At 41.4% G+C, this 118,403-nt stretch overlaps 5 protein-coding genes across 19 annotated transcripts; 3 read left to right on the top strand and 2 right to left on the bottom strand.

Annotated features, from left to right (window-relative positions):
* Nucleotides 1–5,859: 5,859 nt before the first annotated feature.
* On the top strand, nucleotides 5,860–40,509 carry LOC117548452 (nuclear GTPase SLIP-GC-like). Of its 4 annotated transcripts, none has more exons than XM_034219757.1 (24): nucleotides 5,860–5,940; nucleotides 9,409–9,475; nucleotides 9,689–9,770; nucleotides 18,546–18,658; nucleotides 18,823–18,870; nucleotides 19,321–19,354; nucleotides 19,491–19,577; nucleotides 19,847–19,937; nucleotides 20,204–20,420; nucleotides 20,539–20,754; nucleotides 21,290–21,496; nucleotides 21,581–21,756; nucleotides 23,933–24,026; nucleotides 24,113–24,200; nucleotides 24,325–24,446; nucleotides 36,463–36,636; nucleotides 36,721–36,875; nucleotides 37,014–37,134; nucleotides 37,404–37,512; nucleotides 37,606–37,739; nucleotides 37,961–38,042; nucleotides 38,146–38,224; nucleotides 39,106–39,151; nucleotides 39,264–40,509. In XM_034219757.1, exons 3-23 carry the CDS (start codon nucleotides 9,704–9,706, stop codon nucleotides 39,140–39,142), a joined length of 2,451 nt encoding a protein of 816 aa, XP_034075648.1. In that variant the 5' UTR covers nucleotides 5,860–5,940; nucleotides 9,409–9,475; nucleotides 9,689–9,703; the 3' UTR covers nucleotides 39,143–39,151; nucleotides 39,264–40,509. The 4 variants fall into 4 exon arrangements, with proteins under 4 accessions (XP_034075648.1, XP_034075647.1, XP_034075649.1 ...); XM_034219756.1 differs by having other exon boundaries at nucleotides 39,103–39,151; XM_034219758.1 differs by lacking the exon at nucleotides 18,823–18,870 and having other exon boundaries at nucleotides 39,103–39,151.
* Nucleotides 40,510–41,685: 1,176 nt separating this feature from the next.
* On the bottom strand, nucleotides 41,686–49,352 carry LOC117548450 (centriolar coiled-coil protein of 110 kDa-like). Of its 4 annotated transcripts, none has more exons than XM_034219754.1 (14): nucleotides 49,144–49,352; nucleotides 48,294–48,504; nucleotides 47,506–47,634; nucleotides 45,573–46,764; nucleotides 45,324–45,445; nucleotides 44,952–45,129; nucleotides 44,564–44,673; nucleotides 44,345–44,461; nucleotides 43,922–44,023; nucleotides 43,725–43,841; nucleotides 43,201–43,274; nucleotides 43,044–43,109; nucleotides 42,883–42,942; nucleotides 41,686–42,754 (listed from the first exon to the last, which is right to left on the bottom strand). In XM_034219754.1, exons 2-14 carry the CDS (start codon nucleotides 48,438–48,440, stop codon nucleotides 42,724–42,726), a joined length of 2,445 nt encoding a protein of 814 aa, XP_034075645.1. In that variant the 5' UTR covers nucleotides 48,441–48,504; nucleotides 49,144–49,352; the 3' UTR covers nucleotides 41,686–42,723. The 4 variants fall into 4 exon arrangements, with proteins under 4 accessions (XP_034075645.1, XP_034075641.1, XP_034075644.1 ...); XM_034219750.1 differs by having other exon boundaries at nucleotides 41,686–42,698; XM_034219753.1 differs by having other exon boundaries at nucleotides 41,686–42,695.
* Nucleotides 49,353–52,029: 2,677 nt separating this feature from the next.
* sun1 (Sad1 and UNC84 domain containing 1) lies at nucleotides 52,030–81,563 on the top strand. Of its 8 annotated transcripts, XM_034219602.1 has the most exons (23): nucleotides 55,381–55,691; nucleotides 58,210–58,307; nucleotides 67,600–67,794; nucleotides 68,332–68,576; nucleotides 69,995–70,297; nucleotides 70,413–70,547; nucleotides 70,950–71,078; nucleotides 72,128–72,211; nucleotides 72,957–73,067; nucleotides 73,217–73,348; nucleotides 73,475–73,568; nucleotides 74,239–74,297; nucleotides 74,818–75,020; nucleotides 75,292–75,567; nucleotides 75,669–75,761; nucleotides 76,375–76,466; nucleotides 76,569–76,713; nucleotides 76,844–77,182; nucleotides 77,302–77,386; nucleotides 78,664–78,779; nucleotides 79,260–79,427; nucleotides 79,506–79,598; nucleotides 79,684–81,563. In XM_034219602.1, the coding sequence occupies exons 2-23, from the start codon at nucleotides 58,225–58,227 to the stop codon at nucleotides 79,798–79,800; spliced, it is 3,297 nt and encodes a 1,098-aa protein (XP_034075493.1). In that variant the 5' UTR covers nucleotides 55,381–55,691; nucleotides 58,210–58,224; the 3' UTR covers nucleotides 79,801–81,563. The 8 variants fall into 8 exon arrangements, with proteins under 8 accessions (XP_034075498.1, XP_034075493.1, XP_034075499.1 ...); XM_034219607.1 differs by lacking the exons at nucleotides 55,381–55,691; nucleotides 58,210–58,307 and adding an exon at nucleotides 52,030–52,167; XM_034219608.1 differs by lacking the exon at nucleotides 58,210–58,307.
* Nucleotides 81,564–82,629: 1,066 nt separating this feature from the next.
* Nucleotides 82,630–95,408, top strand: iqck (IQ motif containing K). The gene is made up of 9 exons (XM_034219792.1): nucleotides 82,630–82,744; nucleotides 83,279–83,403; nucleotides 83,495–83,645; nucleotides 84,240–84,337; nucleotides 84,689–84,741; nucleotides 84,861–84,938; nucleotides 85,269–85,353; nucleotides 91,107–91,218; nucleotides 94,845–95,408. Exons 1-9 carry the CDS (start codon nucleotides 82,693–82,695, stop codon nucleotides 95,093–95,095), a joined length of 1,005 nt encoding a protein of 334 aa, XP_034075683.1. The 5' UTR covers nucleotides 82,630–82,692; the 3' UTR covers nucleotides 95,096–95,408.
* Nucleotides 95,409–97,054: 1,646 nt separating this feature from the next.
* On the bottom strand, nucleotides 97,055–112,660 carry gprc5ba (G protein-coupled receptor, class C, group 5, member Ba). Of its 2 annotated transcripts, none has more exons than XM_034219790.1 (4): nucleotides 111,744–112,660; nucleotides 102,201–103,232; nucleotides 101,833–101,978; nucleotides 97,055–100,637 (listed from the first exon to the last, which is right to left on the bottom strand). In XM_034219790.1, exons 2-4 carry the CDS (start codon nucleotides 103,228–103,230, stop codon nucleotides 100,593–100,595), a joined length of 1,221 nt encoding a protein of 406 aa, XP_034075681.1. In that variant the 5' UTR covers nucleotides 103,231–103,232; nucleotides 111,744–112,660; the 3' UTR covers nucleotides 97,055–100,592. The 2 variants fall into 2 exon arrangements, with proteins under 2 accessions (XP_034075681.1, XP_034075682.1); XM_034219791.1 differs by having other exon boundaries at nucleotides 101,857–101,978.
* Nucleotides 112,661–118,403: the final 5,743 nt, after the last annotated feature.

The following is a 118,403-nucleotide window of genomic DNA, read 5'->3' as shown; positions in this document are numbered from 1 at the left end:
TAGGGCAGCTGAGGGTGAGAGGATCCAATCAGCCGTCAGATTCAGGTGCACAGGCAGGTACTGGAGATCAGCTGCTGATTAGCTGTAGAGAAGACAGGGGTTGCGTTCCGATAATCCAAAAATTAGCTCCTAAATTCTAACCCTATCTCCTATTCCTTGACCTCTGAGTGAAACGTCACGGGGTTAAGGGATAGTGGATAGGAGAATTCAAAAGACTTAGGAGAAGAGACTGCGGTACTTTAGAGCAGTGGTTCTCAAAGTGGGGTCCGCGACCCCCCGGGGGTCCGTGGCACTCTGCCAGGGGGTCCGTGAAAAGTTTTCAGATTCATTAATTTAAATTATCATGATATCATTTTTTTTTCATTTTTTTTTTTTTCAACAAATAATCTTTTTTTTTTTTAATCTAAAATATTTCATAGATTACGTTCAAATCTAACAAATAGATACATTTAAAAATCAAGTGCGTTACCGTGGAAACAACAATAACTGTTACGTCAGTCAAAGAGCGCCGCTGCAAGCATCATAGATATATAACACGGCTAGCATACTACGAAGATGGACAGATTTTTTAAATGACCGGTTACGGCTACAAATGAAGTAAATGAAAAACAGACAGGTCCACAGAAAACTACCGGTATGCTTAGTCCTAACTTACTTTAGTTACTGTACTACAAAAAGCAGACGGCGCTGCGCTCAACACACAGACAGACTCAAAACCATGGACACACTGGCACATAAATTACATAAACAATTTCTAGGCCTAAATTGCATAAGCTACAGTATTGCAACTAAGCAGATCTCTCTCTCTCTCTCTCTCTCTCTCTCTCTCTCTCTCTCTCTCTCTCTCTCTCTCTCTCTCTCTCCTCTCTCTCTCTCTCTCTCTCTCTCTCTCTCTCTCTCTCTCTCTCTCTCTCTCACCTCATTCACACCAACGGTGTTTCAGGGCCGGTTCGGAGCTGGAGCTTGAAAAGCACCGGGTTTTCCTGTTCACACCGCAGCGGAGCAGCCTCTTAGCTCCGGAATCCGGTTCGTTTCAAGCACCAAAAAATTGTCCGGCCAGAGCAAAAGCACCACATACGTCACGCTTACGTCGAGGCGGGGGCAGGGGCAGAGACAGATCAACTCCTGAACAACAACAAAAAGCCCGCGTTTTATCCAGTTTGAACAACGATGGAGAAACTTAACCAGAGTTTCAGAGTTTCAGTGTTTCTGCCATAGACTGTATATATAAAGGTTTCTGCTCATGGTGAAGCAACGTGTTTGCGTGTTAAGGTGGAACCTGAGCATTGATTGATTGATTGATTGACAAGTTTATTAACAGCTTGTATATTGGGTACAGTACAGTACAGCTCAAAACATGCAATTGTTAAGGGGATGCAGACCAGAGAAAGACTTTCGTCTTGTTTACATCAGGGTCCCCCATTTCCAATTCATCATATCATTTAAGACATATTTGACATACAGATGGCTTATTTACAATTTACATACAGGTGGTTTTTTACATACAGATTGCTTATTTACAATTTTCATTTTAGATTTCGTTCTTCTAATACATCCTAACCGGACATTTAAGACATACCAAGTCTACAGATATACAGTTAGTAACAGAGTCTAAAATGCGAGTATATACATAGATGGGGGGGGGGGGAAGCTGTCCATTGAACGACAGGTTGAGATTTGTACCATTACCGGGGCCAGTTTTGCAATGCTCTCCCCCGAAGGTGCTCTTTAAGAGAGGTTTTGAAGGTAAGTATAGTTTTACTTTCCTTTACAGTTGTGGGAAGAGCGTTCCACCTTGATGTGGCATAATTGCGAAACGTGTATTCCCCCTTTTTTGTGCCAAATCTGGGTTTCACATGATTTGTGGAGCTCCCTCTGGTGTTATGATCATGGTATTCCTTGACCTTTGGGAAGAATTTTGACATGTACATGGGTACCATAGAGGTGTAGTGGATCTTGTAGACCAGGCCCATTGCAAGTAGCTGTACTCTGTCATCTACTCTAAGCCATCCTAGGTTGTCAAAGTGGGCAGAGGTGAGGTGGGTTCTAGATGAAAGGTCAAGTTTGAAGTTTTATTTTTAGCGCCTTGGAGGTGCTATGGTACCATGACGTGCAAGGCAAGCATAGTCATAGTACCCTTGAATGAGTGCTCCTGCCAGAGTTTTCAGGGTTCATTCATTCACGTTGATCACCTCTCGTTATAACTCATTATAAATCTATAAAACTATAAATATTAAACTTTACTTCACGTGTTCATTTGAGAACAGCTGTTACATACCTGGGTGAAGGTTACAGTTCATTTAAATGAAAGATACAATGTTACTCCACACTCATGGTTCAGTACACCTTAAGAAATAAGACCGGCCTAGGAAGCAGTTGTGTTTTAAAAAAACCTTTATTGACACGAGTACACTTTTTTATAAGAATATAACTAAACCACAGAAATGACTCCGGAAAAGCTGCAGATAGAGCCATAAGAAATTAATGCAACTGATTTCATCCGCGCGGTTTGGCTTTATGAAGCAGGCACGCAAACGGTTACGTCATGACGCAAACGATGACGCAACGACGCATTACCAGTCGGACTCTGGGCGGTGTGAAAAGAAGCCAGAGCTAAACCGAAAAGAACTGGTTCTGAACCTGAAAAGCTCTAGCACGGAGCTTGACACTGGGGGGCTAGTGAGGTGGCGATGTAGTGAATGAGGTATCCTTACTCTCTCTATCTCTCTCTCTCTCTCTCTCTCTCTCTCTGGTCATCTCCTTCTTCTCTACTCTCCTCTCTCTCTCTCTCTCTCTCTCTCTCTCTCTCTCTCTCTCTCTCTCTCTCTCTCTCTGTGTGTGTGTGTGAACAAATTGTAATTTAAAACACATTTCCTACATGTCTACACCACCTTGCCCTCTTTGGATTTAATCAAGAAACATTAACCCTGTATAATGTTAACCAAAACTGTAAAATTATGTTATATTACTAAAAACGTATTATTGGGAATCGCGAGAAGTTTCAGAGCGACAGAGACACAGAGCGTCCCCGTAACCATGGTAACTCACTCTCACTCCTGCCTGGTGCGCATGGCGCGAGAGGAGAGGGAGAGACGCAGAAGTGAGACTGATTACTTTGAGCAACATGCATGGGAATAAGTTACAATATAATACATTTGTGTATATTTCTCGCTATTCAGATGGTCATGGTGCTGCTGTTGCGCAATGTGCAGAAGTGTCTTCTTTTCGCACCATGACATTATCAGTTATGAATTTGTTTTTCACTGCTTGAGAAAACGGACTTGTGGCTGAGAGCGTGTGAAAAATGTCAATTGTGTGAGAGTTGGCAGCCCTGTGAACTCGCTTGACATTATTATGTATGAAACTGCCAATCAGATTTATTTACTTATTAATCGAAGGTGCCGGAACGCTGTTCTGGATCGTTCCGGCCCACTTTAACCCCTGTGTGTGTGTGTGTGTGTGTGTGTGTGTGTGTGTGTGTGTGTGTGTGTGTGTGTGTGTGTGTGTGTGTGTGTGTGTGTGTGTGTTCTGAAATGCACTTCAAATGATCACTTTTCTCTTGATTTCCCTTTGATATTTTCTTTAGGTACAGCGTTACTTGCAGCTAATTGATTGATTGTTTTATGGGTATTCTGTGTTGAGATGGTGCAAATATTTTTAATACATATCCAATATCTTTCTAATACATTTCTCTTGTGTTGTTCTTTCACATAACTAAGACTATAGAAGTGTAAAAAATAGGCTACGTCAGATTATTCCAAGGGACATACAAGTCAAATCAAGTACATTTTTATTTATATAGCCCAAAATCACAAATCAGAATGAGGGGGTCCTTGGTGTATTCTCTATCTTGTAAGGGGTCCTTGGCTGAAAAACAATTGAGAACCTCTGCTTTAGAGAATCCGAATGCACTTTCACTATCCGACGTGTTTATGATGCGCCAGCGGACGTCATGAATGTGCGTCTGCTGCTGTGGTGAAACTATGGAAACTACAGTTTTCTATACAGCGGACTATAACATGGATGTATAATAAGAAGGAGGGACTACTGTAAACTCATCTAGAGACTCTGCACCGTGCTCTGATGCTGTTGCTTTATGCTTTATGAACGTGGACAACAGAGAAACATATTCTTCATGACCAAAGTTGGAATTTAAATAAAAAAGGAAAGTGAAACTTATGCTCGTGACCCTCTCCCTCCGTCCACATTTATACAACTGATCCCAATACGTATGATTGTATGAACTATGAAAATATCTTAAAGTCAATACAAATGTATTTATTATAAACGTTAGTCCTTAACATCTATCACTGTGTATATCACCATTCAAACATCTTTTAAAAGTTGAACAAACCCCACACAGCTCAGTAAACACTGTGAAATGTTGACTTTATTGGATAATTTCAGTATAAAACTAACGTTCATATTTCTCTTTTTGATTATAATACTGATGAACGTTCAACACAAAGCACTTTGGCAACTTACCACATACGTTTTAAAATGCTTAATAAGCACCGTAACTTTCATGATATAATTTCTCCGTCATAATCGGTTGTTTTCCTGAACGGCCGACTGTTGAGTGACGGCAAATGCTGCGGCTGCAATGCATTATGGGGCAGCATTAATGTTGGGTATTTCTATATTACTTTGTAAGAGTAAACCCCAGCTCGGTTCAAATATACCAAAACCCAGTGAACAAAGATAACAGTACTCGAGTTTCAAGTTTACTTGCTGCAAGGAGAATCAGCGAGTGACAGGTCATGTCAACTCCAAAACCAACTCTGCTCCTCTTCTCTCAGTGCAGTCTCTTTATTACAAAAATACAGTTACAAATCATGCATGAGGAAGTGTATGTAACCAACGGCTTTATTTGTCAATGGGAGTCTTGTGACTCGCAATCATGTGTGTGTGTGTGTGTATGGTCCACAGAAAAGGGGAACAGACTATTCTCTGTTCCTCTTTTCTGACTATGGTCTCTTTACAACATAAAATGACAACATATTATGAAAACACGTTTATCCTTCAATAAACTCTAACAATTTTCTCCTCTCATTTCGTCAAGGGAGGTCCAGTGGTTCCTAAGCTAAAGGAGGTTACAAAGGAAGTTTGAAACCTCCTTTCCTTTCATTTGGAGAATTGGAACGGCACTTAACATGGCTGCCACTGACGTACTTCCGGGTCATTTCACTTGGTTAGGAAGGTTCCTAAGTGGACTAAAGGAACGCAACCAGGGAGAAGAGAGAAAAACAGGAGGGAAGGAGAACCACACAAGTACGCCTGTAACAAGTAACAAGTGGTAATGCAATCATGCTTTTAAAGTCACCAACGTGCTACTTACTGATTGCTCCCAAAGTGTACCACCAGACCTCATGTAATGTTTCAGAATTCTGTGAGTTGTTTCATAATCTAAACTTCTTAAATCTACCCTAAGAGGTAGAATTATACAAACACTTGACATAAACACTGCGTCAGGCCGTTGTGTCCTTGGGCAAGACACTTCACCCGAATTTGCTCCTGTGGGTATTGTCCACAGTATATGACCATTACATGTATGATCTGTATGTGTAATGTGTATTTGTAAAGCGCTTTGAGAGTCTTTGATAAAGCGCTATAATAAATATAAGGATTATTATTATTATTATTATTATTATAAAAGTACCCACATGATTAGAGAAAAGGACAACTTTAACAGGGAATAGGATTATGCCAAGGGTTTATATTTCAGACACAAATACATTTCAAAGTGCATACAAAACAGAAGCATTACATGAATAAATAACACATGGTTAATTTAGTGTGGGAGGAGTAACATTCCACACCTCTCAGCGTAAACAAAAATACTTTAAGTTTCGTTTTCTAGGTTGGGCAGTTATTGGGATACTGAGCGAGAGACTCCTTTAACCTGCTTTTGGCTTCATATCAACAGGCTGTACGCTACGGGTAAGCTTTGGAACGATTCATATTATTTTGTTTCATTGTTAGTTTTGTAAGTCATGTTCTTATGAAATATATTGTAATATGTTGTATGTTAATGTGTTAGGGCTTCTTGTTTGGTTGCTACCTTTGTCCCATGGCTCTTGAAAAACACATTAACATTCAATTAGTTTCAAAACCAACGCACATGTTTTTGTGTGTCTGGTAAGGGAGCTGTATGTTCTTTTTACGTGGTATGTTTTTGTTTTTTGTGTAAGAAACAACATGCTCCTGTCGATTGCAAACGCTCCGGAGGGTCGTTTATTCACAAATAACCCTCTCTGGAAAATCCTAAATTGTGGAATAGTTTGGCCATTAACATGCTTTTTTATTAGATTTCTAGCGAGAAGTGTATATTGTACATTTATGATCTACGTCCAGTGGATGTGTAGGATCTACAGTTTGATAGATATACTAAGATGATTTGAGGTCTCGTCAGGAGAACGTGTACTGTACTGCAGCTTCCATGTCAAGTTAGCGTGGGGTGAAAACAGTATTTCCGGTCTAGAAGTTTTCATAATAAAACCGGAAGTATTCCCCACACTGTCAAATGATTACACAGTGATATCTCCATTACTCATCCACTAAAAAACATCAGTTTATCCTTGTTAATTACACAATATTGATTGGTTTAAATTGTGTACAATGCTTTTGTGTTTTTAACCTTCGATTCGGAGAAACAAATGGTTTTTTCGGAGTTTAGACACTACAGTTTCCGAAGACACTACACTACCCAGAATCCCCAGCTATCGTTTGGGACTACAACATCCGCCTTGCTTTACAAACCCCGTGATTAGCCCTCAAGCTCTGTGATTGGATGTTGGAGTGGCAGTGCGACAATGTTACGCCGAGTGTCAAACAGCTCTTTGAAATGGAATGGAACCACGCCAGACTATCCAAAACTGGACTTGAATGGGTCCACGGCAGATATGTAATATTTAATGCAGCCGAACCGTGTATTACAATGCCGTTATGTGATGACTTTCAAAAAGAAAAGCAAGAACACTCGGAATAAAGTATTATTTAAAAAAAAAAATGTTTTCCGATTTCATATCACATAAACCCCATATCCCGACGTGCATTGCGGCGTGATTTTAGCCTATCAAAACCTCTGAAAATAGAAATGTGTCTCTCAGAATCGAAAGAGAAAAACCTATGGGAAAAACATAAAGCATTGTACACAATTTAAACCAATTAATGTCGTATAATTAACTAGGATAAACTGATGGTTTTGAGTGGATGAGTTCTGCAGATATCACTGTTAAATCATTTAATCATTGTTTTTATTATGAAAACGTCGAGACCGGAAATACTGTTTTCAACCCGTAACTTTACATGGAAGCTTGCCGCATATACACGTTCTCCTGACGAAACCTCAAATCATCTTCGTAATGTATATCAAACTATAGATCCTACATATCGACTGGACGTGGATTCTAAAAGTACAGTATATACTTCTCGCTAGAAATCTAATCATAAAGCATTTGAATGGCCAAACTATCCTACAATTTAGGATTTTACAGAGAGGGTTATTTGTGAATAAACAAACCTCTGTAACGTTTGCATTCAACGGGAGCACTAGAGGCCGACAACTTTAAAACGTAATTATAGGTCGTATTAAGCGCTTGAACAATCGACCCATTTGGTCGTATGAGTTGGAGGACTTGTTGCCCAGAGTGAATTCTATGGAAAGCCAAGTGTGCCACAAAAACGTAACATATTTCTCGGGAAAAACACCTGCATGGAGCATTTCTGATGGCATTTGGCCCTGAACATCAATTTTAAGATAAGAATCAAGGAAACATTTATAATATTACAATCACTGGAGGCAGTATTTGAATATGTTATACCATTATATTATATCATCATTAGATTAGTATTATTAATGTTACTGTTTTATTTGGGTGGAATCAAGTTTGCTAGCCTTCAAGACGCTTATAATCACTTAATTCTTTTTGATAGAAAACACTCTGAAAAAAGTAAGAAAGCTAACATCTGAGAATCTGGAACCATGACTTGACATGATATGTGACCCGCTCTATCGAAATCAGTCGGAAGTCGCAACGGCTCATTTCAAAATAAACGTGGATTTGCGTAAAAAACTATTTGTTCGGGGTTTGGGTGTTTTGTTTGATTTTAAACAAAGTCTTGGCTTTCAGAATATGAAACTTTTATTTCCAAAATCACACGATAAATACATTTTTGAAGCTTGTAAAGGGAAGATGACAGGCACCTCTCACTCGCAATCTGCTCTTCCGCAGCGCCGCTCCTCCTCCCTCCGGCTGAAATTATTAATGTAAGCGTATAGTAATCATAGATAACATGGCAGGGTCCGTTACAGTTTGTTTTAATCTGATTTCAATTAAACAAAGTCTTGGCTTTCAGAATATTAAAAAAATGTCGGCAAATTCAGATGATAAATACAACTTTGAAGCTTGTAACGGCATAATTACAAGCGGAGAACGGAGTAACTTAACGTCACAGCAGGCATAACAACAGCTGGTGTTTCTCGTGAGTGTTTTCCCCGGGAAACAAACACAATACACACAAACGCAAAATTATACACACACACACTCGCGAGCTTCCCCCAGACCAGTAATCCAAACGAAAATATCTTCTCTCCGTAGTATTTTCAAATCAAATCAAGTTTTATTTATATAGCACATTTATATAGCACATTTATAAACGATTTTTGGTCGAGCCAAAGTGCTGTACATATAATAAAATGTGCCTACAGTAGAGACACTTTACAGCAAATACAACAGCACAGATTGTTCAGAATATCAGTATGAGAAAAACGACACCCTCTATCCTTAGACCCTCACATCGTACAAGGAAAATCTTCCAGAGAAAACCCACAGTTTAAGGGGAAAAAATGGGAGAAACCTCAGGGAGAGCAACAGAGGAGGGATCCCTCTCCCAGGACGGACAGACGTGCAATAGATGCCGTGTGTAAATCGAAGAGATAATACATTTTACAGCATATAGACCGAATGTTAGGAAATGCATGTGTCTGTAATAAGAAGATGAATCCACGAGGATGTCAGCTACAATCCTTTGATCATTTGCTCCGCTAATAATCAATCAGATCGATGGATTCCAGAGAAGAGGAAACTTTAAAGGCTTTTTTCTCAAAATGATGACTCGGTGACAGTCATTATATAATGTGACATATTTCGCTTAATATTTGGAGTACAAAAACAATCCTGATATCATTAGAAAGCTTGGAATATCCTCTTTCCAACAGTGTATACAACTCAAAATGTGTCTTCGGGTCAATGCGACTGATTTCGATAGAGCAGGTCACATTTTTAATGTTCTGGCATAGAGTATTTCAAGATTAAAATGTTCATTTAAGCTCTACTTGTGTAAACTAAAATAGTTTGACAATAATTGATCTTTGATTCAGAATACATTTATTTTAATGTTTCATAGATTCCATTCCACTGGAAACTTGAAAGTTCATGTTTCTGTAAACATCTACAAGAAATGCAAATAGCAGGTAAGTAAACAACCAAGCAGGCTCTCCTAATCATTTCTGAGATGTGTGCATGCTTATCTTGTGATCACACAAATATTTCCTATATGCTTCTTATAAACACTTTAATTAGGCTGCCATTATCACTTTAATAACCCTTTCTTTTTCCATTCAAATATCATAACTCTCACAAGTAGTTATTTTGTTGATTAAAACAATTATTTGTTTACTTTCCAGTTGCTATTCTTAATCATGGATGATTTTGTTTGCAACAAATTAACTGAATGGAATCTCAGCGAATGGATACAAACATTTAAAGGTAAAGTATTCTCTTGCTTTTTGTTGGGCAAAAATATTATACAAAGTCGATATGACCTTCCAATACTGAAATATCTAAGCATCTACTTGAAGACACATAATCTGCCTCAACATCGTTGTGCAGTAACTTTCTGACATATCCCTGACATACTTAACCTGTTCGACCCGCCCCCGGACGGAAAAACGCGTCATCTGCAGGAAACAGCATCTGAGGGCTTCTTAATATTTAATAAACTATGAATGTTTTATATCCATGTAACGGGAAGAAACTCAGCTAACTGATGTTATGAACCCTTTTTAGCAAAAAAAAACACAAGACTAATGCTGAGCCTCTGAATCTGCCCTGAGCGAAAAAATCGCAATGCCGTTATTACAGAACTCTAGCTATACCGATCGATATACTCATTGGATCTGCACAAACAAGCTTCGATAACATCCTGAGAGTCCACAGATTATAGAAATATAAGGATCATCACTGAGCGATCAGAACTTGTGACAGGGAAGAAAATACAGACAACACACGACGTAGCTTTAGGTAGCAAAACACGGAGATATGCACCATAGCTGTTATTCTGATCAAAAGTAATGTTCAATGGCATTAAAACGAGAAAAAAACGCGGCTGAAGGTTAATCCATAGGTTCATCCAATGTGTCTGTCACTTTGAAAAAATTATTAATAATCCATAATTCAATTTGTATGCAAAAATCGGAGAATACAAATTAGCTGCTAATGGTAGCCACCACAGCCCACCAGAGGTTAGTGCAGCTTCCGGTTTTCTACGTGTCACTCTCATTCCTTATTTGGTAACCTGTGTCTGTATGTGGAACTTTCCCTTGATTCCATTGGCTCTAGCGGTTAAAAAGAGATCAGCAACATACATTTGCTAAATCTCACTTGTTTTGCATCAATCTTGATACAGGGTACTTATTATATGTAGTACTTTGGATTCCTAAAGCTTTTAGTCTACCATCCCATCATTCAAGGGTGGTTTACATTATAAGTAAAAACATATTTTTGTACGGACACTATAATTTACTATGTGCAATCTGAATTATTCTTTAAAATAAAAAACATCTAAATTGATTCTGACTTTTTTACATCCAACTCAAAGGGTTATCATTACTTTGAGAAAAAAGATTATTAATTTAACCCTTTTAGAAGGGAAGATAATGGTCATTTGTTCTGGAAATATAATTTTTGAGCCTGAGACCTGGAAAACAGGCTTGGGGGTCAACAGGTTAAACAATCATAAAGACTTCATCTTCACACAGAGAAGAAACTATTATATATTAACTTCAGAGTAACTCATTTTCTGTAGTATCTTATCAGCAATATATTACCAATATGAATTCAGTTCAGACAACATTATTTCAATCAGGAGAGACGTGATGTATGGAATACATATTTATTATCGGTCACATTATATAAATGAAACATAATGACAGTTTATAACAAGTGAATTAAATGGTGTTTTGGCGATTAGGCCCAGGTTTTGTAGGATATCAATCGGGAAGGGAAGAACCATTTCTGATGAACCCCCCTGGGTCTAGACACTGGTGGTGATAAGTGGTTAGGTCCGGTTGGAAGGGAGAAGGTTAAGCTTGGCCCTGAGTTGAAAGCAGGAGGTGAAGGGGTGGAGGAGGGTTGCGCGTTGACACCAGGAAGACAGCTGATAGGAAAGGGGAGAGCATATATAGAGGGATTAACAGGTGCGATAATTAGGCTTGTAAATGGAGGGGAGTGGCGCTCCCTGTCATTTAGTGCAGGGAGTGAGTATTGCCATGACGTGCAATACGGAGTGATAGGTCTTCCTGTCTGAACTTCCGCTAAGCTTCATTTCAATCAGGAGAGACGTGATGTATGGAATACATATTTATTATCGGTCACATTATATAAATGAAACATAATGACAGTTTATAACAAGTGAATTAAATGGTATTTTGGCGATTAGGCCCAGGTTTTGTAGGATATCAATCGGGAAGGGAATAACCGTTTCCGATGAACCCCCAAAAGAATGAAGTATGAAGTACTGAACGTGAAGAATCTTACCTTGTGGGATGCAGTGGAAATCTATGGATAGAAATGAGGTTAATACATGTGAGAATTTAAACATCTGATGCCTCCCGGGCATCCTTCCTGGACATACAGGGCTTCCCGGACGTACGGGGCATCCCGGACGTACGGGGCATCCCGGACCATCCCGGACGTACGGGGCATCCTGGACGTACGGGGCATCCCGGACGTACGGGGCATCCCGGACGTACGGGGCATCCCGGACGTACAGGGCATCCTGGACGTACAGGGCATCCCAGTCGTACGGGGCATCCCGGACGCACCGAGCGACCCGACTTGCGGGGCGCCCGGAACGTGCAGGGCTTCCCGAACGTGCGGGGCAACCTGACTTTAGCAGGGACACATTATACGGACCGGAGGTTAACGACCCGGACATACGGGGCTTCCCGGACATACGGGGCTTCCCGGACATACGGGGCATCCCGGACGTACGGGGCGTCCCGGACGTACGGGGCATCCCTAACGTACAGGGCGTCCCGGACGTACAGGGCGTCCCGGGCGAACGGGGCATCCCGGACGCACCGGGCGACCCAACGTGCGGGGCGCCCGGAACGTGTAGGGCTTCCCGAACGTGCGGGGCAACCTGCCTTAGCAGGGACACATTTATACAGACCCGAAGGTTTTACAACCTGGACATACAGGGTTAGATATGCAGGAATAAACATGAGCCGCGGGGCGACATACGTGCTGACATACTAGGAACCACCACCAGTTATATGCATACGTACCAATTTTAAGGTCGGAGAGACCTTTGGATAGCCAGCATGGCATTGAGGTCAGGGCGAATGTAGGATGAGAAAGCGGAGGAGGACCACCGTCCGAGTTGTTGCAGGGATGAGGATGAGACACCTTGATTAGCAGCGGAAGTAGCTGCGCCTATTCTAAAGGAATGCCCCGTGTATAGAAGGGGTGATAACCCGGATTTAATGAGGACTTGTTTTAAATAGATATTGAACTGTCGTTGTGTTAAAGGAAAATTCCCTGAGATAAGGAATAATGGTGAGAGAGGATTAGAGGTAGGTCTAAGCTGTAGGAATTTGATCATGGATTTATAAGGGCAGAACTGGGAGTCGATGCGGGCGGCGATGACGGAGCAGGCGCCGCCGCATTTGGAGTGTTTAAGATATAAGCTAAAGTGGCTAGCGTGAAAGGATATGTCAGAAAAGCTGACGTCTCGATTGGAATTGAATGTAAGGAAAGCTGTGGTAAATTCACCTGGTCTGAGAAAGGCATAAAAAGCTAGGAGAAATAGAGCATCGAGTAGCGCATCGATATAAGGGGAGAATAACCCACTTCTAAGTTTGGAGAGCATGAGGCGTAAAGTGGAGAGTGTAATAGGGCGTCTCCGGTCTAAGACGGGGGGGAAAATTATAATGAGACCTTTGAGGATGAGTTTGACTGACTGGTTTGCGAACAGGCTGGGAAAGCCGGGATCGGAACAGCGAACGTTAAACTGCACTCCTGCTAAGAGGCCCCGGATGTATTGGGGTTTGAGGTGGCGATCAGTGGCGCAGTAGCACATGAAGGCACACACGTTGGAGATGAGAACAGGTTTAAGTGTGATGCCTACGGAAAAGCAAAACATCGCGAACGTTCTCCAAGCTAAATCATATGTTTTGAGGGTGGACGCGGCTAAGCCCTTCCTCATAAAAAAACTGGCTGATTCGAGGTGCCTTTTGGAGTGCTTAAGATATAAGCTAAAATGGCTGGCGTGAAAGGATATGTCAGAAAAGCTGACGTCTCGATTGACTTCTTTTCTGAGGGACGCTAGTGTTAGATCCAGCGAGTGTGATAATAAATGTGTAGCAATAGTGGAAATCTGAGTGTGCCGCTATGCGGATGATCTCATGCAGATCTTCCCCCCAAAACGGAGGATGTGCAGTGCACGTCCTTAAGTCGGGGAAAACGCGGTCGTCGTGAGGCCGGCGGATGCCACGTCCAGGAAACGGGAGATGATGGCGTGCCGAAGAATATCCGCATGCAAAGTACGGTTGCCCGATGAGGAAGAGCAACTGTCGTTGAAGACGTTTATGTGGATGCACGCAGTTTGGTTAGAGGAACGTTAATACCATGAGCTTGATGTGATGCCTAGGAACTCCAGGTGTGTGACTGGTCCTATAGTTCCTCATGATTAGGAACGCTGTGCTCCTGGAGGATTCTCTTCTACTTTCTTCTTCTCTTTTCCCAGTTGAGCGGAGTTATAGGTTAGTAATGTTGTATTTGAACACTAGATGCGTAAAGGCAACGCATGAGGAGATCTCCCTGAGCAGTGGGTGATTTGAACTGGGGAGAGACAGCTATTAATATTATTTACCCGAATAGCCGGTGCACACGTAGTTTCTCCTTACTTGAATGCCGCTTAAGGCTGAAAGAGTTCCGCTGAACGATGATGGGAACTTTAAAGCGCGTCGTTAATATCTGCTTTGAAGAGCCAGCCTTGGCCTGCACACTATTAAGATTACATTATCTCCGTGCGTAGAAAGGGGGGGAACATTGACCTTTGTCATCGAGATTGCCCTGGGCCTTTAACAAATCGTATTAAATAATCTGATGACAGACTGTAAACAGAATAGCTGAAATTTTAACAACTAAATAACTCATAACATCATTAACCCATGTTTGTATAATGTAGTTAACTCCGTGTGTTGCTGCTAGCATACATAACACCTGACGTGGAAACGTTACTCGTGGATGGGGCTACAGAGCTGCTAGAAAGACGGTCGAACCCGGTACATTCCTCCGTCTGGATGCGGTGCAATTTTGCTAAATGTTTAGACAAATTGCTCGTGCGCCCTTACATGCTAAACTCTTATTGCACTTTTGGTAACAAGTATTCTCCACATCGAGACGGGTAAAGTTTAACCACACCTCGGAGCGTGTTCTCTCCGCCATCTCCGCAGTTTGCTCCGCTGCATGTAGCAGCTGCGCGTGTGTAAACTGCCCCGCCCCCTCGCACACAGACGGGGGAGAGAGATCTCGTCTGATCGAAAATACATCATGGACGCATTTGTTGTCTTTTGCATATTAGAAACGAGTTGGCGACACTAAGACATATGCGATATAATGTTTTTTAGCAATAATACATGACATATATTTTATAAATGTCTCCGGTACCGATAAAAGACCAATACGTTGGAACTTAACGGCGCGTAAAACACACGTGATGACGTCACCAATGAATCGACGACTGAATTAGTTGGCAACTAATTTGGTAATCAATTAACTCGATTAGTTGTTGCACCCCTACTGCCGAGGAGATGTTGTTGTCGAGAAACGGAATATTTCTTAGTGGAGAAGAAAGAGAAAAATACGATCATTCAGTCAATAATCATTAAATTAATATTGGGAGTGAATTCCTAATTTATTTAGTATCTGGTCGTGTCATAAACAGGATAATGTGCAGCGACTTGGTCATTGAGGAAAATAAGCCCTACGAAACGCCATTTATTTCAGGTAACACTGTGTTGAAGCTTGAAACTGCGTTAGTTACTGAGCATTGTAATGGGTAGTAATTACCCGAACTGCATTAGTAATGCAAGTAATACGTTACTGAACTCCATACTGTAACACGTTACACCCAACACTGCCTGCTGGGACTCACCTTAACCCTGAACTAAAGGTAGCAATGCATAGTGTTGAACTTCCTGTCGGCTCCCAGACCGTAGTCGAGGAAACGGGGGGGGGATGACTCTGTCGTCTCCCAGGGCAGAAGCAACACGCTTCGGGTTCAATAACCCATTTTATCGGAAAAACTGGAGAGAGGCGAGCTCTTCTTGGGAGGTCGTTGCATTTATTTAGCTCTTCTGTTTCGCAAGATCACAGACCTTCCTTTTTCTGCTGCCTCGTTATTTCTAGAAAACATGTATCCCGCTCGGTCTACCATACCATGCCCGCGCACACATGAACGCGCCACACCCCTCTCTTAAAGGGGTAGCGATCTCACTCTGCATGACCCAAATGTCATAACCATAGACTGTATATATAAATGGACGTAGGGTCCGTGACGTCACCCATAGGATTCTGCAGAGTTGCCGTGAAGCCCTTAGTAGGCGGAGTCGGCCACTAACGGCTCGACGGTGTCGTCAGAGTCTAACTCCCGCCTTCTCCCGCCTTCTCCAAATAAGGGCAAAGAGGCGGAGCCGAGGCGGGACAGGGCGGGACCTGCTGCCAACGAGCGTGACGTTCGAGTCCTAGCTCAGGCTAAGAAGCTAAGCTAACATGCTCTCAGTATCAATCGAATGTAAAACATGATTGATGAAAGTAGTAAATCGGTCAGATTTGACCCGAAAGACAACAGGAGGGTTAATACCATATTCACTTAGTAACGCATGAACAACTTTTACAAATATTTCTATATAGTCTGTGTTGGTAAATGTCATCTAGGTTGCACATTTCCTGCTGAAATACATGCATACCAAGTCACTGCGTGGCACTTTGGTTTTGATAAAACAGTGTAGTTCCACTATATAAACGTTACATTCATAATCAAACGAGACAATCTGCAAGATAATTAGCTATTTGGTATTATTCTTAATGCTTGTCATTCACACGTTAATAAAATAAAATAAGTACCGATACATAGCAGAATAATTGTGGCGGTGTTCAGCTTAATAAGCCTTGCTCAACATCATTTATTTAACTAATATTACAGCGGGCTGCAGGCGAACCAAGTCCGCGTTACGATGCATTCCTTGATCTCCAGTTATAACACCGGACTCCGCCGCTGGCCGAAGCTAACGGAGCCCCAGGGTGCTAGCTACGGCCGCCGGGACGCGCTAGCGAGCTAGCACCCTGCAGCCCCGTTAGCTTCGACGGCGTGGACTCCGGCGGCCCACCCCTTTTAACATTTGCTCCCGTTTAGCATTATGGGCGTCATAGCCATATAGTATAAAAGTCTTACCCAAGGCTGAATCATAAACTAAACTGTATATATGTATAAAGGGTTACGTCCTTAGCTGGCTAATAAGCTACATAACAGGCTGTTGCGACCTGGCTCAAAAGGCCACAACAAAAAGGAGACACAACATGTCAACGGGTAGGTAAAGGTGTTTATTTGCACAACACTGGTCAATTCAACACATTTATACCCATCAGAGCCGGGTGCCTGCAGGAAAACAGAGCGAGAGAGCAGACAGGAGCAGAGAGGCTTTAAGATAGCTGCAGAGCACCAGACCCAGGTGCCCTGAGTTACTGCAATCGGTGCAATCACTGGAGCCAATGCAGCACAGACAGAACAGCCACACCCTATCTACTGATGCACCCGCAGGGGCATCACACAGGCTAAGCTAACAAGCACACAAACACCTGCTAACGGGGTTAACATGTATTATATTATCATTTTACTCACCGAAAAAAGCTGAAAGTAGACTTCTTGGAAGATCTGTTAGTACATTCAAGCGCACAGCACGACATTTTAATTATCTGGTATTTGTAACAATATTCCCTAACAGGCACGATCACCACGAACACAGCTAAAGGATCAAGTACAGTAACTACAACTAACTAACGTTGTAGCCTAATGGTTGTAGCCTAGCAGATTGGACAAGTTGCTGTTAGCTGACAGTGAGGCACGTATCTGTCAATCAAAGTGACCACGCCCTAATGTATGCACAAACTTTAAGACCTAATATAAATATAAAGGGTCGCGTTAGAAAACAATTCACTCACAGATCCATAATCATGAAGGTGGAATCTAACTATATCGATAATAAAATGTATGGAGCCAGGGGTAGAAACATGTTTTTTTCTGCTGTAAAATCGGGCATTTTAACATGGGGGTCTATGGAAATTGCTCCTTTCTGCAGCCATCGCCTATCGGCCAATATATGAACTGCAGTGTGTGGCACTTCCGTATTGGCTTTCCGGCTCTACCCCACAGTTTGCCGCTTGGTCATAACAATATACGAAACATATCGTGAATTTGTTGCAACTGCCTCTTGCCAGCGCTACCCTGACGCCTGTTTTAGATGTGAGGCGCAGGAGGAAGTAGCTTCAATGGGATGTAGCTTACGCCCTGCCTGCCTGCAGGAGGGGTTGTGGTTGAAGCCAGAATGGGTAAAGCTTCGCATGCGATGAGGACCCGTTCCGCGTGAAGCCGGAAGCGCCGCATTTGAGCGGCCCTGATGCCAGTGATGCCCTCTTGAGAGACTGAAGGCGTGCGTCAATTGTTTGCGTGAAGTAGCCCATTTCCATTAGCCGGAGGAACTTCCGTGGAGCCCGATTTCCTTGTCTTTTCCTCCCGCGTCCGGGTTTGCGGGGCGGCCGGCTGGAACCTCTAGCCGACTGGGGGACGCCGCCTGTAGCGTAATCCGCAAGACTGCGGAGCCGATGAATAATGCCTGGAGCTGGGACGAAGCCCTGCTGCTGCTTGCGCGTTGACACCTGGAAGACAGCTGATAGGAAAGGGGAGAGCATATATAGAGGGATTAACAGGTGCGATAATTAGGCTTGTAAATGGAGGGGAGTGATAGGTTAGCTGAGGAGTGGCGCTCCCTGTCATTTAGTGCAGGGAGCGAGTATTGCCATGACGTGCAATACGGAGTGATAGGTCTTCCTGTCTGAACTTGCGCTAAGCTTCATGATATAGTAATGCTCTTTAAAACACATTTTCAACAGCTGAACTCACATTTCACCCCATGCAAAATACACATCTACAGAAATGTGCAATTGGTTAACATTTCTTAATTTAAATTGTGTTTACAGATCACAAAGTTGACAAGGAAAGTCTTTACTGTCTGGAAGATCATCACATTGCTGCCTTGATCCCAATGGTGGGACCACAGTCAAAATTCAAAAAGAGACTCAAGTTGTTAAAGGTAATGTCTGCATTTTTACACAGATACTGTATTTGGTCTCATTTATCCCAATAAATGTACGACATCTACATACAAAGGAGTGTAATATATGTTATTGACTTTAATATCATTTTATAAAAGTTCTTTACTATTATGGATTTGAGACTATTTTCTTTTCTAACTAGGAGAAACAAAACACAACAGATCCGGAAACATCTGAATCTTCTGTTGAAGTTAGTTGAATGCAGTTTAATTCACTTTTGATATTGTCAATGTCTGTTCAACATTTTACATGGCCACCAAGAGTATTTATTTTAAATGCAATGTAAATGGGGAGGAAGCTGTTTCTGCTCAGTTAATGATAACTTTAAATTGACCATGCTTGTTATCATTGGACTTGACTCAATCCTTCATGCATTGATATTTGAAGCATCCTGAGACAAAGACACCTGTAACTGAAGAACTGTGAACTGTTTAATTTGTTCAAAGTGTTGTTCATTCGGTAAAAAGAATGCTGAATGTGATCACTTCATAGCCATGTTTCAAGTATATATTATTTTGCATAGAGTTTTGAATGGGAAATGAAATGCAAATGTAGGTGTGTGCGAATTGTAAATATGTGTGTTCAAGCCTGTAACACCCTGTGAGAGGACAAAGAGTCAAATGTTCATGTTCATCCTCAGGTTCGTCCGTCCACCAGCAAAACAAATGATAAAGGTGAGATACAAAGTGTCTTATGGATTATATGCAGTTTTATTGATATTTTATAAACAATAATAAACTTGTTTTATCCAAACAATGTTGAAAACATTTTTTAATCAAAGAAATATGTTATTTACAAAAAATAAACAAGGAAAGAGGAAGTTGGATCTCCAGGGTGAGTCCAGCCAATCACCAGCCAGAAAACGACCACGTGAGGATATACAAGGAACAAAAACAGGTATTTATATTACTTTCCAAAATATTAGAAACTAGGGTTGATAAGTATAATGTGTTTTAATGTTTTATTGTTCAGGAAATTAACTTACAAATATGTAGCAACACAGGTCATATTAAGTTATAATGGCCTTAAACTTGAAGATACTTGCCATATATACATGATGAAAAATATAGTCTCAGGTATTCTTGATTGCTTCATTGGGAATACATCTTAATGGATTTACTGGTTATTGGTTCCTGCTGAATAGTTATTTAATTTTACTCTTACAGAAGAAGAGATTCTGTCTGATGTGAAATATATCATGAGATATGTCCATCAGAAACTACCTCACCAAGACGACAAGCTCAACAAGTTCCTGAAGTAAGTATTGGTGTTGTCAAGCAAGGGGAAAGAGTTTAGAGAGACCATAGTAAACCTGTCGAAATTATACAGCACTGAGGACACTCTTGTGATTCGTAAAAGTCCACATTTTCTAAAGTCCAAAGATTAGTCTGACGATACTTTTATGTTTAAAAAGGATGTACGTACATGCAGATTGATTTCTTCTTGATTTTGACACAATCATTTAGTGTTTGTTAAATGTTTTAATTTGATCAATAACCCATATTCAAACTCTTGCACAACAGAAATAGCATCAAACATTTGGAGACAGACAAAAGGGAGGTGGTCGGCGTCTTTGGTAAAACGGGGGCTGGAAAGAGCTCTTTGATAAATGCCGTCATTGGAGAGCAGGATCTCTTGCCCTCTGGAAGCATCAGTGCATGTACCTCAGTGATGATTAAAGTGGAGGCTAACATGCGTAACCCAAAGTATGAGGCAGAAATCGAGTTCATTACAAAAGAGGTAAAATTAGATAAATATGTTTGTTATCTTAGAGCTATTTCAACTTTTATGATGAAGCTGGAAATAAATATATATGTTGACTACACAACATGCCATATAATAAAACATATTTGTTTAGGAGTGGAAAGAGGAGTTGTGGACCTTGTTTAATTTCCTTGGTGATAACGAAGATCAGGAAAAAGATGAAGATTATCAAGACAGTGTTGAAAAGCTGTCAGTGCTGTATGGAGAAGAATGGAGAAACAAATCTCCTGAAAACTTCATGGATAAAAAATACTTCAGAGAAATTCCTGAATTTCTCCTTTCCAAGAGTAAGATTTTGACAAGTGATACAGTAAGTAAGACTAATACTCAAACTTATCATTTCATAAAACACATTCTTTCCTGTCTGACAGAGCGAAATGGTTTGGAATATTGCACTATTGAGCTTTGCATTTACCACCTAGAGGTGGCGTAGTTTCATGATAGATCACCAAATGAGAGAGTCTATCTGTACTTGACCTATCTGGACTCTAATTACAATAACTACAAAACCATATCTACTTTATGCATCATAAGGAAAGAAAATGTCTAACAGTGTTTGCAAGAACCTCCAAGATAATTTAAGGCACTACCAGCTTTAAATTTAAATCATGTTAAAAACGTAAAACCTAATTGTTCCCCATTGCTAAAATATAAACGTAAGGTTTGGTACTTTTATATTTAATTCAGATTTAGTTGTTTCAGTGATAGGGTTTTAAATTGACTCTTTTTTTAAGGTTATGCTGTAATAATTCTATAACATCATTTTCTTAAGCAATTGAAAGTTAAAGTTTGTTTATGTAAAATAAATGGCCTTGCATTGCCTCTTGTTTTATGAATTATTTTAGGCTAAAGAATTATCTGCTAAATTTGTCAAATACACACGAAGTGAGTCAAAAGAGGAAGATGCTAAAGACGTGAAGAGGTTGTATTGGCCACTGGTGAAGTGTGTGACTGTCAGGGTGCCGAAGAATCGTCTTCTCCAGCACGTCACACTTGTGGATCTTCCTGGAAACGGGGACCGTAACAAGAGCAGAGACAGGATGTGGAAAAAGGTGATTAATCCACATGCAATGCTGATAATTGTGGAAGGTTACACTGACAATGTAACCATTATTATTTGCTGTGTTCCCCTCCAGGTTGTTGGAAGTTGTTCTACTGTGTGGATTGTGACTGAGATAAATCGAGCAGCTTCAGAAAAAGAATCCTGGGAGATCCTGGAAGAATCCTGCAGCCTCATGGGAAATGGTGGCGAGTGTCAGCAGATTCATTTTATCTGCACCAAGTCTGATAGTCTTGGACGTTCAGGCAATCAGTAAGTGGTTTAAGATGCCAAAAGTACACAGTTAAATGTACCATCCAATTTAGACGCTGACGCTTGAGACGGAGATGGCAAGAGGATAAACCATGGAAACATTGATTACGTTAACAGGCACATTACTATCCTGGTTTTGATCGTATTCAGGGATATAATGTTCACTTGAAACATGATAAACCAGGTTATTCATAACAGTATCCATGTTTCTCAATTGTCTACATGTGTGTCTTGATTCCTCAACATCTCAGCAATTTATTTCTGTCCTAATGTTGTTGCTTCACAAACACTTTGTGATGCTGGATTAAGCTCCTCCATGTGATCACTGGTAATTGAAAGCAAGAGCAAGATGCATAGTGTTATGATATCCTGGAATGTATATGCAGTTTATGTATTCATTTATGATGGATTAACCTCTTGAGCCCGATTGCCCCTGGTACTGGCATCTTGTAAGAAACACCATCCCTGAGCTTGTTAACATTTAACAACCTATTAATTTGGCATACCCACTTAACGGGAAGAAACTTGACTAACAGACGATAATAACAATTTTTACCAAAACGAAACACAATTCCAACACCAAGCGTCTAAATCAGCACTTAACGAAAACATGCTAACGCTACATTAGCACATAACTGGCGATAGCGATTATTCTACTTCATGCTATCTACACAATTGACATGTCATATGAAAGCTGAAATTCCACAGATTCCATTGAAATAAATCTCATCACTGAACTAGCAGCCAGGAAACAGCAACAAACAACTTCACTTTTACAGAGCCATAGCTATAAATATGTCTTACCTTTGCTGTTTTGCATAAAACGCTGTTGAAGGTTAATCCAATGTCTCTGTGTCAATTTGAAATGATTACTGATAATCCATCATTACATGTATTTGTAATAGACGGGGTATAATGTTTAGCCGTCCAGGGCATCTGCTTTAGGGCATGCTGTGTGTGCGTCATTCTGACTGACCAATGGTAATGTTTATATGGATGTATGAACTGCCCCTCGATTATATTGGCTCTAACGGTTGCAAAGAGGTGTCAATCACCCAATTTGACCAATGGGTTCCAGAGATACGGCCTCGCGTAATGCATAGGTCTGACTGGCAGCTCGTGCCCCATTACGCTTTGTGGCGAAAAAAGGTATAGAGGTCTGGGTGAATTTTCCAAAAAGATCAAAAACAGTTGTATTTGGATGGAATGAATACCTATAGTGATATTTCAATGAAAGCGTTTACAGTGTGGTACCTGAGAAAGGTCAAATGGCACTGATGGTAACCACATGTACCTAAATGTACCCAAAGGTGAGTCCGCCTGGACCTACCTGTGCTAAACCTCTCGAGTGGCCTGTGTTCGTCGTCCATTACATACGCCTGCCCATACCATAACCCCACCACCACCATGGGCCACTCGATTCACAACATTACCCTAACCCCTAACCCTACCCCTACCCCTCACACCAGATACTGCCTGGTTTTCGGACCCCCCCAGACCCCCCCAATAAAGCAAAAATGCACGTTTCAGAGTGGCCTTTTATTGTGGCCATTCTAAGGCACACCTGTGCAATATTCATGCTGTCTAATCAGCATCTTGATATGCCACACCTGTGAGGTGGGATGGATTATCTCGGCAAAGGAGAAGTGCTCACTATCACAGATTTTTTCAGATTTGTGAACAATATGTGAGAGAAATGGTTATTTTGTGTATATAAAAAATGTTTTAGATCTTTGAGTTCATCTCATGAAAAATGGGAGCAAAAACAAAAGTGTTGCGTTTATATTTTTGTTCAGTGTATGTTGTATTGACGTTTGGATCCCTAAAGGTTCTGGGCTACTATTCCATCATTCAAGGGTGGTTTTCACAATAGCTAATGTGTTTTTTTTAGTCGGAGATTAGAATTTAAATGTTCAATGTTCAATCTGAATTTACTCTGACACAGTAACATCTATATTGATTCTGACACTTCTACAGCCAACTCACAGGTGTATCATTGCTTTGATAAAAAACATTATTCATATACCTCTTTTAGTTGTGAAGATATACTCATTAATTCTGGGCATGTCATTTTCGAGCCTGAGGCATGTGATGTCAAGAGCAAGATGCAAAGTTATATGAGATGGGATGTATATGCAGTTTATGTAATTCTTCAAATACAAATCTTTTCATATAGGTCAGCAGCTGGTGTTCGTGCTCAAATACTAAAACAAAACGAGCAAGCCAAGAAAAAAGTGAGGGCAGAATTCAGCAAACTAAAAGATGTTAAGGTGAGTAATATTGAATTCAAATCAAACACAAATATTGTGCAAAATGGAAAATCTGCTTTTATATTAAAACTTGTTTGTTTTTTAAGAAACAATTCAGTGAGGAATGTTTCAAGGTTTTCACAGTGAGCTCCAAAGAGTTCATGAGAAAAAAACGTCTGGATCCAGATGACACAGGTGATTAAATTCTCCATAAGTGAGCCCCGATGACAAAATTGTTTTTATCTCCTCCAATAAATATGTAGAGATACTAATGAGTGTAACATGTACATTTAAGAATGTAATGTTACATTTTTTACAGAAATTCCCAGACTGCAGGAATTCCTGCAAGATCTCAATAACAGTCACTCTGAGACATTAAACTATGTGTCTGGAGCTCGCGGGATTCTCTCTCTGATTCAGGGAGCCAGCAGCAGAGGAGCGGTAAGATCAAGTAACAACATCTTTCATTGTCTTTAATATTGAAAGAAAATAATAAGATTCATAGAAAATAGTAAGCTGCATACACTAAAATGTTGTGTACAATTTTATAGATGACAAGGTATTGGATTAGCTGAGTTGTGTTGCTTCAGAGAGGATGCAATCCCATATTGAACTAGAGAATGCAATTCCTGAAGAAATTGCTAGTGGGAATGCTTTATGCTGAAAAGCTGATGCTAAACTGCTATGCTGAAATGTAATGTGTAAGAAGAAAGTGAAGAATTTAGATTGAATTGATACATGAACACTGGGGGCTTGAATGTGTGATGAGAGAAGAAAAGAAAGTAAAAAGGCTTGGAAAAGCAGCAAAATATTTGGACTGCAAACTTTTGAACTAACTTGATGGTGAATGATCTCTCGCCATGCCAACGGTATTTGATGACATCCCATAATACGCTTAGATGCGTTGATGGCTGCATTGTTACCAAACCTGTGAAGTTTTGGGCCATTTGGAGCATTTTCACTGAAGTTATGAGAAAACCGTGTTTCATGGCGAGCATTGTGTTGCCATGGCAACGGCATTTGAAGAAATCTCAAAACTGTCCCGTAGATGTCTTCACGGCTGGACTGTTAGCACACATGTGAAGTTTGAGCACTTTTTGAACATTTTCATAGGAGTTATAGCGACATCGTCTTTGATGGCGAGGGATGCGTTTCCATGGAAACGGCATATGATGAAACCCCATAATTGATGTAGAGCTGTTGAGGGCTGGACCATTAACCATTATCTGAAGTCTGCTGCTCTGAGCATGTCAGTTGGAGTTATGACATCATCGTGTTCCATGACACAGGTGTTTATATTTGAGCTAACGAGGTGTCCAGAGATCAAAGGCTTCCATGGTGATCAAATAAATGTGGCAAAGGCTCAAATTTGTTGAACAACACATTTGTAACAGGTTTGTTAATTGACCAACTAATATGAACAGATGGAAGATTGAAAATGGGATTATTATTAGGATTATTTGGAGGTCATTGAAAAGTAGAATCATTTAGAAAGATTTGAACATTGAAGTTTCTATTTTAGAAAAGCTGACACTGTAGTGCATCGCTGGTTTTAAAAGTGATTTATAAGAGTCATGTTTAAAGATGTGAAATACTTGTATAAAGATCCTCTGAGTGTGTGTCACTAGTTAGCTGATAAAATGTTAGGGATAAATACCTTGACATATTGACTACAAGAGCTTGAATCAAACAAGCAACCTTGTATTTGAAAGATTAACTGACATAGCAACAGTCACACGTGGTATATAAGTGGTGTGGCTGAGTACTTTAAAGGGTCATGAATAGAGGGGACTTGAATGTGAAATAAGAACAAGGAAATAAAAGTCTAAATGCATGAAAAAGCAGCTGAATATTTTAACTGAAAACTTTAGAACTAAAAGCATACGTCACCAGTAACGTCTAAAATATGTGGAACATGTTGAAGTCAGTATGAAGTCTCCATCAGATGGAAAATAATAGGCTGAGACAGTCTGTTAAATTCCAGTGACCACGTCATTAGCAGAGTTGGGTGTAACGCGTTACAAAATAACAATATAATAATATTACTTTTGTCGGTAATGGAGTAGTGTAACGCGCTACTTTTATAATTCAGTAATCACACTACAGTTACTAACATTGCCCCGACGCGCGTTACTTTGTTACTTACTAAAATCAGTCATAATCACACTGACAGACAAGAGGGGTTTCCGCCGCAGGTTTATATGTACGTAATCTGCGTGACTTGCGCGTCCACATCTCCACATGCAGTGCTGCATAAACATGGCTGAGTCAGCGATAACTTTCGAGGGGTGGAGGTATGCCCATTATTTTGAGTTCGTCCAAAGAATAGACAGGAATGTGATGGTGAGGTGCAAACTGTGTCCAGGCCAGAAGCTGCTGGTAAGGAGTTATTGCCACTCACGCATGCGCAGTTCATACGTGCTCGGCGAGTAAAGTAACAAGTTACTTTATGTAGATAGTAACGAAGTAGTGTAATATATTACTTTTTAAAAAAAAGTAATATGTAATATATTACATTTTTTTAGTAACGACCCCATCTCTGGTCATTAGTCTGCTGCTCTAATTATGTCAATTGGAGTTATGACATCATCGTGTGCCATGACACAGGTGTTTATATTTGAGCTAACGACGTGTCCAGAGATCAAAGGTCTCCATGGTGATTAGTGAGAGGACAGCATTTTCATTGTAATAAAAGATAAACCTGTTACATGTGAACGTTTTGTTGAAGAACCGTAACAGATATCGGTGAAATTTCAAAGCGTGAAGCATGTCAAGGAACTTGAGCATCTGAAGTGTACTTTGTGTGTACTTTCTGGTTAATAATGTGGCCTTTTTGGCAGATTAACTAAAGGTGTGCGGCTGCTGTGGTGGGGAAAGGTGAGGCTGAATTTACAATGGAGTTTAATGGGAACATGTTGAAAGTTTTTGTCACTTCATGCCCTCAAGAGCAGGGCCGGCCCGTAGCACTGGCGTTATAGACGTTCGCCTAGGGCGCCAGATCTGTGGAGGCGCTGCGCTGGTAGAAAAACATTTTTGACCGTTGGCGCTCATCCTAATTTTCGGCCTTGATGTAACAATATTCATAATTAACCTGTTTAGCCCGGCTGTTTTTCAGGTCTCAGGCTCAAAAATGACATTCCCGGAACAAATTACCATATCTTCCCTTCTAAAAGGGTTACATTAATAATCTTTGTTCTCAAAATAATGATAAACCTGTGAGTTGGATGTAGAAAAGTCAGAATCAATATAGATATTTTTTATTTTAAAGAAAATTCAGATTGAACATAGTAAAAAACTGTAAATTATAGTGTCCGTCCAAAATTATTTTTTACTTATAGTGAAAACTACCCTTGGATGATGGTAAGGTAGACTAAAAGCTTTAGGAATCCAAAGTACAACATATAATAAGTACCATCTGGCCCCCTGTAGTAACTCACAGGAGGCTTCTGGTGAGCATAGTGGAGTTTATTGGTTTCTGATAGCGCCGAACTGCGACTCCGGTTCATCACATACTTAGCATAACAACATAGCCCCCAGTTCCTCTTCTATGCTTATGGACGGCAACAACTTCAATGTCACAGTGCCACCTAGTGGACTGGTGAACTAACATGCAATGATATGACCTTACAACATCCACTTCCCCTCAAGCAGGTTAATACATCCAACAGGAACATTGTAACACTGTAACATTTTTTTATTTTTTTATTAAACCTAACAGGTGACTCACAACAGTATTATCTATTCCCTTCTTAGCTCAGCTGGAAGTATTTAAGGTAACTGGGTAACTTAGTCTCTCTTTTTGACTGTCTCTTCCCTGGACTTGTATTTTCCACAGTTCCATGGACCCTCTCTGCTGCTGCAGCTTCTGTAGCTGCTGGCTCTTCCAACTCGTCCCCACTGAGCACCACATTCTCAACGTCCTGCCATGTCTCTCCTGCCTGACTTAGCTGAGTCGAGTCAGTCTGTTGTCTTTCATGGTCTTTTTCTGGTCTTTGGTGGTGAGCATGTCCACATGTCTCCTGACTACGCTCCCATCACCCAGCATCACTTTATATGACACTGGCCCTGTCACTGACTCTATGATTCCTGGAATCCACTTGGGTCCAAGACTGAAGTTTCTCGTCAGCACTGAGTCTCCTGTTTTGAACCAGCGCCCCTTTGCCTTTTTGTCATGATCTCTTATTTGTCTTTCCTGTTTTTCTTTCACCTTCATGCACAGATCTGGATGAATTGAATCCAAACAGCAACGTAGCTTCCTCCCGAGAAGCAGCTCTGCTGGTGACAGACCTGTTGTAGTCTGAGGAGTCACACGATAACTAAATAACACTCTCGCTACCTTGGCTGTCAGTGTGCCTTCTGGACATTTTTTCATCATCCTTTTAAATGTCTGTACCCCTCTCTCTGCTAACCCGTTACTGGAGGTGTGATAGGGTGCCGAGGTCACATGACGGATACCATTTATTTTCAGAAAATCTTCGAACTCTGTGCTGATGAAACAGGTGCCATTATCAGACACCAACAATTCAGGCAGTCCATGGTTACTGAAACTGGTACGCAGGCACTCAATTGTAGTGGCTGAAGTGGCAGAATTGACTGGAACCACATCCATCCATTTTGAGTGTGCATCGATGAGCACACTGAATACGACTCCAGGGCTTATCAAGCCAATCCCAGGGGCGTAACAGAGCTGGTGCCGGAACATTTCGGTGCTCTTGACATGTTATACAGGACTTGACAGTATCCTCTACATCAGGGGTGCCCACACTTTTTTGGCTGGTGAGCTACTTTTGAAATGACCAGCTCACCGAGGTCTACCAACCAAAAATATAATCCCAAATTGCAAGGGTTGCTGAATAACACAATTGTATTTATACATGGGATAACTACAATAGGGCTGCAACAAACAACTAATTTGATAATCAATTAATCTATCGATTAATGAAACGATTAATCGACTATTCGGACTATTATGCCTTGCACAATTTCTCAAGCGCTCTTATTTAGCCATCAACTTTTAGATTTAGCTTGAGGTTGTTTTAGGCATGTGGAAACTAACAATGAAGACAATAAAGATGAATACTTGATTTAAAAATACATATATAATTAAATTAACTTAACAAATTGTGAACAAAATTAACATTGCTTTTTATTTAAATAAAATAAATAATATTTCACATCAAAAGAAACAACAATGTTTTAACAAATCGTATTAAATAATGTGATAACAGAATTATGAACAGAATAGCTGAAACTTTAACAAAATAAATGTAAGTTTCCTCTAATCATTAACCCATGTTTGCATAATTGAGTAAACTGCCCCGCCCCCCTCGCACACAGACGGGAGAGAGAGATCTCGTCTGGATTGGAAAGGTCGAAAATACACCGATCATAGACGCATTTTTTTGTCTTTTTGGAAACGTTAGAAACGAGTTGGCGACACTAAGACTGCAAGATAATGTTTTTGTAGCAATAATACATGACCTTTCTCTTTCTAAACTCGCTACTCGGAGGGAAGTCGCTGTCATATGCCTTGTGAACACTCCGATAATGCCTCTCCACGTTACCTTTCTTTGGCAGAGCGACGCTTGCTTTACAAATAAGGCAAATAACCTTTGAATGTGACATCACAACAAAATATTCTTCCTCCCATTCTGTGTGGAAGTGGTATGTCTTTAGCTTCTTGCTCGGTCCCGCACTCATTTTGTTGTTTGTCTCTTTAACTTAATTTGAGTGTTCCCGGCACTTGACTGATTTTGTATCGCTTTGCATTCTGGGTTAACAGACTGGAAAGCGATAGGTCGCTTTTTCTGTCAATCAAGTAAACTCCTGAATTAAGTGGCAGGGAGGCCAAGGGAGGAGGGATCAAAACCTGTTTTGTCTATTTTAACGGAGCTGGATTTTTTTTTTTATGAATGACTCGCGATCTACCAGCATTGCCCCCGGTCGACGTACTGGGCACCTCTGCTCTACATCCTTGTCGAGCTTTGGCCACCATACATAGCTCCTAGCCAGTGCTTTCATCCTGGACACTCCTGGATGGCATTTATGAAGCTGTCTCAAAACACTTTCTTGGCCTGGCTTTGGCACAATAACTCTTGCGCTCCACAACACACACCTATTTTGGATACTGAGTTCATGTTTCCTCACTGCATAAGGGCCAAACTCAATCTCTTTTAATTCTGATGACCAGCCTCTGTTTACCAATTCCCACACCCGTGAGAGTACTGGATCCTTGTCTGTCCATACTTTCACTTGGTCAGCAGTCACAAGTGTGATGTCAGAACTCTCCAGCATGAGAACCCTCTCTTCTGGCCTCCCCAGGTCAGGTTTCTCTGGGTGGGGCAGGCGGCTCAGTGCGTCTGCATTGTTGTGGTACTTCCCTTCTTTGTACACTATGGTGTATTCATAGGCTCTCAAGGTCACGGCCCAACGTTGGATCCTCTGTGATGCCATTTGGGGTACTGCTCGCATCTCACTGAAAAGTGACAACAGGGGCTTGTGATCCGTCACTATAGTAAACTTCCGTCCATAGATGTACTTGTGGAAGCGTTTTATTCTAAAAATCACTGCCAGTCCTTCCTTGTCAAGTTGTGAGTAGTTTTTCTCTGCAGCATTTAATGTCCGTGATGTAACTCCAATGGGTCTTTCAGTTCCATCTGGCATGCGATGTGAGAGCACAACACCTAATCCAAATGGTGTTGCGTCACATGATAGCACAATGTCCTTCTCTGGGTCATAATGCACCAACACTTCAGCTGACTGCATCATGTCTTTTGACTTTTCAAACGCTGTCTGTTGTGCATCTTCCCACTGCCACTTTGTGTCTTTTTTTTAGCAATTTGTGCACTGGAGCAAGGATGGTTGACAGACTGGGCAGGAACTTGTTATAATAGTTAAACAGTCCTAGATATGCTTTGAGCTCTGTCACATTTGAAGGTGTGGGTGCATCCTTGATTGCTTCCACCTTCTCATGCACAGGGTGCAGTCCTGTGGCATCCACCTTATGACCTAGAAACATCACTTGCTCACTCATGAACGAACACTTGGTTCTTTTGAGCCTGAGACCGGCCTCCTGTAGCCGTTTCAACACAAGGACAAGAGTCTGCAGATGCTCTTTGTTGTCTTTCCCTGTCAGCAGGATGTCATCCAAGAATATTGCCACTCTAGGGATGCCCTGTAGCAGTCCCTCCATGGTCCGTTGAAAAATAATTGTACGTGAACAAGCCCTTGTGTGTATTTATGGTCACATATGTTTTTGCTTCTTCATCCAAAGGGATTTGGTGATATGCCTGACTGAGATCTAGCTTTGTGAACTTCTGTCCACCTGACAGGTTGGCAAACAAATCCTCAATTCTGGGAATTGGATACTGCTCCAGTTTTGATACTCGATTTACAGTCAGTTTGTAATCACCGCACAACCTTACTGAGTCATCTGGTTTTAACACCGCAGGCGCTGCCCACTCTGCATATTTTACCGGTTCAATTATCTCCTGGACTAGGAGACGGTCCAGTTCGGCCTCAACCCTTCCTCTCATTGCATACGGGACCGGTCTAGCTTTAAAAAACCTGGGGGTTGCTTCCTTGTCCACATATAGTTTAGCTGGGAGCCCTTTACATTTCCCTAGTTCCTCTTTGAAAACCTCCTCATATTCCCCAAGTACCTCCTCCAATGTCTCTTCCCTGACATGGTGAATCTGGCTTTCCGGTCTCCACTGCAAACCTAGCTTCTTAATCCAGTTCCTGCCAACTAGACTAGGGCCCGTCCCTGGCACAACTACAACCGGTAGGTTTTTTACTGACTGTTTTTGCTGCACTTTTACCATAGCTGCTCCCAAAACATTTACCCTATGTCCTGTGTATGTTCTGAGTCTCACTCTGCAGGGTTGTAGGGCTGGTACCTCTCCCCTCCATAAGGTTTTGTACACTGAGTGGTTCACCACTGTTACCCCACATCCTGAGTCTACTTCAAACTGTGTTTCAGTTTCGTTAATAGTCAGTGTTTCTAGAAATGGCTCCTCTGCCGGTATGTCTATTTCCTCCACTTTGTACAAAGTGAACATGATCTCATCTGTGACTATGTCATCTTTTTCGCCTTCCCCCTGGCTGACATAGTTTGCTCCCTGAGTTTTCACATGCTTATATCTCTGATATACTCCACCCCCTTTTGCTTGTGAAGCACTAACTGAGCCTTTTGACCTACACACTTTCTGAATATGGCCTATCTTCCCACACTTGTGACAGGTTTCTTGAATAAACCTACAGTCCCCAGCTATGTGCTGCTCACTGCCACACCTGTAACAAGCCTTATGCTGGTGCTGCTGCTCACTGGGGCTCTGCCTTGCCGTCATCTTGTGCACTGCCTCAGGTGCTCTCATGTGCGAGGGTGCTGACTCCAATGACTGTAAGTCTCTCACATTCTTGCTGGCTGTCTCAATAGCCTGTGCCAGCTTCAGTGCCCTGTCGAAGATCAAATCCGGCTCTGACAACAATCGCCGTTGTATGCGATCCTCCCTAATCCCACAGACCAGCCTATCACGCAGCATTTCTGTTAACTTGTCTCCATAGTTACAATCTTGTGCTAATTTCCTTAGCACAGCAACGTACTCCATGACTGTTTCTCCCAGCTTCCTACTTCTTGAGTTCAATTTGTAGCGCTGTACAATTTCACTGGGTTTGGGGTTGAAATGGTCTTTCAGCAGCTGAACAAGCTCATCAAACGTCTTATCTCCTGGCCTCGCCGGGCTGATAAGGTTCCTCATAAGGCTGTAAGTCTGACTGCCAACTGAACTGAGCAAAATAGCTTTCTGCCGACCTGCATCTTCGATCTCATTAGCTTCAAAGAAATATTGGAGAACCTCACAATATTTCTCCCACGTCTGGGATTGACTATCAAAAGGAGCGGTGTTTCCTACCATTGCCGCCGCTATCTTCTAGCTCACACCACTGTCCGGTGTTTGGTGCCGTTAACGTAGCCACTCAACAGTCTCGCTCATTTGTGTGCATTTCCACCAGGCATCTGCTGTACTTTTATCCTCGTCGCCATGATGTAGTAACTCACAGGAGGCTTCTGGTGAGCATAGTGGAGTGTATTGGTTTCTGGTAGCGCCGAACTGCGTCTCCGGTTCATCACAGCTACTTGCAATGGGCCTACAAGATCCACTACACCTCTATGGTACCCATGTACATGTCAAAATGCTTCCCAAAGGTCAAGGAATACCATGATCATAACACCAGAGGGAGCTCCACAAATCATGTGAAACCCAGATTTGGCACAAAAAAGGGGGAATACACGTTTCGCAATTATGCCACATCAAGGTGGAACGCTCTTCCCACAACTGTAAAGGAAAGTAAAACTATACTTACCTTCAAAACCTCTCTTAAAGAGCACCTTCGGGGGAGAGCATTGCAAAACTGGCCCCGGTAATGGTACAAATCTCAACCTGTCGTTCAATGGACAGCTTCCCCCCCCCCCCCATCTATGTATATACTCACATTTTAGACTCTGTTACTAACTGTATATCTGTAGACTTGGTATGTCTTAAATGTCCGGTTAGGATGTATTAGAACGAAATCTAAAATGAAAATTGTAAACAAGCAATCTGTATGTAAAAAAACCACCTGTATGTAAATTGTAAATAAGCCATCTGTATGTCAAATATGTCTTAAATGACATGATGAATTGGAAATGGGGGACCCTGATGTAAACAAGACGAAAGTCTTTCTCTGGTCTGCATCCCCTTAACAATTGTATGTTTTGAGCTGTACTGTACTGTACCCAATATACAAGCTGTTAATAAACTTTTCAATCAATCAATCAATCACATATACTTAGCATAACAACATAGCCCCCAGTTCCTCTTCTATGCTTATGGAACGGCAACAACTTCAATGTCACAGTGCCACCTAGTGGACTGGTGAACTAACATGCAATGATATGACCTTACAACACCCCCTATGACATGTGACATCTCTTTCTAACCGTCAGAGCCAATGGAATCGAGGGGAACTCACACATAGTCCTTATTTGGTAATGTGTGTGTGTTAGACTGCCACATAGCAAAGACCGGAAGCAGCAGCCACTCTGGTGGCTACCATTAGCAGCTAACTTTTGCTCTGCGATTTTTTAGCAGGTTTAGCAAGAACAACTCCACCTCTGAGGGGATTTGGGTAGGAAATGGGGTTTTTTCTGGAACCCATTGGTCGATTTTGGTGATTGACATCTCTTTCTGACTGTTAGAGCCAATATAATCGAAGGGGTATCTCCCCACTCACACACAGTCTAAAACAAAAATGTGTGGGCTTCGTGTACGCAGTTTTGCACCAGAGTGAAGCTGTCTCTAGGTCTGACTTCTAGAAACGGAAACGCAGGTTTATTGCTTATGGATTATCAGAAATCATTTCAAAGGGACACAGACACATTGGATTAACCTATGTATTAACTTCAGCAACGTTTTTATTGTTTTAATGCCATTGAAGACCACTTTTGAGTTTTGACCAGACTATGACACAGGTGAGCCATGTTAGCGTTTTTGGCTACCTAGTGCCACATGTTTGATGTCTGTTCTTGTTATTATCTCCGCGAGTTCGTATAATTGAGTGATAATGAGGGTACCCTTCGATTCTGTGTCACCTCACGATGTGACACGATGGGTTGGATGTGCAGCAAAGATAAATAATAAGGTTTTGTGAGTGAATTTCAGTGCAGTCATCTGTTAGCATGTTTCGCTCGTTGCTAATTCAGAGGCTCAGCGTTAGCATTGTGGGGTTTTTAAAAAAATAAAAATGAGCAGTTAGATGAGTTTCTTCCCGTTACATGGATATAAAACATTCATAGTTTATTAAATGAACATGCCCTCAGACTTTGTTTCCTGCAAGATGTTGCGGCAGTGCCCCGGTAAGTAAATGTAACACCCTTTTCACCCCGGTACGCTTTTCATTTGCCCTATACGATGGGCGCTGTAAGTGATGAAAATGGGGGATGTTGGCTTATCAGCCACCCGCAGCTCACAGCCAAAGTGCGATTGAGCGTGGGAGCGAGCGAGGGAGAGAGAGAAGGGCGCACCGGTACCGGCGCTGTTGTTATTAGAATCTGGTGCTAGCTGCTCTAACGGATATATGAAGAAGATGTTTCTACAATAATGTGGAGGGAGAGTCCTCTCCAGTCAGACTGAGAGGCTCAGTGAGGTAAAGGACTCTCAGTGTTTTAGTCTAAGTTATCTCAGTGGGTCTCAAACGTTTTGATCACAATTTATGTAAACATATATTTCCAAGGCACTCCTTTATAATTATTGGGATAAACAGGTTTGAAATCATTTCAATGTATACTATAGGACAGTAAACCAAAAATATACACCAATAAATAAATAAATAAATGTTAATAGGTCAAATAAGATAACAACAAAAATAAAATATGTTACATGTATTTGTTATTGGCTATGGTAGGTTATTGGTTATGTTCACATACTTATTTGATTAATAAAATGTAAACCGATCTTTTTCATATGGGTGTTTAGAGTTGTACCCCCTAGATCTAGTAGTAATTCTGCTCCAAGTGCACCAGATTGAAGCATTTTACTTTAAAGTGTTCAACAAATTCTTCCCGGGGGGCATACCCCCGGACCCCCAGAGGATGTGACGTCCATCCCCCATTCCATTGTGTGTTCCTTGGATACTCTATTGATCTTTATATTTTCTATTGTACGATTCTCTGGCTGGGGTGCCAGCTCAAATCTCACCTAGGGCTGCAAATTGTCTAGAGCCGGCCCTGCTTAAGAGGCCTTTTTTTAAATTATTTTGCTTAATATTTTTTTATCTTTTAAGCTACGAGATGTTTTCCTACGTTTGTCATGAAAAATTATGTCTCAGGAATGTAGGGTTTGGGAATGATGGCAGGTTTAAAAGAAAATATGAAGGCAAAATTAAATCTGTCCTCCACTCTCGCTGTGACATCACGCACTCTAAAATCTGAAGAAGGCCTCTTTACCAAGGTCTGAACCATGTTTAATATCTGTAAAAGTAAGTATCAGATTTAAAAGTTGTGTTACATGAATAATGTCAGAAAGATGTGTGACATTTTAAAGTTGGAATGAGGTTTCTGAGTGAAAGTATGAAGGAGCAGTTAGCAGTTGAAGTTGCATGAAGATTGTTGAAGTCTGAAGAGTTCTCCATTGAATTCCATGTTAAAAATGGGATGTATTATGGGATGTATCTCTGGAATTATGAAAGTTATGAATGATAAAAGTAATAGCCATTGTTTCCCGACCGAGCTGAACGTTTTGATGTTTGAACAGAGTTTCTGCGATGTTCAATGTGGGAGAAGAAGCAGCGCAAAATAACCCGGCGGAATAATAAATAATTTTGTGCGTAGCATAACAGATAGTTGGAATGCTGTGTCAGCATTCCCACTAAATTATGGTTGTATTGCTTTAAATAATGAATGTGTTGTGTATGGTTTCAGGCTGACATAAAGATGGCTGTGTTCATAGAACTTGAAGAAAACCTGAGTCTTGAACTTGATAAAGTCAGGGAACCCATGAAAGAGACCGTTATGGCTTTTAAAAAATGCCTCAGTGGGGGGGTTGAAAAATCAAAAAGTTCATGTGAAAAAGTCTTAAAGTCGGTCCTTTATCCTGTAAGTATTTAAGTTATAATTAAATCAAAACAAATGTTTGCTCTTAATATGAATATGTCTCTTACAAAATGTGTTTTGTTTCAGACAAAGAAAGGTGGTGCATTTCACATGATATTGAAGTGTCTTGTTCAGAATGGTGGCATCCACAAAACAAAAAAAGGGAAATTAATAAACATCAATATGAAGTTAACTTCATGTTTGACCGACAGCATTGACGAGGAATTTAAGAAGACCTTCCCGTAAGAAATGACTTAATAAAGACATAAAACCCTGTGTTGGATATATTGTGTTGTACAATACATTAAAATACATTATTGAAATACAAACTTGTTAAGGCCTTATGAATGTAAGCATTTCCTCTTGTTAATATGTTTTAGAAATGAAGGAAACAGTGGACCATTCAACGGGGTCATCAATGCATTTTCACTTGGCACAGAGAAGCTGATGAAAAAGGAGTGCGAAAATGTCAAACTGCAGCTGACATTTCTCAAGACAGAGGTAAAGGATCCTATTCATTAGTCCATTATCAAATATGTTTGTAAAGCCAGGGAGACTGTAGTGGAAGGGTGAGCAATATTATTAAATATAATACATTTTGATCAGTCAACATATTCATATACATTGTACTGGAATAACTTATGAACTGGAGATGGCTTTGAAAACTTAACTGCAGCTGTACATCTGACCCTGCCCCAAAAGATTGGCCTTGTTTGTAACTTGTTCATTTTAAAAATATGTTAATATCTGCTTCACATTCTCTCTCTAAGGAAGAAAAAATGAAAACAAATCTCAACAAACTCATCCGTGAGCGTAAGAAAACGATCTACAGCAGCCTGACAACAACAATCGAGGAGAAAATGAAACCATGCTATGACAGTAAGTCAGAAGATCATTACAGACATAGAAATACACTTCTACACATTTTTATATTGTAATATTTTTATGTCAACATGTTTCTGTTTTATGTAGGAGCAAAAGAAATCAGAGGAGAAGGCACGCTGAAAAATATGAGGGAAACTATTGAAATGCACGTGCATGGTTCAAAGAACGACATGTTTGCTCAGGCTAAAGATGCCATGATGAAACAGCTGAGAGACTTGATGGTTTGTCACATTTTATATTTCGTCTAACAGAAATAATTCTTCACTGAAACATGTTGGTCTGCACATATCAATGTTTATCCATGATTTTTGGTCATCATTTACAAAAAGGACTTTTCTTAATTCAAAGGAAATTCAACTAGGAACACTGCAACACAAACATACATGTCCAAAATTGTTAACTTTCTTTTTAATAATTAATAAATATTTCAATGCTGATTTAGTTGGAGATCCTGGAGAAACAGTGTAACATGATGCAGAAATCAATCGAGCTGTCACTCAAGACAGATGGTGTCTCCATCCCAGGTAAAGGAAACAAAATCACCAAAAATACTGTACATTTGATTGGAATTAAGAAGTCAATACATTTCAATCAGTGTATTAAATGTATCCATTTTATTTTTTTTAGATGTAAGTGTGGAGCTTGAGATGGTAAAGAAATACTACAATGAACTGACCGGAAGCCCAGATGATGATGCAATTCTTTGGTAAAACTCCATTTAAACATTGTAGTGGCATTTTAAATGTTCCAGTGTCCTATATCCTTTTGCCATTACTTCACAGCAGGGTTTAGAGTGATCCTGACGCAGACACAAACAGATGAAGTTCCGGTCTTTTGCTGCAGTTTAGAATGATGTTTATTGCTTTACATACCAAGGTTTAAGTATACAATGTCACAGGGTTGTGGTATGAGCATCTGCCAGGGCTGACCGTCTGGGCTGGTAGAATCGGTATGCTCTTCCTCCTGTGTCCTCTTCCTCTCCTGTCACCTATGACCCCTTTTATACACCTGGTGCAGCTAAACCCCGCCACCAAGTGTTCAAAAATAATATTGCACTTTACATATCAATTAAAGTAAACTGAGACACCAACAACACCCATAAAATGGCTCCTACACACCGGCCCCTAATTGGCTTTAGTATGAAACAAAAAACGATTACCAATACATAATGAAGGAGCTATGTAAAATACAAATGGTGTGTTCTATGTCTTAGTATTTCATTCTCAATGATTATTCAGTTTATTTTCTTCTCCCTTATTTTAAGGTCATCAGTCTTTGCTGTACTTTATGTGTCAGCCTCTTGGAGTAGATATATCATGATTTGCAGTTCTTACAGTAGGTTGAGACAGCCGTGTTGCCATCCCGTCCAGCGCTGAGAACCTATGGGTTATATTTTCACCCAATTCCAAGCCTTTCCTTAGGGCTCCTGCATTGATGTGTCAGTCACTTCTCCTGGTCTGTCACTTGGATTCAGCCGGTGCCCTAGTACCATAACAGCAAAATCGCAGATGAGCTGCTTGGTAACGTGTTTGTTGTTGGGCAAGCTGGGGTTTTCTGAAAATACTAACAGTGCTTTTATTACAGTAGTGATTCACCCGGTCAAGCAGCTGCACTGCGTCCATGATGTGCAATGGTAGGTGTTAGTGAACCTGATGATCCAAACTGTTAATAAGATGTTAACAAGTGTTTGTTATTAATATTCAATTTCACAACATCGCTCTTTGTCTCTCTGGTGGATGTTTCAGGGTTGATCAGTGGAGAGTAACAGCAGACGCCTGTTAACCTACCGAGGATAAAAGACATGAGGCCTCTGGATTGGGTCTCAATCATTTTTTTAAAGTTCTTATCTCTGTTGACTTTGAGTGTTTTCTAGTGTTAGCATAATGTGCTGCCCTAATTCATGTCATTTAAAAATCCTATTTTAAAAAAGCAGTTTGACGATAATCTTATGTTGTTCAGTCTATTAAGATATATCTCCATGTCAATAGCGACCCCCACATCCACCCCACCCCTGCTTCCGTGTGCAACAGCATTTTAGTTGTCTGCCAGAAGCTTTCATAAATATGTACTTTTTAATCCAGTTTTCAGCACACTTTTACTAAACACTTTAAATCTTGGTCTTTTTTAACGAACAAGCTTTTACCCGAGATCAGGCAACAGGACTTCTTGGCAGATTTATGTCCGATTCTAGGACGACAATCAGAGGTTAACACCTTGGTTTGTACCAATGTTTGGCGATGTAAGAGGACTTACAGATAAACTATGACACTTTAAACTTCCAGAACTGTTTGCTTAGGAGCTAAGGTAACTTTGCATTAGCTTGTAGCCTCTCTGGCTTGTATCCATCAAGGAAACACTGACTTTAAAGTTAAACTGCTTTATTCAGTGCTGAACCAGCTTTACTCTCTGGGTCAGTTTGTTTTGGAGAGGAGGAGAGACCCCTGGGAACATGTTGACCATAATGACAAACTATGAGTTGCTATGCTGTCTTTGATTTCTTTTGAATGAGATCCCCCAGTGAAAAAGTCCTCACTATGCCCATGTATCGGAGAATAGATATTGGATCTCAGCCACTACTGTGATGTCACAGAGACGTTTTGCTTTTAATTATTTAACAGTTGTATTTTTAATATATGTATTTTCCGGTTTTGAATCTGTTTTTATTATGTTTAGAATTGTTTGATAAGTTTAGGCTGAAATTTCAATGAATTAATTAAATCCTCAACATTGATCACAGCACTACTGGAGGGTGATTTGGATGTAGACTAGGCTTCTCAAAGAATGATTTTGATCTGTTTTCTCTTATTTGAAAGCACAAAACTCACTGCAAATTAATGGTATTTGGTGTTTTTCATTCATATTAGGAGAAATAGAGAAATCTAGATGATGGCTTATCTGGTTCCTCGTTATTTACTCTTTTTTTCCACACAAACTTCTTATTGCATACATGTATTTGATGTCGTGTACACTCCAATAAACACATACATTTCACTTGTATTGTTCATGTTCTTGTTAAAGGATCTATCTGCTCTAGGTTTTTAATAACATACATTTCTATTGTCAGATAAACAAATAATTTTCCATCTGCTCTTCCTGCCAAACCGGTTCAGTATAGGGTGCAGCTTTTTAAATGTATAATGAGTAGTAATGTAATCATGCTTTTTAATGTCACCAACATGCTACTTACTTATTGGACCCAAAGTTTACCACTTTTAGTTATTTTTGTTTATTTCTGTTTTCTGAAGCAGCAAAGCCACTCTATACACATACTAATAATTATTTGAAGCATGAAATTTGACATCCTTACTCAACTTACTCGAGTATTGAATGTTCTTTACAATAACAACAGTAAACGTTAAATATAAAAGTTGAATTAGAGACAGAAAGAACAATACCAGGCATCACACACAAATAATGTTGCAGTGAAACACTGTTCACAAAGTGGCTGATCTGGCACGCCTTAATGTTAGTTTCTCAGTTTGCATGATTGTTTCAGAAGTTTGTCTGTTTCAGGTGTGTGCAATGGTGGTAGTTTTAAACAATTTGTCCACACTGAAATAACAATTTCGACACACAAATGGCTTTCAAAAACACAACAAAATGAAGGATTCCTCATATATTCCCTAACCCTGCTTTTGTATGGCGTAAGGAACTGATGAGGCCTTCTTCATATGATCTAAAGATGTGTGCCAGGATTTTTGAAAGATTTGTGTCAGCAAATGTCTTAAAGTCATACTGCTTGAGTTACATTGGAACAATTTTCAGGTTACCTCTTGACACTGGCACTAGGTGTAGTAAACCTTGGATTCAGTATGATTGCAATGGATTCAAATATGGTCTTCTGAGCAAAAAATAAATGGTATAAATCTCCCTCACCATGTGTTTTTTACCTTAAACGTAGGCCAGATTATAACAAAAAATGATCTTAAACAGAATCCTTTGAAACCACATGACCATGAATATTACTAAAATCATGGAACTAAGTATATTGATGTATATGTATGTGTTAAAGGACTTAAACAAAATTCCATTGTATCAAGAGCAGCAAAGCATCATGAGACCTTTATCTGCCATGTACTCCCCTGCTGCTTCAGTCAGTGTAAATATCTAGAGCCTAGAAGATTTCAATTCAGAATGTATTCTGGTAATCAAAAACACTATTTGGAATAAAATAACAAAAATAAATGTGTCTTTAAAAAAAAAAAGACAGAGTACAGCAATATCAGCAAACAACATCTACATACATAAGTCAATTTGGTATCTATAAGTAAACAAGTGGGTGTACTAATGCTTTTACATGAGGTTGAATTATTTGTGCACATAAATATTATTTTATAAATATGCTTAAGCAGTGGAGAATAATGGAGAACTTTACAGCATTTACTATACATTGGACAGGGGCATTCATTTTGTTTTACTCTGTGTCTGCTGTGCATTTCCTGTTGTGTGAAGCTACATTAGTGTAACAGAGTCAGTGTGTAAACAAATACATTTAGATTAAAATGTGGGTATTTGGCATTGATATCAGCCAAATGTTGAAACCCGCTGAAATGTCTCACAGTACTGTTAACTCAGCACCATTTAATAAAAGAGCTACAAGCCCTTGTAAAAAAAACGTTATTCTAACCTAAACACTTTTTCTTATGGCAACTACTTTCATTATGACACTGATAATCAACATTTCAGCTATAATCACTACATGTTTATGAACTAAACTTGTAAAAAAATATGCATGCTAAACGTCACAGATAGCAAAGGCATAGTTCTTAGGCACAGATAGAAATGTGGATCTCTGACCATCCTCTAGCTTGCATTAAAGTACAGATAGGTATTTACAATGGGCCCACCTTTTCAATAAATAATCCACACACAGTATCAAGCTACGTTTCAGTTTTGTGGATAACAATCAATTGTTGGCAAAGTATTTCAACAAGCTAAACAGTCAAAAACAAAGGCATCTAATGATGTATATCAGTGAGCTTAAGTATGGGAGTGAATACAATCTTTTGAATTTCAGAAGGTTTAGCAGCGCAACCAGTGGTTTAAGGTTTCTAGTTAAAGACTAACAATTCAAGCTCACAGTTCAGGGAAGTTGAGTGACCAGTTAACCCAGGGAGTGCTGCTTCTTCAGGCTGTCTGAGCGTCTCACTCTCTCTCCTGGGGTCTTTCTGTACCAGCTCCTGAGAGGAAACAGCCACCGTCATCTTATGCTGACTTCAAAGTCAGTAGGTCAATGCTGTAATCAACACATTTATGAACACTCTTTCCTTTAGCGAGAGGTGATTCAAATAATAATAGAACAAGTACAACAGTTAATAAAAATAAAGACACTTTGCAATTATGGCGAAATACGTTAAAACTCACCCCTGGCGATTCAGTTGGCCTGCAACAGGAGAATTCTGGCCTTGGCTTGGCTTCAGGACTCTGGCAGAAAATAATTTAATTAGAGTACTGTTTTTCTGGGGAAAGTAAACACAGAAAATAAAAGTAAAACACAGAACCAGAGAATATATACAACTAAGCACCTGTTAGTAGTGGGGCTCTTTGGCTTCTGCTGCATCTTCCTAGCCTGGGCTGGGGATTCACTAACCCTGCAGGAGTAGCACATACTTGCAATAGAAACACTGGATCTTATTATGGGATCACCGCAATGTAAGACTGTGTGCCTTGTTCCCATCTTACCTCTTTTTCCTGTCCAGAGACCTCTGTGTGGCAGCAGACAGAACCGCTCTATCCTTGGGACACTTGGCTTTCTCCTGCAGGTTGGACACAAACAGTAAAGAACAAAGTAAAAAACTGAAGTACTGACCATAGCATGTTATAAGGTAGCTACAAAATAATGTAACTTTGTTAATTTGGTAATCAATGGTACATAATCCTGTAAGGTGTTGCTTTGTAAATACTTAACATTATTATCTTAAAAGTACCAGCCGTTATCAGCAGATAGACCAATTATAATCAATAACTAATGAAACATTATGAACTATGTAATATGTATACAGGACAATAGAAGCCATGACTGATTTATACTTAAACATATGCAGACAAAATGCTTCAGAGTATTTCAAGTACAATACAAGCTCAAGCTGCAAGTTCCTTCTGAGAGTGGAAAGATGTCTGAACTTTACTTTTAGGTCAAATGTCACCTTTTTGATTACATAAGGCGATATAATGTGATTTATTACAGGACGATGTTTCCAGGTTACCATGTCTCGCAGCTTCCTCTCTGCTCGGAGCTCTCTGTCCTGCTGCAGCAACGCTAACCGATCTCCGAGAGGTATTTCGAAGAAGATGTCATGGATGTCATAAAGGGCTGCACGTAGCTGAAGGACAAAAGATGCATGAATAAACACAAAGAATGATCGCCATCTGCTGTTTATAGACTGTTAGTAGACCTTCATACCTGGGCTCTAACTCTCTCCTGCAGCGAGCGATCTTGTGCTGAGCAGGTGCCTTTCTTCTGATGAGCTTCAGTCTGGAATGAACGGATGAACTCTTGCGTATCCTAAGTAAACATATAAACAGGAAACATGTATAAACATACAGCTTTTCTACTAACATATGAGGATTCTTTTTTTTTTTTTACACATTCCTGCATAATATAACCATTTTTAATACTGTACAGCTCTTTGACTTTTCATTTGGATTTAATGTCATTTGTGATATTCTTATTGTTTTTCCTTTTTAACAGTTTTAGAATATTTCTAAATTCCCTGTATGTAAGAACCTACTTGGCATTAACCAAATTCGGAGTCTGATTATTTAATTGGTGTTTTAGATTGATTGTGCACATTTTTAGCTTGTGTTTTTGTGTGTGTATCATCACCATGATGGTCTGGCACAAGTGTTTGATCTTCTCAGTTTTGAGCAATCTGCGAGTCAGGAAGCCGCGAATGATTGCGCCAATTCGACAGAACACTCTCTGCTGCTCTGCTGAAAGAACCTGGAGAACAAGACAAGGAGGCAAGAAGATAGAAAAGTGAGGAAAGGGTAAAAATAACCAAGTGCAAGCCACACACCCTCTTATTTACTTGGGTTTACCCACCAGACTTAGCCTTGCTCGAGGTTTGCTACCTGCCCATGTAGACCCCCACAGATAGACAGGAGACTGGAGAGAGGGAGAGGATAAACTGGAACCTACGGGGCTGGAAAAACCTGATAAAGAAATATATTTATAGAAAGAAACATATACTTTACACACAATTTATCTTGTTTAAATGGGAAATTAAGAGTTGTCCTGTTCAGTAAAAAACTGTAATACTCAATTGAGCCTAAATTTAGCTCAAAAAGGGGGAAGATGAAAAAGAAAGAACATCAGGCACACTTTCTCCAAATGTAATGAACTACAAAAATCCTCCTCTCTAAGTATGCAATCTGTTGATCTCACTATTACAAACTCCAACACGGTATAAGTAAACAGTGGGGAGTGGTACCTATACTGTGTCCAGGTGATCGCTCAGATGGTGTGTGGGCAGGGCTTAGTCCAGGACAAGAGGAGCTCACAATAGGACGGCTGTCACTCACAGATCTACAGTTCCACCCACAAGCCTCCCCACTCAAAGGCCGCACACAGCCCTGCTCCATTAGTCTTTTCTCTGTCTCCTCAAGTTCCTAAACACATGTGGATAAAATACACAAACACACACACGCTTCAGTAATGTAAACAAATAAACTCACACCTTTGTATTGCAACTAAACAATATAACAATTCAAGCCCATAAGTTATCACTGATAAAATACTGCACATTTTGTGTACTGTATCTACTTCAGTTTAGACTTGATGTTGTGTGATTCCATGTGCTGACCAGACAGAGGCGCTGTTGCTCTTTCTCCTGCTCAGCCAGGAGGAGAGACATCTGCAAGGCATGCTCCTCCTCCAGACGCCTCTGCATGTCCTCCAGAGCCTGTGCTCGCCTCTGGGTCTCCTCTGTTGATGTGCACAAATAAATATACGTAAAAAATGTCATCTTTTACATTTCAAACCATTATCATTTACCTTTATTTGCACTGGTAAAAACAGTGTAAATATCTGGAACTGATCTAGGGAGACTCACCTGTCTTGCTGGTCTGTGCCTCTACTGCATTTCTGAGGACAGTTGGTGTGATTCTCCCATTGTTTGTGTCCTGAGGGTCAGCAGCCTCCATCCTGTGTGTGCCATGAGCCAAGTCAGAAGTGATGCAGGGCCTTGGCAAACACAGTGAGGGATTATCTACCTCAAACGACCGGTTTAAAGGGGCTGTAGGGGTGCGCCCACTCGCAGCCATCCATGTGACTCCAGCCATGAAGCGAGGAACCCTCTCCTGGCTGTGGCCTATGTGCTCCACAACAGAGTGTTTGCTATGCAGCTGGCTGTCAAAGGTGTGGCAGCGCCGGCGAAATCCTGCTGCAAGATGGTCACGGTGCCCATTCGGGCTTAACCCTAAGGCACTAACGGGACTACAGATATCTGGGCTGGTACCACAGTGGCTGGGTCGACTATTGCCACTGCTTACACCAGCACTGCTGTCACTCCCCACTGAGCCCCAGTGATCGGGGGACTTTATAGCCTCTGAGAGAGTTTCTCCCCAATCTGCCATGCCAGCACCTTCCCCTGACCTCCGTGAGCTGCAGGGGATAAGGTCTGCCGGGCTGATGGGAAACGAAATGTGTATGTTCCCTGTAGAAACTGGACGTGGCCGGCGTCTCTGTGCACGGGGACTAATGCTGGACTCTGGACTGGGGAGCCGAGCATACCGGTCATTTAGACAACCAGTCTGTTGGGGACTGGCGTCGTACAGATATTGATGCTGGATTTGGGTCCGAGGCGGGCCAGTAGGGCTGTGGTGCAGACTGAATCCAAACTCAACGCCTGTGTTCCCCATGGGACTGCGGCTCTTATTCTCCTTGTCAGAGACAGTCTCCAGCAGAGGGGTCCCAGTGACTGTGGCGACAACTTCTGAACCCTGCTGACACTGCTCTCTCTTCACATATTCTCTTGATCTCTTAAGAAGGCTGTCCAAACTAATGTCCTCCTCCTCTTCTTCATCTTCATCCTCACTGTTCTCTTCCCTCTCAACCATCACTTTCCCCACTGACTTGTAGCCATTGATGATGGGGGTCTCAGAGCTTGGTTGATCCCTTGTTTGAAGCCCAAACCCAGGGTCTCTGGGAAGTCCAGGAGAGTCAGTGATCAGGGTGTAGCCACTCTCCTTCACAGATTTAGAAACTGGCGGCTTTTCATCATCTATACTTGATTCTCCATGTGCCTGTGCAGAGATAAACATTAATGATGACAAATCATCAAATAGTTGCGGAAATTAAAAGCAACAAAAAATAATGACTAATGGAGTTATTTGCCCAAAACTACATTGTAATAAATTACATTGGTGTAAAGCAGTTGATTTATCAATACATATAAACAATTAAAAGTAAAACAAGATATCCGATCCAGTGTTGGTTTTACACTAAATGTCAGGTGGCTAAACTGAAATAGTCACTTGTCATGTATGTTAGCAAAATACAATTTAATTTACCTAATTACTAAACTAAGTTAATATTGGTTTCAAGTAGGAATGGCCCAACATTTCAAAACAGGAGCTGATAGAAACAGTAGAAAATATTGCTTTGGATGTTGAGTTCACAAAAACGGGCCATAATAATAAGGTAAAAATAGCATAGCCTACCAGAGACAGTGCTAAGTCAGACAACCTGTATTCAAGTCTGCCCATGTCACAAGAGATTCTGGGACAGACAGTAGTTAAACATTAATGCTAATTGAGGGATTGACACATACTGTAGACCTATTCCACACATACTTTAGATTTGTAGATATGAGTGTTTATAAATTAAACACAGTGCCAAAATCTATGTTATATGAGTTTTATAACAATTTGGATGTGTGCTAATGTGGTAGATATTTGGATTTTGCCATTTCATTTCACCTATCCAGTACACACTGAAAGTTTGTATTTATTTCACAAAACATGTGACCATTCCATGTTACTGACCCGAGGTTGTTCCAGTATGTCCTGAACTCGGGCCATGAGGTTCTTCCTCAGCTTGTTCTGCCTGTCAACCTCCAGCTGGACCGCTCTCTGTCTGTGGTCACACATCTCACTGCGCTGCTCTGCACTCAACTAGAAAAACAAAATACACACACAACAACATTTTAAGAAGCCCAAGCATTAACACAGTTTAGTAAGGAACTGATCATTAAAAAAGGCTCCCAGTACACAAAGAATTCCATTATGTTTATTTGTGACCTACTTTCTGTTATTCTTGATAACACAATCAATCCTCTTCTATAAATGTTTGTTTCTCCTTTGCTTTAGTGAAAGCAAAATCTTCAACAAAACATCCCTTAACTGGCCTCTCTATCAGGTGGCTATTCCTGACAAATAGTGTTGTCAGCAGTAACAAGCAGATGTATTCTCCTGACCAACATCAAACCGCCTTGGTGTTCCTCGTCATTCGCTATCTCCTCTCTTTTGCCCCTGCTAAGTGCTGATATAATCGGAACTAGTAAGCCCACATACTTCACATATACTGTACAATGTATCAGTAAATTCATGTGTTTGGACCTTAATCAGCTTTAATCTAATTTAAACCATGTGATTAAAGTTCTCTGGGCACATTTGTTTTTTTTATGCCAGAAATGTGCATTGCAAATGCACCAAAAACCTCAATTAGCTATGGTTTCTGTTAACTTTTCATACTGAAACTAAATAAACTGTGATTTAGCTACATCTTGTTTTGGCTCAGGATACATTCTCATGACTGTTCATCACTTCCCTACCGTAGGCGAAGGCACAGCTCTTCCATGGAAGCGGATGAGAGAGAAAGCCTTCGGGGACCATAGTGGCTCACATGTTGTCTTCTTGAATTTCCCCTCTTCCTGCAGTATGGCCAAACTCCGCAGACAGAATTCTTCATAGCTTTCCATCTCTGGACACCCACATATACACACTCTGAATGTGAAACACACACCATGTAGCCTCGTCACCCAGCTGTAAAATGAGATAGAGAGTGTGTTAGATGGACATCCACAACTCAGTGGACATGGGAGCCAAAGACTGCACTGGGTGTGGGTCACTAGATGAAATCATATGTGGAGAGCAGTACAAACAGGCTTAAACAAAAGAGGGTCTGTCTGCCCTCAATGGTTTTATCACACTCATCACATTCCTGCCATTCCTTTCTATCAGACCTTGCTGGTGAGTGACTTCCATTTCCGTGTCTCAGGCAAATGCATGTGGAATCGTGTCTAATCAATACAGCTTCTATTTCTGAAATGCCTGTCAGCAAAGGGATAGCGAGGACCATTTCACAGACAAATCACAGCTGTTGTATGGATGAAACTACATTTAAATGGAAACTGCTTTGCAATTAGTGTCGTTTACTCCAGATGTGTGTCTATCAAACTGACCATCCCTCCGTTAGACTTTCATCCAATCCTTACGATTCTGACAGTAACCTAGTGGTCTATATTGCGGTTAGTGATTTATTAACACATAGTGACAGCGCAGTAGAGATCGTGGGAATGGGTTTCTTTTTGTACCCAGCTCTTACAGAGGAAGCTTGATACCGGCAGTTTCGAAGGTTAAATCAATAAGATACTCGCTTAATCGGCACCTTGGATAGCCTACCTTGTAGTCCAGATGTGCCCTGATAGAATGACGTTAACGTTACACCCGTGCCTTTGCTCGTTACGGCTGTATTGCCTTCAAAATGGACAAACAGGGATATCTCCTCTCTTTGTTAGTAGTGGACACGCTCTTTTGTCGCAGGGGAATCAACAAAGAGTGGCTACATCATGAACATGTTTCTCCTTGAATCTCGGGTTGCCCATCATCATCATGTTCAACTCTTCCGGGCTCCAACAGCGCCTCCTAGCAACAGAGCGTCGGCCACGTTCCAATACTAAATGCTATTATTAACCATTTCATGGTAGAGGTGGAAGAATTACTCAGGTCTTGTTCTTGAGTAATAGTAGAAATATCACAGTCCAGGAATACTCTGGTACAAGTAAAAGTCCTGCATTCAAAATTGTACTCAAGTAAACGTAAACAAATATTAGCATCAACATATATTTAAAGTATCAAAAGTACTCATTATGCAGATTGGCCCATTTCATATGTTGTGACATCTCATTACGTTCGCTTGTTTAAAGTAACTGCAGGCTCTTTAATTTTTCATACCAGTATCTTCCATATATCACATATATATCACATGTTTTGATTACAATTATTGATTAATTAATGTGTTTATCAAAGCTGGTAAAGGTGCAGCTAGTTTTAGTTTGTGTACTGCAGGATAGCTTGTGGATTTACTCCAGGTGTAACTAAAGTCTTATTTAAGTGTTGATTATTTCACATCATTAATTCAAATCTGTAAAGTGTATTGAACAACATTAACACTTGGGATTCCAAATAGATTGCATATCTATCATCAATGAAGATTCTTAATTTACACTCAGTATCTGTGCCCTACTTAATAATTTTTTTTAAATGGTCATTCTGAAGCCATTTTTATTCTTTATCTTGCTGAAAGATCACGCAATGCCAGGTAAAAAATACAGCCCAGGACAATATTTTTAAATGATCTCTTTATTAAGCTGACACTGAAAAACAAGTACAATGGCAACAAGCCATCACACATTCAGAAGAAGCAAAAATGTCTTTGCTGTTTTCACAACTCATCGCTTGAGTGCATGGGTGAACCTGAATGTACAGGTTGAGCAATGCGCACAAGTTCCTTGTTGTCCAAGAGTAGAGCTTCGATGTCACTTTCGAAAGAGGTGGTTTTGGAACTCTGTCACAAAAGTTAAACAATGTTAGTTCTAATAAGAGCAATTCAGTCTAATTTAATGGGGATTATTGTTTCACAACCAAACCTACAGCCTACCTCAAAAGACTGCCGCTTTACCCCTATGCATGCCTTGGACTGCTCATAACACAGGACTATATCCAGACGTGCTGTTGGTTCTTTATTCATCAAAGCTACATGGAACTGGTCGTAATGAGATTCTGGAAAGAGATTAAAAAAAAAGATTAAGTACAGGGTAAAGAATATGCAAATACATTGTTTTCTTTCCTGGTCTTACCTAACAAGTGCTTGCAGGAGGAAATCATGTTTTCCTGAGAGACGAGGTCATGTTTCAAGATCTGTAGTTTCTCACATACACCTCCATTGAGGAGGTTCTCAACTACTGTCTGTCTGTTCTCAGCGGGGGCTCCTTTTATGGCATTATCAATCTCTGTAAGGCAATATGCATACGCTTTTATTATCTCTTAAAGACAGCAGTGAAAACATAGGTGACAATTCAGGGTTTCTCCATTTTAAACGACAATGTTTCTCTCCAAGGCAAACTGAATAGCTATCCGCTTACCTTGTGCTGTTGTGAGGCAACTCTCACAATAGGCGTCTGTTGGAAAGAAAACAGTCAACATAAGACTAGACTACACATATAATGACTGAGGAAAACAACAGATAAAGTGTGATGTACTCACAGCGGTCCAAGTCTTTAGGCTTCACAGGAAGAAGGTTGCAAATAAACATTAGCAAAATTAAGATCCTCATTGTTAGCCAGTGAACAAACACGCACAACAGCTCACACTAGGAAAGAAATGTCAACTGCATTGAGGCTAAATCATCTTTCCTTTCACATAATGGAGTCATGTGATCTCAAGGACAATAGGCTCACATCTCCTTCATTCCACAGATGACAGGTGTCCAGTTTTTCAGGTTTTCTGTAATTGCTAACAGATTGAGTTGTTCTACAGTCTTTGAACAGGGGGCTTTAAGTACTGTGAACTCATAATATACATTTGACTACTTTGGCCCACTTTATGATTCACATTACAAGAGCACTTAAAGTTACATTTTGTCTAGATTTGTAGAATGGGTGTAAAGAATGAGCATAAGGAACAAATATGTTTTTAATTAGCTGAAACAATAAAGAGATTAAAGTGCAAAATTTGAAAGTAGGGATTTAGTTGAGTAATTTACAAATAAAGTACATGATTGTAAATGTATTGCTAAGACTTTGTTTTTGCACCAAGATATTCTTCACTGCTATACAGAGATAAGAAACAACAGTGATTATATTGAGTTTTTACTTGGTTAATCATGCTCCTCTTTTTATTTTGTGTGACCATACACACCACATCTCTGAATCAATATTAGCCTATTTATATAGTAAATTCGTTTTTTGTTTCTTAAAAACAATTACTTTGCTTGGTTTCAGAGGAGAGATGTAAGGAAACCATTTTATATATTGTTTTCTTGTAATCATTTGTATTTCGTTTTTATTATGTATATTTGTATTGATATTGATAATGATATTTCGCCGTTCTAATAATGGTAGTAGCTTCAGTAGTAGTTGTTGTTTTGGTGAGTGGCCACTAGGTGATGCTGTTTTATAACGAACGTCAGTTTCAGTGCGTTTTAGTGGTTTTGACAGATCCCAAATATGGTCACGTTTACCATATAAGGAGTGACGCACGTGACGCTCGTGTGGTCTCAACGGAAAATATGACTGTGCGGGAAAGGCGAACGTTAGAATAATGACTTCTTTTCAGGGGAGTTCATTATAAACTTCTAGAGAAACTTCAACCTTAACTAACTTCAGGAATAATACATTCTACAGTCCGAAGCGTCAGCTTCAACCTGTGAGTAGACTAACTTCTGTATTGATAATAATTATGTAAATTCATTTCACATGTGCTGTCCTGAACTGTCAAGAGAGGCTAGCCACACATCCAATCTGAAATATCCTGATAGCATCCTACGTGTTGTCTCTGCAGCACTTTGGGGGACATGCTCTGTATTTTCGTGGAAAGTTTGAATGTGAATAGGTTTCACAGGAAGCCCACAAGGAAGCCAAGAGACTGACTCGCCTTTGCATGTTCCTGACCAGTGCAGGAGCAGGGAAGTGAGTTAGGCTAAAATAGTAACTGAACAGTTTCTTTGGACAAACCTTCAAACTAGAATTATGGTAAGGCGTATTCAATTGTCTGGCAACAAATCTCATTTTAACTTACATCTTACTTGCCTGGGGGTGGCTATTTATTCGAACTTGACATGAGCAAAGTAAGAACACCAATACGGAGCAAAGGGCTTCACTTATATACTTACCGCCATACTTTGCGGTTTGTTTAACAGCAACCTGGTCTTAAAATAAGTAGGTTTTGTTAGTCAGGGATAATCATTTGCAAGATGTTTTACCCTGGTCCGAGGCTGTTCCAGACAGAGAGACTTGAAAAAAAGAATACAACAAATACTGTGAGTTGTGGGAAGTGACTAACTACTCAAGTATTTTGAGGTAGTCTGCTTTGATTTGCATTTATTTTTGTATTTCATACTTTCATTGGAGTGCGTTGCATTCATACAGTTGTGGTTACTATTTAGATGCAAGTTATATAAAATACAGACAGCATTTTGTGGTTTAGGTTCCCAGTCTTTTTGTCTTTGCAACCCTTTCAAGAAAGCAGTGTCTCGTTGTGGCCTCTGTCATTTTTCAGATGACTTTGAATTGTGAGCAGTACAAACAAAGGGACACTTTCCTGCAAAACGTTCCCCATGGTTTCATGGTTAACTATTTCAGTATTTCACAGAGAAAAGTCAGAATAACTATAGGTTTTGGTATCAGGACCCTTTTATTGTTCTTTCCTCTCCCATTAATCATACAATACAACTTTATTTATAAAGCACTTTAAACCTCCAGACCAAAGTGCTGTACAGGCAAATAGATAAAACAAAGCATACCAAAAAGTAACACAGCTCAGCTCACACACCATAAAACAAGTACAAGTAAAAACAACAATTTAAATCATCTGACAAGAATGATCTTATGACCTCTGTCTTTTTCACAGAAGACATTTTGTTATGTCACACTAGGAAAAGCACATTTGTTAATAACATTAAGGAGGTTTCCGAGTCCTTGTGGTGTGCATGCTTGCTCAATATCATAGGACACATAACTTGTCGATGAATCCATATTAACAATGCTCTAATAATGATATGCAAGTCAAGGGCAGTTTGCTGTTATATTGTGTATTTGTAGTAGTAGGACTTAAATGCTGTGGTATTACTTAAAGTAAGAGTATTTGATTTCTTTGTTGTTGGATTGTTGGAGTTTATGATCTGAGTACTTTTTCCACCATGGCTGGTTGATCTGAAAAGCACTTGCACGAGGCATATTAAATGAGAAGGCTTTGATAGAGGTCTTATCTAAACTGAATGTGAACAATCCTGTTGTTTAATCTTTGGCAGAAGGATAGCCCGCCTTCTGCAAGGTCTCAGATTGCATCCAAAGTCCATCTAAAGGTGCTGTAGAAACTGCTGTCCAGCAGATGGCGCCATGTCCAACCTCCTCATCAGTTATTCTATTCAAATGTATCATTTGATTTGACTTCAAATTGTGTTATCAATTATTTCTGTATATATCTTTGTTGAAAATGTGCTGCTTCAACAGCAGAGAGGACAGTCAAAGTCCTGCATTTGAAAGCTGAAAACTTTAAAGTACACAACTATTTCAAGCTGAATTGCACTTTATCAAAAAGTAAGGGTTATGATTTATTTGTGTTACTTTACACATGATGTGATTATAGTTTTTACACATACGTTATTGTTGCATGCAGCAGGATAAAAGAATATGATGTCAGGAGCCTTGCTGTTAGTTTATTCTAGAACAGTTACAACTTTATCATTCTCTTTTAGAAAGAAGCATTTTCCCTTTTAGAAATATTAAAGTAACTTCTTCCTCTTCTACTTATTTGTCTTCTTCTTCTTCTTCTTCGTAGTAGTAGTAGTAGTAGTAGTAGTAGTAGTAGTAGTAGTAGTAGTAGTAGTAGTAGTAGTAGTAGAATACTAATAGTACTACACTCCTTGCAGAGAAGGTATAATCACATACAACTGAACACATGTGAGGTTATGTAGTTGTCTGTGTACGTTCACAATTAGTTGAAGCTTGTTTTTGGACTCAGTTTTCGCTCTCTTTTGATGGAAAATACATTTTCAGCATGGGGTGTGTTCTGCTTTATATCGGCAGTGTTTTCTTTTATTGAGATCATTTCATAATGACTTAACTTATAGAAGGAACATTGTCATTTCTTCTTTCTTTCAGATGGAATTCATTGGTCAAGTCAATATTGCAATAACATGAATGGCCACTTTTCCTCTTACTTCAGTCCAAGATGAGTTGTTGCCAGTGTGTTTCAGGGCTCATGAATACACCAGACACGGTCTTAGCTAATACTGAGGCTTTGCTCTCATTTTGTTCTGATCAGTTGTATTATTGTTTAGGGAAATAGGAGAACATTGAAACTTGTACATGGCCACATTGCATGACAGATTCAAACTCAAAGTGGGAATTGTTTATAGACTTTTCAGAGGGGTTTTTAGGGGTAGCGGATTTGACCTCAGGATTTAAAAATCGCAGACTCTTCTCCTGCAATTAAATGGGGCAGAAATTCGGCCACATTTAACCTATCACTTGTTTACATGATGATTGAGAGCAACATCCAACACTAGAATGGTATTAATAACAACAATAATTAAGGTATTATGAGCATTTAAAAACATTTTCAAATGTTGTGTCAACCAAGTATAGGCTACAGATAATAACTATGATAAAATAACTGGATACATTATTAGTAGTACGGTCATGATGTCAGAAATGAGTTAAAGGTTGTTTTGGTGGCAGTTGGAAAGAGGGGCTTTATGTATCAGTTGAAATGTCCTACAGGGACTCAATGTCAGAGACAATACAGTGCTATGGCTCTCAGTGCACCGAGCTCCAGCTGCTGTCCGGTGCATGCCGTTGAGCCAGGGCTGCTGTCCTCCAATAGATTTAAAGTGTGCGCCTGTCCGACAATAGAGGGCCGGGAGTGGGAGGATCAGCTCGGCAGCGATCCTTCTGGCTTTGTTACGCCAGGGAAGCCATTTTGGAAATCTGCTTGTTGTGCACTAGCATAACACTCAAGCTACGAGCAAACTTTTGCGTTTTTTTACCATAAAAACAAACCGTTAAGGATCTGTGAGCCGCAGTCATTTATAGCCTTAATCTTTGAGTGAGCGTGTCGGGATGCGGGCAGAAGTTTGCGCATCCTCCGCGATAGTAGCCTACTGCGTGGACCATTTCCCTTTGGATTACGCTTTTAAATAAAAAGATACATGGACTCTAACCAGGCGGGCAAGTTGACATCCTACTATAAAAACATCCTATAGGTTAACGTTTCAACTAGTGATGTTGTGAATGTGTCATTTCGTGTTATGCAGATTGATTCTGTTTTCGCTGAGCTCCTTTACCCAACTAACGCAATCTCAGGCCTTATTTTCATGGCTAATTTGATAAATCTGCGACATTACCTGACATTATATGTTTTATCCTTCATTAATAATGCGTGGTTTTACGGAGAAATGGTAGAATAACCTGTATGATAAGATATGAGTAACCCAGTGCTTTCGAGAGTGACGGTGTTGTCTAAATACACTGCTTCTAAATTTAGCACTGGGCAATGTAAGAATGTAACGGCTTATATGTCATTTTGCTGGACCCTATGTCCAGTTATTAATACACTGAATGTTTTTAAACGACCCCGGTCTGGAGCACTGTGTTGACAGAAGCTGCACTAGGCACAATACTGTATTTCGTCCTCTTTGTCGCATGTGTTTTGCGTAAAGGAGCCAGCAAAACAAACGTGTGATGATGCATTCAGTGTGTGGAAAAGTGTCGCATGTTTAGACTGGAGTGTGTTTGTGGGATAAACGCATGCTGCTTGTTGAACCGGTCTCCTGAATGATGAGCTCAAGGATTACATGATCTAATAGTTCGAAGAGGAATCAGTCATATGCTGAAAAACAAAACCCCCTCTTTATTAAGAACTCCAGCCTTACACCATACTCTCCTCTACTCTCAGGTCTGGAGATATAACACAGTTAGTACATGTATTATAAGACTGGTTTTCAGTTAGCCCACATGCAGTGCTGGCACCATGATTCATTCCCCCAGTGCAGTCACAAGAAACTAATCCTGGCTGAATTAAAGTGGCTTTTCGGATATTTCTGTTACCGTGTATCCTTCTTTTTGGCTTGGTGACTTGGAAGTGGATTTGACCCATGATTAAGATTATGTGTTGAGATTTTGGTTTCGGATTTTCTGATTATCTGTTTTATTTGCTTCTCCGTTTTTGCATTACCAGAAGAAGTAAGAGTTAAACTTGCACAGTTATTGTATTTATGTTATGTAATGTAGAGCAATATTAGGGTCAACTCGGCAAGTCTAAACAAAGTGTTCCCTTTCTGACAGCCTCAAGTGTGCTGCAATATTCTGACCAACTCTACCCCTAGTTACAAGTGTATTAGGTACACCAGTCAAAACTAATGAAGTCCAACACAAGAGTTCATCATGAGTAATATCGTATTCTGTTTTAGTTTAAATTATTTTAGAGAGCTGTTTATTAAACTCATAGGTTGTTTTTTTTATTGCATTAAACTGCTGCCAGGACTCTTTTGCAAAACAGATTTTTTTTATCTCATTGAGACTTTCCTAAATAAAGGTAAGGAAAATACAGAGAGGTGTTTCTCACATTTAGCCCAGTGTTCCCCAAACATTTTGGAATGAAACACGTTTATTTACGCATTAATTGAGGCCTATTTCTGTCTGAGATCAGTATCTGCATTTGCTCTCAAGATATCTTTCCACACTGAGCTTCTTCTCACTTGGGTTTAGTCTAAATAAGTTAACTCAAAGACACGTTGACCCACATTCGTGTATCAGAAGAACTTTGAAATGCCACAAATCAGCCCCTCATTATAACTGTAACAACAACATCTATTTAACTCATAATGTTAAGGAAAGTAGGATTAATCACAGGACTGGTTGTTTCAGACTCGATTAGTCTCTGCTAATGAACTAGCAGCTGAGTGTATTATAGTAACGGTATTTGCACAGCTTGTTCACATAATACAAGTTTCCCTATTGGAAGCTCAACCCTCAGAGCAGTCTTTCCCGCCCATTGCCTAAAACTGCCCCACCCCTTGCTGTTTCACTTGGTTTCATAATACTGCTCTCTCTGTGCGCGGAGCTTACAAGCAGTCACTAGGAGTAGCTGTCCTGGTGAGGAGCCTTTTGATTACAACAGGAGTGAGGATCGTCATTCTCTGTGTCCTGTCACCACCAGCCATTTCCGTCAGTTGCCGACCGGAGGAGAAGAGACAAGTCATTCATTCCAGCTCCGTCAGCAAGAAGCCACAGCCAACATGCAGGAAGAGGTCGGCCAACTCTACTCCACTTTCAATACCACAGTTGTGTTGTTGTGTTCCCGAGGAAGAGGAATGTCCAGCAGCTCTCATTAGGGCCGGCTGTGCTTTCGGACGGTTGTGGAGTGTAGCAGTAACCGCTTGTTGTCTTTTCTTTGAAGGCCGCCCAGTGAATAGCGCTAGAATAGATTTGGGAAGAGGTGGGGAATTGACCAGTGCTGTGTTGTTTTCAGCGTGAAGATGCAGTTCCTAATCTGTTTTCAAAAATACATTTACAGTGGGAGAACCTGAGCTCATTAGCACAACTAACTTTACAAGAGACGAGTTCAACAAGGCAATGCATGCGTTTCGTGAGTGTGTGTATGGTGGTTACTTTGGGCTTGTTATCCTCCTCCAACATGTCAGCTTTGGCTTAAAGAGTCCTATTCCTTGCATCCTGATTCTTGCAGTTTAAACAAAGAAGAATGAACATGGATTTTTCTCAACTGCACACATATACACCGCCACAGTGTGCTCCAGAGAACACCGGCTATACCTACTCTCTCAGGTGAGACCTCAGTGCTGTGCTGCAATACACAGTCAGCCCTTTGGTATTTCAGTTACACCCTGCCTGTCATTTGTCAATCTGTACAGAGAATAATGAATCTGAATTGTCCTTGAAACCCTACTGTTGCATTTTAAATCAAGGCTTTGAAAGTGGAGTGTGTACCATATACTCCATTATTCCATTTCCTCTGGTCTGGATGAAGCGCCGTCAGCCATGCTACTATAATTACAGTTGTCAGTGTACTCATGTCATATGTCAAACTAACACACTGAAAGCTCTATGCTGCCAACATATTCCAGAGGTGGTTTTACATTCACTGCTGGACTGGTGCTAGTTTTGTTTTCAGACGAAAAACCTGTTGTATATTAAATAGTTTTTTAGGATACATCCTATCAAGCCATGCTTTCCAGTTTGTCCAAAACAGGGTACAACCATGTCTTATTTCTTGATTACATTTGTTTTACTTTACTGAGCTTCAGTTTTTTCCTTTTTTTCTTCTTCTTAAAACTAAAGATTCCTCTGGTTTTGATGACTCAGCCCCATGATGCACTCTGTTTATGATGCTGCTAACACAGAGCATGCACCCTATTTACCTCAACAGACTTTTACTACACCTCTAACATTGTTCAGTTTTTGGGTCTCAACCAACTCTCGCCTCCAATGATGCTCCTCATCCGTGCGTTGTTTCTGGAGCTATTCATCACACCTCATAACGAAGGTGTAGTCGACACTCGACTAGAAAAGTCTGTGCATGTGGAGGAATGCTGATGTCTGTCACATGTTCTCTCAGAGCAGAGAGAGGGTGTGTAGGTCAGGAAATTAAATATCACCTTGCCTCATGCTTAACTCCCTTTCTGACTTTCAAAATGAGTTATTGGATGACTTTTAGGAATGGAGAACTCTCTTCTCCTTGAAGTTGTGTTTTGAAAAAAGACCCAGAGCAGTTCAGGTCGCTGTCTCTTTAAGCTGTAGTTATATTAATGATTGTATTAACTATATTCAAATTGTAAGCAGCTCTGGTATGTTTGAATAGGTTGATGCACACTGGCAATTTGCCTGTTGGGTGTTTTCATGTTGAAATGTGAAATGGCTTGTCTGCTGAGGCACAAGGGGGCAAAACAAATAACACCCAAAGCATTAACATCCTCAGAATGTCAGGACTTCTTCATGTACACACTGCATCGCAGCAATGTAATAAATAAACAAGCCTTTTGAGTGGACTGAGCCAAAGCAAGATGAATGTACAAAAGCTAGTTTGACAAACCCGCTGGAATCCACCAGGTAGACTAAAAGGCTGGAACAAGCTTACCGTGTTCCTTTGAATGCAGTCAGCTGAGAAGCTATTAATGAACCTCGACCACAGCCCGCGGCCTTGATCCCAGGATTACACTAATAGTTGATGTTTCTTGACTAGATGAGATCTGTGGATGTAATAAGCCTGTGTGTACTGCAGCTGAGCCGAATGATGGATTCTCTGCTGAGAAACGCACTTGATGAAAGTTAAATCGGCTAACTTAATATATGGTGATGTCTTTGTCTCAGTCTCGAAGTAAATAGCAGGATATCTTGACATTAAATGTTTTTGCTTGCTTGTTTAAATTTCAGAGATCCATCAGAGGGTCTGACAGCTGAGTGTGTTCAGAGAATAGAGCATGTCTGTATCTGCCAGTGGATACAAGAGAGCAGTGACGAGACGGACAGAGTCAGGTGACAGAAACCGTTGGCCCATCTGTTGTCAAAACTCAAAAGGGCTGCGACAAGTGTTGTCCCATTGAATTGTCCAGGAGGAAGAGTGAAAGGAGGCCGGGCCAAGGGGTTCCCTAAACACACCAGGGAGAGACCATTACAACTTGGACCAGCAACATGTTTGTGAATGAATAATATCATGCATGCAAGAAGGAAAACACTTTTAGGTTTATAATCCAACAGACATTTTATAAGTGAATTGGGATATTGGTGTGCTCGCTTAAATGACTTAAAGTTGTTCTCAGTATTCTGTTAACTGGACTAATTTAGTGATGTCAGCCGTAGAGACTACTGGTATGATGTTGTTTTCATATCTGAGTCATCTTGAAGTTCCATGTGCTGCATTAAGGGATTCAAAGGAAACGTGCAATGTCTTGAATCTTCAATTCCTGTCTTTTCAAATTGCAGATCAAATAAGCATGCCTTTAGTATTTTAAGCAAACTCAAAAATTGCACGTTTTAATAATTGTATTACAGGTAACTTGTCTGACGTAATCCATCCTATTTGCGTCCATTTTTTCGAAAAATAGTATTGTACAGCTTTTTGATTGGCAAATAAAATATGTAATATGTATAAAACAAAATAAATAATGAAAGAGGATGGAGAGATATGCTAGAATACACACTACACATTTTGTTTAGACTTTATTATTTCTGATGTGATACACCGTTGTTTGCCAAAGGTGGTCTACAAATTGGAGAAGCATGGCATCAATAAAGGGCCTTAATATTTAATAATGTTGAAAGTGGGTCAGTGGGGCTGGGGTCTCTGGCTGTAGTATTCCCCCCGACACACGATAGCTGAGCTGTGACAGTAGTACGCAGCACTGGTTATCTGATGCTATGAGTGGCTGTCTGGGAACAGCAGCAGATCCCAAATGTAACATATTTAAAAAATCTGACGAATGAGACGTAGGCTACGTACCAACTTCCAATTCTCTCAAAGATATGTTGAATGCAAACAGAAACGCTGCCTGAAAATGCAGATAGATTTTAGAGGAAGTATTTTTTAGGATAAATCTTAGCTGGCATGAGATGCAGTTGGTGCTTTAATGTTTATACGTGCATGTTGTCACACTCTGCAAGACAAGGTTCAGGGATGCCTGTAACAGGCGCTGTGCATGCTGCTGCTCACACAGTTGTTCTGACATCTGGTCTGAGTGTATATCAGTTCATGCACGACCAGGCAAGTGTCAAGCAAACGACAGCCACCTTTTGATGGCTCCAAGCCGGCTACAGTCGAGGTTGGAGGCATCATGTTTTAGTGTTGTCCTTCCATACGTGTCCGTCAGTCCTGTTCATGTAAATGCAACACCTGGAATGAACTGTCACTACTCTGATAAACAGATCCCTGGAAATACAAACATGTCTCCTTGCTTGCACGAAACACATGTGGAGGTATTTTCTGTTTCACAATCAACCAGGCCAAGAGATAACGTTGATGTTACATCGAGTAACTGTTGGAATCTCTTCATGTCCAGTCTCTGCTACGGATCGGTCTTTGATGAGCCAGGGAAATGTTTAAAGTGGTCTCCATCGCAACCACAGCAACATGAAACGCCACACTGTAGTGCAATGGAGGGGGAGAGAGAGGACACAAGTGAAGTGTTTTCCGTGGGAGGGAAAGTGAGGGTGGGCTGGAACGATCCTAATCACAGTGCTAAATCCTTCCCACCCAGAGATAGTTGGACAGACATTTGAAGGCGCTATGCTTGTTCCCGACTCCCAGTTCCCGGCCTCTGGTAAATATAGGCCTCAGCACCTCGGGGGGGAAAACCTTCTGTAACGGTTTGATGAAGCGGGAAGGCGAGAGTGTGCTACAGCTACAGTGCTCTGATTCGGTACTTTCCCCAGACTTCTCAGTGCAGTATAATGTCAGTAAACACGGCATGGCCCCACAGGGAATTATGGAGGAGATATACATAGATAGTTGGAAATAGTTGACAAAGTACTATACTTAAACCAAATTACAGCATTCAAAATGACATGATTTGATGAGAAGATCTGATGTTTGAACCAAGGCTGTTCACATTTGCAATAATACACATGTTGTTGCTTAAATATTGTAATCTGTTGCCAAGTAGGACAAGTATCTCTGAGTAGTCTCACCCAGTGCTCTCCACACTGTTTTATCCGTAGCTTTGAGTGGCAGTTTATCCGACTAAAGACTTTCATTGGCAACAACACACTTGTAAAAAATAATAGTTTTGCTGTGTTCTTTTGCACGAGGGTTCATGCTTTCCTTACCACACAGATGAACGACACATGGTTTCTATTTCTCGAAGTTATGCGTGTGCGGTGGCCAGTGTTTTTTTGTTCAGGGTTTATTTGTGCAAGTCTGTTTGAGCTCAAAACTAGACTTTCATCCAATTGCTGCAGATAATAAGATCTGTTTCTTTGCTGGTTGTTAGCATATTGGCAATATTATTTAGTTTTCATTTTGATGGTTCGTTGAGTCTTGGTTAGACAAAACATGACATCACATTGGATCTTAGGAAACTGTCTTCAGACATCTTACTATGTAACACAAAGGCCATCAATTAATGTACCTAATACCTAGAAAACAATTTGCATATTCAAAGTTATTTACAGCTCTAAAAAGATCCAAACAACTATCAGCTGGTGCTGCTCAAGAAAACCAAATAGAAATGTGTCAAAATGTCATTGATCTTTTCAAATGCAAAACCCAGCTGGTGTGTAGATTGTGAACTACCAGATACTTTCCCTTCCATGTGAACAACTTGGTGTCTCATTGTGTCCATGCTGTGTTCTCTGAACAGAGCACACTTTTTTGCATACACTATGCAAAGCAAGCAGGCAGGAGGTGGGTGGGTGGGTGGGTGGCAAGTCCCTTTTAGTGGCAGCAAAGCCAACATGGTACTGGAAGAGTAGACTCACCAGAAGGTATGTTCAAAAGTTACTTTCCTTTACCTTGTTGCTCTGCTTGGATCTGAAAGAACAGATGAAAAGCAGGCTTTAACATAATGGCTGCTGCTGCGAATCCCAACCTGCCATAGGAAGTCTGTTGTCTCCTGACGAGCCTGTAAAGGGCCGACGCCAAAGTAATGGAGCTTCCACCCCAAGGGCAGATACTTTCTCAATGATGCAAACACATTCACCATGTGGCAGTTACACCTGGATACATAGCTGAGATCCAGTTATCCCTTCCTGTGTATATGCACCCTGAAGTCTTTTTACATTTTTTAAAAGCAAGACATCATATTCTCTTACAAAAAATAAATGGGACTTGATAGCTTTTTGAGAAACAGTTTATTTTCATTATCAATCAGCCTTCCCGGTTTAATTGATTATTGGACGGTTTATAAATAAATGAAAAAAACTAAATCCCAATAGAATTTCATTCAAGACCAATTTGTCCGACCAACAGATCCAAACCTAAAGTTATTGACTGTTGTGGCCTGATCATTTTTTTAATATAAATGTAACTTTCTTTGACGCCTTTTCATGTCATCACATTTTTTTTTTTACACTACTGTTATCCATATATTGTCAAATATGATGATATTGTTGTTTCTTGCATTACCCTCTGATGTCCACCAACCTTCATCCCCATCCTGCATGTCCACGTGGCTGTGCATTATAACGTGCGGTTTTAAAATGTCGAATCCTTTCTGATCTAATGCTCTGTATAGTTGTGTTCTGTAAGAAAGCCAGCTGTGCCCACTGAGTGTGGGAAGAGAATCAAAGCTTCACTGTTATGTAAGGAGAGATTCCAGGAAGCTGAATGTCAGGATGGAAGTGTCTTCTTTCTCCATACTGTATGTCTGTCTCTTCATCTGTGTCTTTTTCACACAGTTCTGAAAGCACAATGTCTATTTGTATCACCCATGTGGGCCGTGGGTGCCGCCTGGGAGAGTGAACGGAACAGAGATCAATTTGGAAACCGATAACCACTGAAGAGTGTGCAAAACCATTTAACATTGTTTACATCTTCTGATGAGACGGACTGGGGTTTGAACGGGGTGTGATACATGAGGTAGATCTTTACTCTTGTGCAGTCCGGATTGGTTTATCATACAGAGTTTGTTGTTGTTAAAATGCAGATCTATGAGACTCTTTTTTAATGAATGGCCAGGTAGAGCAACATATTACTGTATTAATGATTGTGCCTAGCTGTAGGCCACACAGACACAAGTCTGTCTTCTTTCCCACACACGGCCTGCCGTGCGCAGCAGAGAGCTTCTGTGCCCCGGGCGCTCAGTCGGTAACACTACGAGAGATCCTTCTCCATTATGTTCTAGACTCGTTTGATAAACTGTGTTTCATGGGTTTGTTAGTAAAACACGGAGACATCGTAGTGAAGTTGTCTGTTGGCTCAGGATATAACCTGGTTCAGGATGTAACCTGGCTCAGGATATAACCTGGTTCAGGATGTAACCTGGTTCAGGATGTAACCTGGTTCAGGATATAACCTGGTTCAGGATGTAACCTGGTTCAGGATGTAACCTGGTTCAGGATATAACCTGGTTCAGGATGTAACCTGGCTCAGGATGTAACCTGGTTCAGGATGTAACCTGGTTCAGGATATAACCTGGTTCAGGATGTAACCTGGTTCAGGATATAACCTGGTTCAGGATGTAACCTGGCTCAGGATATAACCTGGTTCAGGATGTAACCTGGTTCAGGATATAACCTGGTTCAGGATGTAACCTGGTTCAGGATATAACCTGGTTCAGGATGTAACCTGGCTCAGGATATAACCTGGTTCAGGATGTAACCTGGTTCAGGATATAACCTGGTTCAGGATGTAACCTGGTTCAGGATATAACCTGGTTCAGGATGTAACCTGGCTCAGGATGTAACCTGGTTCAGGATGTAACCTGGTTCAGGATATAACCTGGTTCAGGATGTAACCTGGCTCAGGATATAACCTGGTTCAGGATGTAACCTGGTTCAGGATATAACCTGGTTCAGGATGTAACCTGGCTCAGGATATAACCTGGTTCAGGATGTAACCTGGTTCAGGATATAACCTGGTTCAGGATGTAACCTGGCTCAGGATATAACCTGGTTCAGGATGTAACCTGGTTCAGGATATAACCTGGTTCAGGATGTAACCTGGCTCAGGATATAACCTGGTTCAGGATGTAACCTGGTTCAGGATATAACCTGGTTCAGGATGTAACCTGGTTCAGGATATAACCTGGTTCAGGAATGTAACCTGGCTCAGGATATAACCTGGTTTCAGGATGTAACCTGGTTCAGGATATAACCTGGTTCAGGATGTAACCTGGTTCAGGATATAACCTGGTTCAGGATGTAACCTGGCTCAGGATATAACCTGGTTCAGGATGTAACCTGGTTCAGGATATAACCTGGTTCAGGATGTAACCTGGTTCAGGATATAACCTGGTTCAGGATGTAACCTGGCTCAGGATATAACCTGGTTCAGGATGTAACCTGGTTCAGGATGTAACCTGGTTCAGGATGTAACCTGGCTCAGGATGTAACCTGGTTCAGGATGTAACCTGGTTCAGGATGTAACCTGTTAACACACTAATATACTTCTTTATCAGACAAGCAGGGACAAAGATGGGATGGGAAATAGATTGTTCTGTGGTAATTGATTAACCTGGTCTGTGTTATAAATACCGTGTTAGGTCCATGCTCAGCTAGAGCTGCTCGATTATGGCAAAAATCATAATCTCGATTATTTGGGTAAATAATTGATATCACGATTATTAAAAACGATTATCCATTTACTTTGAAAACATCAATTTATTGGAGAAAACAAATTTGAACAGTATGTTTTTAACAGTTGATTACCCTGAACTTTAAGTGTAATTCAACTGAAAACCCCAAAAATAATAATAAAAAAAAAAGAAAGAAATGTAACAATAAAATAATAATCGTTTTATTTAGATTACGTTGTTTTCGTAATCGTTGCAAGCCATAATCGTAATTGCGATTTAAAATACGATTAATTGAGCAGCCCTATGCTCAGCTGTCCTTGCATGGCCTCACCTTCTTGTATTGAAGGCAGTGTGCAACTATCCCTCTCAGGCATCTTAGTAGTACAATAACACGGGCTCTACTGTGGGGTACAAATACATATGTAACAGTTGATATGAAGGTAAATTACCACTCACCGTTGCATTCCTTCTTGGAGAGATTTCATAGGTACGTGAGTGGGTAAGAGTTGCATTTGTTGCACATGTGGCATTAGATTTTCACGCACTTGAATGAATAAACTTCCCTCTCAAAGATGAATGGAAACGGAAGTGGTGTTGAGCCTTTTTAGTATTTCATAAACAAACAAACATGTGAACAAAGGCTTTGGTCCTAAACATGCGTCATTGTCCTTGGCATATGCTAAACAGTGGATTCTAGCTCTGGTGAGTTTCAGACCAACGGACCACGCGTGGGCATGTGTTCAGAGGTTGGAGGCAAAGCGAACACGAAAGCACATAATTGGCTCTCAGTTTGTAATCCTCAGCGTGTAAAGCCAGAGGGCGGGGCCAACGCTCAGGTTAGTTTGTTCTGTTAGTAGGACTTGGCCTTCATATACTCTCTGCTGTGCGAGGGCTCCTAGCAGGAAAGGTCCCTACTCAGCTCCAACAGGAAGTTTATTCTGTGTCCTCCAGTGACAGATAAAGGGCTTGGCTCCTCCTGTTCGTCCTCCCTCTGCTGCTGCCTGACCTAGTTGAGCCACATGCTAAGGGTTGAACACAGTCTGCAGTGTACAGCTTGGTCAGGTCATTTCAGTTTGTTATTAGAATCCCGCATTAAATACAAAAAAGGTCAACTTTAGTAAAAGCAAATCAATAAGAAAGATAGATGTTGTTTCTGTCTTATAAAATGTACCTTCTTTGCCACTGAAGAGGGAGTGTATAGTCATGCTATTCTTTTTTTTACATTACAATTGCTAAGAGGGATTAAACACATTTTAAAAACTTTTTGTTCCAGTGAATTTTGCAACTCTTCGCGTGTTGCCTGTTAGTCACGTCTGAATGTTGGCCTAGATTCTGCTTTCCTACTCTGCCAGGTGGGTGTGGCCCCGTGAGTCACAGCTGCACAAGGCATGGCAACGTTTACAACATTCATGGTGTGCTACCACTTACGGTTTGCTTTCGGTTGCAGTGAGTGGAGTAGATTTAGTTTTCTTCAGCCTACATGCATTCTTTGGGATGTTTATCTGATGTATTTTTCCTATTGGACTTCCAGAAGCCCACTGTGCCTATTCTGTTGTTGTTTTCTCTCTCCCTTGTGAGTGAGTCACTTCCTGTTAGGCCCACTGTCAGCTGCAGGGAACAACAATATTAAAGCTCTCTAAAAGGACTGTCTGTTCCTATCTTTTGTTTGGTTTTGTTAGAAAAGAAAGCTTCTCTGAAGATGGCACACACTAGTGTAGGAGATCCCTTATAAGTATTGATGAGGGTGAAGTCACTCGAGGCCTGTTAGTTGTTTGCAGATGAGTTACCGTGCAGAAGACTTCCCTCTCTGTGATTTAACTGTCATTTTCTTTGTTCTTTTCCCCTCACTTTCCCGCTCTTTCCGCTCCACTCTTTCCTCCTGTCTCTCTCAGCTCTAGCTACTCAACAGCAGCGTTAGATTTTGAGAAGGAGCATCAGATTGCCGCCGTATACGAGTCGCCCAGGATGTCACGGCGGAGCCTGCGTCTGCAGACTGGTGCCGGTCACTATGACAATGAAAGCCTGTCCGAATACTCCCATAACCACAGCGACAGCAACAGCTATGCCAGCACCAAGAAAGAGACACGGTAAGACTAGCAATAGATGCTGACACTCCCACTTAACTAATGCAGGGAATACATTAAAGGAAGCATTAGCTTGCATTTCAACTGTAACAAAGAGACATGTTTTTTATTTTTAAAGTTCTCTTTTTTCAATTTGTTTATTATATCAAGAGTATGTTTTAATATTTATGTTGGCTTGAAATTGAGTGATATAACCATTAAACTTCTTCATGGCTGATCATTATTGTCTATCCTAAAACAAAAGCTGTATTAACACCAACAGCTGGACTGAAGTTGTGCAGTAAAATGAGGAACACACTTAACTCTGCATACTGCCACTAAGCCGTGTTAAACGGTTGCATCTATAGGGTGTAGTGTATAAAAGCTGGCATTTTGACCAACGTGGCTAACTGACGCCCTGTGAGCGTGCACTTGAGTGTAGTTGTAGGTTTTTGTCTGACCCTACAATACTTTTCATTCTGTTGATCTTAACATGACTGGCATTTTCGTATCCATGCAAGAAAACTCACGCTCTTCATGCTTCCTTTCTCTGCTCTCTAGGACGCTGCGAAGCAAAAAGCAACAGTCCAGTTCCAGCTCCCGGTCTCTCTCCTTAAGCCAAGCTGCTACACCGAGGAAAACCCTCTCCTTCTCAGCCGCTAATACCCCAGTCAACAGCAACAGCAGCGTCATTCATGAAAGCCACACAGCGTCTGACGGATCGCTACTCGCCTCCATCCTGGATCAGTCCAGCCTGAGACAACGTGCCGTCACCACAACCACCACTTTTGTGGATGTGCACCGGGGTCAGTTCTATTCTACTATCCACACTTTTGTCATTTGAGTATTTGTTTATTGAATTCCATCTTTCCGGATATTCAAGTTACATTACCTGCCTTAAAATGACTAAATGACCTTTCCGGTTTTAATTATTGAGCTTTCTTGGTCTTCATTGACTCAAGCATCTCAGTTCTGTGTGAATGCGTTTCCCACATTGTGTAGTTGAGTCTTGAGCCTGTATCACAAAGCATGTTTCACTTTATCAGTTTTGATTTCTAAAATGAGTGATCTTGGATATCGGGTCTCAAAACTTCCATTCTTAATGAGAAGCAATAGTGTCATTAATAGTCTTAATTAGGGATGTCCCGATCGCCTTTTTTTGCTCCCGATCCAATTCCGATCATTCGATTTTGACAATCTGCCGATACCGATTTTTCCTGATCCGATCTTTATGCAATGCATTAAGAGAAAAAAAAGGTAACAGATAACGGCTGGTCATCCAACGCGATGAATTCAGCCATCTTGGCTGTTATTCTTTTGGCCTTTTCACTGTTCTGGGGCAGTTTCTCTTTCCTTTTGAAAGTCTCTGAAAGTGTCGGTTGTTTCTGTGCCGTTCCCTGAGTGGCCGCTGTGTACTCTTCGTGTTGTTGTTGGTGTTTGTTTCTCAGGTGGCGTATTAGATTGGTCGTGTTGAACGTAGCTCTGTTCTTTCCACCACGCGGAACCTCCGCCTTGCAAACATTGCATCTGGCTGTTACACTGCCTTCGCTTTCAATTTTATAATACTTCCAAACTGCTGACATTTTCTCTGTCCCGACTCCCGAGTCATCAGCTGAACGTAGCGTCTCGTTAGCTTACTGCTACTATTAGACACTGCGCCCACTCTGTTGCTTTGAGAGGAATAAGCAACCAGGTCTGAAAACAAGCCCAAAAGAAGCAACACATACATACAACTAAGGCCTCAGGATGACTTTGAGACGTGAACATGGTCATTTTTGTTTTGTAACATTTAAATAAAATAATACAAATATTTTATTAAAAAAAAAAAAGATTCCCGATCCCCGATTTTTTTTCCTCCCGATCTTTTGAAAATCACGTGATCGGCTCCGATCCCCGATCACGTGATCGGATCGGGACATCTCTAGTCTTAATATAAAAAAGACAAAGACGTTAGGCTACATGGTGAGTACTACATTTGACCAATACCACTCGCACCATTTTCCTTATTATGATGTATGCTGCAATGAATTGCCCTTTTCACCTTGTAGTAAAATATCTTGATACTTCCTCCATTACTGTATGTTTACTGTTCCCCTGTGTTATAAATAGAGCCATAGCATACTGGCTTGGTAATATCTTTACTACTACATTATGCATTTAACAGTTCTTCTGTTTTTTAATTCTTAAATGAATGATTGAGTCTTAACACGCTGTTTTCTCTCAGGGAGGAATGACCACAGTTCATCAAGTGTGAACGGTGACGCCAGCGCATCAAAGTCCCACACCGCAGTCGCCAATGGTTACATCTGCAAAGACTGCTCGTTTCACTCTCAGACGGAGTCCCCTATCACATGTTCATCTTCATCATTATCATCATCATCTCAGGCCGCAGAAGCTTCCTCGGACGCCCTCTTTTCCTCTTCCTCGGACGCCCACTTTTCCTCTTCCTCGGACGCCCACTTTTCCTCTTCCTCGTCACCCTTCACAAGCATATACTCCAGAGACAGGACTCGAAGGAACAAGCAAGGTGAGGGAATGTTAAGTTGGACTAAAATGTCACATTTGTCCTTCTACGTGTTGAAAGTATTGGAGCTGGAATGTGTTGGTAATGAGAATATAATGGCGGTGGTGTCTCTCTGCAGGTGTCCTGGTGTCTATGTCTCACACGTGTATGCGCTACAGCAAGCGAGCCCTGGCTCCCATAGTGTCCTTAGTCACCCTGCTCTTCAACAATGTGCTCTGGCTCGGTTCAAGGGCAAAGAGCCCACCAGGAAAAGGTACACAACAAGAGAAGTTCTTTACTCTTCAATCGCTTCCCATCATACTCTGTTTTTTTCTGTCATTTGATGTGGTATTTGTTCCTAAGCCATAAGTGAGATCCTCGAGACCTTGACGAAAAACTTGACTCATTTCTCTTTTGCAGATAGTTTGAAATCTCCACTTTCTTTCTGGGCAGGCATTTCATCTTCACTCTTAATGTTATGAGTCATCATCTATTTCTATTCCACATGTGACTTTACCACCTCTCCTTGTATCTGGCTTCTCAAAGCCTCTTTTTGTTTTCCTATTAGGGTTTCTATCCTCAGGGGATTTGATCCTAATATCACCCATTTGTATTTGTTTTATTTTGTGTTTGAGTTTTGACTAACAGTGATTGTATGGGGCGGGTTTGTCACCAGGTGTCCTTGCGTCGTATTCGGACTCAATGAAACAAGCGGTGTCCTCCAGTTTTTCCCAACTGTGGCTGTTTAAGCAGAACACTCTTCACAGGATGATGGGCCACAGGGCTAATGGCTATGAAGGACAAGGTACCAGCCGTAACGATAAAAGGCAAAGGTCAAGGGTCACAGCTCCTGACCTCCTCTGCTGCTCTTCTGTTAATACTCTTTCTTGTAACCATTTCTCTCCTTTCTCAGCTCTTTCTTTCCTTATATTAGAATAAATATGTCATTGAATTGACTTTGAAGGGCTTCTTGATAATCTCTGTTTCTCTCTTGGTCTGTTCAACTTTCACTTTCACATTGTTGCTTTCTATTTCTGAGGGAGGAAGTTTACTAGAAACAAAATTAAACTTGTACATTCCCCACACGATTGCCTACATTTAGACAGAACCATCACATGAACAATTGAACATTTAGTTCTTCTGAAGATTAAAGCGTAACACTAAGAACTCTGGACATTGATAACTCTGCAGTTAAGGTTATCATTTGTACAAGGTCAGTTTTATTTCTAGTAAACTGCCGATTCATATATCCTTTATTTAACCAGATAAAAGACTCATTGAGATTAAAATGATTAAAGCTGGTTGTTCCACAGCTGCTGGTGAATGCCCTGTATTAGGGCGGAACAATTGGGAAAACATATATATTTGAGCAATTTCACTTATATTGCAATTGCAAGATGATTCACTGTGTTGGGAGAATGATACATTTTGAGTTACTGTTCTCATTACAACAAATTAAATATAAATATATATTTATTTTTGCGAGAATCTACCAAACAAAGGTTTTTATTCATAAGTTAATGAAATATGATTTGTGGGCAGGGACATCTCTGCAGCAACACAATATTTAATTGCAGAATAATATTTTGATATATATGGATAATGCAATAATCCATATTGTGATTTTAATAAAGTACCAATTCATTTTTCAGCCCTACTGCTTGACCTATTAGCTGTTTTCATGCACTCGTATTCTCACCGTCTTCATGATGACATCGAGATTTTCAGCAGGCCCGTTGATGACGTGCATTAACTCTCTTCTTCTTCTTCTTCTTGCATTGTTAAGCTCATCTCAATTTTCTCACACTACATGGTTTTTGTCATGTAAACAAATGTGTTGTATGTGTGTTGCAGCTCACTCAAGTTTCTGTGGAAGCATGAATGTGAAGGACCTGGTGACTGAGGAGGCCTCACATCTTAAACTCAATGGTTCCCTGTGTAAGCAGAGACACACACACACACACACACACACACACGACATGATCTTTCTCTCTATACTTGGAACGTTTGTGTGGTAGCTTTGAGTGACTTAGTTAATGATATGCGTGACCTGTGTTAGGACCACCAGGCAGAGGTTGTGTGAACTGCTTTAACAAGTCAGCAGCCTGTTGACCGTTAGGACCTGCAGATACTTTCCTTTCAATGAAGTTAGTCCTTCAAACCTGTTTTAAGAGTCCAATTTAACATCAAAACTTACCTTCATAAATGATGATACACTTTGGACTAACAGCTTGCTTGTCTTCAAACTAGTTTGTTTTTATCTTGCACAAATAGTATAATAACAGATGTTTAACATAAGTGAATGAAGAGGTCAAGGGGTGGACGTTTCCCTAAATTGAGAAATAATCAAACAAATGTAAAAACAAACTTCCATTAAGGAAACACAGCTGAGGAATGATCACGGGCATGTTCTCATACATCCAGCTGTCCATGTTGTCATCACATACAGTGTATTGCATATTGTTCATCGTGCCTGCACGTGGCCCACTTGAACGTTCTTTTTATTTCAAACATAAATCAATACACTTAATGTTTTTGTATTTTAATTTCTGTTCCTTCGCCTAATTACGAATTGCATAACTTTGTTTTTACTTGTAAGCCATCTTAATGTCATCCATTCACACATCCTTTGTTTTTTGTGTGTTTTCTGTTTGCCTGCCATCCATCATGTCGGCGTACACAGGCGATGACTGTAAAGGGAAGCAGCATTCAGAGACACACACCGTCCTCCTCACACAGTCCTCCAGGCCTCGACGCCTGGTGGGGGCGCTGTGGAGCGTCCTAGCTTATGCAGGTTAACCAGCCATTTACTTGCGTTGATAACATCCTGTACAAATACTGTTGGAAGAATGTGTTTAGTACTCATACGTTTATAACTCAACCTGTGTGTAGATGAGTACACGCTGTAATTGATCAACTAAACTCTTTCCCCTTGTCTTCTAGGTCACTGTCTCCTGCAGCCAGGCTACTGTGTGGCGGGAGCCGGCAAAGCGTTGGGGTCAGGGGTCGGGACAGTGGTTCGGACAGTGGTGCAGAGGCTGCTCTCAGTCTTCTGGATGATCCTGGCTGCTCCAGGTCGGTGGCACTTTTGATCTCATCTTGTTACGATGATGTGTCGTCTCTGCTTCTTCCTTTAATAGCTTGGTCAGATTGTGATCTCATTCTCTGTGTGTGTGTTTTCTATTTATTCCATCGTCCCAGTGAAGGCAGGCAGAGGACTCTTGTGGTTTCTTGCAACAGGATGGTACCAGCTGGTGTCTCTTGTGTCTCTTCTCAATGTCTTCTTTCTGACACGGTAAGCCCCCAATATCTTTCTGAACCTTCCGGTGTTGCAATGCACAAAAGGCAAATAATTAACAGCTTATATATTAACTGTTGTCAAAACGTTTAAAGAAAATATCTTTTTGTAATAACAATATATAAAATAAAAATGTAAAATTAATCTTCAATGTAAAAACTCATCTCTTTCGACTCCACTTCGAGCAATAAAATTACTAACAAAGCACTTATATACTAATAAAGGACTGGCTTACCTAAAGTCAGTTGAGTAGCACTTGAAATGTTTGGCTCTATGAAACCTGATGTACTTATATGATTCTGTTTTTCTTCAAGTTTGTATCTTCTTGGTGGAATGCACTTATTGTAAGTCGCTTTGGATAAAAGCCTCAGCTAAATGTAATGTAATGTAAATTGCATCGCTCGTAGTGATGAAATTGAATCTGCAGCCCCGAAAGGCTAAACAGAACTCTCCTTCCACTATTACAAAAAACATCAACACTAACTGTTTAGCTCCAAACAGACGCAGTAAACAACTTGCTGATGAATATAGGACAGCATTAAGTGGCTAAAGAGAGGAAATATTGGACTTGCATACACACCAAGTGAATGCTATCTTTGCTCCACAACTGCTAGATGAATCAACAGCATGTACTTGTTTATCTGACCAGTGTATCTCTGTGTTTCAGATGCCTTCCCAAACTCTGGAGGCTCCTGCTTTTCCTTTTGCCCTTTTTGCTCCTCCTTGGTGAGTTGATCAGAAATGCTCTTTATCACATGGGTAACCTATTTACTGAGCAGGTACGAAAGAAAATCAGTCTGTACCGAGGCACTAGATGTCCTCACAAGCACACATCCCCAGAGTGTGATGCAAATCTAGAACCAGATTCAGGTCAGCCTTGCTGGGCTTCTTGTGAGTTACTTCACTCCGTTTCCTTTTTCCAGTTACCTTGCGAGCTACTCCTTTTGGTTGACGTACTTTCCTCTCATTTCTGATATATTATGTTTTATTTGAATATTACATATGGATGCGCTCGTTCGAACACTTTATTGCATCTAGTGTCTATGACGTTCAGGTTAATGGAAAGATGCCAACGTTTAAATAAAATGTAAATATTGTTTGAATAATAGTGTGTGCCGCTGTTATATTGGACAGAATGTAAAATACATTTCTGAAGGGACCAAGTGTCACCACACACAAGAATAAGATTGCAATGAGTGGCCAAAGAGTGTGCTAAAAATCTGTACTTTCTGTTGTCTATATGCAGCGTTTTGGTTTTGGGGTCCGTCCGCTGCTGCCATACTTGCCTACCTCCCAGCCATAAACCTAACAGAGTGGCGTCCGGCGTCTCCCATCACCCTCCTGTCTAACTTGGTGCCAGCTGTAGCTCCGGCCCCTGCCTCTGTCCCCGTCCTTCCACCAGGGGCTCCAGTGGAGCAGACCCCAGCCACCCCGGTCTCACAGGCACCGGTAAGATGAAACCACGAGCAGCGCTAAAACACTGTTGGAAGTCACTGAGTAATATGAGTGTGTGTATGAACTATTACATTAAGTATGTTGCGGTTAAAGCACTTTCTAACAGACATTTTAAATGCCAAAAGTGCTTTGCCCTGTACTTCAGTGCACACAGACACAGTTTATAAACAAGATGCTTTTGTGCTTCTGGTCATATGCAGGGCCGTCTTAGAGCCACCACACATTGTGACCTTTTTTCTGTATTTCTTCAAAATCTCTTCCTCAGCCACTCCTCCCCCCTGTGGCAGTCTCTAGTATTGACTTGGAGCGCCTGGAACGTGTGGAGGGCAAATTAACCCTGCTGTGGGATCGAGTCCAGCAGGGTGAACATAAGCAGGATCAGAGTCACAGGGAAGTGTTGACTCTCTACAGCTCCCTGAAAGAGCATCTCCACACTGAGACAGACAGAGAGACCCTGGGACTGTGGGTGTCCTCCCTGCTGGAGAACAGACTGGGCGTGTTGCGGGGAGAACTGGAGCTGGAGAGTACACACAGAGCCCAGGTGAAGAGATTAGGATAAGTCCTGAGTTACAAGAGCAATGTTTTGCTCTAAAAGCTCACTTGTATCTCACTTTTCTTTCTCTTGATCCCTTCTCCATGCAGAATGCTGAGCAGCAGAAGAAGCACCAAGAGGGGCAGGCAACACGGCTGGCTGACTTAGAGTTGTGGCTCAACGCTCTGTCTGCCAAGACTGGGGTGCGTTTAGCAGAAACACTGCTCTTCTACTGAAAACCTCTTAACTATGTGTCTGCAAGCTTATTTATAACACAATCATTCAAACTGAATATAAACCTTTATATACATCTTCAAATAAATAGTAAAGGCAAGCAAGAAACATCTTATTAACCATGATTCAATTAAATAATCCATATTTCATTAAAGAGTAGAGCTCTAATGGTAAACGGTAACAAAGAATACACTGCAGGCCATACAAAGCCTGAAGTCTAAATATTAACTTTCAAGGTTCAAGGTTTTTATTTGTCATACGAACATAGATACAGTGTTGTTATGACGATGAAAATAAGTGCAACCCAATAACACAGATAAACAGAAAAATATAGTGCAAGTAAATAGTAAATACAAAAAGAAAAATAGTTTACAAAGTGAAATAGTGCAATAAGAGTATATATGCAAGTTATTGGACAAACTGTTATTAAAGCATAAGCTAAGATATGGTTGTTTTAGGTCTGTTTACAAAGGAACAGTGCGGTGGTATTGAAAACATAATGTTCTTCCTAGAAAATTCGAACTGCCATTGTAGTTTGTTTTTTCGGCTTTCTTCAGTTATTCTTCTTGATATTTATCGTAGGAGATGCAACAGCGCCAGCAGCAGTATGAGCACGAGAAGCAGCAGGAGGAGGAGGAGGTTGTCCCTTCAGCAGCAGACACAGTTCCTGTCAGGTACAGACACCAGAAGAAATGCGTTTCTTATTATGCGCTATTCACATTTTGTGAGCAAATTCAAGATAATGGCAGCTCACATGTAGATGCTCTTCTTCTTAGTGTGGGTGTGAAGCAGGAGGAACATGATGCTCTGCTAGCGGAGGTGAAGAGACTTGAGCTGGAGCTGGGCAAAATCAGACAGGATCTGCAGGGCGTTGTGGGATGCAAGGGCAAGTGTGAGCAGCTGGAAACACTGCAAGAGACGGTACGCAACACAACTATTAACTCCTGTTTGGGCTATATTCTGCCCTCACTGTGATGCAGTTTCCTGAATATTTGTGTTCCTGGCATCCATTTGTTTTAATTATTGGTTCTCTGTGTATCTTTTCCCCCAGATATCAGCCCAGGTGTCCTCCCAGGTGTCCTCCCAGGTATCCTCCCAGGTGCGTAAGGAGCTGCAGGCTCTGTTCTTCGGCAGTGGCGGGTCAGGAGCGGAGCAGGGAGAGGTGCCTGAGTCCCTGATCCTCTGGTTGTCTCAGCGCTACGTCAGCACCCCCGACCTGCAGGTCTCCCTCTCCTCACTGGAGCACAGCATCCTGAAAGACGTGTCCCTGCAGCTGGAGCTAAGCCGGGCTCAAACCCTGGGAGAGGCTGAGTCCCAAGCCAAGACCATCGTTCAGACCGTGAGCGGGAGCGTCCAGCACACTGCTGCTGCTGAGGGGCTGACGAAAGAGGTAATGAACATAAACTGGAACCATCATTATTGCAGGGGAAGCTCTTTAAAATGTGTATTGGCCATGTGTTTGAGGCTCTTCTTTAACTTGTAAGTCTTGTGTTGTGGTCTATTCTCCAGCAAGTGGCGCTGATTGTCCAAAACGCTTTGAGGCTCTACTCCCAGGACCGAACCGGCCAGGTGGACTATGCCCTGGAGTCTGGAGGTAAGAAGCAAAAGTGACTTCACTATCAGCCTGTCTGTCAAAGTCAAGTTAGGCTGCATCCACAAAATGGTTCTTGTACGGGGGTGTGTGCGGGTGTCAATAAATGGCTCATTTGTTCAATGTCACGTTTGGAACTTTGAACACCCCAATGTAGGACAAGTATACTTTTTTCTCAACTGAACTTTTATTTTTGTGACCTTGACATTTCCAACCACAATTGAAAGCAAATTGATATTTTTCACGGCTACGACAAGAGAAGACGTTGGCTAGTTACACTTCAGTAAAACACAAGTTTCTTAGACTGAAGTTGTTTTCAGCAGGGAGAGACGGAGATGTTTACTGTACTCTCTCACAACGTGATTATCCACCAGAGTCTCATTGGGCTGCGTTTCTCTAAACGTTGAATCTGTTTTAACTTTTCGAATTCACTCATTTGCACTACCGTCATTTAGACGGGAGAATATGTTTTTTAACCTTACTGTCTGAGCTGTTGTGAATGCAGCTTTACTAATGGGTACAAGGGATCAGCAAGCTAGCTGCTCCATCACTCCAGCATGGTGCGCTAATGCATGTCTCTTACATAATGAGGGTGCATGCATTAGTCAGGCTGGAGGACAACAGAGTATTAACAGCAAAAGCTCCGACTCTATTGTCAGGTGTGTTACTGAGCAGTGTGTTGACCTACATGAGAGGCACAGTAAGTATTCAGATATACTCCATATAATCACAACCACCTGTTGCATTTCCGGTCTGTCTCTACGATAGTGCAACTCGGGCTTGGGATTCAGAACCACTATACGTTAACAGATTTAGGTTGGCCTCTCACGATAAACAATACATAATTGCCATAAGCAATATTGTTTTTGTTTTGAGACAATTTTTTGCAAGTGACATATTGATAATATAACAGCATGCTGATGTATTGTACACACTTTGAAAGGGCAATGAGTATTCTAAAAAGGAGCTCTTTATTTCAGGCAGGAAAACGTGATGTTTGGGCGTATGCTTTCCCTGTTAAGCTACTAACAGTTAGTTTGTTGTATGAGTCTCTCTCCTAATGAGAAGTAAAAGCCAGGGGTTGAAGCACATAATAAAGGAGAACTGTGCAGTCATGTAAGGACATGTTGACAGATGGCTTTAAGGATAAAGATGCTGGCGCAGTTGGAACCATACACCCAAGCTGAGTGTGCAGTATGATGGACTATCAACTTCCACTATGTATAACTACACAATAAAGTACTACATTCAAATTGACACTTCCTCCTGTGTGTTTTCAGGTGGCAGCATCCTCAGCACTCGCTGCTCTGAGACGTATGAGACCAAGACGGCCCTCATGAGTCTGTTCGGCCTGCCTCTCTGGTACTTCTCCCAGTCTCCACGGGTCGTCATCCAGGTGAGTGCCACCAGGACTCCATGGGAGTAATGTTTATTTCACTAAGTAAGTTAAAGGTTGTGTTCGCAGTTTTTCACTGTTGTCTTAAAACAATGGCAAGGTGCTCATGTACACTTTGAAAGCTTTCCTTAAAGCCTTTTATGCTGTCATTTCTCCTTCCTGCTTTTAGCAAGGAAAGAGTTTTGCTTTGACTTACACAGACTGCTTAAGCACCATATTGGCTTTTGTCTCACATGAGATGCACTCAAAGCTCACAGTAGGGGTATTCTAATGGCCACTATTTAGAGAAAGAATAATTGCAGCGAGCAAAACCCTTTTACAAGTTCCTATCATTTAATCCTGTAATGAAATGTTTGCAATCATAGAGAGGTTCCTCTTTGGTTGATGAATAAATTGCTTAGTAGAAACACTCATTCAAGTCCTTGTTGCCGTTATGATGAAACCTATTTCAGCATTTCTACTCTCACTTCCTCTCCTCAGCCCGATGTGTACCCCGGTAACTGCTGGGCGTTCAAAGGCTCTCAGGGTTATCTGGTGATCCGGCTGTCCCTCAGGATCCTGCCCACATCCTTCTGTGTGGAGCACATCCCTAAGGCCCTGTCTCCGACCGGAAACATCACCAGCGCGCCACGCAACTTCACTGTCTTTGTAAGAAACATAACATAAAGCCTTACAACTAGACACGCTGATACATTCCTATTTTCACTGATGTCTGTTTGTCTACAGGGTCTTGATGATGAGTACCAGGAAGAAGGGAAGCTGCTGGGGCAATACGTGTATGAGGAAGATGGAGAGTCACTGCAAACCTTTCCTGTTATGGTAACTTAAGACACACCTCCTATTATTAATCAAAATGAAATCATTGTCAGCCAGGATGTTCTGAATATCCCCCCCTCTCTTTCAGGAGCAGAATGACGGGGCCTTTCAGATCATAGAGTTGCGCGTGCTGTCTAACTGGGGTCACCCAGAATACACCTGCATGTACCGCTTCAGAGTACATGGAGAACCTCGGCCTCAGTGATCCAGCCCCTACCATCCACACTCATAAATGACATATCACAATATCTGTACATAGCTCTCGCCAACTTCTTTTTAAACAAAGGGGACGGGACTCGGCAGAACTCTGTGGACGTTTTTATATGAAAGACAATGAAGTTGTGGATTGTAAGGAATGTTTCCTGGCTGAATCGTGAACATGTGTTTTACAATACTAAAGAATCGCAGGATAGTCTGTATGTGGACTGAGTGATTTCAGAAGAAGAAGAGAAGCTCAGAAGAAGCTCAAACTCCCAGTCCTCTTTTCGTCAAAATGCCTCTTGCACTGAATCAGCCCGTTAAGGGCGACTGGCTCCACGGAGCGGACACATCCATCCCTCTCTTGGCACCTTCCACTCCTACAGGGAGTTGGACGCTTAGAATGGGGTTTATGGAATTATAGACACATCTCCACCATTTCCTCGTCGGCCGCATTACAGTCTGATTTTGGTTTCTGTACTTAATCATCTATATTTAACTCTGATTTCCTGTCACTCTACTATTTTCAGGATCAAAGCCACTTTTGCCTGTGATACTGTCCAGGCATGTCACTCCTTTTGTGGCTGTCAAGTCTCTGAAATGAATTTACCTGAGCTGTTTGGGCAACCTTCAAACCTGCACACCACTCACAGTGGATATATGAAGTTCACTACATTCAAGGCCCCATGCATCCACGTAACCTTTTTTCTTTGGGAACTGAACATGTTGCCTATGGACAGGCTCTGAATGTCTCCTCAAGTGAATGCTTGATGCAAATCATCCTTTAACTTTACACCAACAGAAGCAATCAATACTATAACCACTGAGCTTTGAGCTGTTTTAGGAGGATCCTCACTTTGTAATATATGTTACAAATATATGTATAGTTATGGATGGACTCCAGGGTTAACCCTTGCATGTGACTCTTCCCAAACCATCCTCCTAACTTTTAAAGTACATGCATCCTGGATTTACATGAGGTATGAAGGCGTTGGGTCCAGTGCCTGGATCTCAAAATACTAATGACAGATGTCGAAAGCTAACTAAAGACTGTAATTTAGCTTTAAACATCTTGCTGTCGAACGCTAAATGATTTAATTACTCCTGTAGACAAGAGTGTGATTTTTATTTCCTGATTCTCTAAAGAGGCGACTGTGTCTCCCTCTAGCTCAGTTTTAAACGTCCTCCTCACATGGGCTCCTCTATTCTGAAACCCTGAAGGAATGTATTCTGTATATTTTATTGTTGATAGTCGGTCCTTTATAATATCTGCTTTTATTAGTGTTGCTTTATAAAAAAAATCATCCTTTCATAATTATTACAATTATTATGTATTACTACCATGATTTCTACTGTTACTCATCGTGTTGTTTTCCTTTATTTTGTTTAGTTTTTTGGGGGGGGGGGTTGGATGTCGAAGGATGCACTGCAATGACTTGTGAGAGAAATGTTTGTGGCACAGGTCTTCAGAATTTGTTTTTTAAAATTGAGGGTGTATGTATTCATTAATTTTGGTTCCAAATATGGGGAAGTCTAAAATGTTATGTATAAAAAAATGTCATGTTCACAATATTATTTATTAACAACTTAATTAGTGACAGCAAGATGTGAGTTACTGCGATGTATATTTTGTCAAAAGCTGTTCAGTGCATTTTGGAAGCATCTTGGGACTTTTTTTTTTTTTTAAAGATAAATGGCTATTTTTGTTCAGTCATGAGATGACTTAACTGCTTTGGAATATATTCCAATAAAGATTTTAATTTTGAAGAACTTCTCTGAGTAATATAATAATGACTAAAGACTAATATTGCTATGCTCTTTCAACAAAGAATATATCTTGCATTTTGATCATCGTGAAATACGTGTTTTGCATTGCAATATTCTTTTTTTTGGTAAATGATTTGTTTAAAGCTGATAGTTAAAGATGTGACATCATTTAGGACTGAACTTTTGCTATAATAGCACAAAATGATGGCCCATCAGTAATATAATATGGCTAAACTCAAAGAAACAACTAAATACAAAATGACAAAGTGGTATGAAACAAAAATCCCTTAAAATAACAATTACAGTTTTAACTATTAGCTTATGGTGTTTGATGAGTTGCGCTGTGATGCCAAAGATCTACTCATTTAAAATGGTTAAATACTTAATTAAAAACTGGCATCTTGATTATTTGAAATGAATGTGTAATCTATTAATTCAAGGAGTGTTTCCATGTTTCTTACAGGCACAAGAGGGTTAATAACTATACATGTATGGTTAAGCAATATCACTCAGACATAACTGAGAGAATTTACACAAAACGCTGACATCAGACAATTAACTAGTGAAGGATACAGGTCATTAAAAACGAATTTATTATTATTAGTTAATATTAAACCAAATGTAAAAATAATATTTGTTTTGTTTCTTCGAAAGGTAAAGCCTTTTGTCAATCAATTTCTATATGTATGCTGCCCTCTAGCGGAGAACACCGGAACAACGTATTTAAAATACACATTGTTTTCCATGAATTGCACCGTTCCGGTAAATTTTTACCTACATTTTGCAACTACGTCAGCCTAATGTATTACACCTTGTGCACGAGAAGTGTCAATATGCCGTAGCTATTAAAAACACTAGTTAATTTAGAGACTAAAGGTTGACGCATTTGAATCAATGTTCGGTGAGACATCGTGTGTTTATCGTGTATAGGCTACCAGGAACTGTTTACAGGTATTGCTTTAGTTATTACTATGTTTTTTTACAGCTTTGAGCACCTGTTTGTTGAACATTGTCTTCCAGCCCTACTATTCTGCTCTTCTTATTTGTGTTACAACCGAAATCATCAGCATGACGACTTCCTTAGCAACCTAGCGTGTCCATAGCAACAATTGGAGCTAACACAGGCGGAATAATGGCAAATATGATCTGTTCCAAAAAATCACTTTGGCAACAAGTGTGTGAAGGTAAGCCAACCATGTTTTATTTGTTCAAACCTCCTGTCGTGTTCTGGTCAAATCTGACCGATTGACTCCTTTCATCAATCATAAACATTGTGTTTTCATGTTGTTGCTTCAAGACCTCATGATATTCTCCACAGCAGGCATTTGAACATATTTGCTGATCACCACGTGTCTTTTTTAGTGGTTTAGTCAACTTTGTGACACCTTCGATGTTCCTAGTCATAGGAAATGATTGGACATATCCCTAGATTATTTTTCATCCATCAGATACACACCAACAAATCGACAACCATGTTCATTTTGCAACACATTTTAAGTGTTTCTTCTTTGTTTATTTACTGCAGTTATTCATGTAAACCAGTAGTCTGAGACATTGTTCACTAAAAGGGTGTTAGAAAACAATTAGGTGATAGGTGCAATCTGAAAAAAAGACCGGTCAAATTGAACCAGGAACACCGGAGTAAAGGGGGAGAATCAAAGTATTTTTTTATAAAGTAAATGGTGTTAAATGATGGCATATGTTTTGTGTTTTTGTAGAGTTTGAAGGCGAGCGTCCCAGTCCTCCCAGTGCTGTGTGGACAGAAAGCAGCTCAGGGACAAACCTCTCCCAGTACAGCGCCAGTAAACCCTCCCCGGTCTTCTGTGGACTCCCCACAGCCACGGTCAGCTCACCCTTTAGTTTCTTCATCTCTGTGGCTGACTAGTTTACATCCTGTCACACTGGCATCCTCTGAACTGAATTGGTTTCAATAGGTGTGTGTGGACGGTGACCCTCTCAGAGACTTTGACTCTCTGCTTTGCCACCCTGCTCTTCCTGGCTACTCTGTGTTAGGAAAACCTTGTCTTTCAAAAATGAAGCGTCCCCCTGCAGCTGAAGCTATGATGCCTCCACAACTACATAAAAGTAAGATGACGAACATATTAAACTTGTTTTGTTACGCATTTTTCAAAACAGTTACAAAGATATACATACAAGAAGAAAAAACAAGAAAAAACACCCCAATAAAACCGTAAGGTAAAAGGAGGTAAAGGAGAAGTTGTGAAAGAGGGATTAAAAACAGACTGCACAGGGAGAAAAACTAACTGATTCAGCTTTCCCTGCTGAGTGCAACAGACATTTAGTTGTGTGTGTGTGTGTGTGTGTGTGTGTGTGTGTGTGTGTGTGTGTGTGTGTGGTGTGTGTGTGTGTGTGTGTGTGTGTGTGTGTGTGTGTGTGTGTTGTGTGTGTGTGGTGTGTGTGTGTGTGTGTGTGTGTGTGTGTGTGTGTGTGTGTGTGTGTGTGTGTGTGTGTGTGTGTGTGTGTGTGTGTGTGTGTGTGTGTGTGTGTGTGTGTGTGTGTGTGTGTGTGTGTGTGGTGTGTGTGTGTGTGTGTGTGTGTGTGTGTGTGTGTGTGTGTGTGGTGTGTGTGTGTGTGTGTGTGTGTGTGTGTGTGTGTGTGTGTGTGTGTGTGTGTGTGTGTGTGTGTGTGTGTGTGTGTGCGCGCGTGCGCGTGCGTCAGGTCCTGTCACAATTTTTTTGGAGCGGAGAGTGTTTCCGGTGTTATTGCCTGGACTGGAAGCTTTGCTGACAGAAGCACAGAAACATGGCTGTCTGGAGGTCTGTATTTATTTTTGATAAATGTTTTACCACAAATTAGTCTAATTAAAACGTGGCCAACAAATTATGTTTGATTGCATTGTCTCTTAGAATATATATGGTAAAATGGACATCATTTCCTCAAGCACTAGTGCAGTTTTTAGGAACCTGTACTTTATTTGGCTGTTTAAATGTTCTGCTATTATTCTTTAAACTTTCCACTGCCAATCAGTTGGCAATATTGCAGTTTGTACTTCACCACATTTATTTTACAGCTGTAGTTGGTATTTTATTTGCTAATTAAAAACAAAGTAGTCCTAAATACTACTTCTGCATGGTGCATGGCATCTATCACTTTCTTTTGTGTTGCAGAGGGAAAGAACAGCATTTAACCCGTGTGACTTCCTGACTGAGTGGCTCTACAAGTAAGAGACAACATACACACACCCTCAATGTTTATATTATTTTCACTCATGTATTTCATCATTTTGATTGGGTTTCATGTTTGTTTTGTGGTCCTTTGCCTCTCCTCCTTTATCCTCAGTCAAAACCCCCGCAGGCGAGAGCAGGTTCCAGTGAACCTCCATGACATCCCCTTTGTGAAGGACTGGGTTAAAACAAAGTGAGTGTCTTCCAAACCACACACACACACACACACACACACACACACACACACACACACACACACACACACACACACACACACACACACACACACACACACACACACTACAGTTGTAACCTCCAAATGTATTGTTTTTTCAAGAAATTATAGACATTATTCTTTGGCCCTTTTGTTCCATTGTTACCAGTTTGATACATGGCTAAAGTATAAGCAAACAATAATTTCAAGATAAATAATTATGTGAACACTATATATAAGGTAAGAAAAACATGCACATTCAACGATGATGCTATATGTTCTAGTGATTTTCAATTGTATTATCTTCAGTCCCAGGCCTCCTGTCCCTCTGTTTCTCCTGCTGAGCGAGGATCAGGCTGCTCTGCTCATCCAGGCTTTCTGGAGGGGATACAAGGTACACTCTATATAAAACAACTTGATATAGCAATGCACTATAACTTGACATATTTATGCTTAACCTCAGTGGTTCCTGTTTTCGCTTACCAACTCTAATTAATAAAAAAAACTTTTAAATACAAGGGACATTTTAATTTAGAAGTAGAACGCATGAAGCCTGCAATAACTCCATACACCACAGCAAGTCTGCTGCTTGCCTGTGTAAGTGTGTGGGTCTGTTCTCCTGACAAACAATAGGCACTATACTGCATGTGCATTGGCCAACAGTGCTGTTGTATAATCCCATTCTGCTGAAAGGCCCCGCTTGCACAGGGACTGCAATTTCATTCAGCAGCTTGATTATGTCATCAGCGATGCTGGAATTGATTTCCTTCCTAAGGGTGTCGTGGTCTGAGTACTCTGTGCTGTGATATAGACAGAAACTAAACAAACAGCAGCCATTTCTTCACACTCGTACACAAATAAACCAAGTATTGTGTGCTGTAGGGATGAAAGCAGGGGTCGTGTTTCTCTATCTCTACAGAAGCTTATTTTTCATGTTCTACCCTGCTTGTTGGAGGATTGAGCTTTAGCGTTTTTGCACAAACCATTGAGAGGAAAAGATGCCAGCTGTGCTGTCACATATTATTACATTCTGTTTGAGTGATCTGAACAGTTTTGCATGGTGTGTTTGAAGGTATGCGCACGAAAGATCTATTGAATGTGTGTGTGTGTGCATGCGTCCATGTTTGGGTACTTGCACACCAGTAGGGGGCAACACTTCCTCTTCTGTTTCTGTAACAGAAAAAAAAAGCGAAATAAATCGTACTGGTCTCTGCTTACATTAGGTGGCAGCAGTGCGCCGGCCCCCTTTCCCTGCTCACTGTGTTTACCCTAAACCAAAGAGAGGTTCAGTGAGGCCGCTGATAACACTGCAGCTCAGCACCCCAAGGGATTTAGAGGGAGAGACACAGCCAGGAGGAGAAACAAGTGAGAGAATGGGAGGATATATCCAAAAGGATGAAGCTCAGGCTATATTAGGAACATTTTCAGATGGACAACAAAAGAGATAAGAGAGGCAAGATGATGTTTCAGAGTGGCTTTGGATTAGGAATGGGATATGGATGAGGGAAATGCAGCTTTAGCTAAATCTGTGGCGGCTAAAAGTAGGCAGAGAGATGGAGCCTCTGGGAAGCGCAGGGAGGCTGTGAACGCAGCACATTCAGGGTCTGAAATGAGGGTTTGCTCCTTCAGATCATGACTTATTCAAAGTATACAGAGTGGAGATATTTTGGGTAGGCACTGCGGCGAAGTCCTGACAAGCGTTGTAGTGTTACATTGCTGCTGTTACCTTGGCTTGAGAAAACAGCCGTTTACAGCTCAGTGGGCAGCAGAGCAGAGGACATCAGCACAAAAAGTGTGAAACACCGGTGTAAAAGTTATTAGTTCCTTTTTTTCTAACACCTGTTGTGTGTGTCTGCTAGTGTGAGAATGTGTACTGTATGTGTATTGCAAATAGCATGTGATATCATGTATTATCCAACCCTAATCCTTCTAAACGATTCTGATCATATCAAAATATTGTCTCACAGATTGGATTTGAAGTGAACAATACAGGCTATATTTCATCATAATCTCTCCTACTTTGTAAGGTCTTGAGATATGTTGAGGTTTTAATAGGAGTGTAATAGGATTATGAGATTTTGAACACTAAAAAACATGACTCAATCATTAATAAGTTTTCTGTGTGTTTTTTAAATGTTACACAAAATATTGTAACATAAAGATATTTAATGTTATGATTAGCCCATCTCTACTTCCATTAAAATACCCTTCTCCACCCCACACCCTCTTATTTCCCCCCACTCTTACACTCTCTGCCGTTATATAACCTGCCTGACGCAAGGCTGACTGCAGAGGGTGTGTGTGCGTGTGTATTCATGGGAGTGTGCGTGTGAATCCATGGGAGTGTGCGTGTTTGTGAGAAAGATAGACAGTAAGACCGAGGCCCACAAAGCAGGGGAGGGGGTATATGTGACGCTAGTAATTTCATCAGTCCGTTATGAATCTATTTTATAAAAACAGATTTGGGAGTGAAGAAGAGCAGCGATAGAGATAGTACACACACACACACACGCGCACACACACCACTAAATCACGTGTCTGACCTAGACAATCCGACTGTCTCTTGTTTCTCCCATGTACATCTATGAAGAGCTGCTGGATCTAAACATATTACATAAACTTCTTCACACTGTGTGCATTAGCTCAACACTAATCCATTCATCCTTGCCTGCTACTGCACACATCTCACACACACACACACACACACACACACACACACACACACACACACACACACACACACACACACACACACACACACACACACACACACACACACACACACACACACACACACTCGGTTGATCACTCTCAGGCTCTCTCAGGTCTGGTCTAATGTGGCTGCTGTGTAATAAATAGGCATTACAATTAGGCTGTCAGTATTAATACTGTGTGGTCAGGTAGAGAGGCAGGCTTTTATCATAATCATATCCTGCCCACAGCCCTGTCTAACCTCACCAAGAATACTACATTCTGGTTAAAGTGTTTTTTGTTTCAGTACATGATTTGATTTCAGGTTTGTTACTAAATTATTTGATGGTTTGAAAATCTTAACGGAATAGTACAACATTTAATAAAATATGCTTATTTGATTTCTGGCAGAGAGGTAAATAACAAAGTGTAATCGTGACAATTCACAATAACGTACACTAGAGATGAGTGTTACCAATCTTTTCGTCTTACTCTCCAAAAACGAACCAAATAAGGATACATTGCCAAAATGTTGAACTACTGCAGTGAAATCTTCAGTAGTTTGATTGTCACGGTCATTGGTTTTTGAGTTGTTGAAGAAGCATTGTTTCTGGTTAAAGTCGCAGGAACCCTAATGTAGTTTCTGAAGTGGGGGGTTTTATGAGAGGACCATTGGCCAATGTTATTATCATTTATTAAGCACACTTCAATACATATTTTGTTAAGGTCCCAAATTGTCTTCTAGAGTTAGTAAGCCCAGATATTGTCTAAAAGTAGGACACTGAGTATTGAATTTATTCCACATGACATCAACTAATAGAGCTGTTTGAAAAACACACACACACACACACACACAGCCAGAACTAGGTCTTCGATTCCAGCTGAATGAGCAGAGCAGTGATGAATGGTTTGAATTGAGGTCCAGTGTTAAGTCAATTCTTGGCCACGTGCAGTGACACAGAAAAGATGTCATTCTAGTAGCCGGTTGTTCTGTTTGTCCTTACCTCCCCCTCCTGCAGAAGGGCTGTAGGGGCCCGCTGCCCCTGAATGTGATGGACTGGTCATAACACGAAAGGCCAATTCCTATTCCTGTAATATCCACTATCATCCGTAATACATAACGTTGTTTAGGTCTTGTTCTTACAAACAGTTGATTTACAGTGCAACCACTTCCTTTGCCTGAAGCATGAATCATTCCTCCGCTGGGTAAACCTTGATGGAAGCCTCATCGTCAAACAAAAAGATGATGGATCGGTGGGTGGATGGGGGGGTGAGGTGTAGATGTAGATGGCTGTGTCCGTCTTTATGCAGCCTGTCAGTGTGTCTGGTGATGTGACTGCAGCCAGTTCCTCTGAACAGAAGCCATTGTGCTGCTGCAGAGTGTGAGACTGGGAGAGGAGCTCGCTCTCACAGGCGCATTTGCACAAAAAGGGAATGCAGCTTGAAAGGCTGTGCAGCGGTATTGAAGTGTGTGAGAAAAAGGGCATAGGGTGCACCGTTTGTGACACTGTGTGGTTCAACGCAGTTTTATGGTTATGTGTTGAGTGTGGGCTGCTGGCTCTGGGAGATAGGAGAAGATGGAGTCCCTATTTTAGTGTTTTTTGCTTTTGTGTCATCAACACGTGTGTTTTTGTGGGTTATGCAGGCAGGCTTGCAATGCTTTACAATTTGTTCAAATCACTCAGATCCCAAACCATCATGCATACAAGCATCAGTGTCGTGTGCAGCGACGTTGATCATCATAGCAACACGATACTGTATTATGGTAGATTAATTAATGCTTCAAACCAGGAAGAATACATTAGAAAATAAATAAATGTGGTGTAATCAGCTGTACTGATGTATGCGTAGGCTTCAAATGCTCAAGCACTCAGTTTTTTGTCTCGTGCCATCACAAGGAAACTGGCAAACTCGTGTAGAAAGCATGTATTTGAAAAGTCAGCTTTCTAAGAACGTTGACTTTAAATGTTGTCTTTGTTTGTGTGGCACATTGCAAATCTTTATGTCCTGGGGACTCTCGCTGTGAAAATGTTCCATTGTTCAGTAGCTGACAGCAACAGAAGAAGAAATGGAGGTTTCTGCAGGGCACAGATGAAGACTGACAGAGTAGAAATGGCCACACAGAAACAAATAGACGCACACAAACGATGGTGAGCAAACACGACAGACTCCAACCCCCACCCCTCCTGACCCTCACCCTTCATTTCCATTTCTATGGTTCGCTCCCATCAGCAGAGGGGCTGCTGCGGCACTGTGACACCCGGTGAATGAACTGTTGGAGCCCACTCGTCTTACCCATTCCTGAACCCATCGACAGGCTTATATAACAGGCCCACTTTCATACCCACTGCTAATAGCATCAACATTGTGGCCATTCAAGCAGCAAAATGGAAAGATAGGAGTAGTAGAGAAAACAAGATGGGAGAGAAAAACAGAAGGGAGAGGAGAGAGATATAACTGAAATGTGCTGGAGAATCAGAGGAAAATAAGGTGTTGGTTTGAGAGATAGTGTCACGTTGAGTATATGGAGACGAAGAAGTCCACCTGGGTACTGAAGAGGAGAGGGAAGACAAGGGGAAGAAGCAGAGTTACTGGGAGGAATGGTTGTAAGTAGAGGAGATAAAGAAAGGAAAGCAAACTCTTATGGGAAATGTTCTTTTCATCTAAAGCAGTAAGTCTATTTAGTCATCTCTAAGGAAAGCCAGCAGTGTCCAAACAAACACAATAACTACAGGGGTTTCCCCAAAGCATGGGAACTCCCATTGGAGAATTCAGATTAAAACATTTTACAAATACAATTATGAAAATCAGGCAAACAAAAGTATAGATACAAAAGATTAAAAAACACAAGATAAAAAGACAATTATACATATTGTAGAAAACAAGAGATAAGTCTGTATAAAAGCTTCTTTAAAAAGATGATTTTTGAAAAGGAATTTAAAGTTGTTTCTGATTCTGTTTCCTGATATAAGCTGACAACTGAAATGATGGCTGAACATATCATGTTTACGTTTTTCCCCCTACTATTTTTTGCGAACAGTAAGATATGAAGTTAGGGATAAGCATGTCTGCTGCACAGATGTAACCGGAAAATAGCAAAGTACATAGTAGTGCCGTCCCAATATCATATTTACAACACAAATATATAATAATATCATTTACATTCACCCTTCACTTTGTTTTGTGTGAACTGAAAGAAACCAAAATGATTTAAGAGTTGCTCGTTCGTTTTGTAGTTGTCATTACCATGAGTATTTTTGAACATGATGGAGGGTGGAGGTTGTGGTGTCCACATTTACAGTAAATGAGCCACTTTAACCTCCATACAGGAACAGAAGGATTGATGGACTAACCAACACTTCGAATGGAAAACACTGTCAGCTTACTCACACTGAGTAGCCTAATTAACTTATTGGCAAAGTTTGCTTATGTCAATTTGTTGTTTGTTTGTTATAGATTAGGTCACGCCCAGATGTGCAGGAGCTGCGCCAGTGGCAGAAAGAACTGAGAGAGAACCGTGACATCGCCAAAACTGTCGCGCAGTTCTGGGCCCAACGAGAGAGCCGAGGTAAGAGCGAACACACACACAAACACACACACAAACACACACACAAACACACACACAAACACACACACACACACACACACACACTCACACGGTATCACTGAATGCCAGGCTCTCAGGCAACACAATACTATTGATCTTTTATTTTCTCATGGTGCCAAACAGCTGCTGATAGGCAGGCAGGATGCCAGAGCACGTCAGAATCCACACAGACAGGCTTTAAAGCAATAGATATTACCCCATACAGCACTATACACAGTATACACAGTATACACAAACACGTATATCAGCTGGTGCACAGTACAGTCTCAAGCACTCGCACGTATAAACTGCAGACACAGTATTCATCCAAACGAGACTTTGAAGTTAAAGCAGAGCGATAAGGAGAGCAGTGACACAGAGAGAGAGAATGAGGGCAGAGAATAAGAAGGAGACGGGGAGAGTGAGTCGCAGAAAGACTGAGAAGATTGAAAGTGAAGTAGAGAAAAGCAAGTGTCTGCTGGGCGCAGGGTGTGTGTGAGTGATGGAGAGGTAGAGGATACAGTACATGTGAAGAATGTACTGTACACACACTGTGTGTGTGTGTGTGTGTGTGTGTGTGTGTGTGTGTGTGTGTGTGTGTGTGTGTGTGTGTGTGTGTGTGTGTGTGTGTGTGTGTGTGTGTGTGTGTGTGTGTGTGTGTGTGTGTGTGTGTGTGTGTGTGTGTGTGTGTGTGTGTGTGTGTGTGTGTGTGTGTGTGTGTGTGTGTGTGTGTGTGTGTACTGTATGCACACATGAAGGACAAAGCAGAGCAGCTGAGAATGCAGGCCCAGGTCCAGTTTGACTGAAGAGTGATTTATCTTTGACCTTGAATACACAATCACACACACACACACACACTTTGGTACTCTGTACACATAATTGCCATCAGAAAGTCCTCCTCCTGATTCTTGAGGTTAACAGATATTGTTGTGATGCTGATTTTAGCTCGAAGGATGGCATTGTGGTTCAAACACTTGGAAATATCTTAACAACTATTGTATGGATTGTGATTAAATGTTTTGCCTCAAGCACCACAATGAGGTTTGATTTATGACTAACACCTCCGAAAGGAATGACATTTCCCTCAGCTGTACTTTGTGGTTTGTGCTAATTAGCTAATGTTAATATAATCCACTTAAAGGATGAACATGGTCAACGTTATACCTCTTAAACATGAATATACCGTATAAGCATATAATGCTAGCTTTAGCATTGCTAACATGTTTGCCACACATGTCATCTATTGTAACAATGTAACTCCATGTGTTCTGAAAGTGCATGAAAACTAGTTAGCAAGTGGACTTCTCCAGCCGAGCAATTACACTATGAGAGGGAGCAGAGTGACTCAAACAGCAAAGTTGTGAGCCATACAAACCAACACACATATTGAAAAACAACAAACTCCATGTAGAGTTGTAAACTCGTTTTATCTTACTTTTGATACATGACATAGAAACTTAATTAATTTCCAAAGTTATGTTACAAACATACTTGTTTAAACCCAAACCCTGATCTTTTTGTTTATCTGACCAAGTAGTATTGCTGCCAAAACTCTGCACTGCACTGCAACGCTCGAGAATGGGAATGCACACAAAATAACAATATAAGGTAATAGTTGTAAGATATCACACGACCAGGTGTATGAGGAATTGTGATGTAAACCGAGTGGGACTGTACTCTGGTGTTAATACTTTGAGAGTTTGCCACTACCAGAAACAACGTTCACACTAAAGTTGTTATATGACTCGTGCATCCAAACATATTTATTAAGGGTGCTTCAAATGAATGTGCATACAGTATAGACGATGATGAACAGACACTCCATCAGCACCTCTGTTTTTGTCACCCACAAACAATGACACCACCATAAACACAGGTTTCTTCCACGCTGACACATTCCTCACAACAAAGGCGCTCTCTGCTCTGCCGCGATGTGCTGCTGCCGCTTACTGAGCTATGTCCTGCTGCACCACTACTGCTGACCTTACATTTTTGCAGGGGGCCTGGGGATGTTTGTGTTTGTAAGAGAATGTATTAGTTGAAAAGAGAGTCAGCCCAGACCGTCGTGAACAGAACTGATCTCTTCAACAGAATCTGAAATGGATGAGAGAAAGAAATAGAAATGTGTGAGCTAGCGGAGGAGTTTGGTGCTGAAGTTGCAGTTGGTGGTTTTGCCTGTTGTTGTTTGTAATGATGCAAGCACTACCCCTCAGCACTGGCAGATGATATGACCCATGAGTGGGACGGAGGCTGTGGTACATGGGGGGTGAGTGAGTGAGAGAATTATTTAGGGAAGCCTCCCCCTACTGTATAGATGCTCTTTAAGTCGATACAGCAACAGCTGCACTCGTCTCATTTGACCCGAGGAGACCAACAAGCGATACCTCTTCTGTCATTTCACATTTCACAGCCTGTAATCAGAATTAGTCAGAGACGGAGAGGAAAACAAAAGGGGGAAAGAGCAAAGTAACCCAGAGAGCAGACACATGGTGAGACCTCAAGGTCGGAGGTCACGGCTCATTGGGCAGGTGCAGCTCTCAACAGCTCATGAATTACTGAATGACTGTCCTTGACTTGAAGCCTGACGTACCATCAGTCCAAGCTAACAGAGTTGTTAGCTAGCAGAGTATTTAGCCAGCCTCTGAAATCTCCTTATACCTCTTGGTAAAAGTTATAATTTAAAGGTCCCCTATTATACTGTTTTTCATCAATATATTATAGCTCTCAGATATACAAAACATGTCTCTGAAGTGTTTTGCTCGAAATACCAAACAGATCATGGAAGCATCCCATAAACCTCTCTGTTTCAGCCCTGTTTCCAAAGTGCTGATTCTCTGTCTGTTACTTTAGATGAAAATAAGGAGCCCCTCCCCACGCCCCTCCGATATGTGGTTAAAAAGGACACAATGGTGCTCTAGGAGGAGATTCAGGTGATAAGGGGGTGTTACCTTGTTGGTTATTGGCTAATGGTTACATAAGACAAAAAACCGTTATGACATCATAAAGTGGCTCAAATTTGATCAGCTCATTTTCAGACAGGTTTTTATAGAAATGGATCAGGACAAAAAGAGAGCGAATCTTTTTTCCTGAAACGTTCAGAATCTCTTTACACAGAGGGGACACATGTTTATGTATACAAGACATGAACAAGTGGATTTTGCATAATAGGTGACCTTTAATGTTAATAATAATAAAATTACAGTTATATTAATGTTCCAATTACATTTTACTTTTGCATTTTTCAGTAACTAATATGTGTTATTCCTTCACACACCAGAGTATTGTACTTAATAAAGAAAAGAGGCTTACAGTAGAATTAGATTTCTAAAAATAGAGGTGTAAACAATTCATGATGCTATTAAGCCGTGATATAAGCACAGTGCAGAGCGGCAGCCATTAGCGCGACCAGTTGGGAACTTGGAGAGACTCGCATGCACTCTTCTTATGGGCTGCACACTCGCAACGTCAATGTAAACAAAGCACAAGAACTCCAAAATACCCCACACACAGGTAGCCATTGCTCCACTGTGTCTTTACATTGCAAATATGATGTTTGTCTGAGTTATGTTTATGGAACCTTTAAGGATGCATTTCTTCCTTGTTTCCAGTTGGCTCTGCAATGACAAATCTTCCGGGAAGCCCCCAGCCCGGCGACTCAGATGTGTCCATCCAGGTGGTTTCCCCTACCCCGCAGAGCACCGTGGTCCACACCCCCACCCCCCAGATGACCTCTGACGGCATCGAGTGGCTGACCCCCAGCCTGCGCGGTGCGGAGAAGATGGCCTCCTCAACAGTGACCGATTTCCTGGCTGTATCCATGCATGGTGAAAAATCCCTGACTGCACCTCCCTTTAACTAGAAACATGAACAACGTGGACTGGTGGCATTGTTAACTGAAATGATTAGCTCTGTGAACAAGGCTTTCCTGGTGATTAAAAGCTATAAACCTCTGTTGACGTCAAACCGAGCGAAGTGATCATTGAAACAAGCCATTAAAAAACGACTGTAACCAATTGGACACGCTGTGCAGGGATTTATGGTCCAAGGTTCGTGTCTAATTAGTTGATTGCTTTCATTGCCTTTTCGATGGATCACTTCCATTCACAAGTTGTTTTAACAGATGAACCACATGTAGTACGGTTCACATAATATTACGGTCGGGAGAGAAGTCTCTCGTAACAGACTTCATATTGTGTCCCAGCACCTCTAGCTGATAGCTCACTGGAAGATAATCACATAGAATTTCCTTGACTTGTCATTTCCTTTTTCATTTGCAATTACATATAACTGCACAAAAGAAGTTATAGCGTTTCCATTCAAGCCAGGAATTGAGGCCAGAGTGAAAGGTGAGTCAGCGTTTAGAGCAGCACTTTTCTATCCTGTTTATCAGGAAAGGAAATGACCCTGTCAGGGAAACAGAGAATAAAAAAAGAGGGTGGGCGATTGACAGTTGTCGTACAGAGCAGATAGTCCTTACTGTTTCATAAGCAATAATTGCCCTGTTTTTAATCTCCTGACACACATCTAACACCTTTGGTTTTAATTAGTTTATTTGTTTTTCTAGATGTAGCTAAAGGTTAAACATTTAGCATTTTGCCACTGATGACGCCATCACCTTTTTTTATCCCTGGTAGCATTCAAACGCCATCTTAAATGTCACGTATGAGCCATGGAAAGTTCATGAAATCCGATTAGAATAAAAATGCAGGATGAAAAAGACTGCGTGCTGCTCTACTGCATTTTTAAAATCTCCTTCATGGCAACTTAAAAGGCATTTTTTGACACGCATCAGGAGGAGATGTTCTAATCTGATGAGTGAACAAAGTGCACTCCTGGCATATTTCCATCACGCACCTGAGAGGATACTTGTGGCTTCCCCTCCAGTGTCTCTGCAGAGCGGCGTCCTCCTGATGGACGGATTTCCTGACCATCCCAGTCACTGATGCACACCGCCTCACACCGAGGCATGAGGAGGGTCATGTATCTCCCTCTGCAGGTATGTGGATGCCTGGGAGACAGCTGCCTCTGGGTAAAGTGAGAAAACAGTTCATTTCATTCTGGGGATATCTGATAGTGCAGCCAGCTCCAAAGAGTCTGGCAGCACTTTGCCCGACTGAAACTGGATCACACAGCAGCAGGAGGGATCGGGCACCAGACTGTCAGAGCCTGGAAACAACTGGCTCCGGGCTGCCATTTCTGGCTTTAGGTGGAAGCGTAGAATGAAACGTAGTTACACACAGTGTATTCCTGAGTGGGCTTAAAATGTATACACTGATTAGAGCTGCAAAGATTATTCAACTAATCAGTTGTTGGATGACAGAAACAAATATGACTGCTTTGACAATTGATACCTGCTTTTTCTCTATTATTATAAACTAAAAACATTAAAGTTGTGCCCCAGACAGCTAAACAACGAGCTAGACTTCACTGTTAAGCCGAGGAGAGCTGCAGATTCAGGCGATGATTCTCTCTCCTCTCACATTTCAACTGGCTTATATGAAACATATTTATTATGGCAGCTTCAAAGAAAAATGTTTGAAATTTTTTAAGGAAATGTGTTTATTACTTACTGTTCTACTGAAAGTAAGTGATATTTTATTACTTGTATTATTGAATTTTGATAACATTCAAATTGTTGACAGTGGTTTCAACTTTCTAATTTAAGCTCTAACTGTTAGTAAAAGTATTTCATAAATACATGACTTATTCCTTAAATAATAAACGATGACATTTTTTTTTTTTTAATCTTAAAAGGACTTTTGTTTGGATGTTTCATTTATGTATGGGGGTTTTGATTTAAAAATAAATAAATACAATGTTTTTTTATTACATGGTTTATCCAACATGGAGCACTGCCAAATTCATTGACCACCTTGTTCTTTTAATAACATAAATAACACATCTTTAGCAAACAAAATGCATTTGAATTTCTTTAGAAAAAACAAAAATGTGACGATTTGTATACTGTATCACTCTCATTTCAGCTCTTTTTCCACACTTCATAATTATCATATGGCAACACATAAACACCTGGAAAAGAAAAAAAAACACAACAGCCAGTTAAAAGTTAACTACAAACATGACACTTTTATTGAACTTATTTTGTTCCTGATTCAATGACAGAAACAAGAGTTAACTGTTTTTTTTCTAATTAGAGGAATCAAGTTCTATACATAGGCATGCTGCGTCACCGCTCAGTCACAGCTGTGAAAACCAATATCACCCCTGTCAGCTGCCCCGCTGGAACAGTCTGAAGGCAAGACAAATCAGGAGAGGACAGGCAAGGACAAGTCAAACCCAGGATGAGTGTTCAGTGGGCTGCCCAGGGATGACAAACTTAACATATAGAGGTTTTGTGCAAATTTCACCACAGTCTATTTGATTTTAAACACAGAGACGATACCAGTCAGAAGATTCTCTTTTTTTCCCCCTCTAGACTTCAAACTAACAAGGAAGTTATTATTAGGTCCAGTAGAGATGGCATTTTGTTCCTTTTTGGGGAATCATACTATTTTGGACCATTTCCCCTGACTTTAATCTTTTTGCTTCTCAAGAGCCAGCTCTCTTTAGTGTTTAAGAAAGCACAGACATTAAATGTGTCATCTGATATACACTGAAATGATGATTTCTGTCACATGACCTTTACATAAATAGAGTTAGTATTCAAAAGTACGTCTGAGAAAGGTCTTACATGTAGAAATGGTGATAAGCATGCACAGATAGGTAGTCGACAAGTGCAAAATCTACAAAGTCACATGGTATTATTGTTTTTTTTGTTTTTTTGTACTCCACATTGAGTGAAAACAACAAGAACTAACACCTCCCCCCTCCGCTCTTAATGTTGAGTTTTATCTTGTTACTGCTGACTATCCAAAACCCTGAGGACAGTTCTTCTTCATGAGCTAAGACGCAGGGTGGGCCCAAACAGAGCCTGAAGGAGCAGGACACGCTCTCTTTGGGCATGGAGCTGGCCTGCTGGGACCAATCCCATTTTAGAATAGCCAGTGGGTAAGACCTAGCCTACAGCAGCAGTCTGGGGTGTACCCTTTGGCTTTTCCTAGTCGAGGGTTGATCTACTGTGACACCAAGGGTCACCAAATGTTCAGCACCCTTTTTTTTTATTGATTATCCTCAACATATTCATATTGCAGAATAAGTCATGGTTTACTGCATGAAGTGCCAAAAATATTCACAGCCATAGTCATTTTTCTAAAAAAAATAAAATAAGTATGTTTATATCCCTGTAACTGTTACAGTGAAGAGAGGACTTGACTGAGAATATTGCAGGAGGTACAACTGACATAAATCCCTTTATATGACAACTCATCATTTCCATGAACATTAATTAAACTAAAAGTAAAGCATATCTATTTTATGGCAAAACATTTCCAAAATGCTAGCTTTTAAAAAGACACCAGCAAGAGAGAAACCAAAGCATAGTGAAACAACAACCAAATGTATGAACAACTAAGCAAACCAGTTTAAAAAAAAATACGTCAGATAAAAAAAGTTTGCAGTAGTCAGTTCTCAAGGGGTCATATGACACTGGTGTCTAAACTTAGGCTACAGTTATAATGTAATGAAAAGAAAAAGTAAACAAGCAAGCAAAGCTTTGCAGCACTACTATGTACACAGCGTCTCTGGTGAAGAGAGAGAGCCGGTGTCGTGATGAAGGAAAGGGTGTGAAACGAAGACTCCGGTGAAACCAGAGTCCTTCTTGGCACGGGGCTACACTCGAACTATAGCCGACCACAGGGAGACAGGAGGAGGAGGAGGATGAGACGCTTCACCAGATAAAGAAGACAACCACATAGAGCAGAGCAGCATGGTCGCCTGCACTTCACACATAAACACACAGTCAGACCAGGGAGCCATTTTCTCACACAGATCTTGCACTGTCGCATAAACTCCCCTCGGACCGTCTTTGCTATCTCCTTCCTCCTCGCTCCCATCCCCCTTCTTCCTCCTCTTATATTTGATATCTCTCTCTTTCTACCATGAACTGTAAATCTGATCTTTCTAAGGCTCTAGGATATCTCCACACACCAGCCACAGCTCCATTTATCCCCAGTCACTGACATTTTTGACATCTGCATCAATGTTGTTCCTGTAGTTTTGTGCCACACTGGGATGTTGTGTGGAGGGATATTTAGCACCAGAAAGCAACCTTGACTTCTTGAAATTCCCCCCTGCCAAACCCGGACACTCATAAAATCCCACATACGCACACATAAACACAGATAGAGGAGATTAAGTACAGGGCAACGCTTCACTTCCTCGCTCCGTTTCCTGCTAATATAAAGTGACAGTTTCTCCTGGCTGGTTCAAAAGCGCCAGTGGCCACCGGAGATGTGGGAGAGCAGCACACAGCAGTCTGACCTAGATTCAGGAAGCAGTGCCTCCCCACCAATGACTGACGCCCTCCTCGCCCAATCAGAATCCACGCTACTCCATGTAACACAGTTCAGAGAGCCCCCTCTGTTCAGGTGCTTCGGGCTGCTTTAGCCGTGAGCTTGTGTTCGGGATTTACAGTTTGTTTCACATTTGGCAAAGTGTCCATGCAGGTGGGAGGATGAGGCAAGGTTAGAAGAGTTACGTGTTGTATTCACAGACAGTGCAGTGAGACCGGAAACGGAGATAGAGAAGGAGGAAGAAGAAATGTTCACTGAAGGATAACAGCCTGGAGAGGGGAGGTTTATCGGAGCGGTGGAGTTGAGATGTAGGGAATACATACACTCTTGTTCCTCTCATATACTCCACATACACACCCACAGAGGTGAAATTATTTGAAAGCGGGTGGTGCTCGAGCTGTACAGTTGCCCATGTGCTCTGTCTTAACCTACACTGTGGATGAATGGAGGACAGAGCCAAATGTTTCCACGTGAGCGCCAGCATTTTGAGGAGCAGCAGAAAAGACATCCTGACTGACAGGAAGAGAGAGAGAGCAGGAAAAGGTGCTAGATTTCACAGTTTTTCAAGGATGCTTACAGTGCTGTACAGTCTCAGTAGAGCAAATCAAAGAAAACTAATACTGCATGTTGATATTTTCAAATCTAAGTCAGCGTGCGTTTTGCTACTTGCTGCCACATTTCAAGTTTCTGAACCCTTCTATGGAGATGTGTGTGCTAGAAGAGCTTTGGCTCTGTCCTCCATACCCTGCTATTTCTCAGTCTCACACACACTCATACAACAGTAAAATGGCACGCAGTCAGTGTTTAAGTCTGTACACAGAGGGAAAGGGCCCTGTAGGAATCCAATTCAACCAGTCGGGGCCCCTCATCCAGGACCCCTCCCTCCTCACCCTCTCCATCCTCCTCTTCATTTTCTACCAAACATCTTCTTTCGGATCCTCGCACTCACCACAGCTGCCTCCCCGTGTAGGTAGGAGGGGCAGAGGGCACCTGTGGAGGGACAAATTCAGTTTGTAAATGAAACAATATTTGGATTACCTAATGTATTCACAATCACATATGCATCTTAACCCACACATGCACGCACATTTTACTCATGCTTCCACACATACTTTCCTACAAACTCGGTTTAGGCTAATTAATAGATAAGAAGACCCACACCTCTCTTAATGTTAGTATGCTGAATATAAACAGCTGGTTAGCTTAGCTTAGCTCAGCACAAAGACCAGAAACTGTGTGTGCTAGGTGTTTATTGTAACTTGTGGACAGAGCTGGGCTTGCTGTTTAAAGCTACTTTCGTGCTTTGTGCCAAGCTAGGCATTTATCTAGTCATCTAACCCTCTGCTATAAAGCAAATAAGCATATTTCTCAGAACTGTTCAGTTAACTCAATGTACAGTAACACGATTAGACTTTTATTCACCGTGCACTTGGATCCTACACTCTCTTCTATTTTATTATGTGCTTCAATCTTTTAAATGTCTATTAGACTTTTAAATTGCTACTTTAAAAGCTGGATTTCTCATTAAATATATGTTATACCTTATGCAGAGCACTTCCCTTTTAGTAGAAAGCATGCTATAGAGTTAAATAGACTTTAGAATGAATGAACAAAATGACATTTTATGCAAAGCATCTCGAGGAAAAGTCTTTGTGCTCCCTTTTGTTGCTTAAATGAGATCTGCAATCTCTAGAAATAGTGGCTTCAAATGACCTTTGAGTCAAGAGAGAATGTTGCTTCAGCATTGTTATCCATCAGTGGTGTGTTCTGCTGTTGTCCTTCATTTATTATACCGTGACTAGAAATAAGTTCATCTGTGCCAGCATAGCGCCCATTCATCCTGCATACCGAAGGTTGTGACAGGCCGGCTGAGTCGCATCACTCCGTGGACAAACAGCAATGTGGCTTGTTGACACACAAATGGAACCTCTCTCACACTCACCCACACACAATTCAATGTCAGATGAGTGACCATTTGTGACGAAACCGTCCATGCATGTGCTCACAAAACCCATCAAACGCAGGTGCATGGCCATGCATCCGACATTCTGATAATGCACACACACACACATACTCACACCTCTCCCTCATTCCTGTGCAATGAAGTACGGTCTGGAACGCACAAATGTGCATGCAGTCGTGTCGGCGTGGTCGAATGAGAGAACGGCGTGTAAGCGGCGTGTACCTGAGACTGGGAGGATGTACTCACCGCTCCCCCGTTCAGGATCATGGTCATCTCGGTGGGTTGGTAGACATTGCTGCGGAAAGGAGCGCTGGGCCTGGGTCCCGTGTTGCTGTTGTGTGGACCTGCGGGACCCCCAGTCCTCAAGCCTGGCATGGAACAGAGGGAGAGGTGAACAGAGATAACTTACTGCGACTCACTTGAAAAAAGAGACACTTGCTGGGTAACCCTGCACCACAAATTCTTCCTCCTGTATCTTTTCTGTAGAAATGTTCTGGTGTTCTATTACTCATGTTGGCCTACATTCAACCTACAGCCTGTCTGCACATATTACACCTGTCCTCTCTCAGATATATTGGATTGTACTGTACCTGCAGCGTTCTCATCGCTGTATCCGTAGCCTTGGTTCTCCACAAACTGCCTGTGAGAGAGCGGGATGTCTTCGTCGAAGCTGGTCTCTCTCATTCGTGTTGAGTTCTGGGAGGTGTCAAAGTAATCTGGTGCAGTGGGCTGTGGAGGGGATCTCAGGCAGATGTGGGCTTCAGGAATGGCGTGGAAGATGAGCAGCAGCCAGCCCTGAGCAACCAGAGCAATGGCCAGGGCCGGGTCATTCCACTCTGGGGACCTACCCAGCCATTCAATGCCGTGCAGATAGAAGCCCACCCAGGCCACCCACAGCAGTAGCGACAGCAGGCAGGTCACCACCAGCCAGATGGCATTGCAGCGCCACTGACTTGTCTTCCCGCACAGGGCCAGGCAGGCGGCAGTGAGCGCGGCCAGAAGAAGGGCTAACACGTAGCTGCAGGCTAAAGAGAAGTCCATCGGCAGGTACTCACAGGCAGGTCGTCCCTCCCTTAGCACCGTGAGAAGTAGCCACTCGGCGGCGATGATGCCCTGCACGGCGCTCAAACCCAGAGCGAGGCCTGTTAGGGCGCAGCCGCCAGGGCTCCGACGCTCAAGGCCAATCCTGCGCAAGCGGACGCCCTGCACCAGCAAGCAGGAGAAGCAGAGGGCGAACAGGACACCCCACAGGGCCCTTTGGAGCAAACATAAAGACTCGTCCTGCTCGATCAGGTAAGCAAAGCTCAGGCCGAACAAGCCCAGGATGCCGAGCAGCAGCAGGAGGATGGGCCCGACGCCGCTGCGCTTCTCAGCTTCACCGATGGTGTGTAAGCGACACAGCAGGATCAGGGCTAGCAAGAAGGCCGTCAGCACCCCCCCAGCAGCCACTGCCTCCACCGCCACACCCCACATGGAGTCCAGGTCACAGAGGAGGGTGTATGGACGAACAAGGCCCCAGCCGCAGCCTGTTGGAAGAGCCTCAGAGTCCTCCGAGTCCTGACCGATGGCACGCTGGGTGACAGTCAGAAGAAGCAGGAGGAGGACCGGGAGGAACGCCATCTCTGAGAGACCAGAAGATAGAGGGAGACCAAGAAGGAGAGAGGAGAAAAAAGAGGGGAAAGTGAAAGACAATGAGTCATTCTGGTTATAAATGTAACAGAGCTGAACAGTCAGTCATTCCCACAGTAATCATCTGCATGTGAGTGACAATGCAGACAATCAGCCACGGCTGGGTTTAAGAAGGTAAACAATAGACTTAATGCAGGGTGGAAGGCTATACACACACACACGCACACACACACACACACACACACACAGACACACACACACATCCTGTTTCATGAGTTTTATCCGATAATTCTGTCATTTTAAAGCTTTCCACTTTCTTTGTTGAAATAAACAATGTCAGAAATTAAGCCTAGATAAAATGCCTTCAGTTCCTTCACAGAGAAGTGAAGGAACACCTGCAGTGCTTCTGAAGAGAGTTGCAGATGTATTATTTGTCCAGCTCGGGCACTGACAGGGAAGCAGCAGCATCATGCATATTTGTATGAACAGAAAACAAGATACAGAGGAGGGAAGTGGTGTGTACATGGTGTGTTCTACTCACTATCAGGGATCTCAGGGCATGCAGCAAGGCGTGAGACAGCGCATAATACACTGCACACTAGGGCTGCACGGTATTGAAAAAAACTGACATCGCGATTTCCCCCCCCCCCCCCCCCTGCGGTATATATTGCGTTTTTTTTAACCTGTTAAACCCCAAAGTCCCGGCGGGTACTTTACTTTTTTCTTCACGACAGTGTCTCAGGGGATCGTAATATTTAAGAACCTATTAATGTGTTATACCAGATTAACGGAAATAATCTCTGCTAACTGACGATATAAACCATTTTTACCAAAACAAAATACAAGTCTCATAAGAAGCATCTAAATGACCCCTGAGCGAAAAATGCTAACGCACTTTGGCACAGAACTCAAGATAAAAGTACCCTTATTATAATTATCGTAGCTGCACTTACAAGATATCCGATTAAAGCTGAGGTTCCACAGATTATTTAGGTATATAGTATCATCACTGAGTGATCTGAACTCGGACAGGGGAAGCAAACACAGACATCACAACACGTACCTTTACGTAGCTTCGAGGGGAGATGTCTCACCGTAGCTGTCAATCTGATCAAAAGACGTGTTCAATGGCATTAAAACGAGAAAGAAAAAACGCGGCTGAATCGGTTAATCCATAGGGTTTTAACGTCTCTGTATAAAAAAATGATTTAATTTATAATCCATAATTCCATTTTTATGTAAATATCGCAGAGCAAAAGTTAGCTGCTAATAGTAGCCACCAGAGTGGCTGCTGCTTCCGGTCTTGGCTATGCGACAGTCCAGCGCAGTCTAACACACACACATTACCAAATAAGGAGTGAGAGTGACGCGTAGCCAAAACCAGAAGCTGCATACACTCTGGTAGCTACCATTAGCAGCTAACTGTTGTGCTCCGATTTTTACATAAAAATGGAATTATGGATTATAAACAATTGCTTCAAAGCCACAGATACATTATCAATCTATGGATCAACCGATACAGCCGCGTTTTTTCTTTCTCGTTGTAATGCTATTGAACACGTCTTTTGATCAGATTGACATCTACGGTGAGACGATCTCCCGTAAAAGCTCCGTAAAAGGTACGTGTTGTGATGTCTGTGTTTGCTTCCCCTGTTGCGAGATCGGATCGCTTAGATACTATACTTAAATAATCTGTGGAGTCTCAGCTTTAATGGGATATATTGTATGTGCAGTTTCGATAAATAATAAGGGTAGGCTATCTTTATTTTGAATTCTGTGCTAAAGTGCGTTAGCATTTAAAAAAAAAGAAGAATAAAACCGCACGTCCCTGCGGTGTGAATACCGCGCATGCGCATACCGCGGTTATCGCCATGACACGGTATATCGTTCAGCCCTACTGCACACGAATACACGGCGCCTCAAGCACAAGAAAAAACAGCAGCACTCAGTCTACTTATTCCTTTATTCATCACAACTGTCAGACAGAAGCAGCCACACATTCCCTATTTTCATTGAGGTCTGTGCTGGGATGATCAGTGCTGCTGTTTCACCTGACAAGCTGTGTTTTTTGAGAGGTTGAGCAGTGTTTGAAGCCCCCCTTGGAGCCGCACACACATCATTTTGCCAGGTTACTGTCAACTGTCTCGCCACTACATTGCTAAGCTTTCAGAAATACTTTCCAAGTTGCCTCATACATAAGTACGTCAAACAATCTGCTCTTACAAAGAACACACACACTTTTCTAGTTGATTTATGCTTGGAGCTCTACTTTGGATTGTGTATTTCAGGTCTAGTTTTGACATTAAAAATCTCCTGGGGTCCACAAATAGACTGTACCACAATATTTACATACCATATTAAGGACACTGGAAATCCCAGGCGTCATATTCTCTCTCCTTTCCAGTAGGTCAGGGAGAGTTACATGGTCGAGACGGCAGGGGATAGGTAGATTTAAATACACACCAGCCAGAGATACAGGTCACACAGTCCTTCCAGCATGTAGTTAACTAAATGGGCCAGACAGTGAGAAAGCAACGGGCCCCTAGACACTCTGATTTATTTCATCATGAGGAAAATAGGGACAAATATGAAAGGAATTCTGGTGACTTTGCAGCAAGTATACTAAGACCACCTGCTTTTGATTGTATGATTTGTCAGTTTTCTACTGTTAACAGAAACAGCTACAAGTCTCTTTACCAATCAAGGTTGAGCATACATTGTCATAGATTAAACTGCCCAACAGTTAAGAATTTAAAGATGAAGCGAAACCAAATAAACTACTTACTTGAACAAATGTATCATTTGTAAGTCATTTAAAACTAAATGCATTACATTTCTAGTTCTCCAACTTTTCAAAGGGAATGATTTATTGCATTGTGTGTCTTAAGGGATAAAAGTCTGAAATTCTTTTTGACAGTTGGTTAGACCACTTGGTGCTAATGGCAATTATAGATTTTCTGAAGTAACACAAACCAGACAATCAATGACTAAATCGTGAAAAGTATCTGGATACGAATCCATAACTTTAATAAAAATGTGTTGCAGCCCTGTATTACATTCTTTAAAATAAGCTCAACCAACTCGAACTGTAATAATATTGTGATTATATAACTGTCACACTCTGCATCGAGTAAAAGAGCAGGACCATCGGTGACTCTTGTTTTTAAATAACTTAATATAACATGATAAGCGAGTTAACTCTTATCTTTTATATTACACTACATAGCATTTAGCTGACGCTTTTAACCAAAGTGGTTTATTACAACAGTGCAATAAACCATAAAGATATCTTGGATAATATATGTTCACAGATGGGCTACGGCAATTTTATATCCCAATTTCCTGCATCGCTGGAACTCATTTTATTTACATATTTTTGATCCTAATATTCAAATTAAACATATATTTTTAGGGCAGGGATTGTTTACAACTTGGGAAGAATCATTATTCATTTCTGTGAGACTCCAGGGGGCATAACAGTGAGATGAATGTGTGTATCTGTGTTTTTTGCATATTCATGTGTTTTGAGCTTTCATGTCAGGGATTAGCAAATTCCACCTCACACCTCATTACAAAAATTATTCGCTCCTTCGTTTCCTTCCGTTGTTTCAGCCTGTTCTTTCCAGTCATCTCCTTTCTGACCTTTTTACATCAGCTCACTGCCGCTGGTTATTATTGGTCCACATTAACATCAATCAGTGCTTATAGAGGGATGAGTCACCAAAACACACGCACACACAAAAACACAGAGCTTTTCACAAACCTTTACTCTTACTTTCAGAACAGCACAAGAGCCCAAAAGCAGACACACTCCTCCTGATAAATGTCATGTTGTTTTTCTTGTGATTGCCATAGTTGCGCCCTATCTCTAAATAACAGGAATACAACAAAAGGGAAAGGAGACAAAGAGATAAAGGCTCTCTCAACCTCAACGAGTCGTGCAGACTGCTCCTCCTCTGCCTGTTTTTGTGGCACTTCTCTTTTTGTCTTCTTTGTTACACTTCCCAATGACAGGAGACACAGAGACAGGAGATTGTGTCCTGTGACCTTTTCATTCACTCACCCTCTCATCCAGTCACTCCCTCTTGGTTCCTCTTTGAGTGGGACTTGGCAGACTGGTGAGCTGAAGGATGCACAGAGAGGGCCACACGCACACTAACACATCTTAAAGACATGCATGACACACAGTACATAACACCTACAGTACACATGCCACACACACTTGAATCCTCTTCCCTATTAATATGAGTCATGTGGAAAGAGAGCGAGAGAAACAGCCCCTGGCCTTCCGCTTTGTGCGGCACAGAGGATGCGGCCGCCGTCTCATCTTCCCTCCCTCCCATCTTTCTAGACATGTTTCTCTCTCTGTCAGTCCCTCTCCATGCAGCCATTTCTGTCCTCCCCTCCATTTAAAATCTTCTATTCTGCCCAGATTTCAATGCCAGCTCTCCTCTGGAGCAGCCATCGCAGTCTCATCTCTCTGCTACATTTGAAGATGTGCTGTGAAAGATGTGCCTCACACAACTCCTCTTTCCACATTTTCCCTCTTCTTTCACCCCCCACCGTTTAAATCGCAAAACACACCCTCTTCCTTCCATTTTGGCTTCTCCTTCTTCCCTCCTTGTGCCCCTTCCCCCCCCCTCCCTCCCTCACCCTTGCCTCTATTCTTTCTGTGTATCTTATGTAACAGGGGAAGGATCCAGCTCCTGCCAGCTCTGCTGCATGGCTGCTGTTTCTCATGCATCATCTTCCTCAGTGCCAAGCAGCCTGCTGGCACCCAGAAGTCCATCTTAGTTTGGTACTCTTCTGCAAGTAGCGGGGTTACATGCACTCGTGCTGCATGTGTCACATACACAGGCTGGGATAATGCCTATGTGTGCTGGCTCAATTTGCATGTAAATATAACATTCTGCTAGGTTGCATTTATTATGTATCTGTGTGTGAAGCCACCCCATTCTCACACAAGGCAGAATGTAACAAATATGCAGCATGTGTTCCTATTACACACACAACAGGAATACAGGCAAATGTGCAGCACTGCAGTCCTTCAAATCTGCTCCAGGCTGGACAGGTAGGGATGGGGGGGGGGGGGGGATTTAGTGAGCCATCCTGTACAATTACCTCCTATAATTATCGGACATAGCACACAAGCAGATGCTTTCTAATTACCATGGTGATAATTGGGAGGATTATTGCATTCTGACGACTCGCTTAAATTCACCTTTTTCTTCTACTGTTGTTTAATTCAGACTACAAATGAAGAGAGTGTGTGTGCTTAGTCGGCACGTGTGTGTAGGAGTGTGGCTGGGAACACAGCTGTTGAGGTGAGCAGGTCATTTCCAGGACCTGTGCTGGCATCTGCTTGCTAGTGACGCCATTAGAGACTCTGCATCCTCTTCTCTAACACTAACAGACCTTTCCCTTTCTGAGAGCACATACATTTACATTTGACATCAGCGGCTGGGATTACATAAGGCCTCAGAGATCAGTCATGTGTTAATGCCTTGTGTCATTAACCCAGGCCGTCTGGATGTTTTGACTCACTGTATGAGATTTACTTATAATAAAGACATGCCTGTTTTATATCTGAGATCCTTGATGTAACTTATGCTTGTCGTTCTTCTTCACTGTTTATCTCATTGACCAGATGGTTAGCAGGCAAATCTCTCCCTTGCTACCTTTAATGCGTGTTTCTGACGTCACCAAGTTAGCATGTAAAACGTATCCTCCCTGGAGTTTTAGAGAAGCTCTGTTTGAAAAAGAGACATACTCTTAGCTAGGATGCTCATCCATAACAGATAGGCTTGCTGTTGCTCCCTTGAGTACACTGATAGGACACGTGGTTTTTGTAATCGCTGAACTTGTGACTTTCCAGAAATGGCCTTCGCAAGGAGCTTCACATTGAGTGGGATCTTTCGAGCGGAAAATGTCAAAATATAGTCCAAATACATCAACGTTGGAATATTGAGAAAGATATATGGTTCAAATTTGCGGAATTAAATTGACCTGACATCACAGCTTCAGAGCAATACAAGGTTCCTGTGTATAAATACGTGATAACACACATGCAGCAACTTTGATATGTTATTCTAGAACAAATAAATGACTGCATTTAGCTTAACACCGGAGACTCGTCCGATGTAACATTAAACACATTAAATGCATTAACCATGTATGACATTGCATTATCTGATCCGACTTTGTTTCCTCCCCACATCTGTCATCCTCCAGAGAAACATCACCAATCCCAGATAAAAGGCAGGACAAAAGGGAATGCAGAAGAAGAAGAAGGAGGGGGGGGGGCGAAACTGTAGACGTCAAAGTATGACGTAGAAGTGTGCTAAAATATTGAAAAGGAGTTAGGGAGGAGAAGTTTTAGGAATGCTAAGAGAAAAGCATGTTGAATGGCAAGACTGAAGAAGGGGTATTCCATTGACTGCACTGGCCCCTGTGTATCAGCATGAACACACTGGCAATGGAAGTATTTCCCCCAGCCTCTTTAGACACTCCCTGCCATCCTAATTAGGGCTCATTACCATGTGACTGGGCCCACAGCAAGACCATATGCAAATTGACTTAACAATTAACAGCGGCAGCGCCTTACACCCCTCCCTCTGCCCCCTTTTCTGCTTCCTACATCAACAACCAATGGTTTGATGTGAAGGCATCCCATACCTAAAAAGGCCCCCTGAAAAAGAGCCACAAACCCACAGCATCATGTGTTCTGCTTTTATGTGACGGTAATAGGCATGTTCTATTTTAGATAAAGTGATGGGGTGAATTAGGGGGGTTGATCACAGGAGCCCAGAGAGATCCGAGTTGGTTAGAGAGCGAGATAGTAATCAGAGGAGCAGGAGAAACAAGGAACAGGCGGATGTGCAAAGGGTGAATTGGAGCAAGCCTTGTGCCTGGAGCGCGTGTGTGTGTGTGTGTGTGTGTGTGTGTGTGTGTGTGTGTGTGTGTGTGTGTGTGTGTGTGTGTGTGTGTGTGTGTGTGTGTGTGTGTGTGTGTGTGTGTGTGTGTGTGTGTGTGTGTGTGTGTGTGTGTGTGTGTGTGTGTGTGTGTGTGTGTGTGTGTGTGTGTGTGTGTGTGTGTGTGTGTGTGTGTGTGTGTGTGTGTGTGTGTGTGTGTGTGTGTGTGTGTGTGTGTGTGGTGTGTAGAGAGAGAGAGAGAGAGTGTGAGAGTGTGAGGGGAGGAGGGGTGAATGCATGAACACAAATGCTCATATGAAAGGAGGAGGTTTCCATGTATGAACATCCAGCTCATACACTCAGTTGTGTCCTGGGAAGAGACTACACACACACACACTCTCACACACACACACACACACACACACACACACACACACACACACACAACCCTCCAAACAAGGTACATATGGCATCAGCCCAGAGGAGATACTGTGGCATCCTCTTTTCCCATGAGGACGCTAACTAACTAACTTATGTAAGCTGAGCCTGAAAATAAAAAGCTCCACTCCACTGAATATTGATTAATGATGGTAAACAGAACGCTCCAAAATAGGCCTGCGAGCTTTCAGAGTACACAAATACTGAAACACTGACAGTGCTCCAGCTCATGTATCATCTATCTATTGACCCACATAGTCAATCCATGCATTGACTTCAATTTCCAAACAAACTTCCTTAGTCTAATTGGACTCAAGTGGCCATTGAAGTGCAATTTCTTCCCAGTTAGACAACAAGCTGTTTGTTTATAAGGCCATTGTGGGAGGGACACGTCTAGTAAAGAGGACACCCTTGGTTTTAGCTGACCTAAGGAACAGCCCAATGCAAACACACATTTGGAGAATGCTCTTTTTTCTTTTCTCATCTTTCAGCACACCCCCATGTGAGGGTCACTGGGGGTTCCAGAAGAGTGTGTTTGTTTGAGAGAGCCTCAGTAAGACCATTGTTACTGAGGTGTGTGGGATCCAAATATAAAGAATGACATCTAACCTCTAAAATAAAGAATGCACAAGTGATTGACACTTCCCAAATATCCCAATTCATTGTGGTGTGACAATGGAGGCACAGCTCTCAAAAGAGTCTAACGTTTTTATCCTCGTGAGAAAGATGTACCACAGCCAACCAGGCCTTAAACATCACACAGGTCAAAGTCATCCATGTCTTTAGTAAAGCTTAACACGGCTTTGCCCTTTGAGGTCAGCACCATATGTTCCATGCCCTTTCTGTACATTTACATTTCTGCAGCATGCCCTTTGCGTGAATTTACATGTATGTCTACAATACTGCGTTTTATGCATTTGGTGCATCGACATCGTCTTTCTCCCCAGGCAGTGATGCAACTTCGACCTCAGCTCAGTGGTAATAAGCCCCGAAACAGGCTTATTGCAACACACACCGGCATTCAAATACACCGAGATCCCCCGTGGGTTCAGACAAAATAACCCTGAATATATCACGCACACGCATCTCCACAAGGATATCACTCGCACACCCCCCATTCTCATTAGTCAATGTCCTTTGGTGAACAGCACGTACCTTAATCGATGTAAACAAATCCGATCGGGAACGAAGGCAGATGCACGGTTGTCAGGTTTGATGGGAGACTGGGAGGGTAAAAATGTCACATTTCGGAATGAGCTCCGCTCGCTGTGTTTGCGTATTCTCTCTCCATCCACATGGACTCGTTCGCGGTCAGCCCAGATGATTCCTCCTGCTTCAGCTTTGAAAGCAGATCAACCCCACTATTTAGCCCGTGTCTGTTGTTCTCAGAGGCACCCTCGTGTCAGGATTAAACTGTCACAGAGATTTTCGATCGTTTTCCCCTAAATCCTTTGTTCAGCGGTGCGCATCTTTGATGTTGACTCTGCACCATTCATCAAAAAAAAGAAATAAAACACAAAATGAGTCAAAATCCTGTGATTTGCAGAGACGCTGGTCCCGAACGGGCTGGATCCCCTTCCCCTGCTACTGTGGGGAATCTGCCGCTGAATGTCCGGATTGACGCTCACTGCTCCCCGACGCACGTCTCCCGACTGAATGCATCACCAAAACTGCGCTCCGCATCACGCGCGTACTGGTAATCCCTCTCCACACACACACACACACACACACACACACACACACACACACACACCACACACACACACACACACACACACACACACACACACACACACACACACACACACACACACACACACACACACACACACACACACACACACACAGAGATAAAGTGACAGCTCTCCTCAGCCGGCAAGGACTGCTCTGTGTCCTCTCTCCTTTTAACTGTTATATTTCCCGATAAATAATTGGACCACCTTAATAAATGCTTTCTACACACACACACCTCCAAAATCTATGGAGTAAATGTTACTATCACAAGCCATAGGCTACACACAGTTTACATGCGACTCCTGTTTAACTCCAGTCTACGTCTCTACGATACTGGTTTTTCCCTCGTTCACTGTTTCATAGAAAATAAACCAGGCTGTGTCAAGGTAAAATATCGAAACTCCATTTCCGGTTGTGTCTTTCAGAATAAAATGATTTCAATAAATTCACAGCCTGTTATTTTTAAATAATCAAACCAGTTTATTTTGAATATGTTATACTAAAATAATCTCATTTATGTAGTACTTTACAGCAAGAAACGAACTCATGATAAAAGTATCATCGCATACATTAAAGGTCCCATGACATGGCCATTTCTACTGATCATAATTCCATTGTTGGAACTAGAATAGATTTACATTGTTCAATGTTCCAAAATCACATTGGTTTCTCATACAGCATCTCTGTATAGTATGCATTCACTCTGTCCTAAACGGCTTGTTGGAACTCCTGCCCCCACTCCCTATAAGCCCACTGTGCTCTGATTGGTCAGCTCGCCCACTCTGTTCTGATGAGTCCACCACCGTTACAGCGGAACATCAGTGATTATGTGTTACAATGGCGTTAGCAACCAGAAAATGACACCAGTAATGACAAACAGATTAGAATGCTGCGTGGGTCTGGGTGCCATGTTTGCGGGACGTTGCGGGCAGGGACGTTTCCTGGACCTGGAAATATTCGGGGATTAGCCCACAGTTCATTAAGGTACATTAAGGTACATTAAGGTACATTAAGGTACATTAAGGTACATTAAGGTACATTAAGGTACCGGGCTCTACAGTGGAATTTTCTACTGCAACACTCCCCCCTCTCCACACACACACACACACACACACACACACACACACACACACACACACACACACACACACACACACACACACACACACACACACACACACACACACACACACACCCGCACAGTACACCTACGACAGTTACAATGGAGGCTCGATAATCAGCTCACGGCATATAGGTGTAAGCAGGGGTAACCTCCTCTAGGGGGGTCCGGGGGCATTTTTTTTTTTAATATTGAAGTGAAAAGCATCAATCTGATGCACTTTGAGAGCAAAATTAAGAGATATGGATACATCTTTCAACACCCATATGAAACAGAACTGTAAACAGATTAACTTTTTCTTTATGGATATTTTACAAATCACTCCCCTGTGACTGTGTAATGTAAGGTAGCTTCTAGCTTCATGTTGAACACTGACAGTAAGTCAACATTTTCCAGAGAGCTTTCTTTGAAATCACTAGGTAACGCTAAAAAACACAACATTTATATTGTATGACAAAGTGTTAATTTAATATCTCTGGCTAGCTATAGCTACTTGCTAACAGTTTAGCTTACCCCGCGATTCAAAGTAACGTCAACGTAGCTGTAATGTATGCTTTGCTTACATGTTCGCATAACTTGAAAGTTTACTGACATTTACCTTGTTTATCTGGCGCAATTGGTGGCTCTGGGGTTGTTGTGTGAGCCACCACTTGAGAATTGTCGTTTTTTTTTAAGAAAAAAAGGCTCGGCGGAGCAGACAGTGTGAGCTGGCTTACTGGTGTCATTTCCTGGTTGCTGCGTTGGGTCTGCGAGACAGCGCGAAACTTAGCCTGAACTCAACCTGAGCACACACAAACACTCACAGCCGAAGTAAAAACAATAAGTGTGGCTTGATATTGAGTAAGAAAAAGGTTGATAAACGCTGTGAGAATGGGTCTGCGGAGAGCATTTCTCCGCAATCCCAACTCGTCTATTACCAACGTTCACTGCGTTTAATAGTGACGCCAAGGGATCCTGGTGTGTGAGGAGCTCCACGGATTGGTCCATTTGGACCAATGGGTCCATATGGTCATGTCACTGTACCCAGCAAGATCTCCAACGAGGCGTTCTGGGGCAGCATAGACAGGTATTTTCTGTGTTAGAGTTTTACTCGCTACAGGGTGTACTTTGAGGGTTTGTGACTTTGCAGACCGTTTACATGCATAAAAAGCTACATAACACACAAGGGGACGGGTAATAACCGGAAAAGCATGACATGGGACCTTTAAGAGACGGTTTTCAACAGACCCTATTTTTAAATTGTAGAACTAATTCTTAAAATTATGTTTATGGGAAGAATGTTTTTAAAACAGGAAGGTAACAAAAAGAACAGGCAAAGAACTGTATTTAGCACTTGAATTCAAAACTATTTAAATGTGCCTCTCATTTACAGACACACTGATGACAGTCTAACCATGTGTTACTTACTCAACAGAAGTCAATAGGAGCCAGGGATTGAACCACATACCCAATCAAAGGAGGGCCTATGCCTACTGCTGAGCTGCAGGAGGAACAGGCTTATAGGATGAGGTTTTCACAACGACCCGTATTGTTTTCCTACTTGGGCAACAATCTGTTTAAGTCTACTCACAAATCCATTACCCCTTTTCATTTTATGAAACAACACTCTTATTTTGAAAGTAACTGAGCCCCTTTTTTGGATTCACTCTGGTTATGCCTGACTGATTGACACAGCCACAAACTACTGTGGTGCTTATTATTTCTCCCTCTAGTCACATGCTTGTCGCCTCAGCTGCTCCAATCCATCTCCCAGGGAGGCTTTCAATGGTGAAACCCCCACTACCCCAACCCCCAACCGGGCTTCCATATTGCCTTCATGGTAGTGCCTGATGTGAGCCAATGCAAGTAATCTGTAGCATAGTTTTCAATAGGTTTTAGGTCCATACATGCAACCAATTTAGTGTTGTAAAAGGATGGCAGCCATGACACCTCTGACCAGGTGGCTATAATGATGCTAGTCGAAAATATTATCAGACAATGTAGATGCAACCCCCCCCCCCCCCCTTTGTCCATTCTGATTTCATTTTGTGTGATTGCAAATAATCCAGTGATTATTGGTACTTTACTGTGTACATTTTAATTGTGAGAAGCTACATGCTGCTGTAATGTTTGGGGGACGCTGGAAACCAAAAACTGAAATTCTCACTCTCATTAGGGTTGCCCCCTCTTTGCCCCCTTATTGCCTCTTTTTCCCCCACTTTCCCTTTCACACACATAAATACATGCAAAGTGAGATGACATGCTGGCTCTGGGCAGTAAGGAGGCGTATAATATGGAGTGGCAGCTGAGGATGTGAGACTAATCTGACAGGTGCAGGCTGAGAGAGTGACAGCATGGGAAGAGGAGGAGGGGTCTCTATACTCCACACAGGACCATTTAAGAGATTAACGGCTCTCATTTATCAGCAGACAGGCTCAGGAAATACATCAATACCATCAATTTTCATATCATCTGTGTTATCAGCAGTGAGAGATCGATACACAAGTAATCCCAGTAAAGAGATTAGGAAGAACACCTTGTGAGTAGAGGTACAAATTGTTACTGAATTTGAAGAAAGTGGACCTTTTGTGACTTTGAAACAATTCAAGATTTGGGGGAATGAGCTTTTTTCTTTCTTGCCGGTAAAATAAGTAAATTGATAGCGTCCTCATTTCTGTTGAGGAAATATTTAGCTGGAGCCAGAAATCAGTTAGTTTAGCAAATAGACTGTAAGGAGAGGGAAACAGCTAGTTTGCTCAGTCCAAAGGTTCACAAAATAAGCATAACACCAAGTCTAAATGCCACTTATTAAAATGGTATACCCCTGTTGATTAATCCATACAAAAAACAGCAATTTGCATATATTGGCAGGGCACAGTGTTACGGTGAGTGAAGCAAGCAGGACCCAGATAACGCTGAAAAATGCCTTTATTTCAAGGATAAATAAAAATAACTTGGACAAAACAGAACTCTCACCGGTGAACTCAATCACAAACAAAAGACGAACCAACACTGAACACAGGACGAGACAAGATTAAATACAGGGAGGGGTAATCACGAGACGAGAAACAGCCGGGCAGGGGAGGAGAAACACAAGGGCAACAGGTGAACACAATCAGACAAACCAGGGAAACTAACGACAGGGAGGGAAAAACACAGAGAGGGACCAGATAATATACAAGGAGGAAAATACCTATAACCAGACATACAAAACTACAAACGTGACATATCATAATAATCGTGACACACAGTAACTTGTGGTCTCTATCGGGTTGCCTGGCAGCCAGCTGAAACTCAAGATTTGACATAATTCAGTAGAAATCTGTAAATTAAACAAACCAGATGTAACATGTATTATTGAGCGCTAGAGGTGCTGGGTGGCCGTTTCCAGTCTTCATGCAAATGTGAGATTGGTGTCAATCTTCTCATCTAACTAACAGAAAAAGCATATTTCCCAAATTGTCAAACTATTCCGTGCACATACAGTATATAACACATTCCTACTACTATTGATTTTTTTTCTCAGTAGAGTTCAGATCTAATAATAATGACACTAGATCACAACTTTGTTGAAGTTTGATTACCAACACTGAACTGGGAAAATGTTACTTACTTAAACGATTACTTTCCTGGGCCCCTTTTAGCTTTACTTGTTATATAATTGATGATTTCTGTGATTGTAATTAACGTGACTGTGTGTGATGAACTGTCGTGTGGTTATGTGTCTTGAAAAAGAGATCTTTGTCTCAATAAGACTTCCTTAAGAAATCATCAAGCATAACATTAGTGTCACAACCTTAACAGTTATTCAGCCTGTAAACTGAAACATGCGGAAACATGTGATGTGTGCTGAAACATGTTTTTGTTTTTTTAATTCAGTATTTCCATTTCAATATTACTTTGGTAAATATTATCCATGTCTATCAAGCTCTGTGGTGAAGCAGAACACTTGTAACAGATGGCTTCACTGCACGTTTCCTGTCATGTCTATATTGATATCAGATAAATGCAGCAAGAGGAGAACTCCTGCTTCAGTATGTATAGAGCGTGACAAGTCACCTTTTGTATCAGTTTGATGATCATGTGTGTGGCTTGGTCTCTGACTAACATAGCTTTAAAGACAGGCAACAGACTAACTTTGGCTCTGCCTGGTGAGTAATTGTCTTTTAATGAGTAGAGCACATTCTCTTAAGGTGTCATGTGTCTACTACATAATACAACAACAGCATCACAGCCACTCACTGTCTGTCGTGTTTCCTTTGGTTTATGCACAACACAATATGATTTACTGTAAGTTAAAGGCCATGTTTTTTTTTAAACGTCTGTCTCCTTCCTTCAGTTTCGTTTCATGGTATTGTCTCTGTTTTTGTTCTTTCTTTTTTCTTATCCTTCACCCATTATAACCCCCTATTCTGCCCGGAGGTTGCCTCATCCCATTAGGACCTCGCTGGGCTCGGACACAATGAAACACAGAAGTGACGGCAGAGTGGCCGCACAGGCTGCATGCTGCATCTGTTTCCAGTGACAGGCATCAGGGTGAGAGCCTATGACCTCACAGGAAGTATTAACTATGACAGGATGCAGGTGTCCAGAATTAGCAGGAAGAGAGTCTAATTATAAAGAGCCCTTAGTATCCAGACACTCATCCCATTTAAAGCTCACTGCAATGTACAGTTGCAAGAAAAAGTATGTGAACCCTTTGGATTCTCCACACATAGCGTTGTGTGTTCCTTCCAAACAACTCAACTTTGGTTTCATCTGTCCACAGAATATTTTGCCAGTAGTGCTGTGGAACATCCAGGTGCTCTTTTGCAAACTTCAAACGTGCAGCAATGTTTTTTCTGGACAGCAGTGGCTTCCTCTGTGGTGTCCTCCCATGAACTCCATTCTTGTTCAGTGTTTTACGTATCGTAGATTCGTCAACAGAGATGTTAGCATGTGCCAGAGATTTCTTTAAGTCTCTAGCTGACACTCTAGGATTC

This window comes from Gymnodraco acuticeps, unplaced genomic scaffold, assembly GCF_902827175.1.
Source record: "Gymnodraco acuticeps unplaced genomic scaffold, fGymAcu1.1, whole genome shotgun sequence".
NCBI classification, from domain to species: Eukaryota; Metazoa; Chordata; class Actinopteri; order Perciformes; family Bathydraconidae; genus Gymnodraco; species Gymnodraco acuticeps.
Note: the sequence above shows the minus strand (reverse complement) of the source record. Positions and strands in the feature narration are given on the sequence as shown.

Bases quoted from the DNA above. Each gene is read 5' to 3' on its own strand.
- LOC117548452 (XM_034219756.1), top strand. From the start codon at position 9,704: ATGGATGATTTTGTTTGCAACAAATTAACTGAATGGAATCTCAGCGAA. The intron at 18,659-18,822 runs GTAATGTCTGCA...TTTTCTAACTAG, and splicing joins AGAGACTCAAGTTGTTAAAG to GAGAAACAAAACACAACAGA. The intron at 36,637-36,720 runs GTAAGTATTTAA...GTTTTGTTTCAG, and splicing joins TAAAGTCGGTCCTTTATCCT to ACAAAGAAAGGTGGTGCATT.
- LOC117548450 (XM_034219750.1), bottom strand. From the start codon at position 48,440: ATGGAAAGCTATGAAGAATTCTGTCTGCGGAGTTTGGCCATACTGCAG. The intron at 46,765-47,505 runs GTCAGTAACATG...ATCTCTGCACAG, and splicing joins ACATACTGGAACAACCTCGG to GCACATGGAGAATCAAGTAT. The intron at 42,943-43,043 runs GTGCTTAGTTGT...ATTTTCTGCCAG, and splicing joins AAGAGCCCCACTACTAACAG to AGTCCTGAAGCCAAGCCAAG.
- sun1 (XM_034219602.1), top strand. From the start codon at position 58,225: ATGAACATGGATTTTTCTCAACTGCACACATATACACCGCCACAGTGT. The intron at 78,780-79,259 runs GTGAGTGCCACC...TCCTCTCCTCAG, and splicing joins CTCCACGGGTCGTCATCCAG to CCCGATGTGTACCCCGGTAA. The intron at 79,599-79,683 runs GTAACTTAAGAC...CCTCTCTTTCAG, and splicing joins TGCAAACCTTTCCTGTTATG to GAGCAGAATGACGGGGCCTT.
- iqck (XM_034219792.1), top strand. From the start codon at position 82,693: ATGGCAAATATGATCTGTTCCAAAAAATCACTTTGGCAACAAGTGTGT. The intron at 83,646-84,239 runs GTAAGATGACGA...CGCGTGCGTCAG, and splicing joins GCCTCCACAACTACATAAAA to GTCCTGTCACAATTTTTTTG. The intron at 91,219-94,844 runs GTAAGAGCGAAC...CCTTGTTTCCAG, and splicing joins GGCCCAACGAGAGAGCCGAG to TTGGCTCTGCAATGACAAAT.
- gprc5ba (XM_034219790.1), bottom strand. From the start codon at position 103,230: ATGGCGTTCCTCCCGGTCCTCCTCCTGCTTCTTCTGACTGTCACCCAG. The intron at 101,979-102,200 runs GTACAGTACAAT...GTTCCATGCCAG, and splicing joins CAGCGATGAGAACGCTGCAG to GCTTGAGGACTGGGGGTCCC. The intron at 100,638-101,832 runs GTACACGCCGCT...GTCCCTCCACAG, and splicing joins GTACATCCTCCCAGTCTCAG to GTGCCCTCTGCCCCTCCTAC.